Source organism: Pleurodeles waltl, chromosome 5 (genome assembly GCF_031143425.1).
Source record: "Pleurodeles waltl isolate 20211129_DDA chromosome 5, aPleWal1.hap1.20221129, whole genome shotgun sequence".
Taxonomy (NCBI): Eukaryota; Metazoa; Chordata; class Amphibia; order Caudata; family Salamandridae; genus Pleurodeles; species Pleurodeles waltl.
Window position 1 is genome coordinate 1,167,065,100 of NC_090444.1, and position 144,179 is coordinate 1,167,209,278.

A 144,179-nucleotide genomic window follows, 5' to 3' on the forward strand; every position below is an offset into this window, starting at 1 on the left:
CTCGGAGTCGCACCTCCGCTATCCTCTAAAAAGAAAAAAAAATTCCTCGCAACCTTTTCACACAATCTGCGGCAATAAGCTGTGCAAGCGCAAAACCCTAACTTCAGTCATACCATCGCTAGTACCGCCAACGCTGATTCCACACCTCCATTCTCTTCATTCGCAAGCTCCGAGATCCCGGGAAAGTCGCGGTGGACCTAGCCCATCATCATTTTCTCAATCTGTTTTATCCAAGAAAAATCTAATTCAACTTCTCGAGTGGGGTCTCAAAGGGCGTAACCGTTAATTCAACACCATATACTTTAAGAGTGAGGGGTCCCAAAAGGCGAAACCGTCCTCTGCTACCATCTACTGATAGAGCGTTCCGTACTAATAATTTACCTGTATTTGGACGCTCTTTAGGCCGATTAATCTTTTGGCTAAGTGGGACTCTCCTCACCCGAGATCGGTCAATTTAATCAAATCAATAATCAATAACGAACATAAGCAATACCCTGATCAACATAACACTTAACAATTAATCCAGAATACATTTCGGCGAACCCTGACCTTTCAGTCAGGAATAACCACACCAGTTTATGCAAAGTTAGTGAATTTATTTCCCTATAATAACAAAGCTAGCACAATATAGATGTGTCTCAACACCAAATGATAAACGTAAATGAACATTAATAGCTGTCCATAACGGCGGAACAAGTGCAATCTATGTAGCATTTGAATAACAAGGCATTCGATAATAGCAATGCAAATCACTAATAATATAATCTGTAATGAGCTAATTGCATACATTTAGTCAGCATAACAAGGTCTCAAATTGCATCGTGCAACAAAAGGAATCCTCACCTAACCTCAAATTAGCATCGGCATGTGGGACTTCATGCAAAAACAATTTAGCAACATTAATTTAGAAAACTCCTAACTAGGGCTCTTATCAAAAATCAGCAGTTGGTTACCTAAAAGGAACACAATGCAATTGTACAATTTCCTTTCATATTTACCAATTACAATCAGCATTCAAGGAAGTCTTCGTCTCACAGGTACCGTTTCTCGATCAGCATGGGACGGGGCAAAGGGGCAGGGGTGGACGGGGCAATTGCCTCACGGCGGCAAGATAAACTACTACTTCATGCAATGGGCAGTTCAAAGTTAAAGTCTCTAGGGTAAGAATCATTTAAGTCTCTTTCTCTCGATTAGAGAAAGCATCAAAGTCTCTTTCAAAATGGCGTCGCAGCAAGGTGGGCCATAATAGCTGCAAAGTCTACAAAATGGCGGGATGTCCAATAATAGCTGCAATGGCTACTTTCCTCTCGTGCACCTGGTTTAAATAGACAACAGTTCAAATCCAGTAGGGTCTTCCATTGGAGGGTTCATAGGTTAGCTTCAAATTGTCCAATCAAAAACGACAGTTCTCAAGCTTTTACTTAAGCATACATTATCCTTGGAGACGGGTACGCAAGTTGCAACATTTTATACCAATTAACTCACTTTCAGAGCTTCCATTGTCCGCACCTGCAGATCGACCTTGGAGCAAAGAGAAAAATATGCCAAGCTGGCACGAAACCTTAAGATAAGCATGTGAACGATCTCAGTGGAAAAGTACAGCTTCAAGCAGAAATACACGTTTAATAGCACATTGGAAAAATACGAGCATCTAAATCGTGAGACCGGGCAACTAGGCCAAAGCCTGCACTAAAGTTATGCTAAGCTAAAACATTTCAAACAAGCAAATCGTAGTATACGTTTACGATTATGTCGGATTAGTGCACTTCTAATACATCACGTTATATAAAGCACGCTTATAAATGTTGGCAAACTACTCTGAGGGCACATTTTGTCCCCGTACAATCTTCATTAGTTCGGTTAAAGTCACACATGATTATTGCTACACTACGTTTATGCGCTAATAAATGTAAAACCTTCATTTCTGCTTCATCAGGTTGTCCATTGACTAGGGAGTCGTTTGCCTCATTTGTCCCATGATTTGTACCAGGATCTTTTTCAGACCTCCTTCCTTTATCTAAGTCATGCCCAGATGCTTGGTATCCCCTGGGGCCAATGGGTATACGGTTTATATGGGAATGGTGAGTGCAACTTTTGTCGCACAGTAATCCAGGATTTTTATTTATGAAATTAATGACTTTGTCAGTAGGTTTCTCGAGACTCTCAGACTTAATGTTTTCATCTCTATGCTGCGGTTGGGCAGACTCATCACCTATGTTCCTGATTTCCGCTATTGGGCTTATCTGTTGTGGCATGTTTGAAGCCTTTTTTGCTGGTACTTTTTTATTTCTTCTAGCTTTTTTCCATGTGTTTTTCCATCTGCCTATTGGTTGAGACCTTTTACTCGGGGTCCTTTTTTCTACTGTATTTGAGGCTTTGATTCCAAATTCAGGACTTCCGTTGTTTCTCTCCATCTTGTCTGTCTGGTTTTTTGCATCTGGGCAATTCTCTCGTCCTGGGCCAGAGTGCCCTTCTCTATCTTCTCTGTCTCTTGGCCTTTCAGTTAATCTAGATTCTGTTTTTCCTGACTCGTGATTGCACACCTGTGTGCTTTTAAGGCTATGTTTGCAATCTTCGATTATGTCTTTGATTACTTTCGGGACTTCCAGTAGTTTTTCCAGCAGTGGTCCACAGGCTTGTCTATCCGTCTTGTCCATTTTGTCAGCCACTGCCTGGTGCAACAGGTTTTCCCTTATTACGCCCTCTACTAGGGCCATCCTGTAATCTATAGTCTGTATTGAGGTTGTAAATTGTTTAGTCAGCTCAAGTTGATCGTCGAATTTTTAAGACTGGGCCATGATCGTTGTTGCAATTGAGCCCAGTGTTGTACATACAACTTTCATGATGCTAAGAATTGGTTGATCTAATGAGAGATCATCTCTGTTTCCCCAATTTTGCCCACTTTGCTCGTTGGTTATCTGGCCTTCTAAGTTCTTATCGTCCTCTCCTCTGTGGCCTTTTATTATGCTGCCTTCCAGGAAGTTTAGATCTTCTGATGTTATACTGTTTAGTTGGGGGTCTATATTGCCAATAACGGAGTTGTCAGGCGAGGACAGCTCCAGACTAAAGGAACTACTATTGAGTCTGCACAGCGTTAAATTTGTTTTTACAGTTTGGCTTTCGCAGTGAAGCTGTGGCACTGAAAGTTTATGGGTCTGTTTAGGTGGTAATTGTTCTATTTCAGGACCCATTATGTTTTGGAGTACTATAAGTTCTGCTTGGGCACATTGTGGAGGGAGTGCTAATGAGGAATTCCCGGAGTTTAATAGTCCCATTTGGGGTTCAGGATAAGGTGATTCATTGCTTTTTCTTTGCTCTCCCAAAAAATTGCCCCACTCTGGGACGTTATTTGACTCCACTTCGCCATCCCCGAGGGGGTTATTCATTGGACAGGATAGTCGCGATAAACCAGCCGATCGCTGCTGGAATAGGCGAATATCCTGGTGCCTGGTCTCTGAGAGCTCCAGTTCACCCCCCCCCCACGTTATTGCCACCCTTTTCCCCCAATGACTGTAATGGGAGGTCACTAGCTTTGGAACTTTGCGTTTGCGGCTGTTCAGAGTTTAAGTTCACTTGGTTATAGTAGTTAGTAATGGTGTTTATCTTTAATTTAGTTTTCCTTACTCCCGTGGTCCCACCCGGGCCCGGGTGCATCGGTGTATACTGTTGTCTCCTACACAGAGGACTTACATGGCCCCCCACAGTTTCTCCTGTAGTTTCTCCTGCGTTCAGTATTGCACACCCCATATCATCGGAGTCAGTATGGGCTGCCAGCAGAGGCACTGACACCGCTTCTGGTGTCCCACCCAACTCTTCTCCTGGTTCGCTTTCGTCGCCGGGAATCCCGATTTGGACACCCTCTGCTGTGACCTCTCCTTGATTTATGAATCCCCCCTGGGATAACTGGATGATTCCAGGATCCTGGTCCTGGTCCTGGCCCTGGTCTAACCCCAGATCTTGTGAACTATTGGATTCCTGCTCTGATCTTTGGAATTTCACTAGGTGAACGAGTGCCTCGTTGGCCTCCCTGGCCTTCTTTGTTTTTCCTCTTGTCCCAACCATCTTCGAGGGCTTCTCTGTTCTCCGTTCACCGTTCGCCGTCCGCCGCCCCCCCCCTTGGTTCCTTACTTACTTCCTTACTTAGTCTTTAGGAGAGACCACCAACCGGACCACCAGCAACGCCAGGTCCGAGGCCGAGGCTAGAGCTGGGGCTGGGTGAGGCGACGCGACTAAACACCAGCACCAGGGCTGGGACCGTAGCCGAAGCAGAGGGTAGAAGCGGGGGGGATCAAGTGGCCAAGGAGTGTCCCGCACGACAAGATCCGACCAGGGAGCCCCCCAGAAACAGCAGGAGTAGCTGCTCACCCGGTCTCTCCCGGTCTGCTCACCTGGTCTGCGGGGGTCCACAGGGGAGGGCAGCAAAACTCCCTCTGACTCTCCTTCAGGCTCCTCCTGGCTCCTCAATCCGGGTCAAGACAGCAAATCTGGCACTGGAAAGGAGCAGGGGAGGCACCCTCAGCCGGAATACAGCCGGGACACACACTGGTGAAAAGCAGTCCTCCCCCGGCTAGCACCCCCCCAAAAATCGCCGCGGCTCGCACTCCGCAGCAGATCCAAGACGTGAGCCACCCGGCACCAGCGTCCACCAACGTCGCTCTCGGAACAATAGACTGGTTGGTTTATACAATGGATATCTCAAAGCAATATGTCTGATTCAAGAAGTGTTTTGAGACATGTAACATCGTTCAACTGCAGCCAATATTGAAAAAGAAAAAGAAGATAAAGATATGTTAGTTTTTAATATTCAAAGTTACATAAGAACAGTCATTGCGTATAGTGTAAGACTGTATTATGACGTGGTAAAAATATAAATTTCACTTTTTTACTGTTCTCAGCTTTTATATTTCTTCACGTAAACAATGGTTTGTATAAAGCACCATCTTCAAACAATGGGGAAACAACAATCAATGGATTGCAAAAAACAAACCAAAGTTGCGCAGTAGATCACTACAAATAAGTGATACTATGCATTGCACTCACTAAAATACCTTAATTAGTGGCTTTCTCTAGAGTTAATATAGTAATCTAAACAAGCATATTTTTTAAAACATTCTTATATGGTTATGTCTGGTACAATATCAGAAATAAATGTAAAGTACTCTTGAATTTTAGGGATCCTTTTGAAAACATAATCCCTTGCAGGCCAAATGATATTAAAACTGGTGATGATCCATCTAATTAAAATCCCACACAGTAGTTCTTTTCCTACAATTAGAACATAGAAGTTTGGTTGGAGAAGCAAAACAAGGCAATTTTTTTATTTTGAATGCATTTTTCGGTTTCAACTTAAGGCCGCTGTAATTGGAGAATGCCCATCCAGTTTCAGACTTTAATTAGATAGTATTGTATTGAGTTGTTATATTAACTCCTTTCTGAAACATTAAGAGGACTCTTGGTTTTTGACATTTTTTAAAAAAAACATTAACCTTAATAGCCCAAATAATGTATAAAAAAAAGATGATCCCCATAGAGGAAACACCATACGCTATTTTTTAACCAGATTTTTTCCTTAGAATGTCGGATGAAGAAATAAAAGAAATGAGTTCAGTAGCTTGAATGGAAGTTTTGGTTTGTATTTTAGGTTGATGTCATTGCATTCTGTCCATCTACTTTTGCTCCTTAAATAGACAGTGTAGTGTCCAGAGATTGTATTAACCTGTTGCCCGCTATGGACTTTGGGCCAGATGTATCAAACGAACTTGTATTCGTAAACGGTGCGAATCTCATAAGTCGGCCGTTTGCGAATGCAAAAACGTGGTTTGTGATGCATGAAAGGCATTCGCAGGCCAAAAACAAGGAATCGCAAAATTTGCGATTTTTAGCTAAGCAACATGGTTTTGCGTGTCGCATTTTGCGTATCGCATTTTGCGACATGAAATACCGAATCGCTATTTGTTTATCGCAAATTGCGAGTCCAAATAGCGACTCGCAAATACAGATTTGGTATTTCACGTCACAAATTGCAAACTGCACATTGCGACACACAAAACCATGTCGCAATTCGATGCATCAAAAATTCGCAAACTGCAAATTTTCTCAGAATGGCCATTTGCACATGCAAATTACCACGGATTGAAACCAGGTGGTAACCAGGTGCAACCTATATAATGAGGCCCAGAATGCCTCAGCCTCTTTTCCACAATGGCTGCACTCTACATCTTGGCGAGGAGAATGAGGATCTTGGCAGGTTTGAGGAGAGGGAGGAGGAGACAGGAGCGCATTTTCAGAGTGCGCATTACCCTTTTTGACCAGACTGCGGAGGAAATATTTGAGAAGTACAGGTTGAGCTCAGCCATGATACTTGACCTGATAGCTGAGCTACAACCCATACTAAAGCGCACAACACACAGGACTAATAGCATACCCACCCATGTGCAGGTATTATGCTCCCTACACCTACTTGCCTCAGGGAGCTATCAAGGGGTCATAGCAGCAGCTGGAGGGGTATCACAGAGTGCCCTCTCTAGATTTTTCAATGCATTTCCAAATGCCATGCTGAGCAGGATACACCAGTACATCAGATTACCCCACACCCCACAGGAATTACAGCAGACAAAAAGAGATTTCTACCAGATAGCACAGTTCCCCCACGTCCTAGGTGCGATAGATGGGACACATGTTGCAATTTGTCCATGTAGGAAGTTGGCTCTGTATATACTATTTCAAAGTAAGAAATAGTGTGCACAGAGTCCAAGGGTTCCCCTTAGAGGTAAGATAGTGGCAAAAAGATATAATTCTAATGCTCTATTTTGTAGTAGCGTGGTCAAGCAGTAGGCTTATCAGAGGGCAGTGTTAAGCATTTGTTGTACACACACAGGCAATAAATGAGGAACACACACTCAAAGACTTACTCCAGGCCAATAGGTTTTTATATAGAAAAATATATTTTCTTAGTTTATTTTAAGAACCACAGGTTCAAGATTTACAAGTAATACTTCAAATGAAAGGTAGTTCAGTCAGGTATCACAATAGCATGTACAGTTTTGACAAAAAGGGACCCTGGCAGACAGGATTGAACTGAAAGGGGACCTGGTGCACTTCTAAGCCACTCTTTGATGTCTCCCCCACTTCAAAGGCACATTTGGGTATAAAATCAGGGCCTCTGCCCTACCACCTCAGACACTTCCTGGAGAAGAAACTGTAACCAGAACCTGCATCCTGCCAAGAAGAACTGCCTGGCTGCCCAAAGGACTCACCTGACTGCTTTCTGTGAAGGACTGCTGCCTTGCTGTTGCCCTGCTGCCTTGCTGCTCCCTGGCTGTGGTGAAGAAGTGCTCTCCAAGGGCTTGGATAGTGTTTGCCTCCTGTTCCCTGTAGTCTCAGGACCAAAAAGACTTCTCTCTTGCAACTGGACTCCTTGTGCGGCGAAAATTCAACGCACAGCTTGGTAAAATCGTCGAAGAGCCTGTCCCGCGGTGAAAAATTCCCTGCACGCCGAACCGGAACGACACCGCTCGACTTCGCAAGGAAAAGATCAACGTGGCACCTAAGGTACGACCAGAACTTTGACACACGGACCACCAGATCGACGTACAGCTGACCTGGGACGACGCAGCCCGACTTCCAAAGGAGAAATCGATGCAGCACCTGCTGTTTGGGAGAAATTTCCCCGCACCGCCCACCGGAACGACGCAGAGCTTGTCACAAACCCAGGATTCCATGCACAGACCCCGGGGTATCTGAAAACCCCACAACCCGAAGAGGATCCACTAGCTAGCACCGGAAATCGACACACAGCCGTCCCTGCGTGGAAACTAAATGACGCATTGACCGTGTGCGGCACGAGAAATCAACACAAACCCCTTTGTTTTCCTGCTTCTCCTCCTCTGCGGCCCTTTGCGAAGATTCTTCACGCGAACCAGGTACTTTGTGCTTGAAAGAGACTTTGTTTGCTTTTAAAAGACTTAAGACACTTTTCATCACTTTTCAGTGATATCTTTACATTTTCTTATTGCATCTTTTGATCGTTTTGACCTGCAAATATCCAGATAAATATTATATTTTTCTAAACACTGTGTGATGTATTCTTGTGGTGCTATATGGTGTTATTGTATGATTTATTGCACAAATACTTTACACATTGCCTTCTAAGTTAAGCCTGACTGCTCAGTGCCAAGCTACCAGAGGGTGGGCACTCACTGACTAGAGTGAGGGTCCTTGCTTGGACAGAGGGTAACCTGACTGCCAACCAAAAACCCCATTTCTAACAGCTAGTTCCTAAGGGGCATTTGTACATGCACATATGGGGTTACATATCATTATTGGACTTACCTTTACTGGTGCTGGGTGTGCCGGATGTGTCAATGTCAGTGACCCCACTGACAGCTTCTGGAAGCAGTGTGGACTCCACCAGGTCTTTCATGGGGGTGGAGGGTGTCTGGATGGATGGTCCGCCTCCTGTGCTCCTTGCCTTCTTTAGACTGCTGGCCACCCTCTCCATGGCACGGGAACGCAGGTCGTACCACCTCTTGCGAATCTCCTCCACTGAGCGCTGCGCCACCCCCACTACGCAGATTTTGGTCTGGATGTCAGCCCAGAGTTTTCGCTTCTCACTCTCTAGTACCTGGAGTGAGCGCTTCCCAAATAGCCGGTTATGGCTCCTCACCACCTCCTCAGTGAGCACCTCCAATTCTTGCTCCCTGAATTTCAACTTCCTCTTCCTCTCTCCCTTCTCCTTCCCATTAGCAGCATTGGCCATGTTGATGTCAGGTCCTGGCTTGCTCTAAAACTTGCTCCTTGGGGCTGGTCTGTGACTCTCTGCTGCTCCTGTGGGTGTGGTACCTGGAAACAGCATTGGATGACTCACTTCCTGCCTGTGATGTAATCAGGCTGTGCCAGGTGACCGTTTTTGCAATTTGCGATTTTCAAATACTGAATCGCAAATATTTTTGCGATTCAGTATTTGGACAATGCAATTTGCATTCGCGATTTTTAAGAAATCGCTTTTTCCGACTCGCAAATTTGTTACATAGCATTTTGCGACTCAGAAATAGCGATTTCTTAAAAATCGCTATTTCCGATTCGCTAAGGTTTTTTTTCATACATCTGGCCCTAAATGGTTACGTCCATGGCTGCGTCTCTCAGGAGCCACGGATGTAACCATTACGTCTAGGTACCAGCCCTCAGGGGAAGCGCTAGCACTCTCGCCAAGGGCCACCCCCTCACCCCGCAGGTCAGGGGAGGCCAAATCATTTTTAGGCCATTTCAAAAACCCCTAGACACCAGGGATATATATATATATATTTTTATGTGTGGGGAGCGACCCCTTAGGCAAGGGTCGCTCCCCAGGGGGCCCAATTATTTTTAGGCCATTTCTGCCCCCCTGGGGGAAGATCAGCCTAAAATAATTAGGCCGATCTGCCCCTGTGGGGGGGGGGCAGAAAACCCCTAGACATCAGGGATATATTTTTTTGTTTATTTTATTTTTGTATATATTGAGAGTGACCCCTTAGGCAAGGGTTGCTCTCCGGGGGGCAAATTATTTTTAAGCCATTTCTGCCACCCTTGGGGGCAGATCGGCCTAATATAATTAGGCCAATCTGCCCCGGGGGGACAGAATCCACTAGACACCAGGGATTTTTTTTTTTTTTATACTTACACATAAGGGGAGCAGCCCCTTGGGCAACGGCCGCTCCCCGGGAGGGGGGGATATTTTTAGGCCATCTCTGCCCCCCTGGAGGCACATCGGCCCCATATAATTAGGCCGATATGCCCCAGGGGGGGCAGAAACCTCTGGAAACCAAGGATATATATATTTTTTTTTATTTACGTTATGTTTTTATGTATGGGGAGCGACCACTTAGGCAAGGGTTGCTCCCTTTGGGGGCAAATTGTATTTTTGTTAGGCCATTCTGCCCCCAAGGTGGGCAGAAACCACTAAACACCAAGGATTGGTGTGGGTATGTGCGTGTTTTGTTTGGGGGGGCAGCCCCTAGGGCAAGGGTCACTCTCCATGGGGGCACATTACTGCTGACCATATCTGTCCCCCTTGGGGGCATATCAGCCTATTTTTGGAAGGCCCATCTGCCCCCAAGGGGGGGGCAGAAAGCCCACCATAGACCAGGGAATATTTTCTTTTTAAAATATGTCCATACCCCCACCCCAAATAAATGGGGCCAACGTTGTTCTGCCCACCAGTGGGCAGATTGGGCAATTACCCCTGATACACACCCCAGGGGGCAGAAAGTCTACTAGATGCCAGGGAATTAAGAAAAAAAATAGTGGGGTGGTGGCTACCAACCAGTGTGGGCCTGGTTATGCCCCCACCTCAACTGAAGGGGGTAACAGTCTTTCAGCTCTCCCCCATACACTAAAACATCTTACCCCACGGCAAGCAAGAAAACATTTGATTATTTTGGGTTTTGATTTAACATTTGGGCAATGAGAGACTGGTAACTCTCAAAACCGTCCCACTTGGAATAGTGAGGGCTGCACCTTTTTGACTTTGGGACACTGCCATGTAGAAAAATCCACAAGACCTAGACACATCTAAAAATTAAACATCTGGTTGTTTCCAGGGTGGTGTGCTTCACATGCACACGCACCATTTTCTTACCCACAATGCCCTTCAAACCTCCAACTTTGCTGGAAATCCACATTTTTCCCACATTTTTGTGATGGAACCTTCCAGAATCTGCAGGAATCCACAAAATTCCTACCACCCAACATTGTTGCATCCATACCAGTAAACATTCTGCCCCCATTTCAGCCTAAAAATTATTTTTTTTCAAACTGCCCTTTTGGACGCACTTTGGTTCCCCCTCAATTTCGACATGTTTTTGGCTCTTCCCTGTCACAGGCACTTGGCCCACCTACACACATGAGGTATCAGTTTTACCGGGAGGCTGAGGGGAGCGTTGGGTGGTAGGAAATTTGTCCTGGTGCAGTGATCCCACACAGAAATGTGGGACAAATGTGTTTTTTTAGTTAAATATGCGGTTTGCTGAGGATTTTGGGTAAGGAAACTTTGGGGGATCCGCGCAAGTCACACCTCCCTGAACTCCCTCTGTGCCTATTTTTCAGAAATGTCTGGGTTTGGTAGGTTTCCCTAGATGGCTGCTGAGCCCAGGACCAAAAACGCAGGTGCCCTCTTCCCCGCCAAAAACAGGTAGTTTTGTATTTGATCATTTTGATGTGTCCAGATAGTGTTTTGGGACATTTCCTGTCATGAGTACTAGGCCTACTCCCACAAGTGAGGTACCATTTTTATCGGGAGACTTGGGGAAACGCTGGATGGAAGGAAAATTGTGGCTTCTCTCAGATTCCAGAAATTTCTGTCACCAAAATATGAGGAAAAAGTGTTTTGTTGGACACATTTTGAGGTTTACAAAGGATTCTGGGTAACAGAACCTGGTAAGAGCCCCACAAGTCACCCCATATTGGATTCCCCTAGATGTCTAGTTTTCAGCAATGCGCAGGGTTGTTAGGTTTCCCTAGGTGCTGGCTGAGCTAGAGGCCACAATCCACAGCTAGGCACTTTGCAAAAACACAGCTCTGTTTTCTTTGGGAAAATGTGATGTGTCCACGTTGTGTTTTGGAACATTTCCTGCCACGGGCACTAGGCCTACCAACACAAGTGAGGTACCATTTTTATCGGGTGACTTGAGGAAACGCTGGGTAGAAGGATATTTGTGACTCCATTCAGATTCCAGAACTTTCTGTCACCGAAATGTGAGAAAAAAGTGTTTTTTGGGCCACATTTTGAGGTTTACAAAGGATTCTGGGTAACAGAACCTGGTGAGAGCCCCTCAAGTCACCCCATCTTGGGTTCCCCTAGGTGTCTAGTTTCAAAAAATGCACAGGTTTGGTAGGTGCCCGCTGAACTAGAGGCCAAAATCCACAGCTAGGCACTTTGCAAAAAACAGCTCTGTTTTCTGTGGGAAAATGTGATGTGTCCACGTTGTGTTTTGGGGCATTTTCTGTCACAAGCGCTAGGCCTACCCACACAAGTGAGGTACCATTTTTATTGGGAGACTTGGGGGAATGCTGGGTAGAAGGAAATTTGTGACTCCTTTCAGGAGCGAGAGTAGATAGTATTCTTGTCTCTTTTTCTTCTTTGACTAATGTCTTAATTATGTACTTTAAGGTTGAATATTTTAATTAGTTAACTAGCAATGTAAACATTACGTTTCAAGTTTATATTTCTGTGTCTTTCTCTGTGTTACTGTATGCATAACCCTATCACTGGTATACTACCATATTTATCACTGCGTTCCTAATTGTGTACACATTTTAAAAGAGTACAACTCTCCATGGGTGAAAAGTGTGTGTCAGAATTTGCCTACATTTCTGAATGAGTCTATGTGTCCAGCTGTTTATATTGGTCTGGCAGTGTACAACTGACTGTGGTACTAACTGCATGAGTCTCTAAATGTCTATGAAACTGTCTGAAGTAGCATCTTAAGATCTGAGGTAGGACATAGAGGGGTATGTAAGTGTGTTTACAACTGCTTTTGATACTGCTGCTCGCATGAATAGTTTTTGAGTGTGTGAGTGAATGTATAAGTGCCTCTGTTGGCCTGTGAGGGTATGAGAGATAAGCTCTGTGCTTTGGAAACATGTTTGTGAGTTCCTTTACGGTAGGCCTGAAACATTTCTAAAGCACTATGTATGTGGAAGGATGACCAGGTGTGCCACTATTTGCCTACATATCTGAGTGAGTGTAATTGTCTACCTGTAGCAGTCTCATAATTTGTTTAAGTAAATGTGCTGGTGTGTGACTCTCTGTTTTAGTACCTCTATGTCTGTCTAAATGTGTATGTAAGTGCCCGAACAAATACCTCAGTCACTGTCAGGGTATCTAGATTTGTCTGTAGCTATCTTTCATTCTGTTAGCTACATAATTCATTGCTGAGTACATGACTGAATGTATAAATCCCTCTGTCACTGTGACTAGTCAAGAGAGAGGCTCTATGCTTTGGAAACTTATATGCCAGATGCATTATGGATGTTATACTCTTTGTAGTGCTAGGCTTAGGGATCTGCAAGTGCATAAATATGTTTCTAAAACTGAAAAGGACATCTCTCAATCACTTAAGCACTGTGCATGATGGCATACCAACAGCATATCTCAGAGGTGAGTTATTTCTACAAAAACTTAGTTTTACAACTTGACAAAGAGCTTTTAAAGGCCAACTTGAGTGGGCAGTGACAGTGCACATATGGGCTATGCACTAGTAGGCCTCACCCATGTTTAGAGCACTATTTGTCTGGATATATGACAAGATTGCGTCACTACTTGCCTACACAGCTGAGTGAATGTAGGAGTCCACCTATAGTAATGCCATCAGATATTTCAGTGACTGTGCCGGTATATGACTCTCTGTTTTTGTATCTCTATGGCTCTCTAAATGTGTATGTAAGTGGCTGAACAAATACCTCAGTGCCTGTGTTAGGTAATAGCAGGGTATGGAGGTGTCTGCAATTGCCTTTGATAATGGTTCATACACAAGTACTTTCTGAGTATGTGAGCAAATGTATAAGTCTCTGTTTCACTCTGTGACTGGGTGAGACAGATCTATGCTTTGGAAACATGTATGTCAGTTCTTTTATGAATGGTATACTATATGTAGTACTTGACTTACGGGTCTGTAGGTGCTTGAGTAAGTTTCTAAAACTGCAAAGGACATCTCTTAATCACTTAACCACAAATCACCCTGTGTGATGTCATACCTACACCATATCTCAGAGGTGAGTTAATTCTACTAAAACGTGGGTTTAAGACTTGACAAAGGGCTTTTAGAGGCCAAATTGAGTGGGCAGTGACAGTGCACACACAGGCTCCGCACTAGTAGGCCTCACATATATTTATTTAAAGCACTATCTGTCTGGATACATGACAGGACTGTGTCGCTACTTGCTTGCATATCTGAGTGAATGCAGGAGTTCACCTGTAATAGTGCCATGAAATGTTTTAGTAAAGGTGCAGGTATGTGACTGTTTTAGTACCTCTATGGTGTAATGATGTAAGGAGTCTTTCTGCCATCTACCACAAATGGCTCTTTATATATGCATGTAAGTGGCTGAATATATATCTCATTGCCTGTGTTAGGTAATAGAGGGGAATGTGGGTGTGTCTGCAATTGCCATTGATACTGCTGCATACATAAGTAATTTCTGAGTACGTGAGTAAATGAGACAGAAAATCTATGCTTTGGAAACGTATGTCAGCTTCTTTACAAGTGATATACTCTGTCTAGTGCTTGGTTTACAGGTCTGCAAGTTCATGAGTATATTTCTAAAACTGTAAAGGACATCTCTCAATCACCAAAACACCATGCTTACTGGCATACCAACAGCATATCTTAAAGGTGAGTTATTTCTACAAAAACATGGGTTTAACACGTGACAAAGGGCTTTGAGCGGCCAACATGAGTGGGCAGTGAGAGTGCACACACATGCTTTGAACTAGTTGGCCTCATTTGTTATTAAAGCAGTATTTGTCTGGATACATGACAAGATTGTGTAAATGTGCCGGTATGTGACTATCTGTTTTAGTACCTCAATTGCTCTCTAAGTGTATATGTAAGTGGCTGAACAAATACCTTAGTGGCTGTGTTAGGAAGTAGAGGGTTATGTGGGTGTATCTAGAACTTCCTTTGATACTGCTGCATACATAAATAGTTTCTGAGGCTATGCCTGAATGTATAAGTCCTTCTGTAGCAGCCTCACTGGGTGCGATAGAGGCTTTATGCTTTTGTGAACATGTATGTCACTTGCTTTATTGGTGGTATACTCTATGTAGTTCTTGGCATAGGGGCCTGCAAGTTAACAAATAATTTATTCATCTGAAAAAGAGGTCCATCTTGTTTCAAGCACAAAGAAAAATAGTTTATGATATACCTACAGCATATTTAAAAAATCAGTAGGTTCGATAGTGAATAAACAGCTTGCACATGCCATGTGAGTCTGCACTAGTAGGGCTGACCCATATTTAATCACTGTAGTGCATATTTATACTTGGGTTGCGCCGTTTTAGCTTCATTTTTTTTAATGCTAAAACAGCGCTGACCTAACTCCATATTTATATTTTGACGCTAGACCCGTCTAAGGTCAAAATATTGGAGTTAGCATCATGTTGTGAATGCGGCAAACTATCTTAAATGAAAGGTAGGCATTCCCATCCACAAACATGACGTTAACCCCCTAGCGCCATATCTATCCTCTGGTGCAGAAACAACACTCACGGAGGAGGTGGACCCAAATAATGGTGCTAAGCCTCTTATCGTCATTATTTACCGCCTCGTTCAAACCAGGCGTTAGGGCCAAACACCATGGATTGGACTCACAGATGCTCACCCCAAGCCCAAGCCACACTCCCACCCACACCAGAGGGACACCACAGAATGGGGGACCCCATCCTGGGTAACTATTTTTTTTTGGTGTGCAATTGGGGGCTGCTGACATTGGGCACTCTGCTAGCACTGGGTCTTAAGGCCTTGCCCAGGGGACACTCTTCCCTGTGCTGACGATTAGGGTGGTGGGCATGACTCCTGTCTTTACTGAGACAGGTGTCATATTTGGGCGCTAGTGCATCAGAAAATGAAGCTAGGCTGGTTAGCGGCATATTTATTGCCACTAACCAGCCTAGCTTCATTTCTAACCCACTAGCGCCTTTATCCCTACCACCATCCCCCCCGGCTATCATCTTTTATGTTGACTCTAGCCATTCCTTAGCACCAGCATTCATCAATCTATAGATATGGCTCATGGATGCCGCTGTGGAATGGTGCTAGCAGGTGCTAAGGAATTTGACGCAAAACTGCATAAGCGCAGTTTTTCATCAAAAAGTACAAATATGCACCTGCATGTTTCACTATCCCTAGCAGTCTTGTGCTATATGCCTGACTCACTATTATTATCAAAAACATATCTAAGCACATACAAACCTGCCTTATAATTTACCAGCACCTACCCTAAAATGTATCTAACACATTGCTCTTAATTTTCACAGGTTCATGCTTGATATACACCTACAGTGCATGTTTTTCCATTAAAATTTTGAGTCTTATAGTTTTCTTTTAAAATGGAATGAATAGGACTACAAGTCCCAGAATTCAAAGAGAAACATTTTTCTGAACAGCATATCATGTATAGACATGTAAAACGTTCACATCTTCTAATATGTTGGTAAGTATGAGTTTATCCCTTGGCGTGCAGTTTTTTTCTAGCAACTAGAGCATGCAATAAAGCAGCACATATACAATATGCAGTTCCATGGCAACAGTTTGTGAACTATCTTCTCACACATCTAGTCTGCACCTCAGAGAAATTGCATCTTACTCACCTATTAGTACATATATAAAAGCACTCACACAACCTCTCATAGATCATCTCACATACTTTCAATACTTTTCTGTAAATTTCATACTCTCTTTTAACAGTCTCACATTAACATATGCGTTTTTAATCAACTTTTTACTCAGAATTAAATGTATTTCACATAACTGAAGATTGAGTTAGTGGGTGAAATAGTTTTTTTTAAACTTATTAGATAGATTCAATTGTCTCATTAAGTGTGAAAACTGAGCATAAGATTGACACACCACTCTCATGCAAAGCAACCATAAATGGCAACCTTTTCAACTTTGCACTGTCTGATACTGTGGGGGACAGCCAATAAAAACAAACCTTTCATATTTCGCTTTTGTTAATCCAGTTCTGAATGATTAGTATGTGTTGATCTTTTCGTGCACTTTTATAAAGATGCCCAATATGGGTACTTTTTGTACATATTTGCGCATTAATCATGGTTGTCGTAACTAATTCCTAAAAAACATAACAGGTATCCAAAAACTAATTTGGCTTGGTAGTTTTATAACTTTGAGACTACAGTACACTTTTTTAGCAAGCACTCACTAGGAAATTAAACCCTTATTATACAACAATGAGTCTAAACACCTGTTAGAGTTAGCACCCCTGTCGTTGCCCCCTAACTTTTTGCTGCTGTTTCCCATGGTTCTTGATGTGTGCTGGACTCTGTTTTTGCTGTTTTTGTTACTCTGGGCACTTTACCACTGCTACCCAGTGTTTATGCACAAGTGCTCCTATGTAAAATATATGTGTAATTGGATTTCCATGATTGGCATATTTGATTTACTGGTAAGTCCCTAGTACAGTGCACTAGAGGTGCCCAGGGCCTGTAAAACAAATGCTACTAGTGGGCCTGCAGCACTGGTTGTGCCCCTCACATTAGCAGCCCTGTAAACATGGCTCGGACCTGCCACTGCAGTGTTTGTGTGTGCAGGTTTTAACTGCCAATTTGACTTGGCAAGTGTACCCACTTGCCAAGCCTAAACCTTCCCTTTTCTTACATGTAAGACACCCCTAAGGTAGTCCCTAGGTAGCCCCATGGGCAGGGCGAAGTGTATGTTAAATGTGGGACATGTACTTATGTGTTTTATATGTCCTGTCTGTGAAATTCTGCCAAATTCGTTTTTCACTGTTGCAAGGCCTATCTCTCTCATAGGTTAACAGGGGGGCTATCTTTAAATACGGTTAAAGTGTAGATTCCCTTTAAGAGCAGATAGACATGTGGAGTTTGGGGTCTCTGAACTCACAATTTAAAAATACATCTTTTAGTAAAGTTGGTTTTGAGATTGTGTTTGAAAATGTCAATTTTAGAAAGTAGGCATTTTCTTGCTTAAACCATTCTGTGACTCTGCCTGTTTGTGGTTTCCCTATCTGGGTTAGTTTGACAGTTGGGCTGTTTGCACCTCTCTCTAGACATTGACACAAAGGGAGCTGGGGTATAGCCTGCATATCCTGATGAGCCATCTGTGCTAGGAGGGAGGGGAGGAGTGGTCACTTACACCTGAAGTAGGCCTACTTCAAAGGCCAAAATGGGAATAATAAGAGCACCCAAACCCCTGAAGAGTTAGATCACTTCTGGAAATCAAGAGGAACCTCTGCCAAGGAGAAGAGCTGAAGAGCTGAGGAGAAGTGCTGCCCTGCCTGTAACTGTGCTTTTTGGAGCTATCCTGAGGTTGCTGCTTCTGCCTGTGAAAGGGGACAAAGACTGGATTTTGTTGTGCATTCCTGCTTGTGAAGGAATCTCCAAGGGCTTGACCTGAGCTTGCCTCCTATTGTTGAAGTCTCAAGGCCGTCAAAGACTTCCCCTGCCTGCACCTGGACTCTCTGCTGAAACTCCTGCCCTGCCAAGTGGTGCTCTATCCAGTTCCTGGGCCCTTCAAAGGTGAAGCTAGCAGACAAAGACTGAAAATCCACACACAGACCGCCGTGTGGGGAAATTTTCTACGCACCTTCCGAGAAATGGCTGAGAAACGACGCGCCGCCGGCTTTGTGGCTGAATTCAACACTCCACCTGCATCGCAGCTGGAAGATCAATGGACACAGCTGGAGAAACGATGTGCAACACCCTCTAATGGAGGCTGATAACGTTGCAACCCCACATAGCGTGGTTTTCTGATACCATGCGACCGGATTTTCAACGCAAACCTCGCTGGGTGCGGAATACCAACACAAAGCCTGCCCAGACCTGTGGTGCCTGTCCGGATCGATGCTAAGAATTGGTTGATCTAATGAGAGATCATCTCTGTTTCCCCAATTTTGCCCACTTTGCTCGTTGGTTATCTGGCCTTCTAAGTTCGTATCGTCCTCTCCTCTGTGGCCTTTTATTATGCTGCCTTCCAGGAAGTTTAGATCTTCTGATGTTATACTGTTTAGTTGGGGGTCTATATTGCCAATAACGGAGTTGTCAGGCGAGGACAGCTCCAGACTAAAGGAACTACTATTGAGTCTGCACAGCGTTAAATTAGTTTTTACAGTTTGGCTTTCGCAGAAAAGCTGTGGCACTGAAAGTTTATGGGTCTGTTTAGGTGGTAATTGTTCTATTTCAGGACCCATTATGTTTTGGAGTACTATAAGTTCTGCTTGGGCACATCGTGGAGGGAGTGTTAATGAGGAATTCCCGGAGTTTAATAGTCCCATTTGGGGTTCAGGATAAGGTGATTCATTGCTTTTTCTTTGCTCTCCCGAAAAATTGCCCCACTCTGGGAAGTTATTTGACTCCACTTCGCCATCCCCAAGGGGGTTATTCATTGGACAGGATAGTCGCGATAAACCAGCCGATCGCTGATGGAATAGGCGAATATCCTGGTGCCCGGTCTCTGAGAGCTCCAGTTCACCCCCCCCCACGTTATTGCCACCCTTTTCCCCCTGGGGGCCCCTGCAGTGCCCATGCCAATGGCATGGGCACTGCAGGGGCCCCCGTAAGAGGGCCCCACTTTGTATTTCAGTGTCTGCATTGCAGACACTGAAATACGCGACGGGTGCCACTGCACCCGTCGCACCTTCCCACTCCGCCGGCTCAATTCTGAGCCGGCGTCCTAGTGGGAAGGGTTTTTGCACTGGGCTGGCGGGCGGCCTTTTGGCGGTCGCCCGCCAGCCCAGTGCAAAAGCCAAAATACCCTCAGCGGTCTTGCGACCGCGGAGCAGTATTTTGGAGGGGGTAAGTCTGGCGGGCGGCCTCCGCCGCCCGCCAGACTTAGAATGACCCCCTTAGTCTTTAGGAGAGACCACCAACCGGACCACCAGCAACGCCAGGTCCGAGGCCGAGGCTAGAGCTGGGGCTGGGTGAGGCGACGCGACTAAACACCAGCACCAGGGCTGGGACCGTAGCCGAAGCAGAGGGTAGAAGCGGGGGGGATCAAGTGGCCAAGGAGTGTCCCGCACGACAAGAACCGACCAGGGAGCCCCCCAGAAACAGCAGGAGTAGCTGCTCACCCGGTCTCTCCCGGTCTGCTCACCTGGTCTGCGGGGGTCCACAGGGGAGGGCAGCAAAACTCCCTCTGACTCTCCTTCAGGCTCCTCCTGGCTCCTCAATCCGGGTCAAGACAGCAAATCTGGCACTGGAAAGGAGCAGGGGAGGCACCCTCAGCCGGAATACAGCCGGGACACACACTGGTGAAAAGCAGTCCTCCCCCGGCTAGCACCCCCCAAAAATCGCCGCGGCTCGCACTCCGCAGCAGATCCAAGACGTGAGCCACCCGGCACCAGCGTCCACCAACGTCGCTCTCGGAACAATAGACTGGTTGGTTTATACAATGGATATCTCAAAGCAAGATGTCTGATTCAAGAAGTGTTTTGAGACATGTAACATCGTTCAACTGCAGCCAATATTGAAAAAGAAAAAGAAGATAAAGATATGTTAGTTTTTAATATTCAAAGTTACATAAGAACAGTCATTGCGTATAGTGTAAGACTGTATTATGACGTGGTAAAAATATAAATTTCACTTTTTTACTGTTCTCAGCTTTTATATTTCTTCACGTAAACAATGGTTTGTATAAAGCACCATCTTCAAACAATGGGGAAACAACAATCAATGGATTGCAAAAAACAAACCAAAGTTGCGCAGTAGATCACTACAAATAAGTGATACTATGCATTGCACTCACTAAAATACCTTAATTAGTGGCTTTCTCTAGAGTTAATATAGTAATCTAAACAAGCATATTTTTTAAAACATTCTTATATGGTTATGTCTGGTACAATATCAGAAATAAATGTAAAGTACTCTTGAATTTTAGGGATCCTTTTGAAAACATAATCCCTTGCAGGCCAAATGATATTAAAACTGGTGATGATCCATGTAACTAAAATCCCACACAGTAGTTCTTTTCCTACAATTAGAACATAGAAGTTTGGTTGGAGAAGCAAAACAAGGCAATTTTTTTATTTTGAATGCATTTTTCGGTTTCAACTTAAGGCCGCTGTAATTGGAGAATGCCCATCCAGTTTCAGACTTTAATTAGATAGTATTGTATTGAGTTGTTATATTAACTCCTTTCTGAAACATTAAGAGGACTCTTGGTTTTTGACATTATTTTTAAAAAACATTAACCTTAATAGCCCAAATAATGTATAAAAAAAAGATGATCCCCATAGAGGAAACACCATACGCTATTTTTTAACCAGATTTTTTCCTTAGAATGTCGGATGAAGAAAGAAAAGAAATGAGTTCAGTAGCTTGAATGGAAGTTTTGGTTTGTATTTTAGGTTGATGTCATTGCATTCTGTCCATCTACTTTTGTTCCTTAAATAGACAGTGTAGTGTCCAGAGATTGTATTAACCTGTTGCCCGCTATGGACTTTGGGCCAGATGTATCAAACAAACTTCTATTCGCAAACGGTGCGAATCTCATAAGTCGGCCGTTTGCGAATGCAAAAACGTGGTTTGTGATGCATGAAAGGCATTCGCAGGCCAAAAACAAGGAATCGCAAAATTTGCGATTTTTAGCTAAGCAACATGGTTTTGCGTGTCGCATTTTGCGACATGAAATACCGAATCGCTATTTGTTTATCGCAAATTGCGAGTCCAAATAGCGACTCGCAAATACAGATTCGGTATTTCACGTCACAAATTGCAAACTGCACATTGCGACACACAAAACCATGTCGCAATTTGATGCATCAAAAATTCGCAAACTGCGAATTTTCTCAGAATGGCCATTTGCACATGCAAATTACCACGGATTGAAACCAGGTGGTAACCAGGTGCATCCTATATAAAGAGGCCCAGAATGCCTCAGCCTCTTTTCCACAATGGCTGCACTCTACATCTTGGCGAGGAGAATGAGGATCTTGGCAGGTTTGAGGAGAGGGAGGAGGAGACAGGAGCGCATTTTCAGAGTGCGCATTACCCTTTTTGACCAGACTGCGGAGGAAATATTTGAGAAGTACAGGTTGAGCTCAGCCATGATACTTGACCTGATAGCTGAGCTACAACCCATACTAAAGCGCACAACACACAGGACTAATAGCATACCCACCCATGTGCAGGTATTATGCTCCCTACACCTACTTGCCTCAGGGAGCTATCAAGGGGTCATAGCAGCAGCTGGAGGGGTATCACAGAGTGCCCTCTCTAGATTTTTCAATGCATTTCTAAACGCCATGCTGAGCAGGATACACCAGTACATCAGATTACCCCACACCCCACAGGAATTACAGCAGACAAAAAGAGATTTCTACCAGATAGCACAGTTCCCCCACGTCCTAGGTGCGATAGATGGGACACATGTTGCAATTTGTCCATGTAGGAAGTTGGCTCTGTATATACTATTTCAAAGTAAGAAATAGTGTGCACAGAGTCCAAGGGTTCCCCTTAGAGGTAAGATAGTGGCAAAAAGATATAATTCTAATGCTCTATTTTGTAGTAGCGTGGTCGAGCAGTAGGCTTATCAGAGGGCAGTGTTAAGCATTTGTTGTACACACACAGGCAATAAATGAGGAACACACACTCAAAGACTTACTCCAGGCCAATAGGTTTTTATATAGAAAAATATATTTTCTTAGTTTATTTTAAGAACCACAGGTTCAAGATTTACAAGTAATACTTCAAATGAAAGGTAGTTCAGTCAGGTATCACAATAGCATGTACAGGTTTGACAAAAAGGGACCCTGGCAGACAGGATTGAACTGAAAGGGGACCTGGTGCACTTCTAAGCCACTCTTTGATGTCTCCCCCACTTCAAAGGCACATTTGGGTATAAAATCAGGGCCTCTGCCCTACCACCTCAGACACTTCCTGGAGAAGAAACTGTAACCAGAACCTGCATCCTGCCAAGAAGAACTGCCTGGCTGCCCAAAGGACTCACCTGACTGCTTTCTGTGAAGGACTGCTGCCTTGCTGTTGCCCTGCTGCCTTGCTGCTCCCTGGCTGTGGTGAAGAAGTGCTCTCCAAGGGCTTGGATAGTGTTTCCCTCCTGTTCCCTGAAGTCTCAGGACCAAAAAGACTTCTCTCTTGCAACTGGACTCCTTGTGCGGCGAAAATTCAACGCACAGCTTGGTAAAATCGACGAACAGCCTGTCCCGCGGTGAAAAATTCCCTGCACGCCGAACCGGAACGACACCGCTCGACTTCGCAAGGAAAAGATCAACGTGGCACCTGCGGTACGACCAGAACTTTGACACACGGACCACCAGATCGACGTACAGCTGACCTGGGACGACGCAGCCCGACTTCCAAAGGAGAAATCGATGCAGCACCTGCTGTTTGGGAGAAATTTCCCCGCACCGCCCACCGGAACGACGCCGAGCTTGTCACAAACCCAGGATTCCATGCACAGACCCCGGGGTATCTGAAAACCCCACAACCCGAAGAGGATCCACTAGCTAGCACCGGAAATCGACACAAACCCCTTTGGCATTGACCGTGTGCGGCCCGAGAAATCAACACAAACCCCTTTGTTTTCCCGCTTCTCCTCCTCTGCGGCCCTTTGCGAAGATTCTTCACGCGAACCAGGTACTTTGTGCTTGAAAGAGACTTTGTTTGCTTTTAAAAGACTTAAGACACTTTTCATCACTTTTCAGTGACATCTTTACATTTTCTTATTGCATCTTTTGATCGTTTTGACCTGCAAATATCCAGATAAATATTATATATTTTTCTAAACACTGTGTGATGTATTCTTGTGGTGCTATATGGTGTTATTGTATGATTTATTGCACAAATACTTTACACATTGCCTTCTAAGTTAAGCCTGACTGCTCAGTGCCAAGCTACCAGAGGGTGGGCACTCACTGACTAGAGTGAGGGTCCTTGCTTGGACAGAGGGTAACCTGACTGCCAACCAAAAACCCCATTTCTAACAGCTAGTTCCTAAGGGGCATTTGTACATGCACATATGGGGTTACATATCATTATTGGACTTACCTTTACTGGTGCTGGGTGTGCCGGACGTGTCAATGTCAGTGACCCCACTGACAGCTTCTGGAAGCAGTGTGGTTTCCACCAGGTCTTTCATGGGGGTGGAGGGTGTCTGGGTGGATGGTCCGCCTCCTGTGCTCCTTGCCTTCTTTAGACTGCTGGACACCCTCTCCATGGCGCGGGAACGCAGGTCGTACCACCTCTTGCGAATCTCCTCCACTGAGCGCTGCGCCACCCCCACTACGCAGATTTTGGTCTGGATGTCAGCCCAGAGTTTTCGCTTCTCACTCTCTAGTACCTGGAGTGAGCACCTCCCAAATAGCCGGTTATGGCTCCTCACCACCTCCTCAGTGAGCACCTCCAATTCTTGCTCCCTAAATTTCAACTTCCTCTTCCTCTCTCCCTTCTCCTTCCCATTAGCAGCATTGGCCATGTTGATGTCAGGTCCTGGCTTGCTCACAAACTTGCTCCTTGGGGCTGGTCTGTGACTCTCTGCTGCTCCTGTGGGTGTGGTACCTGGAAAGAGCATTGGATGACTCACTTCCTGCCTGTGATGTAATCAGGCTGTGCCAGGTGACCGTTTTTGCAATTTGCGATTTTCAAATACTGAATCTCAAATATTTTTGCGATTCAGTATTTGGACAATGCAATTTGCATTCGCGATTTTTAAGAAATCGCTTTTTCCGACTCGCATATTTGTTACATAGCATTTTGCGACTCAGAAATAGCGATTTCTTAAAAATCGCTATTTCCGATTCGCTAAGGTTTTTTTTCATACATCTGGCCCTAAATGGTTACGTCCATGGCTGCGTCTCTCAGGAGCCACGGATGTAACCATTACGTCTAGGTACCAGCCCTCGGGGGAAGCGCTAGAACTCCCTCCAAGGGCCACCCCCTCACCCCGCAGGTCAGGGGAGGCCAAATTATTTTTAGGCCATTTCAAAAACCCCTAGACACCAGGGATATATATATATATATATTTTTATGTGTGGGGAGCGACCCCTTAGGCAAGGGTCGCTCCCCAGGGGGCCAAATTATTTTTAGGCCATTTCTGCCCCCCTGGGGGAAGATCAGCCTAAAATAATTAGGCCGATCTGCCCGTGGGGGGGCAGAAAACCCCTAGACATCAGGGATATATTTTTTTGTTTATTTTATTTTTTTATATATTGAGAGTGACCCCTTAGGCAAGGGTTGCTCTCTGGGGGGCAAATTATTTTTAAGCCATTTTTGCCCCCCTTGGGGGCAGATCGGCCTAATATAATTAGGCCAATCTGCCCCAGGGGGGACAGAATCCACTAGACACCAGGGAATTTTTTTTTTTTTAATACTTACACATAAGGGGAGCAGCCCCTTGGGCAACGGCCGCTCCCCGGGAGGGGGGGATATTTTTAGGCCATCTCTGCCCCCCTGGAGGCAGATCGGCCCCATATAATTAGGCCGATATGCCACAGGGGGAGCAGAAACCTCTGGAAACCAAGGATATATATATATTTTTTTATTTACGTTATGTTTTTATGTATGGGGAGCGACCACTTAGGCAAGGGTTGCTCCCTTTGGGGGCAAATTGTATTTTTGTTAGGCCATTCTGCCCCCATGGTGGGCAGAAACCACTAGACACGAGGGATTGGTGTGGGTATTTGCGTGTTTTGTTTGGGGGGGCAGCCCCTTGGGCCAGGGTCACTCTCCATGGGGGCACATTACTGCTGACCATATCTGTCCCCCTTGGGGGCATATCAGCCTATTTTTGGAAGGCCCATCTGCCCCCAAGGGGGGGCAGAAAGCCCACCATAGACCAGGGAATATTTTCTTTTTAAAATATGTCCATACCCCCACCCCAAATAAATGGGGCCAACGTTGTTCTGCCCACCAGTGGGCAGATTGGGCAATTACCCCTGATACACACCCCAGGGGGCAGAAAGTCTACTAGATGCCAGGGAATTAAAAAAAAAATAGTGGGGTGGTGGCTACCAACCAGTGTGGGCCTGGTTATGCCCCCACCTCAACTGAAGGGGGTAACAGTCTTTCAGCTCTCCCCCATACACTAAAACATCTTACCCCACGGCAAGCAAGAAAACATTTGATTATTTTGGGTTTTGATTTTACATTTGGGCAATGAGAGACTGGTAACTCTCAAAACCGTCCCACTTGGAATAGTGAGGGCTGCACCTTTTTGACTTTGGGACACTGCCATGTAGAAAAATCCACAAGACCTAGACACATCTAAAAATTAAACATCTGGTTGTTTCCAGGGTGGTGTGCTTCACATGCACACGCACCATTGTCTTACCCACAATGCCCTGCAAACCTCCAACTTTGCTGGAAATCCACATTTTTCCCACATTTTTGTGATGGAACCTTCCAGAATCTGCAGGAATCCACAAAATTCCTACCACCCAACATTGTTGCATCCATACCAGTAAACATTCTGCCCCCATTTCAGCCTAAAAATTATTTTTTTTCAAACTGCCCTTTTGGACGCACTTTGGTTCCCCCTCAATTTCGACATGTTTTTGGCTCTTCCCTGTCACAGGCACTTGGCCCACCTACACACATGAGGTATCAGTTTTACCGGGAGGCTGAGGGGAGCGTTGGGTGGTAGGAAATTTGTCCTGGTGCAGTGATCCCACACAGAAATGTGGGACAAATGTGTTTTTTTAGCTAAATATGCGGTTTGCTAAGGATTTTGGGTAAGGAAACTTTGGGGGGTCCGCGCAAGTCACACCTCCCTGAACTCCCTCTGTGCCTATTTTTCAGAAATGTCTGGGTTTGGTAGGTTTCCCTAGATGGCTGCTGAGCCCAGGACCAAAAACGCAGGTGCCCCCTTCCCCGCAAAAACAGGTAGTTTTGTATTTGATCATTTTGATGTGTCCAGATAGTGTTTTGGGACATTTCCTGTCATGAGTACTAGGCCTACTCCCACAAGTGAGGTACCATTTTTATCGGGAGACTTGGGGAAACGCTGGATGGAAGGAAAATTGTGGCTTCTCTCAGATTCCAGAACTTTCTGTCACCAAAATATGAGGAAAAAGTGTTTTGTTGGACACATTTTGAGGTTTACAAAGGATTCTGGGTAACAGAACCTGGTAAGAACCCCACAAGTCACCCCATATTGGATTCCCCTAGATGTCTAGTTTTCAGCAATGCGCAGGGTTGTTAGGTTTCCCTAGGTGCTGGCTGAGCTAGAGGCCACAATCCACAGCTAGGCACTTTGCAAAAACACAGCTCTGTTTTCTTTGGGAAAATGTGATGTGTCCACGTTGTGTTTTGGAACATTTCCTGCCACGGGCACTAGGCCTACCAACACAAGTGAGGTACCATTTTTATCGGGAGACTTGAGGAAACGCTGGGTAGAAGGATATTTGTGACTCCATTCAGATTCCAGAACTTTCTGTCACCGAAATGTGAGAAAAAAGTGTTTTTTTGGCCACATTTTGAGGTTTACAAAGGATTCTGGGTAACAGAACCTGGTGAGAGCCCCTCAAGTCACCCCATCTTGGGTTCCCCTAGGTGTCTAGTTTCAAAAAATGCACAGGTTTGGTAGGTGCCCGCTGAACTAGAGGCCAAAATCCACAGCTAGGCACTTTGCAAAAAACAGCTCTGTTTTCTGTGGGAAAATGTGATGTGTCCACGTTGTGTTTTGGGGCATTTTCTGTCACAAGCGCTAGGCCTACCCACACAAGTGAGGTACCATTTTTATTGGGAGACTTGGGGGAATGCTGGGTAGAAGGAAATTTGTGACTCCTTTCAGGAGCGAGAGTAGATAGTATTCTTGTCTCTTTTTCTTCTTTGACTAATGTCTTAATTATGTACTTTAAGGTTGAATATTTTAATTAGTTAACTAGCAATGTAAACATTACGTTTCAAGTTTATATTTCTGTGTCTTTCTCTGTGTTACTGTATGCATAACCCTATCACTGGTATACTACCATATTTATCACTGCGTTCCTAATTGTGTACACATTTTAAAAGACTACAACTCTCCATGGGTGAAAAGTGTGTGTCAGAATTTGCCTACATTTCTGAATGAGTCTATGTGTCCAGCTGTTTATATTGGTCTGGCAGTGTACAACTGACTGTGGTACTAACTGCATGAGTCTCTAAATGTCTATGAAACTGTCTGAAGTAGCATCTTAAGATCTGAGGTAGGACATAGAGGGGTATGTAAGTGTGTTTACAACTGCTTTTGATACTGCTGCTCGCATGAATAGTTTTTGAGTGTGTGAGTGAATGTATAAGTGCCTCTGTTGGCCTGTGAGGGTATGAGAGATAGGCTCTGTGCTTTGGAAACATGTTTGTGAGTTCCTTTACGGTAGGCCTGAAACATTTCTAAAGCACTATGTATGTGGAAGGATGACCAGGTGTGCCACTATTTGCCTACATATCTGAGTGAGTGTAATTGTCTACCTGTAGCAGTCTCATAATTTGTTTAAGTAAATGTGCTGGTGTGTGACTCTCTGTTTTAGTACCTCTATGTCTGTCTAAATGTGTATGTAAGTGCCTGAACAAATACCTCAGTCACTGTCAGGGTATCTAGATTTGTCTGTAGCTATCTTTCATTCTGTTAGCTACATAATTCATTGCTGAGTACATGACTGAATGTATAAATCCCTCTGTCACTGTGACTAGTCAAGAGAGAGGCTCTATGCTTTGGAAACTTATATGCCAGATGCATTATGGATGTTATACTCTTTGTAGTGCTAGGCTTAGGGATCTGCAAGTGCATAAATATGTTTCTAAAACTGAAAAGGACATCTCTCAATCACTTAAGCACTGTGCATGATGGCATACCAACAGCATATCTCAGAGGGGAGTTATTTATACAAAAACTTAGTTTTACAACTTGACAAAGAGCTTTTAAAGGCCAACTTGAGTGGGCAGTGACAGTGCACATATGGGCTATGCACTAGTAGGCCTCACCCATGTTTAGAGCACTATTTGTCTGGATATATGACAAGATTGCGTCACTACTTGCCTACACAGCTGAGTGAATGTAGGAGTCCACCTATAGTAATGCCATCAGATATTTCAGTGACTGTGCCGGTATATGACTCTCTGTTTTTGTATCTCTATGGCTCTCTAAATGTGTATGTAAGTGGCTGAACAAATACCTCAGTGCCTGTGTTAGGTAATAGCAGGGTATGGAGGTGTCTGCAATTGCCTTTGATAATGGTTCATACACAAGTACTTTCTGAGTATGTGAGCAAATGTATAAGTCTCTGTTTCACTCTGTGACTGGGTGAGACAGATCTATGCTTTGGAAACATGTATGTCAGTTCTTTTATGAATGGTATACTATATGTAGTACTTGACTTACGGGTCTGTAGGTGCTTGAGTAAGTTTCTAAAACTGCAAAGGACATCTCTTAATCACTTAACCACAAATCACCCTGTGTGATGACATACCTACACCATATCTCAGAGGTGAGTTAATTCTACTAAAACGTGGGTTTAAGACTTGATAAAGGGCTTTTAGAGGCCAAATTGAGTGGGCAGTGACAGTGCACACACAGGCTCCGCACTAGTAGGCCTCACATATATTTATTTAAAGCACTATCTGTCTGGATACATGACAGGACTGTGTCGCTACTTGCTTGCATATCTGAGTGAATGCAGGAGTTCACCTGTAATAGTGCCATGAAATGTTTTAGTAAAGGTGCAGGTATGTGACTGTTTTAGTACCTCTATGGTGTAATGATGTAAGGAGTCTTTCTGCCATCTACCACAAATGGCTCTCTATATATGCATGTAAGTGGCTGAATATATATCTCATTGCCTGTGTTAGGTAATAGAGGGGAATGTGGGTGTGTCTGCAATTGCCATTGATACTGCTGCATACATAAGTAATTTCTGAGTACGTGAGTAAATGAGACAGAAAATCTATGCTTTGGAAACGTATGTCAGCTTCTTTACAAGTGATATACTCTGTCTAGTGCTTGGTTTACAGGTCTGCAAGTTCATGAGTATATTTCTAAAACTGTAAAGGACATCTCTCAATCACCAAAACACCATGCTTACTGGCATACCAACAGCATATCTTAAAGGTGAGTTATTTCTACAAAAACAAGGGTTTAACACTTGACAAAGGGCTTTGAGCGGCCAACATGAGTGGGCAGTGAGAGTGCACACACATGCTTTGAACTAGTTGGCCTCATTTGTTATTAAAGCAGTTTTTGTCTGGATACATGACAAGATTGTGTAAATGTGCCGGTATGTGACTATCTGTTTTAGTACCTCAATTGCTCTCTAAGTGTATATGTAAGTGGCTGAACAAATACCTTAGTGGCTGTGTTAGGAAGTAGAGGGTTATGTGGGTGTATCTTGAACTTCCTTTGATACTGCTGCATACATAAATAGTTTCTGAGGCTATGCCTGAATGTATAAGTCCTTCTGTAGCAGCCTCACTGGGTGCGATAGAGGCTTTATGCTTTTGTGAACATGTATGTCACTTGCTTTATTGGTGGTATACTCTATGTAGTTCTTGGCATAGGGGCCTGCAAGTTAACAAATAATTTATTCATCTGAAAAAGAGGTCCATCTTGTTTCAAGCACAAAGAAAAATAGTTTATGATATACCTACAGCATATTTAAAAAATCAGTAGGTTCGATAGTGAATAAACAGCTTGCACATGCCATGTGAGTCTGCACTAGTAGGGCTGACCCATATTTAATCACTGTAGTGCATATTTATACTTGGGTTGCGCCGTTTTAGCTTCATTTTTTTTAATGCTAAAACACCGCTGACCTAACTCCATATTTATATTTTGACGCTAGACCCGTCTAAGGTCAAAATATTGGAGTTAGCATCATGTTGTGAATGCGGCAAACTATCTTAAATGAAAGGTAGGCATTCCCATCCACAAACATGACGTTAACCCCCTAGCGCTATATCTATCCTCTGGTGCAGAAACAACACTCACGGAGGAGGTGGACCCAAATAATGGTGCTAAGCCTCTTATCGTCATTATTTACCGCCTCGTTCAAACCAGGCGTTAGGGCCAAACACCATGGATTGGACTCACAGATGCTCACCCCAAGCCCAAGCCACACTCCCACCCACACCAGAGGGACACCACAGAATGGGGGACCCCATCCTGGGTAACTATTTTTTTTTGGTGTGCAATTGGGGGCTGCTGACATTGGGCACTCTGCTAGCACTGGGTCTTAAGGCCTTGCCCAGGGGACACTCTTCCCTGTGCTGACGATTAGGGTGGTGGGCATGACTCCTGTCTTTACTGAGACAGGTGTCATATTTGGGCGCTAGTGCGTCAGAAAATGAAGCTAGGCTGGTTAGCGGCATATTTATTGCCACTAACCAGCCTAGCTTCATTTCTAACCCACTAGCGCCTTTATCCCTACCACCATCCCCCCCGGCTTTCATCTTTTATGTTGACTCTAGCCATTCCTTAGCACCAGCATTCATCAATCTATAGATATGGCTCACGGATGCCGCTGTGGAATGGTGCTAGCAGGTGCTAAGGAATTTGACGCAAAACTGCATAAGCGCAGTTTTTCATCAAAAAGTACAAATATGCACCTGCATGTTTCACTATCCCTAGCAGTCTTGTGCTATATGCCTGACTCACTATTATTATCAAAAACATATCTAAGCACATACAAGCCTGCCTTATAATTTACCAGCACCTACCCTAAAATGTATCTAACACATTGCTCTTAATTTTCACAGGTTCATGCTTGATATACACCTACAGTGCATGTTTTTCCATTAAAATTTTGAGTCTTATAGTTTTCTTTTAAAATGGAATGAATAGGACTACAAGTCCCAGAATTCAAAGAGAAACATTTTTCTGAACAGCATATCATGTATAGACATGTAAAACGTTCACATCTTCTAATATGTTGGTAAGTATGAGTTTATCCCTTGGCGTGCAGTTTTTTTCTAGCAACTAGAGCATGCAATAAAGCAGCACATATACAATATGCAGTTCCATGGCAACAGTTTGTGAACTATCTTCTCACACATCTAGTCTGCACCTCAGAGAAATTGCATCTTACTCACCTATTAGTACATATATAAAAGCACTCACACAACCTCTCATAGATCATCTCACATACTTTCAATACTTTTCTGTAAATTTCATACTCTCTTTTAACAGTCTCACATTAACATATGCGTTTTTAATCAACTTTTTACTCAGAATTAAATGTATTTCACATAACTGAAGATTGAGTTTTTCACTGTTGCAAGGCCTATCTCTCTCATAGGTTAACAGGGGGGCTATCTTTAAATACGGTTAAAGTGTAGATTCCCTTTAAGAGCAGATAGACATGTGGAGTTTGGGGTCTCTGAACTCACAATTTAAAAATACATCTTTTAGTAAAGTTGGTTTTGAGATTGTGTTTGAAAATGCCAATTTTAGAAAGTAGGCATTTTCTTGCTTAAACCATTCTGTGACTCTGCCTGTTTGTGGTTTCCCTATCTGGGTTAGTTTGACAGTTGGGCTGTTTGCACCTCTCTCTAGACATTGACACAAAGGGAGCTGGGGTATAGCCTGCATATCCTGATGAGCCATCTGTGCTAGGAGGGAGGGGAGGAGTGGTCACTTACACCTGAAGTAGGCCTACTTCAAAGGCCAAAATGGGAATAAGAAGAGCACCCAAACCCCTGAAGAGTTAGATCACTTCTGGAAATCAAGAGGAACCTCTGCCAAGGAGAAGAGCTGAAGAGCTGAGGAGAAGTGCTGCCCTGCCTGTAACTGTGCTTTTTGGAGCTATCCTGAGGTTGCTGCTTCTGCCTGTGAAAGGGGACAAAGACTGGATTTTGTTGTGCATTCCTGCTTGTGAAGAAATCTCCAAGGGCTTGACCTGAGCTTGCCTCCTATTGTTGAAGTCTCAAGGCCGTCAAAGACTTCCCCTGCCTGCACCTGGACTCTCTGCTGAAACTCCTGCCCTGCCAAGTGGTGCTCTATCCAGTTCCTGGGCCCTTCAAAGGTGAAGCTAGCAGACAAAGACTGAAAATCCACACACAGACCGCCGTGTGGGGAAATTTTCTACGCACCTTCCGAAAAATGGCTGAGAAACGACGCACCGCCGGCTTTGTGGCTGAATTCAACACTCCACCTGCATCGCAGCTGGAAGATCAATGGACACAGCTGGAGAAACGATGTGCAACACCCTCTAATGGAGGCTGATAACGTTGCAACCCCACATAGCGTGGTTTTCTGATACCATGCGACCGGATTTTCAATGCAAACCTCGCTGGGTGCGGAATACCAACACAAAGCCTGCCCAGACCTGTGGTGCCTGTCCGGATCGACACATCGCTCTCTTGCGGAGAGGAGAAATCACGCACGCTGAGACGACCGGAAGGGGAAAGACGCACGGTCTCGCTTGCGAGTGAGAAATCAAAGCATCGCTGGCCTTTTCCGATGCACACTCGCCCGTGCTGTGTTATTTTGACGCTACCCAGGTACTTTTGATGCTAACAGTGCTATCACCATTTTCTAGAGGATTTAAGACTCTTTTTGCTTTTTAATTCATAAACTGACTTGTGTATGGGGGATTTTTGTCGTTTTGGTCTTGTTTAGTTCAGATAAATATTACCTATTTTTCTAAACCTCTGCTGTGTCATTTTGTAGTGTTTTCACTGAGTTACTGTGTGTGTTGGTACAAATACTTTACACCTAGACTCTGAGGTTAAGCATGCCTGCTCCTGCCAAGGTACCAAGGGGGTGAGCAGGGGTTAGCTAAGGGTGATTCTCCTTTACCCTGACTAGAGTGACGGTCCTTGCTTGGAAAGGGGGTAACCTGACTGCCAAACAAAGACCCCATTTCTAACAACACCTCTAATTTCTAAAAACTCTCTCTTTAACACCCTTCCCCAATACACTCACAGCACTTTCTCCACAGCAACCCACTAGAACCAGTAGTTCACAAGTTGGCAGTCAATTGTGCTGCAGCAGTTGTGGTTTACTGTACAGGTTAAAAAGCACATTCAAGTCTGTATTACAATTTAATTTTACCAGATCCAATTATATATCTAGATACTAATCCTTTCAAGACTCTGCCTAATCTTATTCACCTCCATATTCACAGCATACAATTAAACATGTTTTTTAAAACCATGAGCACACCTCTATTTTAAGTGCCTTTCATTTTCCACACTGTCTCATTCTGCTCCGCCCTACTCCTGTCTGCTACAACTGATTCACTTCAAAATGGTTATAGAGTGTGGATTGTGGGCCACAGCTATGCCTTTTGAGCTAGAGAGACTGCTAGAAAGAGTGGCAGTGACAGAGAATTAGGTTTGACTACTGTGGACATTAATTGGATTGGCTGAGAGGATTAAAGGGGCATCAATTGCTCCCTTTGGTTAAACGCATTGTGGATTCTCCATGCCCTGACCTCATGATTGTGTACTATGGTGATAATGACCTAGGCACACTGACTGTGGTAGGACTGGAAATCCTAATGAAGGATACCTTTGCACAACTGATGTTACTTTTCCCTCACACTGTCTTGGTACTCCAACATATGCTGAAGACAGAAATTTAAGTGGTCAAATTAGTTCTGTCCACAGATTGACAAAGCCAGGAAACATGTTAATAAAACTGTTCCTGCATTCCTCAGGGAGCATAACACGGACTGTATCTACAACAACAACCTGTACTTAGAATTGGATGGAATCTATAGAAGTGATGGTGTTTACCTCACAGACGAAAGCAACAGGGTGTTTCTTAGCAACCTGAAACTCTGCATTAGGTCTTATATGTAGCTGTCACATACCCACAATTAACACAAAGGCTCTTCTCAGGACCAGCATATTTTCCAAAATTGTTGTTCATTTTCTTTGGAAAAATATTTTTTTCATTTTTAAAAAAATATTCGCAACAATGTTGCGATCGTCATGACTAAGGGGGTGATTCTGACCCCGGCGGTACTAGACCGCCGGGGCCAGGGTCGGCGGGAGCACCGCCAACAGGCTGGCGGTGCCCCGCAGGGCATTCTGACCGCGGCGGTTCAGCCGCGGTCAGAAGAGGAAAACCGGCGGTCTCCCGCCGGTTTTCCACTGCCCTTCTGAATCCTCCATGGCGGCGCAGCTCGCTGCGCCGCCATGGGGATTCAGACACCCCATACCGCCATCCTGTTACTGGCGGTTCGCCCGCCAGGAACAGGATGGCGGTATGGGGTGTCGTGGGGTGTTGTGGGGCCTTTTGCATTGCAGACAGTGAAATTCGCGACGGGTGCAACTGCACCCGTCGCACCTTCCCACTCCGCCGGCTCAATTCTGAGCCGGCGTCCTCGTGGGAAGGGTTTTTGCACTGGGCTGGCGGGCGGCCTTTTGGCGGTCGCCCGCCAGCCCAGTGCAAAAGGCAAAATACCCTCAGCGGTCTTGCGACCGCGGAGCGGTATTTTGGAGGGGGGAAGTCTGGCGGGCAGCCTCCGCCGCCCGCCAGACTTAGAATGACCCCCAAAGTCATGAATACCCAAAACAAAAGCAGACATTCAATAGACACCAGCACCTTCAGTATTCATTTCTATAGATACATAAGGAATTTTCTACACCACACTAGGTAATCACTTTCTATGTATCTCTATAAACATAGGTATGACTCTGCATATCTGTGACTGTGTGTATAAGACTTTGAGTGTGTCTGTCAGTATGTGCATAACTGTCTTAGAAGCTCTTTCAGAGGATGTGTGACAGTTTGTAACTGGATGCATGACTCACTAAAAGGGTCTGTGAGTGGGTACAGGAGTCTCTGACTATATCTGTGAGTGAATATATGAGTCTCTGAGTTACACTATGAGTGGGTAAATGAGTGGGTCTGTGAGTAGGTGCATGAGTGTATGAGTAGGTTTGTAAGTGGGTGCATGTGGGTCTGAGTGTCAGGAATCCCCAAGGTGCCTCCTACGTTCTCTGTCAGCATCCCCAGGGATTAGGGTTAAATTATATCTCTGTTCTTGGTTAAACCTTCATGTTTCTAAGTAAACATAATGTGCTGTGTTACACAATTGGTTTTATCAATGCTTGTTTTACCAATGCTTGTTTGCTAAGGTGAACAGGTGTAGACATGTGCTTCTAATTGGGTGTGGTGTAGACATGGGCTTCTAATTGGGTGTGGTGACTCATCCACATGTGGAAACTCAACTGCTTTGCTGATTGGATATAAATAGCAGAGTGAAGCGTGCCTCCCTGCTTAGCTTTGTTTTGCTTCCTGATCTCAGCATCTGATTTGGCAGTCCAGCCCCTGCTGTCATCCTCATATTCAGGACTTTTGAGGCAATTCTTTTCTTCGTTCCTATACCAGCTGACACCAGGCATTCCTCGAGCACTCCAGAAAAGACTGCAGCTAAGTGACTAGAATTCTCCAGGGAGTTTGTTCTTTGAGCGCCGCGCTTTCCTAGAACAACTGGTGTATTTCAGACCTCATGTTTTAGCAGAGTTCTTATCTTGAAGAGACAAATGCATTTCTGAACATTCTACATTATTATTGTAGTTACTTGCTTAAATGTGCTTTAGGAAATCTGTTTGAGCTCAACTACTACAAAAAGTGACAGTGCAATTTTAAAAGAGCATTTACGTGACCTTTCTTTCTCTAGTAGCATAACTCTTGGATTTAAATTGTGTCATTCATGCCTGTATTTCAGGTTTGAGAAATTTGCTTTTGAAGGGTTTTTCACACACACAGCGAAACCAAACCAAACTGCCACCCTAACTGTTTAAACCCAGAGTGGACATTTGTATTTCTTGGATTGTTTTTGTTCCTTTTAGTTTAACCCTATGCATGCAGGAAAGTAATACGTGATATAATTAATGCCCTTGTTTGTCCTTCTTTTGCATGGTAAATGCAACCACTGTTCTAATTGGAGTGTGCAACAGTGAATCTCTGTGAAGCCAGCTCTAGTGTCGCAGTACTTATTGTTATGGTACTCAATTTAGATTTTTGGTAATGCAGTGTTAGTAATTGTGAAAAAACAGTTATTATTATCCAAGAAAAGTGCTGGAGCATCCCAGTGTTCTTCTACCACTCCTGTGCCCACATCAGAAAGAGAGATTAAGTTTCTAGGAAGTTGAGTGCACTAATTCTACTATCACTCTGTCAACATCGGCCTGCCCCTGAAGATACAGGGTGCCTGGTTGGACCGGCAAGACGTGGCAGTGTTTTGTCTCTTTCTCTTCCACTCCCCCTTTCCTTTTTGAACCCCAGCTGGGGTTTCTGTGTCCACCAGGAAGTGCTGAGAGGTGTTCCAGGAGGTCGGGGGCATACCTTCGCCCCTGCAGACATCCTGCTTTTCAGGTGAGTGTCCCCGTCACGACACTGAGTGGGTCTGTGAGTGACACCGTGAGTATCTGAGTGGGTCTTTGAGTGGGTGCATGAATGTCAGTGGATCTGTAAGTGGGAGTGTGAGGGTCTGAATGGGTCTGTGAGTGGGTTTGTCAGTGTCTGAGTAGGTCTATGAGTGGGTGTGTCAGAGTGGGTCTGTGAGTGGGTACATGAATCTCTAACTAGGTCTGTGAGTGGGTGCATCGGTGTCTGAGTGGGTCTGTGACTGAGTGCATGACTCTGTAAGTGAGCCTGTGAGTGTCAGAGTTGGTCTGTGGGTGAATGCATTAGTGTCTGAGTGAGTCTGAGAGTGAGTGCATGACTCCTTGAATGGGTCTGTGGGTGGGTGTGTCATTGTCTGAGTGGGTCTGTCAGTGGGTATATGAGTTTTTGAGTGCGTCTGTGAGTGGATGTGTCAGTGTTTGTGTGGGATTGTGAGTGTGTGCAAGAGCTCACGACTGGGTCTGTAAGTGGATGCATGAGTCTGTGAGTGGGTCTGTGACTGGACGTGAGTCTCTTGGTGCATGAGTCTTTGATTGGGTTGTGAATAAACTGTAAACTTCGCACTTGTATCGCGCACTACTCACCTGTTAGGGTCTCAAGGCGCTGTACTCATACCGCTGTGGAACCCCTCCTGGCTTTTCCCTGTGAGGCTCCCACTCCTGGACAGCCCTAGGGTGAAGCCAGGCATCCAAGCGCTGTGAGGGCCATTGTGGAGATTAAGCAAGCTATGCCCAGAGTTACAGAGTGGGACCCATTAATTAGATTAGGCACTGAGGCGAGAATTATCTGGTCCAAGGGAATTGAGCCCACGACCCGCCGAGGTGGGAATTTAACCCTGGTCCCGAGCCACATCTCTGCATCAGGGTCTGCCGCTCTAACCATTGTGCCACACTTGAGTGCGTCAGTGTCTGAGTGGGTCTGTGAGTGGGTGTGTCAGTGTCTGAGCAGGTCTGTGAGTGGGAGTGTCTGAGTGTGTCTGTGAGTGGGTGTGTGAGTATCTGTGTGGGTCTCAAAGTGGGTGTATAGCTCTCTGAGTGGGTCTGTGACTGGATGCACGAGTGTCTGATTTCTTCTATGAGTGAATGATTTAGTCTATGAATGAGTCTTTATTTTAAATTTTTACGTTATTTGTAAATTCGGTGCAGCATTACACAGGGGCCACGCTAGGCGTCGCAACATGATTGCAAATATCGAGCATGGTAAAAAAAACATTTTAAACTCATGATTTCAACCTCAAAGACCTTATGAAGGGATTTACAACAAATAACAAAAAGCACAATCTGCAGAACAAAATCTAACCTTCTTCTTACAAATTTGGTGTAATTCCGTCAAGCGGTTTGGACTGTAGTTGTGACCAAGACTCCTATGACCACCCCCTTTTTCTGAGCCCCAGCCTGACATTTCAATCTGAACTTTTCCCGGCACAGCAAGAATCACCAGCACAATTTTTGGGGAATATTTTGTGAAGATTCATCAAATGGCGGCAAAAATAAAGGCAAGTCAAAAAACATTTTTCCTATGGAAACATGGTACTAACTATAACTACCTTCATGCAGCAACAGTTAGTAGGTAATAGACATATATATATAGAGAGAGAGATGCAGACACATTGGATGTGACTCTTTCTTACAGCTTAAAAAAGAGCTGAAAGATTTATTTTATATATATATATATATATATTAACACCAAAAACTTCCACAAAAACCGCACACTCAGCAAATCAAAGCAAAAGGTGTTTAATTCACACACAACGCGTTTCGGCTGACAAGCAGCCTTGATCACATGTATAATTCATCCAATGAACACAGCATTAAATACCCAACGATCATGGTCATAGAAACGGGACTGAGTTTTTCTTTCTCTTATGAATACAAATATAAATATAAACAAAAAATATAAACAAAAAAGGATTATAGCAAAGGAGTTTAAGGACTGATTAGATAAAGTAAACAAAATAAATACATATATATCCATGTATAAATATCCATCTCATTGATAATAAATTGATCTGCTATATTAGCAAGGGACACTCATATTCCAATATATAGTAAAAATATAAATATATATTAATATGAGTATAAATACAGCTATAAATATAGGTACGGCTCATAAATACATACAATACAAAGATGTTTATAAAAATAAACTAATTTTTCTTCAATGTTACTAAAGTCAATATCAAAATTTCTAAATATCCTTCCCTTATATATGAGACAATAAAATTCAAATATCATATAAATATATTATTTTAAAATTTCTTCTTCAAATCAAAATCCTCCAATCACTAAATAATACCAATATTATACTTATTAGAAAAAATATATACATTCTTCATATTGAATCATTACACAATTATAAGGAAATAACTCATCACTATTTCTATATAACCAGTACCCATCACCACGTGAAGGAGCAAACAATAGTCAATTCAGGAAACAGGAACCCATCCGGACCCCACCATTCTGAAAAGACATAATAAAAAATAAATCAATTAAAATTAAAAATGGAAGATAATTAGAAAATTAGAAAACCGCTACTCATCACAGTAAAACTGCCATAAAAAACGCTATGAGAAAGCTATAAGAAATATGATACACCATCAACAGTTCCCTAAATCGAAACAGATTCATCTTATTAATCATTATATAAATGGGTATTCAACTCTTCCCCAATATTCAATCCTCTTGGTGTCTTGGTTTCCAAGTCAACAATATATCGGGATTCCTTTTTACGTAAGGTCAACTCTCTGTTACCACCTCTGTGATGTAATGGCACATGTTCAATCCCAAAATATGACAACAAAGTAACATCAGAATTATGATTGTCCTGAAAATGTCTAGCTACAGGGTAATGAGGATCCTTAGTTGTAATAGCACGCATGTGTTCAAGAATACGTTTTTTCACTGCATGTTTTGTACTTCCCACGTACCAGAGATGACACGGACATTCCAATACATAAATAGTAAATGGAGTACTGCACGTCAGAAACTGTTTGATTTGTCTATTCAATCCTGGCTTACTTGTCGGGTACTCTTTCCTTGCCACACTATTGCGACATGCTTTACAGTGGCCACATGGAAAGAATCCCTGTAAGTATGTTCTTTTAATTGAGAAGTAAGAGTGATATCATTTAATCTCAACCTATCATGAAGATTGCGCCCTCTTCTATAAGTAATCAGGGGCCACTTCAGAATCTCTTTACCGATAATAGGATCACACTTCAAAATATTCCAATGTTTAGAGATAATCTTTTTGATCTGTGTAGTGTCCTCATTATAGGTTAAGATCAATCTGATGTCCTCATTGCTCTCATTTTCCACCTTAGCAGTATTATCAAAAAGAGTCTGGATTCTTTCTACTTTCTTGATTTTTTCTGTGGCCTGTTTAATTACCCAATACGGGTAACCCCTTTGTTTGAACCTCATACTCATGTCTTTCTGTTCACGTTCATAAGCCTCATCAGTATTGCTAATTCTTTTAGCCCTTAACAGTTCACCATAAGCGATATTCCATTTAAGTTTATCAGGATGTCCACTAGTAGCGTGCAATAAGCTGTTTCCTGCAGTAGTCTTTCGAAAATGTTTAGTATGGATCATCTTATCCTTAATCTTAATTCTAGTGTCCAAAAAATCAATCGATAAACGACTGATGTTGTATGTCAGTCTGATATTACAATCATTTTCGTTAAGTTTCTCAATGAACCGTACAGCCTCATTCTCAGATCCTTTCCAAATTATGAAAAGGTAATCGATATACCTCAACCACAGTGTAGCCTGATTGATTTCTGGGTATTTTTCTTCATCTTTAAAAATCTCTTCTTCCCATAAACACAGAAACAAACAGGCAAAACTGGGAGCGAAGCAAGTTCCCATAGCGGTCCCAAGGACTGGTTTATAGAGCTTGCCATCAAATAGTTGTAATATTGTTAGTTAGGCAATATTTTATCATCTCAATGAGCATGTCAGTATGTGCCAGATATCTTAAAGACCTTGTATGCAGAAAGTGTTTACATGCTTGTATACCTTTCTCATGATCAATGATGGTATACAGGGAATTGACATAAAAAAGTATATAACTTTTTATTATTGCCCCATTTCAGTGTCTTACAGTGCTTTTCAAACGTTACTGACGGTGCTGGTTCCTCGGCAGTGCCCGTCGATATCAATCAAGAAAGCTCCCTTTCTTCCTTATATTTTTCCAAGGAAAGGATGAACCGCACTCCACGGTCACTATTAACTGCGTGGGTTATTTATGACAGCAAAGCTTGACACATTTCGGTCACCCGGACCTTGTTCACAAGCATTTTTCGGAGGTCCGACATCAGTGTTTATGTACCATTTCACAAACCTCTCACAAAAATAAAACACACTAAATCATAACACCTTGTTGTGTGACAAACAATATACACAAAATAAAATAGGGTTAACATACCAAGTTTACATATTTCAATTATACATTGCAAGTCAGCTTTCCCATATTCATTATTTTTCTATTGCAACCTCTCATTTTCTCCTGTTGGCAACTTCTATTACAGTGCATTATAGCCAATGTAGTAGTTCAATGAAATCATGCCTGGCTAGCAGGACATTGATACATACTCTCATGTTCTTTCATATCTGTATGTTATGCAATAATTTTGTGTTCAATCCGCATCAATTCCAAACGTATCTATCTGGTCAATGCTTGTGAGCAAGATCCGGGTGACAGAAACACATCAAGCTTTACTGCCAGAACAAGTATATTAAATAAACCATGCAGTTATTTATATATATAATATAATATATACATTGATATATTATATATATTATGTATATTTATATATTCACTTAAAAAAACAGAGGTTACAGGGATGTTATAGTTGGGTTCTGAATTTACTCGCACAAATCCAGAGAAATTCAGCAGTTATAGTTACAATTATTGCAGGACTATAACTTGTGGCCCAAGGCAAATATAACTTTGCTTGAGATCAAATTACTGTAAGACACTGCCAAACACAAGTCCTAATACTCACTGCTGATCACCAATGTGAGAAATTGGGTTACTGGTTGACTGGGGCGTGTGCCCTGGTCAAGCAGAAAACCCCAAATTAACCTGTGCTCGACCCACTGGTAGCTTTGCACAAGGCAGTCACGCTTAACTTAGAGGCAATGTGTAAATTATTTGTACAACTGAATTCGAACAGTCAAACAGTGAAAACACCACACAAAACTAATCCTAAGCCAAGTTATCAAAATACAGCTGAATTTAAGAAACAAAACAAGACCAAAACAAAATCTAATCAGTAGAATCAGAGTTATACATTTTTTTAAAGAATAGTATATAAAATAGCACCTAAAAGCACAAAACAGCAAACCCAGCCATCTGTTTGTGTTGGACCGGGTCAAAGTCAAAAGTTCAAGCAGACGGCGATGCAGCGCATGTCGGATGCAGTCACAGTTTAGTCCCGCTGAAGGTTTGTCTTCTCAAGTTTGGTGCCAAGAGTCCCATTCGCATTGGAGAGGGCCACAAGGAGCAAGAAAACCGTCATTGGAGGCCGTTGCTGTGGTTCAAAGAGCAGACCGGGCTTCTTGGTCAGGTGGGCTGGAGCTTGGGGCTGGTGATCCCTGCAGGCATTGCTCTGAGCTTCAGTGTGAACAGTGCAGTCTCGGGGCAAGGCGAACAGGCCCATGTGGGGGGGGGGTCACAAAATGCCCAGAATGCCTGAGTTAAGCTCTCTGAGCCACTCCAGAGTCCAGGACATATGGGGCACCACTTAGGGGGCAGTAACTCACTGCAGCTGGGTCCAGGAGCCAATTAGGGAGCCCTTTATGTCCCTGAGGCTCAGATCAGGGGGCCAGTAAACTAGTTCTTCCCCAGGTTGGAGGGCAGCAGGACAGCACAGCAGGTCAGCAGTTCTTTTAGAGCAGCAGTCCAGCAGAGAGGCTGTCCTTGTAGGAGCACAGAAGTCCTTTTTCCTGGCAGAGTATCAACAGGTCCAAACGTGCACTGAAGAGTTGGTGTCTGAGGTCCAGTATTTCTATACAGTGGTGCCTTTGAAGAGGGGAGAAGCTTCTAGAGCCATTTCTTTGAAGTGCACAGATGCTCTGCCTTCCTGTCCCTCGCTACACACTAACTACAAGGGGTATCCAGCCCTTTGTGTGGAGACATGTCAGAGCCTATTCAAGTGTAAGTGGGGCTGTACACAGCTCCTCCCACCCATCAAGCCAGTGATGGCCCTTCTATGCACATCTAAGCTCCTCATTGGGGCTCCCCATTGTGTGTGGCTGTCTAGAGCGAATACACAAAGGCCAACCGTCAGCTACACCCAGTCATGTGACCCGTAGACAGGCTGCAAGCACAGAACGATTGAAGCAAGAAAATGCCAACTTTTGAAATGTCTGTACTAAGGGGTTTGGTCTGTTTAATCAGCAAGGTTATACCATGTTTAAACATCACAATATTGAAAATTACACTTTTGGAAAGTTATATACAATACCAGCAAAAACCTTGATTGATGAATATTTAGCCAACACTATTACTTCATTCTTTGCAGATCAAGAAATGTAATTCACTTTATCTCTTTTATTATGAACATAGGGGCCTCATTTACAAGAAACTGGTGCATCGTGATCAAGCGCTGTACTTACAATACGGTGCTCCATGGCGCAGTGTCCACAACTGCATCAGAAATTCAGATGAAGATGTGGCGCTAAACCTTAGCATTGCTGAACTGGCATAAAAAATATTGATGCTAGTCCAGCAATGCAAAGGGGCCCCATTGAAAACACAGCGTAACTTTAATGCCTTCCCTGAGCAGGTGTTAAAGAAATTACACTGTGACAGCACAGAATGGCACAATTAAACTTTGTAGATTTCCCTGTGCCACAGCTGCTGGCCTGTTTGAGGGAAAATGCCTACCTTACATACATTATACCTGGCGCAGGTATAATGTGTTTTACATGCATAAACATGTACATTGCAAAATAAATATGATATACCAGTCTTGAATTTTCAACAGAGGGAGTCAACTGTTATGTGACAGTTATCTAGACTCCTAAAACTGTAGCATATGAAGGGGTTGTAAAAACTGTGGGGAATATTTATGAGCCTCTTGCACCACCTTGCGCCACATTAGCGTAATCTTTTTACGTTAATGTGCTGTTAGCTTGGCAAAAACGGCACTCCTTATTTATAAAGTGGGGCAATGCATGCATTGTGTCACTTTGCAAACCTTTGTGCCACAGTATGCCTGCGCCAGGCATAATGTATGCAAGGGGGGGCATTCCGGCATTAGGAGGCCCAGAAAAATGGCACAGTGGAATCTATGGAATTGCACTGTGCAATTTTTTGTGTCATTTTTGACGCCTGCCTTAGGCAGGCATCAAAAATTTCGTGCCCATTGTTTTCAATGGGCCTTCTTTCAATTTGCAGGATTAGCGTCCACATTTTTTACACTAATCCTGCAAAGCAACAAATTTGCGTCAACATTTTGGACACTAGTTCCCTAACATGTGCCATTGTGCGTCGTATCATAAATACAGCTCACACATAGTGCCATTAGGGGGAGGGCATAATGGGGCACAAGAAAAGTGGTGCATCATGACATGGTGCACCACTTTTCATAAATCTGGCCCGTGTATTTTAACCAAGACAATGCCTCGACTTTGACTTTCAGGATTGCCAGCATGGTCAACAAAAGAAAGTCCATACAACTGCTCTAGTTGCAGGCGTTTACTGATTGAACCGTGTGGTGTCTTCGATGCATGCAGTCATGCAAGGTATGCTTTTGCAGGTTTTATAAACTCCCCGTCAGTGCATGTGGTGCTTTTAAGCAAAGCGCGCTTAATTTTTGCCTGATTTCTCATCGATCGTTTTCACTCGTAACAATATTGCTAAAATATTTTGCTTTGATTATGTATGCTTGCTTCACTCTCCTGTTTCTTCCACAAAGGCTTCGTCCACAGGCTCCTCTGCGATTGTGTCATTTGCGGCTGCAACTACAGTCGGACAAGTAAAGGCTTCATAAATATGGGCCAAAGAGTTTACTTTGTAATGAACAAGGACCTGTAAGTCTGCAAAGGTCACTTCTATCTCTTGATAGATCAAGATGCCTCTCATTCTTAACCTTTCCTTCTCTTGCTTGGCTCTCGGTGAAGATTCAAAGGACTACACTGTTTAAATGTGTATTTTCCAAGGAAAAGGAGAGATATAGATATATCACTGGTTTGGGTCAGGTGACTTGTTAAATGACACAAATTATGAATGTTACAGATGGGAGGGGCTGAGGAAAATGTATTATTTTTAATGTTTGGGGGATCATTCCAGAACAAGTCCAAACATATCTCTGGGATTGGTATTAGATTTGCCTTTCATTAACAGCACACAAGCATATTTTAGTTCTTCTGAGACCTCTCAGTCAACCTTGACTGTAAGTTTACATTTATTTTTCTTTCCTTGTTCAACAGGTCTGTGTCTTTGTGCCAGAAATAAACTGCATGTCCCATCAACAACATCAAGCAGGAGAACCCATTTGTATCTACTTCTTTGGAAACAACAGACTCAAAGAGATATACCCCTATGGAATGATAAGAGGTGATTTATTTAGAATAATAACAACTGGCTTGAGTGACAGATTCTGTGTTAATAAGGTTGTGGACATGATGGCCATACATAATCTTGAATTTTTCACTGGTATAATCAATCTTTCAGAGGATATACAACTAGTTGTCTGGATTTGAGGCAAACTGACCTTATAGTCCTTACTGTGAGTGCGTATGCACCAATATTTACATTGACTCTCAAAAAATATTTTTCTTTTCTTTTCTCATTCAACAGGTCTTCTCTTCTTCAAAGAATCTCCAAGGAACCCCTACTCTGTGATTCAGCCCTATTCCCAAGAAGGACAATCCCAGAATGCAGTTGATCATTTTAATCAATTTTAATTATTATATGTATTTATGAACTGTGTTGGCCCAACGTCACTTTTGTGTCCCATACATTGCCAACAATGTTCACTGTAAAAAATACAGAACATTAAGCCCTATCCAAAGTAACTTAAATTAACGATCCTGCTCCCACCTTGTTTGGAAATACAGATACTACATAAGTAGCCAAACTGACCTTGCATAAGCCAAACATGCACTGCTGTAATAATTCCTGATTAAGGACAATTGAGAAGGGAAACATCCTTAACAATGCATCATTAAGGATGCAAAAGTTTTCCAAGCAATCGCAACCACGCTTGCCTGAACAACGCATGGCTTTTCCTGTGCCTAAACCACGCATGTGCTGAACTACGCATTTGCGTGGTTAAGGCACAGAAAAAAGCCATGCGTTGTTCGGGAGAGGAAGCTGAGGACGTGGGGAGGAAAGTTGGGCTGGGGCAGAGGTGGAGGGTGGATTAAGGGATTGGGGTGGGTGGCGAGATCAGAGGCGGGCTATTTTTTTAAGGGTTGGGGTGGGGGTTTGGGTATTTCTTTGAGGGATTAGGATAGGGGTCGGTATTTTTTTTAGGGGTGGGGTGGGGGTTTGGCTATTTTTTTTATTTAGGGATTAGGGTGGGGGCTGGGTAGTTTATCTTTAAAGGGGTGGGGGAAGGTTTAAGGAGTGGTGAGAGGAGGGAGAAGGGAAGAGGAGGAAGGATCGGGAGAGGACACAGTGAGGTAAGTGGGGTTGGGGCAGGGTTGGTGGGTAGTTTTTAGCAGTGGGGTGGATTTAGGGCTTAGAGGAGTGGGGGTATCTGGGTACTTTACTTTTTAGGACTCAGGTAGGTGGGAGGTCAGGATAGCTTAGTTTTGAGGGGCAGGGTGGCGGCATCCGGATATGTTTTTTTCAGCGCTTAGGGTGAGTAGGGATTGGGGTAGTTTACTTATTATGGGGGGTTTTAGGGCTCAGAGCGGGAGGGGCTGTCGGGGTAGTTTAATTTTTTGGGGTGGGGGTTGGGGTAGTTAACTTTTTAGGGGTGGGATGGGGTAGTTTTTAGTTTAGGGCTCAGAGCTGATGGGGGTGTCAGGAAAGTTTACTTTTATGGGGCAGGGGTGGGGGGCCAGGGTAGTTCTTTTTTTTTAGGGTTCAGGGCAGGTGGGAGTCACGGTACTTTAGTTTATAGCGGCGGGGTGAGGGTTAGGATAGTATTTTTTTCAGGGCTCAGGGCAGGTGGGGGTCAGGTAGTTTAGGTAATGGGGGGTTGCATGCCCCGACTGCATTGTTAAGGTATGCCGTTGTTCCGGCATGCGTGGTTCCATCATACAACCGTATGAGAAATATTAATTTACTTATTAAAGATTTTTATAAACTGCAAAAATGGCCCCGGATAAGTGGGGGTACTAATGTATTTAAGTAAAACAGGGCTTTGAAACAATATGCTTTATGCACAGTTCATATAGCCTTGAAATCGACTATTGACTCCTCACAGAGTAAGTGGAGTGATCTCAAAACTGTTTGTAGGTCCCATTTGGGAGATTCAAACATAGGGCCTCATTAATAGCTGAGATGGGAATTAGAGGAGTTTATGTTCCCTCCCAACTGTAAAAGAGGCTCTTAATCTGGCTGTTCTATTCTGTCCTGTACAATCTGTTAATACATCCTTTTTATTGGGTAGACTGAGGTAGATGATGTGGCAGTAATCAATGACCACCATTGGGAAGGACTTAGTTAGCACCACACTGCTTCCAGTTTTAAGAAATGGGAGGATTTTCTAAATGACAGAAATAAAAAGGTGACATTTCTAATCACAGTGTCAGTCTCAGGAACAAAGGTAAGATCTTCATTGAAGTTTTTCCAAGGTTTTTTTCTTTCTTAGCTGTGGCTGTTGATGACACCAAATATTCAGATAGCAGAATATCATTGTGAGAATGCTATCTGAAATAAATATTGCGTCCTAAATATCATCTAGAAAAATACTGTGCAAATTGAGTGAACAATAAAAAATCTACAGCTTTGAGGCATCTACACAAGTTTAGGAGATATAGAGCAGGCCTTGTTGGTCTTTGATGGAAAAGCGCTGTTTTTTCCCCTTCTTTCCTCCCTCACCTATCAGCAACCACCCTCCCCCTCCCCCATCCCCCACATCCCTAAGAGCAATCAGACCACCTCTGGCCTGAATGGTGGTGTCCCCAGATGTCAGCGGTAGACCCTCCCTGGACTGCCGGGCTTCCTACATACTCAGATATCCCTGCCATCCTTACCACTGAGATACCTAAAACCACTACCCTGATTTCTACGAGGTTTTCAATTCCAACAAGTATTCTTTTGCCTGAATCTCAGAGGTAAACATTTTAACTTTCCCATTTACCACTGTCTTCAGCCGAGCGGGGCCAGCAGATAAGTCCGGTAGAGTAAAGAAAGTACATTATCCACACAGCATGGGGAATCCGGGCAGGCTTTTTAGAAGATGGCCTGTCTTAACAGATAATTGCCAAAAAGACACCAATATAGCTCTTGGGTATGTAGATTCCGCATTGGGGCCCCCCTCCAGTCTAGTTATTGGGAGTCTATGTACCCTTTGAATCTCCCTCTCCCAGTCCCATTTATTGAACTCTGGAAAAGCACACTGCAGGAGCTTGACCATGTATGTCCTAATATCGTTGCCCTCCACCCCTTCTTCAATGCCCAAAAAACGCAAGTTATTTCTTCTTTGCCGGTTCTCATAATCTTCTAATTTCCACATAATGTCAGTTAATTGCCCCCGTGTGTTTCTGTCTGCTCTTTTTGTGCCAATTATATCCGCCTCCACAGCAGCTGTTCTATTCTCCATGACACTTAATTTTTCCTCAATTTCTGTGCAGGACTTCACAACTTTGCAGACCGAGCCCTGTAGATGCTTAGTAGGGATCCGAGCCCTCCGGCTCTCAGCCCTTGTCTCTGTTTTGAGTTCCCTTATTGTGTCATATATCATCTGTAGCATTTTTGCATCTGTGCTGGTCGCACTATTACTAGGGGCCTGGCAGTCCTCGCCCCCATCAATATTGGGTGGTGGGTCAAACTTGGAATTTTTCTCCAGTCCCGTCAATCTGGTTCCTAGGTAGTCGAGTGCCTTGGTACTTTGTCCTAAGGGGTCTACTCCTCCCATTGAGCCTGACTGTGTTTTTATACATCTGCGTTGTCGTCGCTGCGGCCGCACTGTGGACTTTGCCACTGACAAAGCACTCTTGAACTCTGAGAGTGTGCTACCTACGACTACACTCTGGTTGCAGCCACTGCTGGAGGCTTCAGATTCCTCAGTTAACAAGTAGAACTTATGTCCACCATCCCTCGACCAGTCTGGGACCTTTTTACTTCTTCCAACTTTCCTAGCTTCTACTTCCAGCAATTTACCATCGCTGATACCCCCCATTAAATCCCTTGAGCATAGTACGGGGGGCATATCGGTGAGGTTATGAGCAGCCTGAATGTCACGGTTTAACTCCACCATTTGTAATTGTACCCTGTCCCCATTGGGTACCATAGCATTCGCACCGTTTAACGCCGTTTACTCCTCACCATACCCCAGTTCGGCTATCAGCTGCTCCTCAACATCTTGAGGCCTGATCGGGAGAAAATTGCTCCCAGAGGGCCCTTCCTTGCTTCCTTTAACTTGTGCAGTCTCTTCTCTAACTGTCTTGGAATTCTCTTTGGTACAGATTGTCATATCTTGAGGAAGAGATGGAGAGCTGTCAACACCATTCTCTTGGGCCCCACTGGTCAGAAAGTTCGTAATGACGGACTGTGATTTGCCCTTCCCCCTGGAGTCGAGCTTGCCAGTTCTGATGATGTCCTTGACATCCTTGATGGTTCCACCTCCGATTTTACCATCCAGTTTAGTTCCTCCTGAGGTAGGCCGCCTACCAATTGGGCCTGTATCCCGCTGTTGTTTCTAATCCGTGTTGGCCGGGCCCCCTCCCCTTTATCTCCGAAGCTCCGTACACTTTTAGGAGCCATGATAGCTCTTATGAGCCAAGGGAGAGCCCCGAGGGCCCTGAATGTTTTTGCAAACCTCCAGTACCAACAATCTGTGCTCCTTGCGATAGATTTAATAGTATTCTTCAATAATCTGATCGGTGCCCACACTGAGCCATTGTGGATGCCGAACCACGCTCCCTCAGACACACCGTCCTTGTCCATATAGCAAAGCCTGGCCGGCATTAAAATCTCACCAACCAACCTCTTGCTTATATTCACAGTCCAGGTAGCCACAGTTTCCTATCACGCCCTTCGTACCTTCCATGGCCTTCCGTAGCGCCGTGATCAGATTCCGACCATTCAGTGCGAGCATCGCATTGCAGCGCCACAGCTCCGCGGTCTCCGCCGCTCCTGAAGATTATTTACTGGAAGCTGGCCCCTGGCACTCTCAGCCAGCAAGGGGGGTGAGGGGTAACCGGCACTCTGCACGTTTCTCAGCCGCTACATCTGCTCCTCTGCCGACGATGCACTAGTCTTGCAGCCGGCGTCCGGGGGGGGGGGCTTAGCGGCCGCCACCTACGCAGTCACCATCTTGCTCTCCAAGAAGTGGGGAGTCGAGGGGTGGCAGGGGGTGGGGTGGTGTTGGGGGGGTTGGGGAAGTTCGGCGGGTGGGTGCTTCAGTAGATGGGATAATAAAAGAAAAATGGTTACCTGAGCGAAAGCAGATGGAGTGCAGGAACAAGAGGCAGGCTGGCCCAATACCCAGGGCTGAGGTAATGGACCATAGGCGCAGCTATAAGAATAGGGAGTTCGTAAGGAAATATGATGATTCTGGGAGAAATCTGTTGGAGGTTTACACATGGCTGTATTCCGGATAGCATCCATAAATATATGTGGTTTAAATAATCCCCGCGAGAGAAGGAAAGTGGAAGAAGACCTCAGAACATTAAAAGCAGACATATATTGCCTGCAAGAAACACACATACAATATTCCGACAAAGCATTACTGGAGTCCCTTGGCTTGCAGCTTCCGGCATATACTGAACAGAGGACTAAAACGAAAGGGGTGGCTATCTTAGCAAGTAATACAAAATGCAAAGCTACCAGGAGCAGGGTCGATGGGTTAGGAAGGTGGGCTGTAATAGAGTGCCAGCTGGATAAAGAAAGGTTTACGCTATGTTTATTGTATGGCACCGTGTTTGACGACCTGTCTCTACTAGACTTCATCTCAGTGGAATTAGCAGTATGGCCAGCCCTGTACTTTGTGTGCTGGGATTTGAATTTTAATGGGGCATGGGTTAGATTACAAAATGTAAAGGATGTTAAGAATAAAAAGTACTTGGGACGCAAACCAAGAGTATTTCAGGCCCTTAGGAATCTGGAAAGGAAGTAGGACTGGTAGATGTGTGGTCGACAATGAAGGGGCTGGATCCGGGATATACATATTTTTCAGCTCCTCATAGGAAACTGGCCCGGCTAGATTACTTTCTTATATCGCCTGAACTCTTAGAGGGGGCGGAAATCAAGTTATACCCACGATTTATGTCAGACCATAACCCTCTACTTTTGGAGGTTAAGAGCTTGGGCAGGCGGAGTGATAGGAAAGTCTGGACATTTGAGAGAGGACTGTTGAATAATCCTGCATATTTACAGCATATGGAAACATGGTTGAGGGAATTTTTGGAATTCAATAGGGGGTCCGCCCCAGCTGAGATAGTGTGGGATAAATTAAAAGCTGGAATAAGGGGGGAAATGCTCAGCTTCAGTATAAGGCGACAGAAACAACAGCAGGCCAGATACAGGAGTTCCTTAAAAAGCTTCACAACTTATTGCGGCGGTCCAGGGTGGCATTGATGTTAAGGGCACCCTACAGCATATAGCAATAGTAAAACTGTTGATGGATGAACGTTCTGTGGAAAGTGCAGCAGAAAAAACCTAAGCAAGGCGGAAGGAGTGCAATGAAGTTGTGAGAAAGTGGGTAGCTGTACGGGTTTGCCAAAGGGCTACACTTAGCTTAATTTTGAAGATTAAAAACAGGCTGGGGAAGGTAGTCACAGACCCCGACCTATTTAGGGAAGTTTTTCAGGAGTATTATGCTGAGCTATACAAACCCACTCATATAGGTGTGGAACAGGCTGGTTGCGGTTGGTAGAGCGAGAAAATTGGGGGTAGGATCACCTCTGCGGAACCAGAGGCATTAGACAAAAAGGTCACAATAGAGGAGTTGGAAGGGGTGGTGCGTGGGTTCCCAAGCGGTAAGGCTGTAGGGACGGATGGTATCCCATTAGAATTATATACATTTTAAAACATTGCTGCTACCGGTGATGTTAGAACTCTTCACGCAAGTGCAGCAAGGGGGCAATCCTCCCCCGTCCTGGGGCACTGCTATTATAGTAGTGTTTTCAAAGGAGGGTAAAGATCCCCTTAGCTTGGGCGCATTACACTCATCAACAGTGATGCGAAGATCTATTGCAAAATCCTGGCGACTCGTCTGTCTTCTTGCATATGCAAATTGGTGACTCAGAACCAGCATGGGTTTGTCCCAGGGAGAGATACAACCGATAACATCAGAAAAGTCATAGCTTTGTTTGATGCCACTCATGTCGCAGAGGAGCCTAGGGCAATGGTTTTGTTAGATGCCGAGAAAGCATCTGATAGAGTCAACTGGGAATATATGTGGGAAATACTGCGGGTTTATGGTCTGGGAGACAGTTTTATTATAGCACTCAAGGCCCTGTATAAACACTCAAGTGCTAGAATCCAAATGTTAGGTGGTCAATCAAGTGATATCTGGATTGAACGTGGTACGAGACAGGAATGTCCGTGCTTGCCCCTTTTATTTGCTATATATATAGATCCATTTCTTCATCAACTAGAAAAGAATATAGCCATCCAGCCTGTGATTCGCAATGGCTGGGGAACCAAAATACCTGCATATGCTGATGATGTTGCAGTTGTTACTACCAACCCAGATGCGGCCCTCAAAGAAATTGAAAAGGTTGCACATGTTTTTGGGATGGCATCTGGTTATCTGCTTAATAAAGATAAGACCCAGATAGTGGTAAACGAGTACGCTACAAAAACCGATATTCTAAGGGTTGATCACGCAGTATATCTAGGGATCGATATTAGACCAAATGTGGAGCAAATAGTTCAGTCCAATCTAATGGTGATCATAAAAAAAGCCAGATACAATTTTGGTAGATGGAATAATCTGCATATGTCAATTTTGGGGCGGTGTAATTTGATGAAGATATTGTTTCTCCCCAAGGTTTTATATCTATTCCGGGCTATTCCGCTGGAGTTTGAGAAATCTTGGTTCAACATGATGAATCAAATAGTGATGCGGTTAATTTGGTTGTATGGTACGATCAGGAGGGCTGGCAGATATAGGACATTATGTAGGGAGAAGGGGGGTTGGTACCTTCCAAACTTTAAATTATACCAACTGGAAGCTGCACTACAGTTCATGCACCCTCTGTTTAATGTTAGAAGACCTACGAGTAGCGAAGGGTATCTCCCGGATATATACGAACTGCTAATAGGATCTTCGGCTAGTGGTGCACTCTTGACATTTACGGAACCCAGCTATTATAAGAAGGCACAGTTTAAGGTCTTAAGTGCTGTATATAAATGTTGGAATCCCAGCCGGAAAAGAATGTGACTTGGTAGATATAATTGTTATACGATGATTGTAAATAATACATTGCTTCCTGAGATATTTAGAGATAACTACATGGAGCTGTGGAATTGACAAGGGGTACAAAGGCTAGGGGACTAGTTTGTGGGATCCACAATAGGCACATTCAAGAACTTATGGGAGAAATTCGGTCTAGAGCAAAGAGGATTTTTTAAATACTTACAAATAAGGGATTTTATACATAAGAAAACAGGGGGCAGCAGGATTTGCAAAATGCTCCATGATGGAGATGTTGGTAAATGGTGATAGGATTACTATAAGGACAGTTTATGCCAGACTGAATGATGAGCTACCAGATGATCTGCAGAAGCACTGCAAGAAGTGGCAAGCCCAACTTAATGTGAGTGAGGCAGAATTTTACGAGTCTCTTGGACTGGGGTGCAGCATCTTGTTGTCTGCAGAACTTCAGGCACCACATCATAAAACAATTTTTGATTTATACTTCACCCCAGGGAAAATAGCTAAGTGGGGCAGGGCAGATGGGGCAAACTGCCCAAGATCTCAGTTATATGATGCAGATTTAATACATATGTTTGCTACATGTACAAAATTAACAACTTTGAGGAAGGACATTGGATAGTTTATTAGAGAAGTAGTTAATCAGGATGTGGAATTGACCCCCGGGGTGGCTTGTGGTATCTGATGTGATCAGGCCACGAGTGTCTACGTTTATTTTTGTATCTATGGCCATATATAGACTTTGCATTGCCTCAGCGTGGCTCGACCAGCAAACTCCATCATTTCAATTGTGGCTGAGTCTACTTTTTTCTGTTTATCAGCTTGAACATGCACTGTATGAACGTAAAGGGAGGGAAGTGAGATGGGATGTTCAAGCCATCTGGGGAGAACTGGGCAAATGGTTAGCCAACTGACAATAAGGATTTATGTGTATACTGCACCTCGTTTGTTAAGAACGTATGTCTATGTTTGTATAAAAAAAAAAAAAAAAAAAAAAAAAGGAAAAGCGCTAGTTTTGTTGTGTGGCCATTTCACAGTCACAGATGTTGGTGCAATACTTGTAATTCCCACAACAACAGTACTCATCAGGCTGTTTTCTCTGTTGATGAGTTAAGCCTTGTGAGCATTGGAATTACAATTCCCACCATTATGCTAAATAATTAGGGAAAAAGGAACTGCCAGTACAGTATAGAACTTTCTGGAAAGGGCAGCAATAGTTAAAAGGGCCCACTGAATCTTTCCTGGTCAGTCTAGCTCTGTAAAGATTGTACTTGCTGCATTCTGAAGAATTCCTGTTTCTTCTATTGACTGAAAGATTTCTATTTAATGGTGAGAACGTTTTTAGCTTCAGAAAGGAACTTCTAAGTGTTTGGAATTTTCACTTTTTTTTTTTATTTTTGTTTTATGGTTGGTAAGCGTAGTGGGATTGAAGAAACTTTATGATTTCACGTTGTTGGATATTAGCCTGTATGTTGGTATAAATGCTATCTTTAGAAAGCAAATTGTCGTCCGGTCAGACCATCAAAGATTTTGCAATTTTAAAATTTGAAAAATAATTGTGAAATTGCCAGTTTTGTAAAAAGCCTGCGCTGTTTGCAAAAGTGCCCCTGAATTTTTAAGATTGGGACCCTGTGCGCCTTAGAGACTTGCACCAGTGCCAGTGTATTCTTTTGCATTTCTTCACCCTGGGCACCTAGGTTGCACCAGGCAGGCAAATATTAGGGTGTGAGGGTGGATTGGGGTATGAGACAAAAAAAGGGCCCAGTGCCCACAGAGTATGTGGAGGGTCTCGGGCGCATTTATTTTTATCAAGTTTATGGCTCATCATGGAACCCAAAACTTGATAAAAATAAATGCCCCCTGTGCCTGTCATGTGCCCTGTGGGCAGCGGGCTCAAAAAACAAAATGTCCCCTGGGACCGATGTGTGCCCCGTAGGCAGCGGGCCAAAAATTTGATAAAAATGAATGCTCCCCCTGGGCCTGCAGCCCACAGGACACCTGGGGCTTTTTTTTTACTCATGTTTCAGGCTCAGAAGCAGGCCTGAAATTTGATAAAAATAAATGCCCCATGGGCCAACAGCATGCTCCATGCGTGGTGGGCCTAATCATTAACAAATTATTTTCCCCCTGGACCTCCCACATGTCACATTAGTTGCGGGCCCAAAACTTGATAAAAATTAAGGTCACCTGGGGCCTGCCTCCACAGGGCACCTGGGGGAGCGGTAGTTTTTTGTCAAGCTTTGGGCCCGCCACCCACGGGGCAGGCAGTGGGCCCAGAACGCATGTATTTATTTAATTGATTAGTGCCTGCCACCCACATGGTATGCGGTGGGCCAAGGGGACATTTATTTTTATCAAAATAGCAAAGTAAAATGCTGCAAAAAGGCTGCCAAATTTCCATATTTGTGTTGCAAAGTTCCCATATTTCAACTGCAAAATTTGCTAATCCATGCCGCAAAAACCTTGGGGTCTGTCTGTTCTAAGAGCCAATTTTCTGGATGTATAGAATATTCCCTGGATATGAAAGCAGTGTCTGCAGGAGAAATAGTTTTCTGCAGCTCACCCTTGGTCATTGTCACATTCTAGTCTGATACATCGCTTTCAATTCCTTTTGTGTAATTTTCCTGAGGATAAAATTTGGGCAGATTTGTTCATTCTCCTTCCTTCTTTTTAGTGTTCAGCACGCAAGCGCTCTAGCCTCTGTTGTAATCTCTCTGTGGGCTTTTTACCACACCTATGTCACGCACATCACTTTCATTGGTTTGTGGGCTTGCCTTTTCAAATTTGCTTGATTTCATTTGTGAAAGGCATGCATATGTCATGCCTTTTCCGGTGTATAGCTCTCCTCGGGTGCACTAGCCAACTACTGAAAAAATACGAGACTCCATGTTTTCAGCATGGTTTCTGGACTACTTTTTCTTTTTATTTCGTAGGCAGCACAATCTTGCTGGGTTTTACGCAGTGCGATCACACTCCCTTTTAAAAAATATGTTTTTTGTAATATTTCCCCTGTCAACATCCACACCCCCGCCTTCCCCTTGAGATTTGCGGTGGACGCCGCTGCACATATGCATTGCCAGGCGTCCTCTACTTTACAATGCTAATAGCGCTAACTCGAGCAAATGGGACACCCGTTGCATTGCAAATGCTTGCTTAATCTTGTTTTCCGCTGCAGGGGTGTGTTATCGCAATATTACTCGATGTCTATTTTATAACCTTGTTGTTAAGCTAGTAAATAACCCCACTTGGTTTACGGGCGTTAGACTGCAGATTTTATCGTCAAATGCGCTTTCGAATCAGTGCGTGCAGGTGAGTGAGTGAATGACTGACTGCACCTGCAGCACTGGCAGGACTCAGCAGGTGCATGCTGAATGTGTGTGGGGAGAGGCATTTTTGTCATGTTGTGTGATCACATTGCAGGTCTCGCCTGCCCTTGTGGCTGGTTTGTCCAATGTAATATCACGAATGATCAGCGATTGAATGTCCATGGCTGTAAAGCGCACACCCACAGTACAAGATTCATTGTTGGTAGTCTGTGTGTTATTTATTACATGCCCTTTGTTGCCTTTGTGCTAGGTTCGCTCTCTATGAACACCCTATATAAACAAATAGTTGTGTACGCAATTAAACCAGCTAGTTGCCTTCAAAATTGCAATATGTATCAAGAAATAATATTTTTGCTTTCATCTGCAGTTATAGAGTTTTTAACCTCCCCATTAAAAAAAAATAATAGCGGGGTTTATATGCGTGTGTAAACCGGAACTGTGTAGTAATGGGAAACCCGTGCGTATGCAAATCGCTATTTAAATTACATTTGTACACAATTATTCTTACTCAAATTGATGCTCATTTTATTGGCTTGGCGGGAGGGGGGGTGAAAAGCCGGTAAGATACCTCAATAGTCAAGCCCGTGACCTAACAATAGCATGCCACAGCAACAAGCGCTTAACTCGAGGTGTTATGTCTGTGATGTGCAGTTGTTTTTTTTTTCCCTTCCAAACATTATAAATCAATTTGCATCAGGGATCAATAATTCAGCAGTGCGGAGATTCAGGGGGATTGGGGGTGTGGGGATGTCTGGGGAGCTTTCAGTCTAATAGCGGTGAATATAAAAGTTGACATATTTCTGGAGCGCAGGACCATGGAAGCCTCTTGGAAGCCGCTATGCCTCTCCAGATGACGGTGCTTGTTGACAGGCACAATATGTGTCTTCCAGGGCTTGGGCCAGGTTACGAATCTTTGAATGGAAACTGCAGGTGTTTACTAGGAAGGACAGCTGCCATTGGCTGGGAGTGCAGTAATGCGAAACATCATATATCATGATGTTTATTCACATCAGACAATAAACACAACACTCCTCAGCTAACAAATAGTTCCGTGTCACACAACAGTAAGAGAATTGCATCATGGAAGTTGCACAGAATACACTGTGATTTTGCACAATATTGCACCTATCTATTCAGGTAGGACAAAGAATAATAACAAGGTCCATATTTACAAATGTTGCATGCTAGTCCAACACAGGAGGATGAATGCCAGGGCCCTAAAGACTTAGGCCCATATTTATACTTTTTGAGCGCCGCGTTTGTGCCGCTTTTGCGTCAAAAAGCGGCGCAATAGTGGTGGTAAAAAAAGTATAAATATGGGCCTTACTTCTCTTAATGTAATCAGGCCACCCAGGTGAAACCACTTGTATTACTTAGGGGCGTTCCCACCCCTCTGAACGCTTGACGACCTGCCTCTGGCCCTGCTTCTCGAATACCGTGCTACCACAGACAAGGACATAGCTTGGCCAGTAAGATTGAGGGGTGTGAGCTTCACATTTTCCGACATTCAAACTGGCATATAACGTTAAAATGCATTTTACCACTGTTGCAATGGAACTTGTGTGGCATGATGTGCGCATGTAGCCCATCGTACTGCACGAGCAACATACCTCACGGGGAGAATGATGGTGGGGTGGAATGTTGCAGGTGCGGAGTCGGTTGGGAGGAGCGAGGATACGGGAGCAGGAGGCGCATGGTCTTCTCTATATTGTGTGTCATATTTACATGGATTTTCACTTGAAATAAACCGAGAAGAATCCAGCCTCCAACTGATGGTCATCATTACAACCACAAACACAGCACATGAGCGGAGCTTAAGAGGCAGTGGAAAGGGAGAGGAATGCAGATTTGTAGTAGTACTAAGTGAGAGAAAAACAGTATCATATACAATAGCATTTTGGGGCTTTCATAAACGAGATGAGGAGTGTGTGTGTGATTTTGTCAGTGTTCATGCAAAAATCCGAGGTGAAATCCACCAGACACCTCACCAGACCTGACTGAAAGCATCTGTGGCCAATTATTCATCAGAAAATACATTTATTAGGTGGGTGTAACACCCTCCACCTCCCCCCCTAAGCTTTGTCTCTGATCACAGGGACCCCGATATGCGAGACCAGGAGCTACAGGCCAGTGAGCACGGCTGGTAAACTGTAAGCTATGCCTTGACCCCCCCATCCACAAATTATTTGTATGGAGAGTACAGTCATCCCTGGGATCTTTTTAGGGTCGAGCACGCAAGTGCTCTGGCCTGTTATAATCTCTCTGTGGGCTTTTCACCACACCCACTCTTGCTATTCATTCTTTGTTGTGCCTGGCTGAAATGCTTCATTTTTATTGGTGCATTTTTGTGAAATGTCCCTCCTTTGTGTGCTGAGTTCCCTCGCCAGGTGATTTTACTAAGTGAACATTTCTGTTGACCATCACACAATGTCACGCTTCCACAGTGTGATGGGCCCTCCTCCAGTTTCAGTTTGCCTTTCATCCCAGCTGCGATCCATTCTAGACATTCACCCAGGGAGCCAATAACTCTTGCGCACCTGCTCATGGCGGTAGTGGCCCTTTGAATCGGCTTGCTTATGCCAACTGTTTTACTTTTCATTTTCAATTTATGTGGCAAGTAAAGTCCAGTTAGGAATTTACAACGTTAATAGCTCTAACTCAAGGAAACGCGGGACCCATTGCAATGCAAATGCTTGTTTTATACAGACATCACAATTCTGGTACTAAAGATTACCAGAAAGCTTAATAGACACAAGTCTGCTACTGTCCCATGGGGTTTCAGCTTTCTCTATCAAATGGTAGTGATGGTGTCAACCTAATTGGGATTGATGCCCTATTCTGCACGATTAAAGGTCGATATAACATTCAGGTGCAATCTGACAACACCCAGTATGACAATATTTAGTTAGATCAATATTTAGGACAGCATGTTTATGAACAAACATATTTGTATGTATGAAATTCCCACATACAAGTCCAAGACTAACTGGCAAATAAAAAATTATGAATTCAGGTCATGTCCCATCAAGCCTTAATATCAGAGGAGTATATTTACTATCTTTCTACGCAGGGCCGCACCACAAGCCTTCTTGCTGTGCTGCCCTGTGTCAAAAGAAAAGGGGAGGAATGTTCTGTATTGATAAGATACAGTGCATTTCTGTCTTTTTCCCCTGTGCTGGCGTACAATAGGCTACCATGCACCAACGCAGGCACCCTTGCACCACGGTGCATGTTTGTCTGCATTGCAGGGATGATTGTTTTTGTGCAGGAAGGAATACCTTCCTGCACAAAAACAATCAAAAGAGGCGCATTCATTTTTCTGTATGTCCAGCACACATAGAAAGAGGAAAAATGAGGAGAAATGAAAGTATTTCTCCTTGTTCCGCCTCCCTTATCCCTCCACTGGGGAGGCATGGGCTTTTGACTCAGTTCCAGGTTTACAAAATCTCATAAATCTGGGAATGTGTCAAATGCCATGGGTGTTATATCGGAACACCCACCATAATGTCCAAGGCATGCCTGCCTGTTTGCAGGGTGAGTTAATGCAAGTGACTTGCTCTGTGTTGACTCAGTCCATATTTACAAGGCCATGAAAAGCCACACAGGGTGGCCTTGTAAATGTGGCCCTGCAGTGCACGCTCTGCAAAGGGGCTCATAAATATGCCCTTGAGGTTTTGCATTGTTTAGACAGAGGAATGTTTCTTTCATACATTGATAGATACTTTCGAAACATCTGAAAGTACCCAAACCATTTTTGATCTACATAACAATCTGGGTGTTTTCTGCTTATTTTTTTAATGCCCCTGATACTACTGTGACACCTTTGCTAAAGGAAGCATATTGCTATTGAACAATGATGGTGACAAGGAAGGGACCTGAGGCATAATACTAGCCATCTTACAACTCAATGACAGGGGATGACCAGCACACACCTGTGAACTTTGATCAGTGAGAAAAATGCTGATCTGTTTTGAGGCTGTATCAATCACTCCTGCCCCTTCTTTTAGTCTTTTGATCAGTGTTAAGATTTACAGTTGCATATGTCTTTGAAACTTCATGGAGTACGAAGGCAACTTCTTTGTTTTCATCCAGTGAAGTACGAAGGACTTCTCTAGTATCTCCCTCAGTTGCTTCACTCCTCCTCCAGGACATGAAGCTTGACCTCTGGTTTGTTTTTATGCCCTTATTAGATACCGCCTGCTTAGAGCCTCAAAATATGACCTGGAAGTCTACTCTGTGCAGGGGTTTCGAGATCGCCTTCCCTGGCAGCGTGTATCAACTCTTCACCGGGTGGGTGAGTGAAAGGAACCAATACTGTGTTACACGCAGTGGCATCAGGTGGGTTGGCAGGTCTGGTGTGTGGTACTTCCTTCTGTTAATCATACACAATATCACATATTATGTATCAGCTTTAAACCGAGATAAGAATAATTTCTATTCGAGGTTGTATTTTATTCCTTTCAACTCTTCACTCTCATATCTCTCAGATTTCAGGCCCAGGGGTTCTAGATTTGGGCTATGATAGAGATCTGTAGCAGTCTTTTCACAAATTGCATCAGCAAGTGAAGACTATTGATTTGTTCCCTTCCCTGCATTTTTTTGCAAATTGCATCAGCACGCACAATTGTCTTTTTTGTCTCTGCCCCTGTATAATAGTATTTCAGTTCTATTTACACATAAAGAATGCAAGTACATTTTAGAAAAACGCATGAAGGGAAAATCCCCACTCCCTACTGTAAAGTACATCATTTTGAGCAAATGTACTAACCTAGTGTGTTTACAAATGTTCTAGCTCCTCCGTTTGCCCCCATCTCCTCCTACCCTGGTCTGTCTGGCAACTGGAGAGAACTGTACATATGGGACCCCCACCAAGTATCGATAGATTAAGGCCCAAATTTATACTTTGTGGTGCAAAACTGCGGGAACGCAGTTATGCACCAAAAAGTATAGCGCCGGCTTGCGTCATTTTACAAAGCCAGCCGGGTGGTGTTTTAATAGAATGGCGCAAGCTGACCCTAAACTTAGGCTAGCGTCTTAAAAAAGATGCTATCCAGGTGTGGGTGGTGGTAGGGAAGGAGGGGGTTGTGTGTCAAAAAAATGGCGCTAGCCTGGTTAGAGGCAAAAAAAATACCTCTAACTAGACTAGCCCCATTTCCTGGCGCACAACTACCAAAAACATGACTCCTGTCTTAGGAAAGACAGGAGTCATGCCCACCACCCCAATGGCCAGCACAGGGGACAAGTGTCCCCCGGGCATAGCCATTGCACTCTGTGCCATGCAGGGGGCCCCAGGTTAGGGCCTCCGATAGCAAAAAATATATATCTTAAAAAATATTTACCTGGACTTACCTGGGATGGGGTCCCCATCCTCTGGTGACTCTCTGGTGGGGGTGTTCCTGGGGCTTGAGGAGGGCACATGTGGAACCATTCCATGGTGTTCAACCATGAAAATGGGTCCACAGCTCCCCTAACGCCTGATCTGACCCAGGCATTGAATAATGATGCTAAGCAAGCTTAGCACCAATATTTAGCCCCTCCTCCCACCCGTGCGTCATTTTAACACGGGGGAATAAATATGGGGCAATGTGGACAGCACCATTTTTTGGATGGGAATGCCCATCTTGCATCTTATTGACGCAAGGTAGGTTCACTCATCCACAAAATTGTGCAAACTCCTACATTTTAATGTTAGATGTGTCTAAAGTCAAAATATATATATGGAGTTAAGTTTGCGCCGAATTTGCATAAAAAAATGACACAAATTCGGTGCAAAAGGAGTGTAAATATGGGCCTAAGTACTCTTAAATACACAGGGAAGGCGGAAGACACAAGAAGAATCCATGAGCCATTGCTAAAAGAACGAGATGACCAGGCGAGACTGCACGACTCAAGAATGGAGGAAATAGACACTGCTGAATACTGCATACTGGGCATCATTAGCACATTACATAATCAATACAACAAGTTGATTCTGCCTGTAAAGCCATAATGTAGAGAGTCCAGATAAGACTTGGTGCGTCCTGATAATGACCTCCTGAAAGGATTGAGCCCCCATTCTGAAGTCAAAACGCGTCGGTACGAGTGCGCAAGGAAGTTGGAGTGTCCTTTTCCATAACATGGAAGATATCTAATAATATAAACACTTTTGAAGAACTAGGGGACTGTGATTAAATCACATCCACTCCTTACTGAACTAATGTTTAGTAAAACCAGTGGTTTGCTCAAAGTTTCAACCTTTTCAGGACTCTGAACATTGATTCCTTAATATAAACAATTCTCTTTTGTGTTGCTTTAATGTCGGTGTGACATTTTTTTTTTATGTTGTTGGGGTAATGGTAAGCACTATGTGACAGTTTGGTACTTGTGTATTTTTTATGTCAAGGATTTTTAAAGTTATATATAATGACAATGAGGCGATTTTGTGTAAACAAGAAGATGATGTGATCTAAGAAATGTAAATAATACATTACTGCACACAGGTATAAGGTGCTGTCTTGTGTATTTGAGTGTATTTAGGGGCATATTTAAACTCCGTTTGCGCCGGAATTGCGTCGATTTTTTTTACGCAAAACTAACTCCATATTTATACTTTGGCGTTAGACGCGTCTAGTGCCAAAGTCCATGGAGTTTGCGTCATTTTTTAGCGTGGACACCTACTTTGCGTTAATGATATGCAAGGTAGGCGTACCCGTCTAAAGAATTGACTCCGAGGCATGTGCGCCGTATTTACACTCCCGGGCAAAATTCACGCCCGGGAGTAGGCGGGTCAAAAAAATTACGTACGGCCGCTTTTGCGCCGTTTTTTAGCGCCTGGAAAAGGCAGGCGTTAAGGGACCTGTGGGCTCAGAAGGAGCCCAGAGGTGCCCTCCCATGCCCCCAGGGACACCCCCTGTCCCCCTTGCCCACCCCAGGAGGACACCCAAGGCTGGAGGGACCCATCCCAGGGACATTAAGGTAAGTTCAGGTAAGTATTTTATTTTTATTTTTTTGTGGCATAGGGGGGCCTGATTTGTGCCCCCCTACATGCCACTATGCCCAATGACCATGCCCAGGGGACATAAGTCCCCTGGGCATGGCCATTGGGCAAGGGGGCATGACTCCTTGCTCATTTCTATGGGGGTTAGGAGTCGGAAAAAATGGCGCAAATCGGGTTGAGGCGAAAAATTTGCCTCAGCCTGACTTGCCCCATTTTTTGACACCCAAGCTCCATATCCCCCTACGCCGGCGCTGCCTAGTGTACGTCGTTTTTTTTCACGCACACCAGGCAGTGCCGGCAGCTAACGCCGGCTAACGTCATTGAATAAATACAGCGCCCGCATGGCGCTTCAGAATGGCGTTAGCCTGCGCTAATTTTTTTGACGCAAAACTGCGTTAGCGCAGTTTTGCGTCAAAAAGTATAAATATGGCCCTTAATCTATTGATAGTTAGCGGGGGTCCCATTTGTACAGGTTTATTTTTGCTTTATCTGATCCCTCCCCTACTTGGCCTTACAGGGTCAGACTCCTTTTGCCCTGTCAGGTGACTGGTTCATGACTTCCCTCTATGGAACCAAACCTTTCACAGAGATTGCCCTCGTGCAACTTCCGACATCTTGTGTCATGTCCAAAGTCTCAGTCCAGCAACATTATGTGCTCTTTTGCGTTCTGCTCCACTGTTCCCACTCAAATGAGGCTAGAAGAATCTAGCAAGACGAATACAGTCCTTGATATTCAACAGATACAGACAGGTCAATGAATGCTCTTGTGGCACCTATAGAAAAAGAGGGTGGAGATAACAATTAGTGCTTTGCAAATTACGACATGGATGTTTTTTAACGTGAACTTTTACATTAATTAATGTAAGGTCATATTTGTAAAGCTCAATGTCAGACAATGAGACCTTTTGGCATTGGATACTCAGTGCGCTTTGCATAGTTGAAAAAGAGCTTCCTACTGACTGCAATTGAAAATACAATCTACCACTGAGATAGTACAAAAGGACTGCTAAGGTCTCTTCTTTAGTAGAAAAAGCTTGTTAACGACCAACTCAAGTCAAAATGATTGAAAACCTCTAGTTTTGCGATTGTCAAGCTCTATGAAAAATGGGTCATTGTGATGACAGTAAGCAACGACATGGATGCACTCGACCGTCGGCAATATGAATTGTGATTCTAATTGGAGACAACACAGCGGTAAAGTAGTAAATCTATATGCAAGAGTAAATTTACTACTTTCTGGAATTCACAAATTTCTCATGGAGTCCACATAAAAAGCTGTACCTGGCACAGGTTTTCATATAGATATCTTGGAAAATCATGTGAGTTCCAAAATGGGATCCCATTCGGAGCGTACAGAAATCTCCGTGGCAGAGACATCGGCACAGGGGAATGGAAACCACTGTGAAAATGCACATTTTTTAACATTTTTTTTCCAGCTGGGAAAATTATTGTTTCCTTGCAGTGGAACCCCTTTCCTTAGATGCCCACCAAATTTACAGGTGATCCATTTCCCTTCCCACCATGGAAAATAATTTACGCATGCCTTTGGCTGCAGTAAACATAAGACCTTTTCCTGGCTGACAAGAGAAATGTGAGTAAAAAGTGAATGCTTACAAACCTAGGGGCATATTTACAAGCCCCTAGCATCACCTTGTGCTACACTTACATCATTTCCTTTATGCTAAGGAGACGTTAAGGTGGCCTTTCTCCCACCTCGTATTTACAAAGTGGTGCAATGCTTTAAATTTCACCACTTTGTAAACCCTTATGCCACTTTATGCCTGCACCAGGCATAACGTATGCAAGGGGGCGTTCCGACGCACAGAGGCCCGAAAAAATGGCACAGTGAAATTTTCAACATTTCTTTGTGCAATTTTTTCCATCATTTTTAACGCCTGCTCAGAGCAGGCGTTAAAATGACACACCCATTTTAATCAATGGGCCTCCCTGTGCTTTGCTGCACTAGTGTCAACGTTTTTGATGCTAGTGCAGCAAAGTGCCACAATAGTGTCAAAAATGTTGCCGCTATTGTCCTTACAACTCCCATGGGGCACGGTATTGTAAATACTGCGCAACCATGGTGTCATTAGGTAGGGCCGGGGCGACCCAGGACATGTGGCGCATCAGGCCTGGTGCGCCACTTTCTTGTAAATATGCCTCCTAATTGTTTGTGGACTTTCACAACGAAACCAAGCCATGGAACACTCAAGAACACTCTAATCCCCAGCCCATGAATGGGATTAACAGGTGTGGAGATCTCCACACTTATTCTGAAGATTTCCAAACCCGTTAAAGGGTTTTGGCTGCCAGGAATCCTTGTGAAGTAAATGTAACTGTTAATTTATGTTTCCAACCGAATTTACCTTTGTGAACAGACCCCAGAACAATTATTTCTGACAACCAATATATTAATATTAAATGTGGATTTTTGAAAACACCTGAGATTTATATGAGTAATCCCACAAACGAAAACAGCACCATACCCCATGCGGTTAAGAATTAATTTGTGAGCCAACACGTCTCAACAAAAGGCATTCTCCAGAATCCAAACAATGCTATCTTTCAACAACAGCTGCTGCACGTACGTTTGTCCTTGGTCTCCTGCGCAGGTATGTACGGAAGGACAGGCCCACCAGTGGAACGCAAACGCCGAAGCATTAATGTAACACGCTGATTTTAAATCCAGGTTGGGAAGTGATTTCTGTTTTCGTTTCTTCTTTGTGCTACCACCACGAAGCTTTACTTACAAACGTGACATTTACCACTCTTGAGCAGAGGATTATGGGCTAGGACACAGCTGAGAGCGCTGGATATCAGCTTCAAGTGCGTCAAGCGCACATTCACAGAATGCACCAAATCCTAGCGCTTATCGCTTGAGCAGCGGTTTAGACATTTCATTCTTGAGCAAAAGACGACACGTACATTCGCTGCCTATCAAATATGCACGATGCCCCTTTGTTATTGATCCCTTTCAGAAGGCCTTTCCAGGCGCCAGACGGAAGAATTAAGACCTGGATGAGCCGCGAGGAAATGCCAAAACCATAAGTATAATTTCACGAACTTCCGTAAAGAAAAATGTGTTTGTATTGGACATTTTAGGATTTACCCACACATTCTATAGTAACACAGAAAGTGTTTCAAAAGTGACGTTTGTACTGTAAAGTACAGAAAAAATATGACGTTTAAAAAATATGTTGTCCTTCGTGTCATTTAGTAACACGAATGGCAGCGGCCTCCATGCGCTACAACCTGTGGCCAGCTGAACTCGTCACAACTGGTGCTGCAAAGATCAGAATACATCATGCATTCTTTCTCAATTTACTATTGCATGGTGGTGGTGTGCAGGCAGTATCTGAGAGCATTGCAGGAAATACTGGGGGCATATTTACAAGCCCCTAGTGCCACCTTGCACTGCCCTAGTGTCAATTTTTTTAAACTAAGGTGGTGTTAGGAGGGCTTTCTCCCACGCTGCATTTACAAAGTGGCACAGTGCTTGCATAGCACCACTTTGTAACCTCCTTGTGCCACATAATGCCTTTGTGAGGTATAATGTATGCAAGGGAGCATTCCGACTCAGGGAGGCCCGAAAAAATGGTGCAGTGAAATTTAAAACATTTCACGTTGGTATTTTTCTGTCATTTTTAGCACCTGGTCAGAGCAGGGGGAAAATGATGCACCCATTTTACTCAATGGGCCTGCATGTGCTTTGCTGCACTAGCGTCAGCATTTTTGACATTAGTACAGCAAAGCGCTACAATAGCGTCAAAAACTTGGATGCTATTTTCCTAACGTCATGGTGCGCAGTATGGCAAATTCGGTGCAACCACAGTGTCATTAGGTGGGGCAGAGGAGACACAAGAAAAGTGGTGCATTGGGACTGATGCACAGTTTCGTGTAAATATGCTGCTTAATTGGAAAAAAAAAGTGCCAATTCTCCATATTTTATGTGGAGTTCACCTCCTGCTCTCATTGCTAGCTCCGCTCAATTACATCACCATCTTTACAGATGTCACCCATTTCTCTGAGTGACCTGATTCGGGGCAGGAGGTGTGGAGAGGTGCTTCTGTTTGTAGCACAAATTAGAATTCATAAGCATCTGAGTTTAGTAACATTTTGGAAGGCAAAAAAGGCCTGAGGCCCAGATTTATCAAACTATCACGCAATGCAGCAAGACACCTTGCTGCACTGCGTGAAAGGGAGAGAGTAGTATTGCACCATATTTAACATTGTATGGCACATTCTTGTCCCCTCCATGCACTGGTGAACAATGTGCTGCCATGCACCAACACAGGCACCCTTGGGTCATGGTGGAAGAGTGCCTGCGTTGTACTCTGGATTTTTTTTGTGCATTTAGGGATGCTGTCCTGCACAAAAACAATTGACTACGGCTTTTCCGCTCTCTCTGTAGACTGCAGAATCCAGCACACATAGAAAGAGGAAAAAATGAGGATAAATAAACATGTTTCTCCTCATTACACCTCCCGTGGGAAGGCATAACATTTTAACGCATGCCCAGGTCTACCACTCATGGTAAGTCTGGGAATGTGCCAAAATTAATGGGTGAATGAGTGGGAACACCCATGGTCCTCCCATGTAACACCTCACTGGCACGAAGTAATGCGAGGCAGCAACTTAGGCTGCCTTGCTTTACTCCAGATTTACCAAGCACCGCAGGACTGTGCTAGGGGGCCTTGCATTACTTGGGAAATTTGACTTTAGTGTTGTGTTGCCCTTGCATTATCTTGTGTGATTAAAGGCCAACACAAAACTATGATAAATCGGGCCCTACTTGTTTGTGCAGTACACCTTTTATAACAATGTGGAAGACTTGCAAGTGCATGCTGGACTGGGTGTCTTATCTACAATTGATAAACACATTTCAGCATGTATGTTTACTTACATCAGCACTGAACAGTAGAGGTTGGTGGACTTTGGAAGTAGTGGGATTTAAAATGCTGTATATGTTTTCATAGCAAGGTGAGCAAGCTCAGAGCTTACCCTGTGAAAGAATAAGTGTTGGGCCCTAACTTTTGCTCAGAAGCCTGCAGCAAGCTCTATGGAAGGCCAGGGTGTTGAATACTAAGGCTGTGTAGTCTTGATTTCAACTAATTCCACTTTAATTCAACACCAGGCACCCCCTGCCTCTTTATTTCACTCTTTTAAGTTGTTTACATCTCTGCCTTCTCCCATCATCACTGTTTTTTTCCTGTCTTTCTCCTCTTCCTTATTTCCCCTTTTGTGATTTTCTCTCTCTCTTGTTGCTGTTGAACAACAATAAGTGCTGGTTCTCAAAAATCAGTGCCGGTGGGTCACACCTGCACCCACCAGCTCAAATTAAGCACTGAGCAGGCCCTACCTTCTGTAAGAGAGTATGAGGTTCTCCAACTAGAAATATTTGAAAAAAGTCACAAATGGTGCATTTAACAGCACATTTTCTACATAAATTGGTTAAAAATCCAGAGTTTCTTAGGTGTAGTAATTGAATATTTCAATGCTGTTGTTTTCCGGGCACACCTTACTTTGCTAGAGGTTGTTGGAACTCACCATCCCAAGAAAACTTCAAGAAAACTTTGAATACGTGGTGGCTCTACATTATGTCAGCTAAAAAGCAGTTTGTTTCATGGGGAGTTAAGAAAACAAAGGTAGCATTCCTTATTACTTTAAGTTGTTTATATATTTCTCCACTTCATTTTTACATCTAGCCCCTTTCCAATATATTCGCTGCCATATGTTACTACTAAGACTATCCATCATGGCAGCATAGAGAAAAAATCAAAGGTAATAAATTCTCACTACCATGGGGCATATACAGAAGAGGTAAAACAATCTTACAGGTTTATATTGCAATGCAAGTGCAAACAACAAAGAGATCACAGGATAAGATTCCAGGCAAATCATACCGATCCTATATGCTCAGACAGTAGTGATAACATCACAAAAACGTTATTACTATAGATGATAAAATGCCTACACCCTTCACCATGGCGCTGAGTGCCATCCAGAACAAAGGAACTAAAATCAGCAATCTGTTAGGATGACAATTTCCCCTGCATAGTATATGAAAGTGTATTGCTTTCCTGAGTTAACCAATAGACTGCAAAACTGGTATTCTGACATTTTGTTGGCATAGCCCACACACTAAGCTAGTGCTTACATTAAGGCACAGGGTGTTTAGGGTAAACGTAAGGTCCAGAACCTGTTCTGTGACTAGAAGGGGTACACCAAGCATGCCCTCCTTCCAGATAGGAGACTACTGTTCATGCCCCAGGAGTCATCAGATTCAGCTGTGAAAAGTGAGGATGTTGCTTGGCAGGGCCTGAGTGTTACTTCAGGAAAGCTACCACAGACAGATGCAGAGACTTCATACTAAATTGTGCCCATGTTTTGGATACTCCTGTTTTGAGGGAGCCTCATCACTGTGAGACCCATGGCCCTTCTCAAAGGCTGTGTCTGTACTAGAGCCAGAAAATGTAATTTTAAAGGGATGCACCCCAAACCAGTTCCAGGACCTTGGACGATGGATCCACTAGAAAATGTGACAATGGATCTGTCTAAAAAATGTGTATAATGGTGAGATCCAAACCATCTGACTTTGTTCCAGTTCCAAGCTGCTTCACTGGCTAAGCAAGGGAGAGCTCCACAGAATACTCAAAGAACTGCTGTGAGACCAGGACTGGTGTCTGCCGGAGAGCCAGTCTTCTGGAAATGAGGGGAAAATCACATGGAGTCTGTGCAACTTGCTTGAAAATCTGTGGTCTGCTTAGCGCCTACAAGATGGCCTGTATGCACAGAGGTGGAAGCAGGGTGACTGCAGGAGAAGAGATGATCCAAAGTGAGATGTTCAATTGTGTTTCAAATGTGTGAAGCACCCAAAGCAAGCAGAATATATTCAAGAGTGCAACCATCACTGACCATGACATGAGAGTTCAAGTGCTCTCTCTGCTTTGTTAATGTTGCATACTGCATAAAAAAATGCAAACCGGACTAAGAACATGCAGTGTATCCAGAGGGATCTATGCTGCCACTCCCCAACATGTGGTGTACCCTGTGAAGATTGTCATTGCCACCATATTGGCGAACTTGGCCTGGAGGCAGCAACTGCCAAAGAAAAACTCCTGCTGACCAGGCGCAGTGATATGGCCAAATGATCAAGTGGCATGAGTAAGGAGCAAGGCCACTGCCCACAGTCCTGCACCTCTCCTGAAGACCACACCAACTCGAATCCAGAAAATTCAGCACCAAGCCCAAGCTAAGGCCCTTTCAAAGAGAGAACACAAGGTTTGGAAATTAAAGACTGAGAGTCTGTGTTGTGAACTGTAAGAATAAACCTTCCATTAGGAAAGTAATGTTGCTCAAAGGAACTGACCTATGCTGTGCCTAACATGGTGATCACTTAGTGACTCACCGCTGTGCTTGTTGTTACTTTTGGTCTTTTTTTCTTGCTAGTTACCTCAGAGATTGGGGCACCAGCGGAACATCTAATAGGACATTAGAGGTGGTGGGACACTTAGCTAGAAGCTGTAAACAGGATAATCAAATTCTGTACTGAATCCCTGTTAGAGTCTAAAGCACATCCAATGATAACCACAAAAAGAAACAATTTATGGATTAATGGCAACATCAAAAGTATGCAAAAAACAAATCAACATGCTGCAATGCAAGTGAAGAAATCAAGAGATGAAAAAGACAACATCACACTGTGCCACTACAACAGAGCCTTGAGAAAAGCCATCAGAACCACAAAAAGACAATATTGCTTCACCTGCATAACTAAAACCAACTGCCTTTCTAAGATAGCGGAATTCTGCAATCCTGAGTGTCATCACATAGAAAGACCACAATCACAAGACTTCATGACAAAATCGCCAGGGAATTGACCACAAAAATGAGAGAGCTAAAAAATTATCTTAACGTGAACACAGACAACACCACCCCAACACAGGACCCACCATCATACATAGAGACAAAATCAATCTTCCACTACTAAATGCTTTTCATTCCTTCCCTGGAAAAGATTTTCTCAACATTATCATCCCAAGCAGACCATCCTTTAGACCCAGTAACTCCAGAAATCCTTAAAGATATCTTTTGAACAATCTTTCCAGGGGAGATTGATAGAAGCTTACTCAACAAGCTCATGGAATTAGGTTTATCCTCACTCAAACCCTCTACATTAATCCAGTCTGCACTCCTCAAAAAGAAAAACCTTAAACCATCTGAACCAGCAAACGACAGATCTATATCAAATGGATCATTCTTAGGAAGCATATTCTAAAGACCAGTGTTTATTCAACTTTCAAAATTTACAGAAAAATACTTGATGCCAGATTGACATTGCAACTTCAGACACAGCAGAGACACATAGGCCCTCATTGCAACCTCGGCGGTCTTTTAAAAAGACCGCCGAGGCTGCGGGAGCCAGAATAACGCCAGTGCCGGCGGTATTCCTGGCTCCCTATTATGATTAATCCGCTGGGCCAGCGGACGGTAACAGTGTTACCGTCCGCTGGCCCAGCGGAAAGTCACATCAACATTGCTGCCGGCTCTTTATAGAGCCGGCGGCAATGCTGATGTGCAGCGGGTGCAGTAGCACCATTGCGCATTTCACTGCCTGAAATTCGGGCAGTGAAATGCGCGACGGGGCTATGCCTGGGGGCTCCTGCACTGCTTGTGCCAAGTGCATTGGCAGTGCAGGGGCCCGAGGGGCACCCCAAGTCCCCCTTACTCCCAGTCTTTCCATGGAGGTCAGGGACTCATAATCCCCAGGGCAGCTGTGCATCCACCGCTGCCCTGGGAATTATGACCGCCAGACAGGAGCCTGGCGGTATGTTGGAGGGGCCGGCGGTATTGCCGTGGCTATTGCACCATGGTCATAATAGCTGGCGGAACACTGTGAGTCTGTTGGCGGTGTTGCTGCCAGCTTACCGACGGCCACCAGGGTTGTAATGAGGCCCATAGTCAGCTATCAGATTCTAAACGACTTAAGACACACAGAGGACAAGTTTGGAGTGGCCACCCACTTAATTCCAGACCTATCAGCTAGATTTCATACAAATCACTATTTTAAAGACTCCATCTTCTAAGAATACATGAAAATGTTTTATATTGGGCTGCTTCCCACCTCAGAGACAAAGTGTGGTTTACCTACTGCCTTCCACATCAGCTCCTTGCACTCAACATTATGGCATCCCACATGGGCCCATCATATCTCCTCTATTATTCAACACCTGCCTAGACTCTTACCAGGCCTGATGAAATCACGCAATCTCACCTGTTACAACTATTCAGATAAGATGCAAATCATTCTAAAAATTGATCACTTAGAAGACCTTAAACTAAAACCTTGATGACAGTCTTCATGCCATAAGCACATAGCTAATGAGTAACCACCTAAAGCCAAACACCACAAAGACAGAGATCGTGACCTGTGGACAAGGTCAATAATACTACCCTACTGCCATATGGCCCAAGGAATTTGAGACCCCTCCAGCAATATCAAGAGAAGCCAGAAACGTAAGGATAACTATGGATTCATGCTTGACTCTGTTGGAGACTAAACATTATTATTAAAATTGTGTCGCTAAAATATAATGTTAAATGGTGTGTATTAAAAGGCCTAACTGAAAACGTGTGTTAGAAATTATAACATGCGCTTTGAAATGTGATCACTCTGGTATCATCCGCAATGAAGTTTGACATGAAATTAAATAATGACTAATGAACATATATTTTGCTTAATCATAATTAAATATACTTACAAGATTATTATTAATATGTACTAAAATACTTATGGTATACATTTAAATTAAATGTTTTATTCTTCATGCTTAACACTACTTTAAAGGTCTCACGTTTTAGCAATTTTCAAGAGGCACAATATTTAAAAAGTATACTAAATTTGAAAAATAATGTTTCTTCAAACATCCTGTGTGGCTTGCACAGTGGAAATTTCTGTCTTGCTCTTACTGCTGGTGTTGCATACTATCTTGGGATAAAAACTGTTAGATAAACAATGTAATGTTTTCATATTGCATTTTATTCTTGCTCGAGTTTCATTTTTGGTAGGAAGGTCACGTAATGTTTTCACATTGCTTTAAATGTATTTTTTGTACAGAACCTAACGTCAGGAGAGAAGAAAGGAGTGACAGCGTAATCCAATCATGGTTGCAGAAAACATGGAGAGATACATCTGATGCACAGAAGATGTTCATTGACTTGAAAGTAAACTACCCCATAGTCTTGCCAATAAAGGCTTAGTTAGTAATTTTTGGGACTTTAATATAGCAAAGTTTTAGTTGATGGAAGTCAGATTCCAGTTAGGTTCAGTTCTGTTCAGATGTTGCTGCCTAGTTTCTTGCCTATGATTCTAACAACATCCCAAGTTTACTGAATAGTTTCCCTTGCATGTCTTTTTTTTTTGTTTTTTTAAAATCTTTTTATCAACTTTTGTTATATATAGTGTAATGTTTACAAGCATGATCATGATAGTACAGCAGGCTACATTATTGGCTTTAGTCATTCTATGTACATCTTAATACATTGGTAGGTTAATCGCCTTATCAGATTCCAGACGAGTACGAGCAAACATTTTGTTTCTGCATTGCAATAACGACTAGAGGGGAAAAACAGAGAAGGAAGAAAAGGATCACCTTGAAGATATTTTTTAGGCTCTTTTGGGCATTGGGATGCTAGTCAGGACAGGGAGAGGGGCTGTTGCAGAAAGGTGAGGTATTGATCATTGCTCCTATTGTCCAGAAGAGAGTGTTAGTGTGGAGTATGGGGGGGTCTGTGTAGTTCTGTGCATTGCAGCTACTGTATTTGTGCATGTTTCGCGCATTTTCCATGTCTGGGTAGGTTTTCTGTTTCGGTATAATTGTGCTGTTGCTCTTATTAGGTAAGAATCATGCTGTTTAATTTAATGTGTGTGTGTAGTTCAGGGGGGGGCAGGTATCATCTTTCTCTTCCAGTTGTTCTATGAATGCTTCCCATGTTTCCACTCCCTTTTCTATTATTCCCCTGTCACAGAGCACGGGCAGCGTTTGTATCTCCGCCACCACCCATCGTAGTAAGTCCGATGCCCAATGGCGTACGCTGGGAGCACTGGGCGATTTCCAATGCGTTGCGTTAAGTCGTTTTAATATAATGAACGCCAGGTCTGCACATCTCTGTTTCTGTTTATCTTTACTACGTCTTTTGTGTATCCCTAGGATGCAGGACTCAGGGTTGGGGATAGGGGCAGTCCGGTCAGGAGTGTGGTTTGTTTGGTTACATCTTGCCATACGTGTAGTATTGGTGAGCAATCCCATATCATGTGGTAGAAATCAGCTGGTGAGTGACCGCACCTTGGACAGTCAGACCCTGCTTGTGGAAACATGTGTTGTATTATGGCTGGTGTTAAGTACGTTTGATGTAGGTAGTTGAATTGTGTATAACGGAAGCAGGCATTGCGTGATACCTCACGTGTAGTTGTGAGAGCCATGGTCCATGCTTGTGTGCTCAGAGGTGTACGTATTGCCTCTTCCCATTTGATCTTGGCCTGTGATTGTGGTACCTCTGGGTTGGCTTGTAGGGTCCTGTATCACCAAGAAATATCTGATTGCGTTCCCAATCCCTTGAGTAGGTCGTGTAGGACTGGTGATGTTTGTGGTTCATTATTACTGCTTCTCCATGTGTTTCGTATCAACTGCTGTATTGCCACGTATGTGATAAATTCGCCGCTGCCTAGATTGTTTTTTTCAGCTAGCGTTTCCTAGGTGAGGAATTGTCCCTCCGAGAAGAGGTCTCCTATCGTCTTAACTCCCTTCGTGACCCAGGTAGATAAATCTAGTATGCTGTGCAGTTTATTTACTCCTGGTGGGGTCTGTAGTGGCATTTTGGGTGAAAATAGTGGAGTTTGTGTACCTATGTCTACATATCGGTGCCATATGCGTTCAGCTATTTTTAGCAATATATTATTGTGCTGGGGGATGACCTCGTGGCCCAGGAGCCATCTTAGTATATCCGAGTGACCTAATTTTGTGCTTAGAACGCTAATTTCTGGGCCGTGTGGGTCCTCCAGCCACTTCATAATCCAGTGTATTTGCGCCGCTGCGTAATACATTTCAAATTGTGGGACACCCATCCCTCCCCTTTCTAGAGGAAGGTAAGCTTTGGCCAGGGCCACACGATGTTGTTTCCCTACCCATATCAAGTCAGTCAGTATTCTTGTTAATTGTACAAAGAGTGATTTTGGTAGTACTAGTGGTAGTGCAGTGAAATAGTATAGTAGTCTGGGGAGTACTATCACCTTAGCCACTGCGACTCTACCTGTCAGTGATAATGGTAAGGAGCACCAGAAGGGCAGTGAGCTTTTTACTGATCTGATCATTCGTTCTAAGTTTCCTTCTCTTAAATCTGCATAGTTGTGGTAGATATGCACACCTAAGTATTTAAAAGTGGTATTTTTCCATTGTAAGCCATGTATAGTGTCCGGGTTATCTTGACGGTCTGGTTGCAGTCTCATTGGAAACAGGCATGATTTTGCCCAGTTCACATGTAGTCCAGATAGCTGCCCAAAAGAATTCAGTAGTTGAAGCAGATCGGGTAGGGATTTGGGGTAGTTGCGGAGGAATATTGATGCGTCATCTGCATATAGGGAAATAATGTGGTGGTTCTCTCCATCTAATATGCCCCAGCGTGTTGCCTCTGTACGCAGTCTGGCTGCGAGTGGCTCTATTGCTAGCGCGAAAAGGAGTGGTGACAGGGGGCAGCCTTGCCGGGTGCCACGTCCTATTGAGAATTCCTCAGAGATGGTCATTCCCGTTCTGACTCGTTCCCTTCCATGTCTTGATGCTGTTCCTGTGATCTGCTGAAGAAGATTCTACAGATTGCCTATCCACTTAGGAGAGGTATAACCAATATGCATTTGTGTATTCTTTGCAGGTTTCCGCTTCAGAAAAACCAACTGCTTATTTTGGTTAGCACTATAGTTAGATGTTTTCCAAATTAATGTTGGGCTTATTTTTACTTTTGCATGAATCCCACACATGTTTTCTAATTAGAATGCTAGTTAGGGATGCCTGACCTAATGTCCAAGGTTTACTGTTTATTAATTGATATTGTTTGTTTCAATTCCACAAAATAAATGTATGCTGTTTCTATTTTACACTTGATTATGTTGCTACTCTGCATTGTTCTTTTGGAATGTTTAATGTTAAATGTCTTAATTAGATCGAGATTCTTCATGCATTTTGGACAGCCTGTGATGTTTCTGTATTTCTATCATTTGGTCTTGCGCATGATATATGTGATGTTAGCATAGTTAATCTAAAGGGTAATGCATTTTTTAACTTTACTAAACTGGTGTAGTGATTCATGGCCACATAGGTCATGATGTGTTTAAATTACTGACTCCAATTGATTATTTTGGTTATTGGATCTTATATTTGATGATTATTGGCTCATAGTGTCTAGTTAGATGATTTCACACTCCTTTCTGAGTCAAAAGGTCCCAGTAAACCTCTGAGGGTAATAGATGACTTACCCGATATATGTCACCTTATCATAATAATATAAAAGCAAATAAGGTCTGACAAGCCCACAACACTACAAGTCAACAATATCATAGAACACTTTCTGCACAATGAAAGCACTGTGTCACATCTTTCCATGCCCTCGATAGTGACAAAAGTTAAACTCACACCCATGCTCTCCAAGCTTGACTATGCTTTGGTACACCCAGATTTATCAAAAGCAAAATACAACTAATCCAAAATGCTGCCACATGACTCCTCTGTCTTCACCCAAGAGATTGCAAGACTCCAGTCTTTCAATCACTCCACTGGCTACCTGTAGTGAGAAGAGCAACGTTCAAGACATTTTACATTGTCCACTAAGCCTTACTAGCAAAAGGACCACATTTTCTACATACAAACAAAACCTGACACCAAGCTCCAGGCTTGCACCTCTGATCATCCTACCATGTTACCATAAGTAACCTACTTGAGGCATTGCATTCTCAGTACAAACTGGCAAGCTCCATGACTCACTACCAGCCAAGTTTCAAAGCATTCAGGAACTTTTACACTTAAGAAGACAGTTGAAAATATTGCTTTTTCTAAGATAACTACATCATTCCACAACCCCAGGATATAACACAGAGAGATAATTGCTCCTTCTAGTACAAACTACACCTCACAGTCTACAGATATGGAACAGCCTATCCAACACACTACTTCCTTTATAAGGCTGACCTATGGGCAGCCTCTGTATTAGAGTAATAACTCATATATATTTTTTTAAGTTTAAAGAGAAAGTTTAATGATAATTAATACAATAGTTAAAAGATATACATACATTTGATGACAGGAGTGAAATAATACAACAGTTCAAATTCATGAGAAGCATTTATTGAGGAAACAATAAATATATTAATACTTTAAAACATAAGTGTATATGCATATATTAAATATATTAGAAGAGAAAGCTATAAACAATGTCAGTAAGTATAATAAAAAGGTAAAGAAAAACAAATCTTGGTGGTTTAGAAACCTCCTCATTTCTAGGAGAATGATTCAAGAAGAGTAAGCCAAAGAGTTTAGGGAATTAGTAATAGGTAACCATAACATGTCTCTTTTGATAGCAAGGTATACGGGGGAAACATAAGCTCTATCCAACCTATGATTATAACATATACCATACCACCAAGCTTGAAAGGATAATTGAGAAGAGTCCTTCCAAGTTTTCGTAATTTGTTGAAAAGCAACAGCCAATAATACATCTAAGATTACAATAGAACTCTTTGGAAAATGAGACCAGTCAGCAGCAAGGCTACCTAAAAATATATTTGCAAAGCTTAAGGTAATTTGAGTTTTAAAAATAGTATTAATGTGACTCCATACTTTAACCCAAAATTGAAATGTACATGGACATTCAAAAAGCATATGTTTAAGATCTGAGACCGGCTTATTACAGGACCAACAAGAGGACGAAAGGTTAGAATCCATTATATAAAGATGAAGGTGTAATTATTAACCTATTATATATAAAAAAATAAAGTTTAAATTACATTAGCTGCTCTTGAGGATTTTCGTATTTTAATCCACACTTTATTCCATGAAAAAGGTGAAAGTGAAATATTCAAATCTTTCTCCCATTGTATTTCTATTGCTGATTTAGGTCTATCATCAAGAAGACCTGTAATTGTTTGATAAATACAAGAAGCTGATGCCGACTGTAGTAGCAGATTCTTAATTGGAGAAGGACGGACCAACGGTGCTTGCTGAACTGGAAAAGATTGATATGAACTATTTACGACGTGTATTAAAGCATCGTATTTCCTATTAAAAGAGGTTGGAAATGAAAAAAAGAAGTTGTGCCTGTACAAAAGAAAGAGGAGAATCATTTTCAAATAGTTGATGCACCCATCTTAACCCCTTCAAATGCCACGATTTCTGGTAGATGCTTCTATTATTCAACTTGATGTGCTTATTGTACCAAATTGACAAATTTAGAAACTGTACTCTATCTCCATTGTATGAAGCAAAAATATGATGCAGAATTCTGCAAGAGTTTTTAAAAATCGGGAGGGAGATAGATGTTGGTTTATTTGACAGAGTTAATACCTCCGGAAATGTAAAGGGAACAACAAATGACTTTTCAACTTCAACCCATAAAGGTAAAAAAGCAGAATCATCTTCATTCAATGAACAAGAAGCTTTCTTAAGAGAAAAAGCCATCTGATAAGAGCGAAGATTCAGAAAATTAACCCCTCCACATATTTTAGGTCTCATCAATTTTTGGAGGGACGTTCTGGGTTTATTATTATTCCACAAGAATTTGGATAAAATACAGTTCAGCCTCTTAAAGTAATTATTTGGGATATTAATTGGCATGTTTGATGAATTAAAAAGAATTACAGGAAGTAACATAATCTTAAGAGAATCTAATCTACCCCACAAGGATAAAAATAAAGGGTTCCTTTTAGATACAAGAGAATCAAGAATAGAAAATAATTGCAACAAATTACAAGAAATTGTATCTTTAAAAAAGGTTTAAACCAAAGACCTAAGTATTTGATTTTATCATTGTCCAGTGAAAATGTAAAGATTTAAAATCTTCAGGAAGGCAACCTCTATTTAAAGGGAGTATTTCACACTTATCTTTATTTAACTTATAACCTGAAATAGAAGCAAAATTCTGTACTTCGAAAAGAAAAGAGGGAAGTGAAGATTTCAGAATTGAAATAAAAAGTAAGACATCATCAGCATAATTTGAACATTTTTTTTGTCCTTCCCCATACCAGAAACCATGTAAATTTGTATTAGCTCTAAATTTCAATAAAAGGGTTCTAAGGCAAGAACAAACAAAAGCAGCGACAACGGACACTCCTGATTAACTCCTCTATCGAGTGAGAACAAGGGAGATATGAGACCATTAGAAAAATAGTGGCCTTAGAAGGAGAATACAATAATAAGATAATATTTATGAATTTAGTTCCAAAGCCAAACCATGAAAGTGTAGAAAAAATAAATAACCAATTAACATGATCAAAAGTTTTTTCAGCATCTAGAGCAATTGCAGAAAGAGAGTCCTTCTACGTCACAGACTTACTTAAAATATTTAAAAATAATTGTGTGTTGTCAGATAATAAGCGTCCTTTAATAAAGCCAGACTGCTCTTTACCAATTAACTTAGGGAGAATCAATTCCAAATGCATAGCAATAATTTTAGCAAAACTTTTATAGTACAAATTACAAGAGATAGAGGTCTATAATTCTTACAACATTTGGGATCTTTGTTATCTTTTGGTATAAGAATTATTAAAGCCTCTTGAAAAGATCCTCCAGAGGATTTTGCGTTAACAAAATAGGTACAAAGTTTAACTAATCTTTGAACTAATAAGCTAGAAAAACGTAAATAGAATTCAATAGTAAAGCCATTTGGGCCTGGAGCTTTACCTTTTTTAATAAGATTTAGTGCATTGAGAATGTCTTTAATAGAAATATCATTATCAAGAGCATAAATTCAGAAGAGGGAAGTACAGATGAATTAATGGTAGACAAATATTGATCAATAGGATCCTGCAAGGGAACAGAATCAGGAGTATATAACTGTGTGTAGAAATGAACAAATTCACCCAAAAAGTATTGATTGTTATGTAATAGAAAATTGGAAGAGTTATAATTAGATTCTATCTTTGTTTTTTTAATTTTAAGATAATTTGCTAGACGTTTTCCTGATTTATTTTGGTCCCCGTAATACTTAGCACTGGATTTAGGAAGATAATAATTAGCAATATCAGTTGAATTCTTATTGAAAGCAAATTTAGCTTGAAGTAATTCATTAAGACAACTTGTAGACTTGGAAGAGTAATATAGGTTATCTAACTGTGTGATGTGATCCATTAAATTAAGTAATTTTTTATTAGCCATTTTCCTTTTATTGGCAACTTAAGCAATAATAAAATCCATTGAGGCTGCTTTGAAAGCATCCCAAATAATCTGAACAGACAGCTGAGGGATATCGTTTTCTACAAAGAATTGTGTGGCATACTTCTCAAAAAGCTGAGTAAAATTAGTATCAAGAAGTAATGAATTATTAAATCTCCATCTATTACTTGGCTGATTATGTGCAATAAGATCAAGATCCATACTCAATGGAGCATGATCCGAGATTAGTTAAAAAATCCTTGAGTGCTAACCCGGGAAACACAGAAGATCTTCTGTGTCTCCCCCTGTCCCCACACCCTCCCCTTTGTGACATCAGCACGCCGCGAGGCGAGCTGACGTCATTGTTTTCTTTTTGTCCACCGGAGCAGGAAGCGACCTTGTGGCCGCTTCCTGCTCCAATGGGGAAAACAGCCCAACAGCCTTCCCGATGTTTGGGAAGGCCTTGTTTGAAAGGGGAGACTCTCCCCTTTCAAACGAGGCCTTCCTGAACCGGAAACCCTACTAAACCACAGGGATTTGACTTGGGGGGGGTTGCCCCCCCCACCCAGGGGGCATATTATTTTTTTTATAAAGGTAGGTGTCCCCTGGGGGGGGCACGATCGCACCCGACCGCGCCCCCCAGGAGCTACATTTTTTTTTAAAAGAGAGAGAAATTGACAGGGGGTTGCCTGTGATCACTTTTGTCAATGCATGTGTGGTTTTCCTGGGGGCAGCGACCGGCCCCCAGGAAAACCGGACCCAAATATAAAAGTGATCTATATATATATATATATATATATATATCTGTAAATATATATATATATATATATATATATATATATTCACCACCAGTTGTCTTGCAGTTGCAGCTTGCATCTTCAAAGCAAGGCACATACTTCAACTGACGCGTTTCAACTGTAGTTTTTAGGCAGCAATAAAAAAGTCAAGTAAGCCCTGTGATTATGTTTCTGCTACAAAAGGATCTGACTTTTGTCTAGTGGCAATTTTGATGCCATAAAGTAGTGCAGAAGGTTTATATGCCTACTGCAAAGATCAAATCAGTATTTTATGTAAATAGCTGAGTACATTGGTAAAGTCAGCCATTATCTGCGCTATAATACAAATGAAATGTATGTGCGGGGGCTATGGAGAGATGAAGGGCACTTTTGCTGGGTGGTAGTGAAAGAATCCAAGGAGGAGGTAATTGGAGTGGGAGCACCAATAATGATAGTTGGACTGGGCGCTAGAGGTGCTAAAGACTGTGACGATTGGTATGTGACAAGGTGTTTTTTGAGTGTCTTGAAAGAACGTGCTGATTGAGGGAAAAAGGAAAGGTAAGGTGACCTCTATTGTTGTACGTATCACACACACACACACATACCAGCAATTTTGTGACTGTCTACGTAGGCTAGTGTTTTAGAGCAACATTTTAGCCAGTAGCAGAGATGGCATCTCGTTGGATGACTGTTGCTGAAGCACTCACTCGGGTTATAGAGGAAAGTTGTGGCATAGGATCAGAGACAGAGACCTCAGATACTAAGACAGCATCTGAGGGATAGGACAATGGCGCAGACTCTGGGAGTGATTTTTCAGTCGGAGGAGTCCCATTGGATAACTCCTCTTCGAGTGATTATGAGGGAGGTGATGAGGACAGTCCTGCTGTCCCTTTGAAAGCACAGTCTGTGCTAAGGGACAATAGTGAGTCAGCCTAACCCAGAGGCCAGGTGCACGCAGCAGCAAGCACAGAGAGAGAGTGCTCTCTTGGGAGCTCCCCAATTTAGTTCAGCCCCAAATTCTACTACCCAAATCGTATTGTGGCAACATCAAAATTGTCTATCACAAAACAAACTGGTTTTGTAAGACAGGCACCTGTGTTTTTGGTCCTGGGCTCGGTGGCCATATAGGGAAACATGCTAAACCCAGACATTTCTGGAAACAAGACATCCGTGGTGGAGGGGTCCACAAAGCTGTAATTTGTAATAAAAACTCAATTATTTCTTGCCGTCCTGTCACACAAACTACAGGAATATGCTGGGATCCACACAATTCCTACCATCCAGTGTTTCCCCACCTTTCCTGATAAAAACACTACCCCACTTGAGTGCCTGAACCTAGTGCCTGCGTCAGGAATGGATCACCCCAGGGTCAACTGTTGCCCTCATGTAAGGACCAACATTGACTGCTGTGTGATCTATTCCTGTCGGGGGCACTAGGCCTACCCACACTAGTGAGGTACCCTTTTTATCTGGAGACCGGAGACTTTGGCGAACGCTGGGTGGAAGAAAATTTGTGGCTCCTCTCATATTCCAGAACTTTCTGTCACTGAAATGTGAGGAAAAAGTGTTTTTTTGGCCACATTTTGAGGTTTGCAAATGATTCTGGGTAACAGAACCCAGAGGTAGCCCCACAAGTTACCCCATCATGGATTCCCCTAGGTGTCAGGATTACAAAAATGCACAGGTTTGGTAGGTTTCGTTAGGTGCCGGCTGAGCTAGAGGCCAAAATCCACAGCTAGGCACTTTCCAAAAAACACGCCAGTTTTCAATGTAAAAATGTGATGTGTCCATGTTGCGTTTTCTGCTGCGGGCATTAGGCCTAGCCATGCAAGTGAGGTACCATTTTGATCAGGAGACTTGGGGGAACACAATAGCAGAATAAGTGTTATTGCACCTTGTCTTTCTCTACATTTTGTCCTTCCAAATGTAAGCTGGTGCGTAAAAAAGACCTCTATTTGAGAAATGCCTTGTAATTCATATGCTAGTATGGACACCCTGGAATTCAGAGATGTGCAAATAACCACTGCTTCTCAACACCTTATCTTGTGCCCATTTTGGAAATACAAAGGTTTTCTTGGTACCTATTTTTTACTCTTTATATTTCAGCAAATTAATTGCTGTCTATCCGGTATAGAATGAAAACCCATTGCAAGGTGAAGCTCATTTATTGGCTCTGGGTACCTAGGGATCTTGATGAACCTACACGCCCTATATATCCCCACAACTAGAAGAGTCCAGCAGACGTAACGGTATATTGCTTTCAAAAATCTGACATCGCAGGAAAAAGTTACAGAGTAAAACATTGAGAAAAATGGCTGTTTTTTTAAGCTCAATTTCAATATTTTTTTTATTTCAGCTGTTATTTTCTGTAGGAAAACCTTGTAGGACCTACACAAATGGCCCCTTGCTGAATTTAGAATTTTGTCTACTTTTTAGAATTTTTAGCTTTCCGAGATCCAGCATTGGTTTCACACCCATTCCCGTCACTAACTGGAAGGAGGCTGAAAGCAAAAAGAAATAGTAAAAATAGGGTATGTCCCAGTAAAATGACAATATTGTGTTGAAAAATCTGGTTTTCTGATTCAAGTCTGCCTGTTCCTTGAAGCTAGGAAGATAGTAATTTTAGCACCGCAAACCCTTTGTTGAGGCCATTTTCCGGGAAAAATCCACAAGCCTTCATCAGCAGCCCTTTTTCCCATTTTTGGGGATTTTTTTTTTTTTTGCTGTATTTTAGCTGATGTTTTGGTCTCCTTCAGGGGAACCCACAAACTCTGGGTACCTTTAGAATCCCTAGGATGTTGGAAAAAAAGGACGCAAATTTGGCGTGGATAGCTTATGTGGACAAAAAGTTATGAAGGCCTAAGTGTGAACTACCTCAAATAGCCAAAAAAGGGCTCAGCACAGGGGGTGGAGGGGTGGGGAGCCCCAGCAGCTAAAGGGTTAAGCGCCCTTATTTCCTCAATAAGTAACCCCATAGATATGGTATCTACAACTTTGATAGGAGATGGAGGATCCTTTTTAGCTCTCTTATTCATGGATGTCAAAACCGATTACGGAAGCTTGGCCGATACTTTATTAACAACAGTAGAGGGAGAAACAAGTGTTGAAGATGTAGCATTAGGAGTAGTAGCCCCTCTTCTCTCCATATTTGAAAAAGAAGCAATTGGGTTTGATGAAGGAATATTATCGGACCTTTTATTGCTCTGTACTTTGTTATTAGTCAATTGAAGGTTCCTAGATCTGCTCATTAGCAAGAATATACAATTCTGCCCAGTATGTAGCGAAACAGATATTCTATGAAGTAAGGGTCCACCTCAGAAAAGAGAGTAGACCAAAATACAAAATAAACTGGACAAAATCTTTAAAAAAGCAAGATAAGATTATCAGAAAGCGTAAACATACACTTTTAGGCAAAACGTACAAAAAGAATCTCTCCGGCAGCAATGTATAAAGTAAAAAAAGGAAATTGGGAGGTGAAAACAAAAACAAAATGGGGGTAACAATGGATTCCTCAAACAATCGCCATGTAAAGGAGTCAAATGGGGCATAAAAATACCTTTTAAGTCATTTTAAGGGAAACAATGCATCCTCTGCATATTCCCCTAACTTTTCTTCACTGCAGGATTGTTAAAATATGCCCGAGAATACAAGCCGGCTCTCCTTACTCCCGCCGCGGTCACAGAGCTCTGAGAAAGGTGGCCATCCCCGTACGGCGTCAAGCCACGCCCCACCCATGTCAACTCATATATAACCCTATACTATAACACTCAGGGATTGGCAGCCCATTGTAGGTCAATCCCCTTGCCCTCACATTAGACATATCTGTTATGCCCATTATTGTACCAGCCGATAAAAGAACCATTACCAACTGAACCGGCATGGAACACTTGAAAAGATGTGCCGTATCCTGCTGGCCAATCAGAGGACTCTAATCTAATCCTCCACTGCGGCCCCAGCTAGGTGCATTATACAATCACTTCTTAGCATCTCATAATGACATTCATGATAGTATCAACATCCATTACAGCAAATCTCCCTTCCAATCATGCATGCTCAGGACTGTAAACTCATAAGCAAAATATCAAGTTGGACAACCCAGTGCAATAAGCAGCTAAATAGACTATAAGTAGCCTCTGATTATGAGAAATAGCATAAAGGGACTGGCTGAGCTGCTGAAAGCTACAGACTTACTGAAAGCCATAAAAAGTGTGTCTGTCTTTCACACCCCTTCATCCACTATACTGCTAAACACTGTGGTGGTCATTACAACCCTGGTGTTCGGAGTTAAAGCAGCGGTAAAACCGCCAACACGCCGGTGAAAAAAAAAATGGAATTACGACCGTGGCGGAATCCGACAACATAGACAGCCACTTTAATACTCCGACCGCCAAGGCGGTACAAGCAAACACCATGGCAGTAACCACCAACAGACAGGCGGAGGACAATGTACCGCCCACATTATTACAAGCCACCAATCCGCCACCTTTTCCGGGGCGGATTCACCACGAACAAAAACACGGCGGAAACAGGACTTGGAAGGAAAAACGCTCACCTCTACACATCCCACAAGGAACCACGACGCCATGGAACCGGAACTTCAGATTCTTCCAGCCCTTATCTTCCTGCTCCTCTACCAGGAGCACGAACGCCAGTGGTGAAGACCACGGTGAGTACTGCACCTACAACACAGGGGAAGGGGGAGGGAAAAAACAGTGACACACACACACGCAACACGGAACACCCCCACCCTCACCCATGACAACACATACACCAATACATCCTGATACATCACAGTTACCCCCCTCCTCAGTACAGCACTGGTTCTGGAGGGGGCCTTGTGCCCAGAGTGCTTCATCCTGCCAAGGACAGAGGTAGTGGATGCCTTTCTCCATTGGTTCTGGAGGGGGCTTTGTGCCCAGAGTGCTTCATCCTGCCAAGGACAGAGGCAGTGGATGCCTTTCTCCACTGGTTCTGGAGGGGGCTATGTGCCCAGAGTGCTTCATCCTGCCAAGGACAGAGGTGGTGGATGTGATACTCCACGGTTCTGGAGGGGGCTTTCTGCCCATAGCGGCCTCAGTAGCGTCGGAATCATTGGCTGCTGGCGGCGGTGTCCTGGGCAGCGGTGCTGCTGGCGGCGGTGTACTGGGCAGCGGTGCTGCTGGCGGCGGTGTCTTGGGCAGCGGGGATTGTGGCGGCGGTGTCCTTGGCAGCGGGGCTGGTGGCATCGGTGTCCTTGGCAGCGGGGATGGTGGTGGTGGTTTCCTGGGCAGCGGGGATGGTGGTGTCCTGGGCAGCGGGGATGTTGGCGGCGGTGTCCTGGGCAGCGGGAAGGTGGCGGTGGTGTCCTGGGCAGCGGGGATGGTGGCGGTCTTGTCCGCCGTACAGATCTTCGTAGACTTGCCGGTTTTATTGTGCCCCTTCCCCACCTTGGATGGTGGCGCAGCTGTCTCCACACCCCCAACTGTACCCCTGGGAGCGGCTTTGGTGGGTGATTTCTTTCCCCTCTCCCGCCGGGCACTGGCCACCTATTTATGCTTCACAGGTGGGGGACTGTCCGTGCTCTGGCTCGTTGCCACACTGGCTGCCCTGCTGCCTGGCGCACTCCAGAAGCCGGTTACTACTGGCACCACTGGTCCCGCAGATGTTGTGGCTGAGGTGCTGGGTTGGGATCTATAGAGTCGGGCCCTAGGAGACTGAAGGGGTGGGGGAGGTGAGGGGAAGAGGTCAAGGTTGGACAGGAAAAGTTTCTTGGAAACACTGGGACGGGTAGATGGAGGGGGTTTGGGAGTGGAGGAGGTAATGGTTGTAGGAGGTGTATGTTTGGTGACTTTGGGTGAAGGTGCATGGGCTGGAGGCTGTCGTGAGGTGGATGGCTGTTGGGTGGGTGTGTGGCTGCGTTTGTGCACCTTGGGAGGTGGCGTCACAGACACACTGGGAGAGGACACAGGGGATGTGTGAATGGTAGTGGGGGTGGTGACTGCACGTGAGCGGGGTGTGGTGGTGGGTGTGCTGGTGATGAACGTAGTGGCTGAGGATGTAGTGCATGCAGGTGTGAGTGGAGACGAAACAGGGAGGGAGGAGGGAGACGAGGAGGAGGGGGACACAGTGGAGGCAGTGGATGTTGGTGTGTCTGCATGTGTGTGGTGCTTGCGTGAGTGCCTGTAGGATGTGTAGTGCTTATGTTTGCCAGAGCTTCCCTTGTGTGTTGAGGTGTGTGCATGCTGGTCTGATGGTGTGCTTGGGATAGACTGAGGTACAGGGGTTTGGGTCTGGGTGGAGGAAGTTGGAGGGGGGAGGCTAGAGACAGGGACAATGGCTGCCATCAGTGCTGAGGCCAGAGTCTGAAAAGCTTGCTGTTGTGCTGCCTGACCAGAATGAATGCCCTCCAGGTATGAATTGGTCTGTTGCAACTGCCTCTCTACACCCTGGATGGCACTCAGAATGGTAGATTGCCCAACAGTGAGGGACCTGAGGAGGTCAATGGCCACCTCACTGAGGGCAGCAGGGCTGACAGGGGCAGGGGCTGAGGTGCCTTGGGCGAAGGAGATGCCCACCCTCCTGGATGAGCGGGCACGGGGCAAACGATGAGGGGCTGCTTGGAGGGTGGTGCTGGTATGGGGGTTGGCGGCCGTACCTGTAGATGCGGGGGCGGGGCACAGAAGGGCCCGCCACCGCAAGGGAGCTCCAATCGGAGGAGGAGTCCGTATCGCTGGTGTCAGCTCCCGTCCTCGCCATGGAGCTCCCCTCGCCCTCCGTCCCACTGGTAAATTCTGACTCTGTAGTGTCGCCCTCCAGGGCCATGTGGGATGCAGCTCTCTCCTGCTCCGGTGCCACTGCTCCTCCGCCTGATGATGCTAATGCACACAAGGACAGGGAGACCACAAAAGGGGGGGGAGACAGAAGAAAGATATGTTGAGTGCATGCAATACCGCTACTGTTAGCGGACAATACAGACACAGAAGCCCCCTGCACTACGCCGCGCACTTGGAGTTCCCTACTCAATCCGAGGGACATGGGTTACAAGGCTATGCCAGATTGCTGCACACATGGATGTCACAGGAGCCTGACTAGGTGTAGTTGGCACTGTACACAGGTGGGGTGGGGTGCCACAGGGCCTGCCTTAAGAAGAGTCGTTGCCTACTAAACTCGCCCTGGCCTAGGGGAACCCACAGCCCACCTCCCCCACCCAGACACCTCCAATGCACGCTGAATCAGCAGAATGAGAGTGTACTCACCCCCTTGTGGCTGCTGTGATGCCCTCAAGCGCACATCCAACTCCGGGTACGCCACCGCCAGGATCCTGAACATCAGGGGGGTCATGGTGCGACGGGCACCCCTCCCACGTTGGGAGGCCATCCCCAGTTGGGCCTCCGCCGTCTTCTTGCTCAGTGGCGAATGTCCTCCCATCTTTTCCGGCAGTGAGTGCTCCGTCTGTGATAGACCCCCAGGGTCCGGACTTCCTTGGTGATGGCACGCCAAATGTCCTTCTTCTGATGGCCGCTGACCTACAGGAATAGTACAGGGGAAAAAGATAAGTTATTACCGTCTGCACCGTCACAGTCATTGGCCCGCATCCCTACCCTTGGCATGATGCACATGCACTCACCGTCATTTCATGCATGCGTCATTCTCCGCCCCCCCCCTATTTTTCATCCACATCACTCCACACAGGCATTGCCCATACAGCATGCTCACAGTGTACTTACCTGTTTGTCTGGAGGACCGTAGAGTAGCGTGTACTGGGGGAGGACCCCATCCCCGAGTTTCTACAACTCCTCCGTGCTGAAGGCAGGTGCCCTTTCCCCAGACACATGAGCCATTGTCTCTTCCAGACTGAGGTCACAGCAGCACCTGCAGTGTAGGTCCTCTCCTGTCGAAGATCAGGTATCAAGTGATTGAACAGAGAGAAAATGGCGGTCACGTCCGCGGCGGTGCGTACCGTCACTGCCAGCATGCATCGTCATTGGCTCCTGGGACCCATAGGGTCCAATTTTAACCAATGGAGGATTGCGCCGCGGTTTTCGACCGCCTACCGCGACGGTGTCCCATTGTCCCACTTTACAGGTCAGGCAGCCGCCATTTCATGGGCCCACATGGCATTATTTTTTACTGCATCACACATATCTAGGCCTTGCCTAAACACTCATACAGGTATATGTTGATTTGCTAATATTTCTGAGTATGCTGTGTTTACGTACCTCAGAGTTGGTTGACTCTTTGCTCGCTGTTCTCCTCCATAGGCACCATCCCCTGGGGCATGTGAGGAGATGGCGACATCCTCCAGTGTGCAGACCGCTGATGGACCTGTCGACAATGAAGGAGCGACATGTGATCATCACCTACAGACTTGATCGTGCCACAATCCAGGAACTGTGTGCCCAGTTGAAGCCAGACCTGATGTCAGCTATCCGCCATCTCACAGCAATCCCCCCTCAAGTGCAGGTGCTGTCAGTACTCCCTAGCAAGTGGGTCATTTCAAACAACAGAGGCCATAGCATCAGGGATGTCCGAGCCTATGTTTTCCAACGTGTTGTCCAGAGTGTTGTCTGCCCTGCTGAAACATATGCAGAGCTACATCGTTTTCCCTCAGGTGGAGGAGTTGCCTACAGTGAAAGGTGATTTCTATGCCCTGGGACATATCCCCAACATCATAGGTGCCATTGATGGGACACATGTGGCCATGGTCCCCCCCCTGCAGGAGTGAACAGGTTAACAGAAACCGGAAGAGTTACCATTCGATGAATGTGCAGATGGTGTGTTTGGCCGACCAGTATATCTCCCATGTGAACGCAAATTTTCCTGGCTCTGTGCATGACGCTTACATTCTGCGGAATAGCAGCATCCCTTATGTGATGGGGCAGCTCCAGAGGCACAGTGTGTGGCTATTAGGTGAGGACATGGACCCTATACAGTGTGGATAGTTGTCTGGGTCTGGGGTTGTCCCTACGGGTTAGTGTGTGTCTAATGGTTGTCCCTCGACATTTGCAGGTGGCTCTGGCTTCCCCAACCTGTAATGGCTACTGACCCCAGTGTGGAATCCCAGGACAAGGGCAGAGGAATCGCATAATGAGGCCCATGGGCGAACTAGGAGGGTTATAGAGGGGACCTTCGGCCTCCTGAAGGCCAGGTTCCGGTGCCTCCATATGACAGGTGGTTCCCTATTCTACTCACCAAAGAAGGTACGCCAGATCATCGTGGCCTGCTGTATGCTTCACAACTTGGCTTTGCGACGACCTTTTCTGCAGGAGGATGATCCAGATGGAGGTGTTGTGGCAGCTGTGGAGCCTGTGACAATGAAGACGAGGAAGCTGATCAAGAGGGCATAGACAACAGAAATACGGTGATCCTGCAATACTTCCAGTGAGACACAGGTAAGAAGACAACATAGCCTGCTACATGTTACTTAATTCTACTACATCTCATCTGTCTGTCGTTTTCACCCAGTGTATGGTCACTGAGTTGTCACTTTCCCTTACGATTTCACAGATGTGGGTCCCACTGTGTGACATCTGCTTTGTTTACGCATGGACTAGTGCTGTGTGACATAAGTACGTTGACATTACATTTGATATAGCATTTTGCCACTGTAATTGCAAATACACATTTTCGAAAGCACAGACTGACTCCAGATTGTTTTTTTTATTTAAGAGTGTTTATTTAAGTGCTCAATAGTGGAGGGGGTTGTAAAATGGTCAGGGCTGATGGTAGAGGAATGTCCATGGCAGAGTCCAGTCTATTAGTCTCACAGGTGCATTGTCCAAATTGGCATAGGAAGTGGAGCTGGGGCAGGGTGACAAAGTGGGACAGAAGGATGACAATCAGGGTGGTCTCATTTCTTGGCGGGGGTCTTGGCATTATTCTCTGTCTTTGTCCTGGATCTCAGGGACTGTTTGCGGGGTGGTTCTCCATCTGCAGGGGGTGGGGTGCTGGTGTCATGGTCCTGTGGTGGTGCCTCCTGTCCACTAGTGCCGGCGGAGGTGGTGGGCAGTTCATTGTCCAGGCTAGTGTCAGGGGCCCCTTGTTGTGCCACAGTGTCCCTCCTGGTGTTGACGAGTTCTTTCAGCACCCCTACAATGGTGCCCAGGGTGGAATTGATGGATTTGAGTTCCTCCCTGAAACCCAAATACTGTTACTCCTGCAGCCCCTGGGTCTCCTAAAACTTGGCCAGTACCGTTGCCATCGTCTCCTGGGAATGGTGGTAGGCTCCCATGATGTTGGAGAGGGCCTCGTGGAGAGTGGGCTCCCTGAGCCTGTCCTCCCACTGTCGCACAGCAGCCCTCCCAGTTCCCCTGTGTTCCTGGGCCTCTGTCCCCTGAACCGTGTGCCCACTACCACTGCCCCCAGGTCCCTGGTGTTGTTGGGGTGGTGGGTTAGGCTGGGTTCCCTGTAGTGGTGGACACACTGCTGATTGACGTGTCCTGGGGACAGAGGAATGGGCCCGCTGGGTGGGTGCTGCGCTGGTGTTTCCGGAGGAGGCAAGCTCTGTAGTGGCCTGTGCCAGTGTGAGGGGAACCGACTGTCCCGAGGTCCCAGATGGGCCGGGTTGGTCATCTAGATCCAGTTGGACAGAGCTGCTGTCATCACTGTGGGTCTCTTCTGTGGGTGGAGTGGACATATCTGGACCCTCCTGTCTGGCGACGTTGGGTAGGGGTCCTGCAGGGTGTAAAGGCATGATTATTGCATCTGTGTGTGCCATGGTGTGCAATTGGTGGGTGACCGTGTACCCCAGTGCTTGCATTCCTGTGTAGGACCTTGTGTGATAATGGTTTAGGGGGGTGTATGGGTATGTGTAGTGGCCCTGCATTGGTGATGGGTGTCCATGCTTTGGTGTTACATGCAGGGCTTGGGTTTGGGATGTGTGGTTTGTGATTTTGGGACATCTGTGAGGAGTTGGAGTGATGGGGTGAGGGCGAGGGTGGGGGTATGTGATGGCTTGCCGGTAGGGGGATGAAAGTAGTGAAGAGTGACTTACCAGAGTCCATTCCTCCAGGTAATCCTGCGAGGCCCTCAGGATCCAGTATAGCCAAGACCTGCTCCTCCCATGTTGTTAGTTGTGGGGGAGGAGGTGGGGGTCCGCCGCCAGTCCTCTGAACCGCGATGTGGTGTCTTGAGACCACGGAACGCACCTTCCCCCGTAGGTCGTTCCACCTCTTCCTGATGTCATCCCTAGTTCTTGGGTGCTGCCCCACTGTGTTGACCCTGTCCACGATTCTTCACCATAGCTCCATCTTCCTATCTATGGTGGTGTGCTGCACCTGTGATCCGAATAGCTGTGGCTCTACCCGGATGATTTCCTCCACCATGACCCTGAGCTCCTCCTCAGAGAACCCGTGGTGTCTTTGTGGTGCCATGGGGTGGTGTGGGTGATGTGTGGGGTGGTGTGTGCTGTGATGTGTGGGGTGACATTTAGAGGTGTGTTGTGTGAGGTGTGTGGATGTTGTGTGAATGATGGTGTTGAGTGCCTGTGGATGCTAGTTTGTAGATGGTGGTGTCTCTCTCTGGCCCTCAGTCGCAATTGTGGTCGTAAGGGTCTGTGGGTGATGTGGGTGTGTGTTTTATATTGTATTGGATATGTGGGAGTGGTGTGTGTATGTGTATCAGGTGTGTGTATTTGTAATTGTCCAATGTGGTTGTGTTTTGTAAATGTGTGTGTATTTTGAGCGCAGCGGTGTGTACCACCAATGGAATACCGCGGTTGAAAGACTGGATTTGTGGGTCATGATAGTGTGGGCGTATTCCTGTTGGTGTGATGGTGGAGGTTTTGTTATCGCCAGTTTATCACTGACCTTTGGTGTGGCGGACTTGTGTGGGTGTCTGGATTTTGGTGGTTTCCGAGCTGTGGGTCATAATGACTGTGGCGGAATTCCGCAGCCGCGGTGGTGTGTTGGCATTCTTTTGCACGGCGGTAAGCGGCTTTTACCGCCAATGTTATAATGACACCCTGCGTCCCATAAAATGATAGTTGCACCTCAGTGGTCATCACGCAGGACATGGAAACACTTCCACATAGTATCAGAAAAAGACAACACCGTACCTACCACACACCCTACATAGCGTAGCTTGCTGCCTATGTAGGCAAGCACTTCTGTATCCCATCGAAGGTCTATTAATTCTGCAATACAGTACAATACTAAGGATCCTTGAGTGGGAATCCAGCAAAGAACATTCTATCTAGAATGCCAGGGATGGCATCCTTAGGGACTGTCACCAGGGTTACCATCACTCCTGGATACACTCACACACAAAACTAAATATGAAATATTATTAACGGTTTCTATATTTTCATATTTTAATTATCAAGTTGGTTACTAAAAAGAGTATATTGCCAGATATGTTAATTAAAATTATGAATGAGTGTTTATGAATGTTGAATAATAATAATAAAATGTAGAGGAAAATGAATGTAGAAATATAATGTGCACGTTTGAAAATGTGCCCTCGGAGATTGGGCATCAGAATGAACAAGTTATATTAAAATGATAAACAATGAATGAAATATTGAAAATGAGTAATAATAATGTAGTAATATGTCATGTTGAAATGTATAATGTATGTCTTGCATTATATTGTAGAATTAACTTAGCCAAACTTGTGGCCTAGTTTTGCAAGGCCTCATGCAGAAGGTGAATAATCCTGCAGTGTAGAAAGCTGATGCTTTGAACTGACCCTGACCACTTGTGTTAATAAAATTTGCTTAGCTAGAATATTCTGCAAGGAACCGACAGACAGGAGATGAGGAATTCAAATTTGAATCAAACCCGATGTAAAGCAGACAAGATGTACTTTCCCAGGACTCGAAAAACAGAAACACTGACTGGAGAAGAAGATGCAACATTTTCGATACCTGATGAGCCGGATGACGAGGACATCGTACAGTGAACCAATTGACACCCTGAGAACAGCGAAACATTAGAATTCATAGATTTGTAAAATAAAAGTAATTGGCTAGCGTCATATAGGGTGATTAATTTACCAATTAGGTTTTAGGGGATGGAGTGAGTAACTTTAATATAATGTTGTGACAAAGGGGAAAAACTTGAGAACTGTTGGGGAGACATTAGAGGCAGATGATCGGGGAGCGACCTTGCCGAAATTGATGCAAGATCCTGTCATTGGGCTCATGCTCTTGAGAGCCTGATGCAATGCTGATCAATTGATGACCTGAAGACGAAGACTGACTTTGTTGCTGATCCATACCATGGATAGGTAGCTATGACAATGTGACTGATTGACTCTTGTGCCTTTTCTTTCTAGGTACCAACTGCGTTGTTTTTATAGTTTCTTTTCTAGCTAGATGGTTTTCTAAATTCATGTTCTAAACTGTTTTTGCAAGAAGTCTCACATGCTAATGCTAATCTGAGTTAGGTGGAGTTCTGATTCTGAAACGTTGATATATACAGTGACAATGATTGATGGACTGATTTTCTGAACTCTGCTACTCATGTGAACATATTTTTCTTTATTAGCTTATATTGAGGCATTAGAACGCATGTTTTCTTAAGTTCTGATTAGGTTATGTTATTGGTGGTCGGTAATGAATTAATCTTGAGTGAATTGAGTAAAGTTTGAATTAACGTTATGACTTAGAATTGTAACAAATAGGGAAATAAAATTGATAAACCGTATAACTGAGTTCTGGTTATTCATGAGATGTTGACGCTATTCACAGATGATTTATGTTTTTGCTTATTGGTTATTGATTGTGTATTGATTATTGATGCACATCGATTACAACATAGCTAGGATACTCCATGCGAATCAAAAGGTTCATCGACCTATATGCATCCCCTTGTAAGTTTACTTACTAAGGACCAGGTGTGCTAGCAATATAATGAGCCACCTTTTAATAGTGATTTGCACATATAGCTTCCGTGACCCTCGACTTTAATAAACTTTCATGAGATGTCATAGAAATAAGCTATGATTGAATCCTTAAGAAAAATATCAAGCGTGAGAATCAATTCAAAAACTTAAAAAAATTTCCAGAAGCCTCCTGGATGGAAGAGTGTAAGCACAGGGATTTCTGCTGTTGGTAAGAATAATGGTGGTCATGCGATAGCCACTGCCTTTTCCCAGGTGGACTCTCCCTGCTAACTGTGCAATAGGCAATAACTCCCTTTGTACGGGGCATGATTCATAGGCAGTTCCAACGTGCCTGCGCTGTCTGTTAAGACAGGCAGCTCTTGTCCCTTCCTCCTGTGCTTCATATAATTTTTTAGGAGGTGGCCTGTTGCCTAGCCCACCTGCTCCCCGTATATTTGTAAACGTCTGATTTTCTTGAAATGGCTTCATCATAGTTCGAAGTATCATTTCATGTAATTTGCTGCACTGTGTGTGTTTTGTTATTTGCTTCTCAGCAGTTAGTTAGATCAGCAGTGCATGCAGTGCATGCTCTTCACCTGGGGTTACCCTATAACTGTTTTTTTTCTGCTACATTAATGTTAAATTGATGTGATTTGTAAAAACCATCATGGCACTGTTTTAAACAGAGGCAACACAAACATTGTTGAAAGTTTTCAAGAGCAGATCACAAGCAACCTAAAATACCACCAGCCTTCTAACACCTGCATTGTGCAGATCTTAATACGCTGTTAAGAGGGGACCTTATGATCCCAGAGCTGTATTAGGGAAACATAAACAGCCCCGGCAAAAATGTCAAACCAGTTTAGCTCCCCTCGTCTCCAGTGCGACCCCTCTTTTTCCATCCATCCATCTCTCCTCTTCTCCCTCTCTGATCGCTTTCTCTCCACCTTACCCTCTGCTCCCTCTCTTTCTGTTTCTCTTGAAGCCTTCCCGTGCCTGCTGCTACTAACCTCGAGGAGCTGAGGCACCAGGAGCAGCCATTAGCTTTCAAAGCCAACCCCCAAGGCTCTAGCCCATTGGGGAAATGCCCAGTAGAAACAAGCATTTGCAACGCAATGGGTCTCGCAATTGCTCGAGTTAGACCTATTAGCATTGTAAACTCCTAACCGGACTTTTCTTGCCACATAAATTGAAAATTAAAAGTAAAACAGTTTCACATAAGCGAGCCAATTTACATCGCCACGGCCGCCGTGAGCATCAGTGGGAAGAGATACACAAAAGGAAAAGAAGTTCACTTGCAGTCAAACTTATCGGCAAAAGTGCAATTAGCCGTACAAAAGGGCCGATAGCCAAGGTGGTAACAAACCTCTCCAAGGAGGGACAAACGTAAGCCATTTACCAATATCATCAAAGGATGTTTGAAGGGCAAGCCCGCCCACGAACGAGTGGTAGTGATGGATGTGATTTAGGCGTTGTTAAAAGTCCAGATGCATACCAACACGTCCAAAAAGCAGTCCTTGCGCGCTGCTATGCTCGACCTAAAAATGCAGAAGGTTTCAAAGTGGATATGCCACATGTACCACCCTATGAAAATGCATCAGTAGGATAATCAGATTCTGGAAAGGGCCAGGAGATGCTAATTCCCAGGTTTAAGTGGACTGAATGTACACCTTGACAGGTCTAAGGGACCATCCAAGTATAATATATTATACGTTTTGATATAGAGGGGTTATTTAGTAAAGTTTTAAATTAGTTGATTGACTTACCATTATAAAAGCTTGCAGAGGCAGCACAGAATTGTGCAGTGGCACACAAGCGCCTGCGCAACCCTTAGAAAATAAGCCTTCAGCATTAGGATTACCACTTTTGGCTAGTGTAGTGGGCACCTGTAGACTCTATTCAGATGGCTGCATTTTAGGACACCAATGAATATACAGTTGTTTTGTTATAGATCGGCGAACCACAGGAGTCACCTGAGCAAATAAAGAACAGAACAAGAAGTCTGTTCCGGAAATCAGCATCTCATTCAGTACCTCAGTGGTCTTAGTCCCCGGTCGCAGACATCTGTGCCGCAACTGCAGGGGGCAGGTTCAAATAATGTCCGCCATCTTGAATCTGAATCATTCTTAAATTGTCAAAATAAGTGCCAAGGAGCTACATAAAAGCAACAGCGAGGGTGCATTTAAAAGAGTATACCGTGGCAGCAAGCAGTAAATACCGTCACGTTAGAATGTCTCCCAGTTTTTGTTTAATTCGCTGTTTTAAATTTTTCCTCCGATATATATATATATAAAAAAAAAGAATAATCTCAATTGTTTTGCCACAATTCTTGACAGACATTGGGCGATTTCCTGGAAGTTGAACTGAAAAGTCTGCCCCGCGGGGTTGGTGACAGGCTACAGATTGGCAGGGGATTGGGGAATACCAGTGCAACATTGATTTCAAAGAGGTTTTTGATTTATGCTGGGACAAGTATCATTTCGGCGTTGGCATGTTGTTGAGGAAGTGTAGTGAATTAACAACCCGACACAGGGATCCAATATCCAGAGACCAGAGACTGCTACAGAGCTAAGGCAGCGCCCACCTTTCATCATGTCTCTGCTTAAGGACCAGTACCGTAATTACTGTCTTCTGGTCAGTTCTTGAAACAAAATGCTGCTCTGGCACCCAGTCCACAAACCTCTCTTTACACTAGACTTTACTATGTGGCAGAGAGGCGGTGTGAACCATGAAAGGCAGAGTAAACAAACGGGGAGACAGGAAGGCCCCAGGCTTCAGGTCTCTTATTGTTACTGATAGCGCGTCCAGTCCTTATAAATTACTTATACTTGGACACGCTGGAGGTCAGTGAACCTTTTGACCGGGTTTAGCTCTCCTCATCCAAAGAATTTTCGGATCCCTCAAATCAATAATCAATAATCATCTATAATCAATAACCAATACTCAATTAGTGATCAATCAACAAATTAGTTAAACAGAAAATCAGTAATTAGACACACCATGACCTTTCAGTCATGAATAACCACACCTGTTTATTAAAAGTTAATGAGTTTATTTCCCTATATTAACAAAGCTAACACAATGTAAGTAAGTCTCAAAATCAAATGATACACATATACGAACATTACTAGCTGTCCATAGCGACAGAAGAAACGCAATCTACGCAAAACTTGGATTATAATTCACTCAGCTATAGCAATGCAAATCACTAATAAAAGTAACTGATTTTGACTAATTGCATACATCGGTCAGCATAACAAGATTTCAATTCAGCACGGTGCATCAAATGAATACCTCAACTAACCTCTGATTAGCATCGGCATGTGGGGCTTCATGCAAAATAAATTTAATCAACACAAATTTAGAAAACTTCTAGCTTGGGCTCTGTCAAAAAATAAACAGTTAGTACCTAAGAAGGAAAATTCAATGAATAATACATTTATCCTTTCATAATTACCAAATACAATCAGCACTCAAGGTAAGTCTTCATCCTTCAGGTACCGGTTCGATCAGCATGGGGCAGACTTCAAAGGGGCAAAGTTTAAGGCAAGTTCTCCTTGTAGCAGCAAGGAAAATGGGGGAGGCAAAAGTTATTATATGGGCAAGGCAAGGTAAAAGTTAAAGCCTCTAGGGTGAGAATTCTTTAAAGTCTTTCTCTCTGGGAAAGAGAAAAAGCATCAAAGTGTCATCAAAATGGCTTCTCGATCTGGCTTCAAAATGGCATCAAAGAAAATGGCTGACTTCTCTTCGTCCGGTGGGATTAAATAAGAAACGTTCCAAATTCTTCAGGGTCTTTCATTGGAGGGTCCATGGGGTGGTTTCTCTTTAACCAATGAATAGTGTCCTTCTTCTTAATGTTCACCTACGCATAAGGTGTCCTTGGAGTTTTGGAACACAAGTAGCAACAAAGTTGCCAATTAATTCTGCATCAGTGTCTTCATTGTCTGCACCTGCAGAAACTGACCTTGTTTCAAAGGGGATGAAAATTGCCTAGCACGCAACTTTTGAGATAGTCATTCTACTGGAAGAATACAGCTTTTAAAGGTTTAAAACACGTCTTTGTTAATACAAGTGAAACTACGCAGTTACAATTGAGACCAGGCGACTAGGCCAAAGCCTCTGCTAAATTTAAGCTAAGCATATAACAGTTTAACGAGAAAATCATAGAATATAGCTTCAATTATGACGCATTCATACATTTAACGATTTTCATGATTAATTAAGCTCGTTTATAATAATGGCGAACTACTTCGTGGGCACATTTTTCTACATATATTATTTTCTTTGCTAAAATCACATTGTCTTATATGATTTTGTTACATGATATATGAATGTTTGGTAGTCTCTCTTTTTCTGCTTCATCATTACCATTAGTTCAAATTACCTCTAAAGGAGTCTGGAAATGATGTGAGGGTGTCTGCCAGATCTCTGTATTAACATAAGAATTACAGGCCTTGCCAGAAGAGCAGGGCATCAGCGTGATGTTATTTCACTTTATCTAAATCGGGAGGGCTTTCAGACGACAGGCTACCCCCTCGGGACAGGCCCTCTTCGACTTCCCCCATCCCTAAAACGTGTGTGTAGTGAACCGATATTATTACCCTATCGCTGACTCTTTGAAAATCATGCTTTGTAATACGACAAATCATACTTTCCCGATCTTGTCCACTCTCCGTATTTAAGAAGGAACCCCCATATTTTTTATTCAAAAACATACATTTTCAATTCTTTGATCCACTTTTGTGGGCGTGATATCCGCTTACAAAGGCATCTTTAGACCTGCGTCACCCTAAGGATCGTGTCTGATTTTACAGACCTGAAAGGACACAGTCTGGGCCGAGAGGGGTGTAGTACACCTTAAAAAATATACAGTTTATTGAACCATACATTCAGCAATGTCACGGCCTTTCCCGTGAACGTTACTCACCACTACCTGCTCTTGCTGAGGACTTCTGGAGAAAGCTTTCTTGGCTTGGAATCCTTAGTAAACTCAGCACCCCAGTATTCAGCATTTTCCAAAGTTACTGCATTAAATAAACGAGTTATAGCGATTAGCAGTTGTAAACTCCCAACCACACTTTTCTTGCCACATTGAATGGAAAAAAACTGCGCGATCGCGCTGCTACAGTTGACTCGTAATGAAACCTATTGGCAAAAGTGCAACCATCTACGTAACCGGCAAAAGTGCAATTAACTATGTAACGGGGTTGATGTTATGCAACGCGGTCGACTTCTGCCAAGTGAGATTGCACTGCGAACAAACATAAAAAGTAGTCCACAAAACGCACGGAAAACAGCGAGCCTTGCATGTTTTCAGTACTTGGTCACTGCGCTCGAGGAGGGCTAACCACCGGAAAAGGCATGACGTATGCATACCTTCCACTAATGAAAGCAAGCCAATTTCAACAGGCAAGCCCACGAACCAATGAAATACACTGACGTGACGTGGACGGGGCTCTGAGCCCTTTTCTAACTCCTAAAGCGTCTTGCAAGCGAAACGCATGCGCAAGCGAATGCGACGCAGGTTTGACCCTAAAAATAGCCTGCCTGGTCGGGCATGTTCCTGGGGAGTTTCTTAATAAAACTGGGAACATTTTGTTGCAGAAGGTGGTCATAACACACCTTCCCTCAGGTCAGGTCCCTCAGCAGAAAATGGCACTAGAACGTGTCACAGGTCGTGGATATGAAGAAGAGCAGGGAGCTGGCACCGACATATTATCTGAAGGGCAGTAAGTGGCCAGCACAACAAGAGGAGCACAGAGGGAAAGACGTGAACATCACCGGTAGAAAGATGGTCCGGTTGGGAGTACCCACCCTGACACAATATTTTAGTAAGGGATATTAGAGATACCATATTTATGTCAGGAGATATTTCTGGCTACAACGTTCTGACATACCTACCCCGGGACATTTAGGAGGAGGCTGTTAATATGTGTGAAGGAAAGCGTGCACATAGGAAAAGACATACACACTTTCAGTCACAGGACTAAGACAGAAACACTATAGCCAGTTCACTAGGGGGAGCTCCATGCCAGCCTTCTCATACTCATATCAGACACTGGGAGACAGGCCAGAAGTGAAACCAGATTCTGAGACAAAATGTTCATTCACTGTTGTCAGTCGTCCAATGGTGCCATGACCAATGGAAGCAAAACGTACATACAGGCACAATTTCAGCAAGGCTGTGGCCCACTTTCTGACTGCTTTCACTGCAAAAACGAAGGTAGAAAATAAGTCTCGACGCTCGACACATGTAGACACCGTTCCACTTAGCTCTGGCTGCCCCCTAATGAATATTCACGTGCTGGATGCATGCCCTCTCCATAGTCTTCGTCCCTCTTGGCAATTCAATTTTGCATGAAGAAAACAGCAATCTCAGTTATTGGCTTGAAGTGGTCAGAATCTTGGGGCTTGGCCTTGATGGACACATCCTGGGATTTTAATTGAAAGCTGACATATTACAGAAACAAAATTCATACATTTGCTAAACAATGTTCATTGGCTGAAGGAGAGCTGTTACACCATAGGCCATCGTAAAACACGGGAGTCAGAGCTTGTGTGGCAGGAACTTTCATTCAGTCTGTGTTTCGACTCAGCTGCCTACATTTAAACACGTCCTTTCAGAAGTACGGTACATTCTAATCAAGAGGCAGACCACTTCCCCACAAACGTGTCTTTTGAGCAAGAGTGAAAAACAGTTACTGTAATTCACACATACATTTTTAAGTTTTCAGTAGTGGAAGTGAAAGGTTATTTTGGGGAATTTGCCCCATGTTGTGCAGGGACAAGGGGCATAACATAACCAGGCATGCGGGAGGTTAACAGGTTAATACATTGCAAGGAGCACAAAGTAGGTTAGTGGCATTCCATTATAAACATTATAAATATCATCAGACTTAGTCTCAGCTTATGCAAGCCTGTGCATATAAAATGTAGAATTCTATACATGTACCTTAGAACCCAAGTATGCAGATAACAACTCAGAGTTATAAGACATTCACAATGACCTCACTGTTGGTGAGTGTAGGAGGCTGGCCTGACTTATAGTGGGTACCTGATGGTACTTACAAATTGTGCCAGGTCCAGTTATCCCTTATTAGTAGATTAGTAGTGTTCTAGCAGCTTAGGCTGATAGAGGTAGTTATAGCAAAGAAGCTTAAGCTGAACTAGCAGACATGCAAAGATCCTACTATACCACTTATATCATATAGCTTATATCATAAGAATCACAATACTCAGAGTTACTAAAAATAAAGGTATTTATTTTAGTGACAATGTGTTAGAAATATCTCAGAGTATATACTCCCTTAGGAGGTAAGTAAAATACACAAAATATACACACAAACCACAATCAGGTATGTAAACAGTTAGAAAAGTAGTGCAAACACTGTAGAATACAATAGGATGCAATAGGCCTAGGGGCAAAACAAACCATATACTAAGAAAGTGGAATTTGAACCACTTAGGGACCCCAGGCCTAGTGTAGTGTGTAGAGAGTCGCTGGGAGTGTAAGAAAATACTAAGGGTGTCCAAGATACCCCACACCAAGACCCTGAAAAGTAGGAGTAAAGTTACCCTACTTCCCCAGAAACACACTAAAGTCGTGATAGGAGATTCTACAAAGATCACAACTGACTGCAAAGCACTGAAGATGGATTTCTGGACCTGAGGACCTGCAAAAGAAGGGGACCAAGTCCAAGAGTCACGAAAGTGACCGGGGGGGGCAAGAGCCCACTAGACCCCGGATGAAGGTGCAAAATGGCTGCCTCTGGGTGGAAGAAGCTGAAGATTCTGCAACAACAGAAAATGCAAGGAACTTCTCCTTTACACAGAAGATGTCTCAAGGAGCGCTGGATGATGCAGAGTTGTTTACATGCAGAAAGACCACAAACAAGCCTTGCTAGCTGCAAAGGTTGTGGTTGAAGAAAATGAGTGCTGCCTGGGCCCAGGAAGGACCAGGACGTCGCCAGTTGGAGGAGGAGACAGAGGGGGTGCCCAGCAAAACAGAGAGCCCCCACATAAGACGGCAGCACCCGCAGAAGTACTTGAACATGGGTTCAAGAAAACTGAGCACGGCAGCCATCTCAACACTACAAAGGAGGGTCCCATGAAGCCGGTGGTCAAGTCAGCGAGTTGAGGAGTGCAGGACAGAGTGCCTGGGACCTGGGCTGTGCTGTGCATGAAGGATTCCTTGCAAGAGTGCACAGAAGCCTTAGCAACTGCAGTTCATGCAGTGCATAGGGTTACTGTCTGGCGTGGGGAAGCAAGGACTTACCTCCACCAAATTTGGACAGATGGACCACTGGACTGACGGGGTCACTTGGATCCAGATCCTGTGTTCCAGGGACCACGCTCATCACGATGAGAGGGAACCCAGAGGACTGGTGAAGCAGAAGTTTGGTGCCTGCGTTAGCAGGGGGAAGATTCCGTCGTCCCACAGGAGATTTCTTCTTGGCTTCCAGTGCAGGGTGAAGGCAGACAGCCCCCAGAGCATTCACCACCAGGAAACAGTTGAGAAAGCCAGCAGGATTAGGCGCTACAATGTCACTGGTAGTCTTCTTGCTACTTTGTTGCAGTTTTGGAGGAGTCTTGGAGCAGTCAGCGGTCGATCCTTGGCAGAAGTTGAAGAGGGAGATGCAGAGGAACTCTGGTGAGCTCTTGCATTCATTATGTGAAGAGTAGCCCACAGGAGAGACCCTACATAGCTCTCAGAGGAAGATTGGCCACCTAGTCAGGTAAGCACCTATCAGGAGGGGTCTCTGACATCACCTGCTGGCACTGGCCACTCAGAGGCCTCCATTGTGCCCTCACACCTCTGCATTCAAGATGGCAGAGGTCTGGGACACACTGGAGGAGCTCTGGGCACCTCCCCTGGGGTGGTGATGGACAGTGGAGTAGTCACTCCCCTTTCCTTTGTCCAGTTTCACACCAGAGCAGGGGCTGGAGGATCCCTGAACCGGTGTAGACTGACTATCTGTGCCCTTCAAAGCATTTCCAGAGGCTGGAGGAGGCTACTCCTCCCCAGCCCTTAACACCTATTTCCAAAGGGAGAGGGTGTAACACCCTCTCTCAGAGGAAATCCCTTGTTCTGCCTTCCTGGGACTGGGTTGCCCAGACCCCAGGAGGGCAGAAGCCTGTCTGTGGGTTGGCAGCAGCGGTAGCTGCAGTGAAAACCCCAGAGAGCTGGTTTGGCAGTACCCGGGGTCCATGCTGGAGCCCCGGGGATGCATGGGATTGGCACCCCAATACCAGATTTGGCATGGGGGAACAATTACATGATCTTAGACATGTTACATGGCCATATTCAGAGTTACCATTGTGAAGCTACATATAGGTATTGACTTATATGTAGTGCACACGTGTAATGGTGTCCCCCCACTCACAAAGTCCTGGGAAATTGCTCTGAACTATGTGGGGGCACCTTTACTAGTGCCAGGGTGCCCTCACACCTAGTAACTTTGCACCTAACCTTCACTAAGTGAGGGTTAGACATATAGGTGACTTATAAGTTACTTAGGCGCAGTGTAAAATGGCTGTGAAATAACGTGGATGTTATTTCACTCAGGCTGCAGTGGCAGTCCTATGTAAGAATTGTCTGAGCTCCCTTTGGGTGGCAAAAGAAATGCTGCCGCCCATAGGGATCTCCTGGGACCCCAATACCCTGGGTACCTAGGTACCATATACTAGGGAATTATAAGGGTGTTCCGGTGTGCCAATTAGAATTGGTAAAAATGGTCACTAGCCTGCAGTGACAATTTTAAAGGCAGAGAGAGCATAAGCACTGAGGTTCTGATTAGCAGAGCCTCAGTGACACAGTTAGGCACCACACAGGGAAAACATTCAGGCCACAACTATGAGCACTGGGGTCCTGGTATGCAGGATCCCAGTGAGACAGGCAAAAACAAAATGACACACAAGTAAAAATGGGGATAACATGCCAGGCAAGATGGTACTTTTCTACATTGAGAAGCCCCCCCCAAAAGATATGTTGTATTTAACATCATATGGCACATATCAGTTCTTTCCTAATGCTTGCGCCCTTTTGGCTGCCTAGTGCCGATGCAGGCACCCCTGCATCATGGTGCAAGGGTGCCTGCATTGTAGGCAGGATTGTTGTTGTGCAGAAAGGGACACCTTCCTGCACAAAAAACATTTCAGAGAGTCATTTTCCTCTTTCTATGTGCGCTGAAGAATGCAGCACAAGCCGACAGAGGAAAAAACAAGGAGAAATAAAGAGTTTTCTCCTGGTTATACCTCATCTGGGGAGGTGTAGTATTTTTATGCATTCCCAGGTCTACATTAATGATTAATCTGGGAATGGTCCAAAATCCAGGGGTGGATGCATGGGAACCGCATTGCACCACCCTTGAAAAACCTTCCTGGGTCACAGTAACACAAGGCAGTGATTTGCTCTGTCTTTGATTAGTCCATTTTTATCAAGCCATGCAGGGCCACGCAGGGCGTAATAAATCTAATTTAGGTTTTGCATTGCCCTTGTGCCCCCTTGAGTGGGGCAGGCGTGATGCAAAACCTTGATAAATCTGGCCCCTTTTCCTTGCGATCATTTGGTTTTTTCACATGGCAAATCAAACGTCTTTTTTTCCTAATTTACTGTTTGCACTAACTAAGCAGACATAAAAAGGAAAATTCAATGGAAAATCTACTAGGGCAATTTTAATCATCTTGCTTATACAGGACGGATCCTAACAACAAGCGAACCCCCTGTGAAGGCAGCTTTTGCGAGAATTCTGTGCCAACGATAGCCCCCCTTACTGACCCACTACATATAAATATTACAAACAAAGTTTTTGTACCAATGGAAATTCTTTCTCTTCTGCTTCAACATGTGGTATGTCTTTACTACATTCAGTGATACACACTGACTCTTGTCTATAGTCCATTGTATTACCAGACTTTGACACTGAACACTGAATCTATGGTGATCTGACCAATTCACTTTCATCATTCATCATCTCATTATTTCTACCAGAGCACAATAATTTCTTGGTGAATCCTTCAGTGCTCTTTATGCATGTATGTGGAATTTATACAGTGCAAACCTAGCTGAAACACAGCCTAACACTGCACAGGGTCAAATTCAAAGACTCAGCCAACAAGCAATCGGGAGGGTTGCTCGTTTCTGGACTGGGACTGCATCATAATGTATTGTTCTTTAAAGAGGTGATCTTGTAGCTCTTTCCTAAACTGCAGCAGAGTTGCAGCAAACCTTATGGATATGAGTCTAGTGTTTCAGATCTGTAACAAACTGGGTTACTGGGTTGACAGAGGGTGTAACCCTACTCAAGCACAAACCACATTCCTGGTCAGGGTGAAGTCACAAGCAAACCCTAAATTAACCTGTGCTCAATCCTTTGGTAGCTTGGCAAGAGAAGTCAGGTTTAACTCAGAGGCAGAGCGTAAAGTATTTGTGCAACAATTCTGAAAAGTAACACAGAGAAAACACATCACCAAATGACCCCGCAAAAGATTTAGAAAAAAAAGAGTGCATTTTAAGAAATAAACCAAGACCAAACCAATAAAAATCCAATGAGTAGAGCTAGAGATATACAGGTTTGAATGTTTCAGTGAAAATAGCGCCAAAAAGCAGAAAACACCAACTCTGGATATCTGGTCATGCTGGACTGGGACAAAATCACAAGTTTAGGCTGACCAGGATGGAGTACTGGCCAGCCACAGGGACTCAGCTAGACCTACTAAACAAAGTACCTTAGTTGTAGAGTGGCACAAGGTTCAACACCAAGGATGCATTGCACAGCCAAGGCGATGCATCAGTTCCAAGGTGCTGGGAAGCTGTGATGCAAGGATCGTCATCGAGGATTCTGTTCACGAGGGCTTGCAATGCGAAGCCAGAAGATGTATCGCACATTTGAGACAATGCATCAGTTCTATGAAGCTGTTAGGCTGCAATGTGAGAACCTCTGGCGTTGTTGAGACTGTCATCATTGAGAGATGCAAAGGCTTGTGTCGTGAAAGCTCTGCATAGATGGTGGTTCTGATAGGGCTATGGGTTTGATGGATTGGGAGAACCCTCACAGCAGAGGTGATGCATCAGTTCTCCAATGTACAGCAGAGGTGTTCTGTTGGTTTTGCTGAATCCACAGAATGGCTGTCAGAGAACCTTCAGGGTAACTTCCAAGGGTCCAGGCCTGGGCTGACATCACTAGGAAGGTTAGGACTTACAGATAAGAGTCCAAGTTTAAGGTATTTGGAGCATTCTGTCCCTGAGTCTGCTAGTCAGGAGGCCAGCAAACTAGCCCTGTCCAGTAAGGCAGTAGTCCTGCAGAGCAACAGTGCAGCACAGTGGCAGTCTTTTCAGCAGCACAGCAGTCCTTCTTCATGGCAGAGTATCCACAGGTCCAGAAGTATACTGAAGAGTTGGTGGTGGAGTTCCAATATTTATACCCAGTTCTGCCTTTGAAATGGGAGAAGATTCTGGAGATTTCCCTCTGAAGTTCCTAGGCATCCTGCCTTCCCTGTCCTAGCTCCAGACCAGTGGCAGTTGGGGACTGCAACAAGTAGGGGGGCATAAGCCCATACATGATAATGCACTCTTCAAGCAAGCGTAGTAAGTGGGACCAAACCTTTCAGAGCTAGCTGCTTTTGCCCCATTAGTCACAAATTGGAAGCACAGCAGGTGAACTTTGCCTTTCATCCTCCCAAGCTTAATACAGTTAGAACTACTGCACTAGCCTATCTTTCAGACCTCGCTAGAGGCAAATAGTGTGCCTGTCAGAGTTCCTTCCCACATTGGCCAACATTACCAGGCTTTGGCCCACCATTCAAATTACTTTCACCTACACATATTATTGATGCACACTCACTGACCCACACTCAACAGTTCTCTCACCCTGACCCTGTTTCTTCCTTCACTTAACAACTCACCTTCACACACCTACATTATGCTTCCCACTGTATCTCACCCACCTCAAATAACCAGTCACCCATAGTTATCCACCAACTTAGGAGCCCTCTCCAAACAGCATTTTTGGACAGAGCTGGCAGGTCCTCTGACACTGAAAGATGTACACACTTGGGAGGACTACATACTGGCCTTTTGAACACCTGTCCTACTGGCATTGGTAGAGGGCTTGGCAGATGGAGTTACTGGCCCATTTACACACACAATTTCCCATAAAAACTAAAAAACTATACGTAGTGGTTTTGCTAATGCTGGTTTTATTTCCTTTCAAGACTGTGGGGGTCATTACAACATTGGCGTTATAAGGCGCTTACCGCCGTGCAGAAGACCGCCAATACACCGCGGCAGCGGCGGTAGACCGCCACAGCTATTATGACACACATCACGGAATCTGCCAAAATTCAGACACCCACACAAGACCGCCACACCAAAGGTCAGCGATAAACATGCAGAAACAAATCCACCACCTCCACACCAACAGAAACACGCCCATGCCATTACGACACTGCTGCGCTCAAAATACACACACATCTCCAAAACACCGCCACATTGGACAATTCAAAATACACACACCTGATACACATACACACACCACTCCCACACATCCAATACAATATAAAACACACACCCACATCACCCACAAACCCCTACGACCAGAAATTCTGAGAGAAGGCCAGAGAGAGAGCACAGAATAGACAACTCCATCACACAGAGGCACACAACACCATCACCCACACAACATCCAAGCACAAAACACCACATACCACTACACTCACCACACTCATCACCACATACACCACCCCACACATCACACACACCACCCCATGTCACGCCAAAGACACCCCCGCTTCTCCGAGGAGGAACTCAGGGTCATGGTGGAGGAAATAATCTGGGTAGAGCCACAGCTATTTGGCTCACAGGTACAGCACACATCAATAGCCAGGAAGATGGAGCTATGGCAAAGAATAGTGGACAGGGTGAACGCAGTGGGACAGCACCCAAGAAATAGGGAGGACATCAGGATGAGGTGGAGCGACCTACGGGGGAAGATGCGTTCCACGGTCTCCAGGCACCACATCGCAGTACAGCGAACTGGCGGCGGACCCCCACCTCCTCCCCCACAACTAACAACATGGGAGGAGCAAGTCTTGATCATCTTGCATCCTGAGGGCCTCGGAGGAGTCGTGGGAGGAACGGACACTGGTAAGCCAAATCTTAAATATCACATCCCCCACCCTACCTGCATGCTATCACACACCCCCACCATCACACCCTCCCCTATCACCCCAACTCCTCACTAATGTACTAATAACACAAACTACACATCCCAAACCCAAGACCTGCATGACACAACTAAGCATGGACACTAATCACTAAAGCATGCCCACTGCACATACCCAGAACACCCCCCAACCATCATCACACAAGCCCCCACACAGGAATGCCTGCACTGGGGTTCACGCACACCCACCCATTGCACACCATGAAACACACACATGCAATAATCATGTTCTTATACCCCTGCAGGAACCCGAAGAAACGTCACCACACCAGAGGGTCCAGACAACACCACTCCACCCCCAGAAGAGGCCCACAGTGACGACAGCAGCTCTGCCCTACTGGATCTTGATGACCAGCCCGGACCATCGTGGGCCTCAGGACAGTCGGTTCCCCTTGCCCAGCCACAGCCCAACACCGAAATTCCACCGTCTGGTAACACCAGCACAGCACCCACCCAGCGGGCCCAAACCTCCCTGCCCAGGACAGGTCAATCAGCGGTGTGTCCACCACTACAGGGCACCCAGGCTAACCCACCACCCCAACAACAACAGGGACCTGGGGGCAGTGGTAGTGAGCACACGGTCCAGGGGACGGAGGCACACGAACGTAGGGGAACTGGGAGGGCTGCTGTGCAACAGAGGGAGGACAGGCCAAGGGAACCAACTCTCCACGAGGCCCTCTCTTCCATCATGGGAGCATACCACCACTCCCAGGAGACAATGGCCACAGTCCTGGACAAGTTTCAGGAGACCCTGCAACTGCAGGAGGAGCAGTATTTGGGGTTCAGGGAGGAGCTCAGGACCATCGGCTCCACCCTGGGCACCATCGTAGGGGTGCTGACGGACATTCAAAAGACCTTGAGGGACACCGTGGCACTCCATGGGGCCCCTGACACTAGCCACGACGATGAACTGCACACCACCTCCGCCGGCGCTAGTGGACAGGATGCCCTGCCACAGGACCACCACACCAGCACCCCATCCCCTGCAGACGGACAACCACCACGCAAGCGAGCCCTGAGATCCAGGAACAGGACAGAGCAAGATGGCAAGACCACCGCCAGGAAATAAGACCACCCTGACTGTCCCTCCACTGTCCCACTTTGTTACCCTGTCCAAATTGGAACTGCCCCAGCTGCACTTCCAATGGGCAGATGTGCAATGTACCTGTGAGACTAATAGACTGGACTCTGCTATGGACATTCCTCCACCATCACCCATCACCATTTTACAACCCCCCTTCATTTTTTAGCACTTAAATAAACACCCTTGAAACACAAAAAAAACTGGAGTCAGTCTAAGATTTGTAATTTTGTATTATCAATTACAGTGTCATAATGGGTTACCCATTGGAAGGCTAACATACCAATGTCAAACATCACAAGCCCTTCAAGGATGCAAGCAGTTGACACGTAGGTTACCACATTTGTGAAACTGAAATGGAAGGGGACAACTCAGTTAACAAATAGTGAGTGAAATGTCGGTACAGGATAGAGGTAGACGTGTGAAAGTTAATGTAATGGTAAACCTGAAAATGTACTCACCTGTGTTTCACTGGAAATATTGCTGGATGACTGACTCCCTGTTGTCTTTTTCTTCTTCCTCAGCTTCATCCTCATCACTGTCCACAGGCTCCACAGGCTCCACAGCTGCTACAACACCGTCATCTGGATCATCCTCCTGCAAAAAAGGCACCTGGCGTCGCAATGCCAAATTATGGAGCATGGAGCAGGCGATGATGATGTCGCACACCTTCTTCGGTGAGTAGAATAGGGATCCACCTGTCATATGGAGGCACCTGAACCTGGCCTTAAGGAGGCCGAAGGTACGTTCGATCACCCTCCTAGTCCACCCATGGGCATCATTGTAGCGTTCCTCTTCCCTGGTCCTGGGATTCCTCACTGGGGTCAATAGCCAGGAAAGGTTGGGGTAACCAGAGTCCCCCAATAGCCATACACGGTGCCTCTGGAGTTGACCCATCATATCAGGGATGCTGCTATTCCGCAGGATGTAGGCGTCATGCACTGAGCCAGGGAACACAGCATTTACCTGCGAGATGTGCTGGTCTGCTAAACAGACCATCTGGACATTCATGGAGTGATAACTCTTCCTGTTCCTGTACACCTGTTCACTCCTGCGGGGGGAACCAGAGCTACATGGGTCCCATCAATGGCACCTATGACGTTCAGGATATGTCCAAGGGCATAGAAGTCACCTTTCACTGTAGGCAAATTCTCCACCTCAGGGAAAATGATGTAGCTCCTTACGTGTTTCAGCAGGGCAGACAACACTCTGGACAAGACGTTGGAAAACATAGGCTGGGACATCCCTGATGCCATGGCCACTGTTGTCTGAAAAGACCCACTTGCAAGGAAATGGAGCACTGACAGCACCTGCACGTCAGGGGGGATTCCAGTCGGATGGCGGATTGGTGACATCAGGTCTGGCTCCAACTGGGTACATAGTTCCTGGATTGTGGCACGGTCAAACCTGTAGGTGACGATTAAATGTCTCTCTTCCATTGTCAACAGGTCCACCAGCGGTCCGTACACCGGAGGATTCCGCCATCTTCTCATATGTCCCAGCTGACGGTGCCTAAGAAGGACAACAGCAAAGAAACAGTCACTATTCCTCCAGGTATGTACCCACAGTCACACAGAACACAGCACCAAATACAAAACCCTTCCTTTATGTGTGTTGAGTATAGGCCTAGCTATTTGTGACGCAGTAGTAACTGAAGCCATGTGGGCCCCTGAAATGGCGGCTGCCTGACCTCTAAACTGGGACAAAGGGATTGTGGGGTAACAGCGCTGGCGTTGCACACCGTCGCGGTAGGCGGTCGCAGACCGCGGCGCACTGCTGCATTGGTTAACATTGGACCCTATGGGTCCCAGGAGCCAATGAACAGGTGCGCCGGCGGTGATGATGCGCCCCGCCGCGGACGTCACCGCCGTGGACGTCACCGCCATTTTCTATCTCTTCAATCACTAGATACCTGACCTTCGACGGAGAGGACCTACACTGCTAGTGCTGCTGTGACCTCGGTCTGGAAGCGACGATGGCTGCTGCGTCTGGGGAAAGGGCCCCTGCCTTCACTGCACAGGAGTTGGAGAAACTTGTGGATGGGGTCCTCCCCCAGTACATGCTACTCTACGGTCCTCCAGACCAACAGGTTAGTACACAGGGAGCACGTTGTATGTGCTAGGCCTGGGTGGAGAGGGCTGGGTGGAAGAGGGAAGGGGCCAGAGTTCATACTACAGTAAAGCATGGGAATAAATGGGCCACATAGTCAGAGTAGGGAGGGGTCCACTCACATTGACGGTGCAGTTGGTAATGACTGTTCCTCTTTTCTTGTGCATGTCATGTAGGTCAGCGCCCACCAGAAGAGGGACATTTGGCGTGCCATCGCCAAGGATGTCCGGACCCTGGGGGCCCGCCAGAGACATGGCACCCACTGCCGGAAGAGATGGGAGGACATTCGCCGCTGCAGCAAGAAGACGGCGGAGGCTCAGCTGGGGATGGCCTCCCAACGTGGGAGGGGTGCCCGTCGCACCATGACCCCCCTGATGTTCCGGATCCTGGCGGTGGCCTACCCGGAGTTGGATGGGCGCTTAAGGACATCACAGCAGACACAAGGGGGTGAGTAGAACCTCATTCTGCGGACTTTGCGTGCAGTGGAGGGGTCTGGGTGGGGGAGGTGGGCTGTGGGTGTCCCTAGGCCAGGGCGAGTTCGGTAGGCAAGGCCCATCCGTAATGTAGGCCATGTGGCACTCTACCCCACCTCAGAAGAGTGGCAAGTTGAGGTATAGTTGCCCCTGTGGCATCCATGTGCGCAGATTTCCACCATGTAGGCCATATCCCAGAAATTGCATGTGCAGAGGCCAGGAGCACGGCATTATGCATGGGGCTGCTGCGTCTGTCTTGTCCGCCAACGGTAGCGGTATGCCATGCACTAAAACTCTCTTTCTTCTGTCCCCCCCCCTTTCCTGCTCTCCCTGTCCTTTTGTACATCAGCATCATCAGGCGGAGGTACAGTGGCACCGGAGCACAAGGGAGCTGCATCCCACATGGCCATGGAGGGCCACACCCCAGACTCTGAATGCACCAGTGGGACGGAGGGAGAGGGGAGCTTCACGTCGGCCACCGGATCACCAACCAGCTACACGGACTCGTCCACCGATGGGAGCTCCCCTGTGGTGGCGGCACCATATGTGCGCCCCACTTCTACAGGTACAGCTGCCACCTCCCCTACCAGCACCGCCCTCCCAGCAGCCCCTCAGCACACACCCCGTGCCCACTCACCCAGGAGGGTGGGCATCACCTTCGCCCCAGGCACCTCAGGCCCTGCCCCAGTCACCCCTGCTTCCCTCCGTGAGGAGGCCATTGACCTCCTCAGGTCACTCACTGTTGGGCAGTCTACCCTTGTGAATGCCATCCCGGGTGTAGAAAGGGAGTTGCAACACAGTAATGCATTCCTGGAGGGCATTCATTCTGGTCAGGCTGCCCTTCAGCGAACCCTGCAATCTCTGGCCTCAGCACTGATGGCAGCCATTGTCCCTGTGTCTAGCCTCCCCCCTCCAACTTCCTCCACCCAGACCCAATCCCCTGTACCCCAGCCCATCCCAAGCACACCTACAGACCAGCATGCACACAAGTCAACACCCAAAAGTAGCTCAAGCAAACATAGGCACCACACACACCACAGGCACTCACACAAGCATCACACCCATACAGACACAGGAACATCCACTGCCTCCACTGTGTCCCCCTCCTCCTCTTCTCCCTCCTCCCTCCCAGTCTTGTCTGCACACACACCTGCATGCACCACATCTACAGGCACTAGGACTCGCACCAGGACACCCAGCACCACAAGCCGCTCACCTGCACTCACCACCTCCACTTCCATTTACACGTCCCCTGTGTCCTCTCCCAGTGTGTCTGTGACGCCCCCTCCAAAAGTACCCAAACGCCGGCAATCACTCACCCAACATCCATCCACCTCACGACAGCCTCCAGTACCAGTACCTGCACCTGCACCCCAAAACACCTAAAGTGACACCTCCTACAACCACCTCCTCTTCCTCCACTCCCAGACCCCCTCCAGCTACCCATCCCAGTGTCTGTCAGAAACTGTTCCTCTGTCAAATTGACCTTTTTGCCTCCACCCCCCCCTCCAATTCATCAGTCCCGTCGTAGCGCCTCAGCCAAAAAGCCTCCAGTACCAGTGGTGCGTGTTCCAGGTTTTTGGAGTGCACCGTCCACCAGGGCAGGCAGTAGGACCCGGAGCCAAGGCACTGGTATCCCCCCCCATGTAAAGGCTCTGAAATTGGAGAGTGGACGACGGGACCGTGTCAAGACTCCTGGTGGGACAACAAGTGAAATGGGATCGAAGGCGATTGGTGAGTCAGCTGTAACTCCAAAAAAGGTGGGGAAGGTCCAGAGGAAGTCTCCCCAGCCTGTTGTGAGTGTCACAGCGGAGCAGTGCGCCATCATTTCCGGCTGTGCAGACACAACCGCCAGCACCGTCGTCACTGGTCCAGAGACCACCGTCGGAGTCACAGCCCAGGAGGGCCCAAGTATTGTTTCTGGTCAGGAGACCCGAGCCGGAGTCACAGCCCAGGAGGGCCCAAGTATCGTTTCTGGTCAGGAGACCCCAGCCGGAGTCAGTCGCCAGGAGGGCTCAAGTATCGTTACTGGTCACTAGATACAGAGGTATGATGGGAATGAACAGAAGGAGACCTGTCCCTTACAGAGGGCACCCTAACAGCTTGGCTACCAGTATAATGTGAGAGCACACCATCAGTATGGTGTGATTCAACCTCTGTACCAACTATGCTAGACTGTCTAGTAATGGGCAGGCTAAGAAGTTTCTTTCCTGAACCTTTTCCTGGGGGAGTCCCTGGATCAGATTGAGAACCATTAGCTACTTTTTCTACAGATTGGGCACTTATGGCCTTATCCTGTACTCTAAGCATATTAATTAACAGTTCTAAGGAAGGATTCTTCCCTACACTCAAACCTCTCTCTATGCAGAGACTCCTTGCTCCTTTCCAGCTAAGGTGATCATATGCAAGTTTGGACAGTTCAACTTTTTGGCCTGTGCCAGACATTTTTTAGAGAGAGTTAAAGTGATAGCAAAAGAGAAAAAAGTTTTCAGAACTTTTTGGAAAGACAGAAAAAACTTTTTAAACTTTTAAGAACTTTTTGAAAGTTTAGAAGTACTTTTCAGCACTTAGAAAAGAGTGAAAAGAGGAAATGCAAAACTTTTTGGCTATGTGTATATACACTGACCTTGTTTTGTATATTTTTCTCTTATGAAAAGTACAATGACAAGAGTGGTAAGTAGTCTCAAAGCACTTATCCCACCGCTGCACAACCAATGTAGGAGGCTGGACTGGCTTGTAGTGAGTACCAAGGGGTACTTGCACCTTGCACCAGGCCCAGTTATCCCTTATTAGTGTATAGGGTGTCTAGCAGCTTAGGCTGATAGATAATGGTAGCTTAGCAAAGCAGCTCAGGCTGAACTAGGAGACGTGTGAAGCTGCTACAGTACCACCTAGTGTCATATGCACAATATCATAAGAAAACACAATACACAGTTATACTAAAAATAAAGGTACTTTATTTTTATGACAATATGCCAAAGTATCTTAGAGTGTACCCTCAGTGAGAGGATAGGAAATATACACAAGATATATATACACAATAGCAAAAATATGCAGTATAGTCTTAGAAAACAGTGCAAACAATGTATAGTTACAATAGGATGCAATGGGGAAACATAGGGATAGGGGCAACACAAACCATATACTCCAGAAGTGGAATGCGAACCACGAATGGACCCCAAACCTATGTAACCGTGTAGAGGGTCGCTGGGACTATTAGAAAATAGTGAGAGTTAGAAAAATAACCCTCCCCAAGACCCTGAAAAGTGAGTGCAAAGTGCACTAAAGTTCCCCTAAGGACAAAATAGTCATGTTAGAGGGAGAATGCAAGGAAAACACAAATCAGCAATGCAACAACGATGGATTCCTGTCTGAGGGTACCTGTGGAACAAGGGGACCAAGTCCAAAAGTCACAAGCAGCTCGGAGATGGGCAGATGCCCAAGAAATGCCAGCGGTTGGTGCAAAGAAGCTCTTACTAGGCTGAAGAACTGTGAATACTGCAGGAACGACAAGGGCTAGAGACTTCCCCTTTGGAGGATGGATCCCCCACGCCTTGGAGAGTCGTGCAGAAGTGTTTTCCCGCCGGATGGACGCCAACAAGCCTTGCTACACGCAAATCGTGCATTTGGCGTTTTTGGACGCTGCTGGGGCCCAGGAGGGACCAGGAGGTCGCAAATTGGACCTGCAGAGAGAGGGGACGTCGAGCAAGACAAAGAGCCCTCACTGAAGCAGGTAGCACCCGGAGAAGTGCCAGAAACAGGCACTACGAGGATGCGTGAAACGGTGCTCGCCGAAGTTGCACAAAGGAGTCCCACGTCGCCGGAGACCAACTTAGAAAGTCGTGCAATGCAGGTTAGAGTGCCGTGGACCCAGGCTTGGCTGTGCACACAGGGTTTCCGCCGGAAGTGCACAGGGGCCGGAGAAGCTTGCAAAGTCGCGGTTCCCAGCAATGCAGCCCAGCGAGGTGAGGCAAGGACTTACCTCCACCAAACTTGGGCTGAAGAGTCACTGGACTGTGGGGGTCACTTGGACGGTGTCGCTGGATTCGAGGGACCTCACTCGTCGTGCTGAGAGGAGACCCAAGGGACCGGTAATGCAGCTTTTTGGTGCCTGCGGTTGCAGGGGGAAGATTCCGTCGACCCACGGGAGATTTCTTCGGAGCTTCTGGTGCAGAGAGGAGGCAGACTACCCCCACAGCATGCACAAGCAGGAAAACAGTCGAGAAGGCGGCAGGATCAGCGTTACAGAGTTGCAGTAGTCGTCTTTGCTACTATGTTGCAGGTTTGCAGGCTTCCAGCGCGGTCAGCGGTCGATTCCTTATCAGAAGGTGAAGAGGGAGATGCAGAGGAACTCGGCTGAGCTCATGCATTCGTTATCTGAAGTTTCCCCAGAGACAGAGACCCTAAATAGCCAGAAAAGAGGGTTTGGCTACCTAGGAGAGAGGAAAGGCTACTAACACCTGAAGGAGCCTATCACAAGGAGTCTCTGACGTCACCTGGTGGCACTGGCCACTCAGAGCAGTCCAGTGTGCCAGCAGCACCTCTGTTTCCAAGATGGCAGAGGTCTGGAGCACACTGGAGGAGCTCTGGACACCTCCCAGGGGAGGTGCAGGTCAGGGGAGTGGTCACTCCCCTTTCCTTTGTCCAGTTTCGCGCCAGAGCAGGGGCTAAGGGGTCCCTGAACCGGTGTAGACTGGCTTATGCAGAATTGGGCACATCTGTGCCCAACAAAGCATTTCCAGAGGCTGGGGGAGGCTACTCCTCCCCTGCCTTCACACCATTTTCCAAAGGGAGAGGGTGTCACACCCTCTCTCAGAGGAAGTTCTTTGTTCTGCCATCCTGGGCCAGGCCTGGCTGGACCCCAGGAGGGCAGCTGCCTGTCTGAGGGGTTGGCAGCAGCAGCAGCTGCAGTGAAACCCCAGGAAGGGCAGTCTGGCAGTACCAGGGTCTGTGCTACAGACCACTGGGATCATGGAATTGTACCAACAATGCCAGGATGGCATAGAGGGGGCAATTCCATGATCATAGACATGTTACATGGCCATATTCGGAGTTACCATGGTGAAGCTACATATAGGTAGTGACCTATATGTAGTGCACGCGTGTAATGGTGTCCCCGCACTCACAAAGTTCAGTGAATTGGCTCTGAACAATGTGGGGTCACCTTGGCTAGTGCCAGGGTGCCCTCACACTAAGTAACTTTGCACCTAACCTTTACCAGGTAAAGGTTAGACATATAGGTGACTTATAAGTTACTTAAGTGCAGTGTAAAATGGCTGTGAAATAACGTGGACGTTATTTCACTCAGGCTGCAGTGGCAGGCCTGTGTAAGAATTGTCAGAGCTCCCTATGGGTGGCAAAAGAAATGCTGCAGCCCATAGGGATCTCCTGGAACCCCAATACCCTGGGTACCTCAGTACCATATACTAGGGAATTATAAGGGTGTTCCAGTAAGCCAATGTAAATTGGTAAAAATGGTCACTAGCCTGTTAGTGACAATTTGAAAGTAATGAGAGAGCATAACCACTGAGGTTCTGGTTAGCAGAGCCTCAGTGAGACAGTTAGGCACCACACAGGGAACATATACATGCACACCTATGAGCACTGGGGCCCTGTGTGACAGGGTCCCAGTGACACATACATATAGGCCACAAACCTATGAGCACTGGGGTCCTGACCAGCAGGATCCCAGTGACACATAACAAACATACTGAAAACATAGTGTTTTCACTATGAGCACTGAGGCCTGGTTATCAGGATCCCAGTGAGACAGTGAAAACAGTGACAAACACCCTGACATACACTCACAAACAGGCCAAAAGTGGGGGTAACAAGGCTAGAAAGAGGCTACTTTCTCACAGTCAGGAGACCACCGCCGGAGTCAGTGTCCAGGAGGGCCCAAGTATCGTCACTGGTCCAGAGACCACCGCCGGAGTCACAGCCCAGGAGGGCCCAAGTATCTTCACTGGTCCAGAGACCACCGCCTGAGTCAGTCCCCAGGAGGGCTCAGAGACCACCGCCGGAGTTAGTCCCCAGGAGGGCTCAAGTATCGTTACTGGTCAGGAGACCACCACCGGAGTCAGTCCCCAGGAGGGCCCAGAGACCACCGCCGGAGTTAGTCCCCAGGAGGGCTCAAGTATCGTTACTGGTCAGGAGACCACCACCGGAGTCAGTCCCCAGGAGGGCCCAAGTATCGTCACTGGTCCAGAGACCACCGCCTGAGTCAGTCCCCAGGAGGGCTCAGAGACCACCGCCGGAGTTAGTCCCCAGGAGGGCTCAAGTATTGTTACTGGTCAGGAGACCACCGCCGGAGTCAGTCCCCAGGAGGGCCCAGAGACCACCGCCGGAGTTAGTCCCCAGGAGGGCTCAAGTATCGTTACTGGTCAGGAGACCACCACCGGAGTCAGTCCCCAGGAGGGCCCAAGTATCGTCACTGGTCCAGAGACCACCGCCGGAGTCACAGCCCAGGAGAGGCCAGGATGCCGCAGCCCCGCTGCCCAATGATGGAACGTCATGCCACACACCAATGTCCAGTGTGGAGATCGTCATGCCACACACCAATTTCCAGTTTGGAGATCGTCATGCCACACACCAATGTCCAGTGTGGAGATCATCTTGCCACACACCAATGTCAGTATCAGAACCGCCATGTCAAAGCACCGCTGAACAGTCCAGAACCGCCATGTCAAAGCACCACTGAACAGGGCAAAGACCGCCATGGCAAAGCACCGCTGAACAGGGCAAAGACCGCCATGTCAAAGCACCGCTGAACAGGGCAAAGACCGCCATGGCAAAGTACCGCTGAACACGGCAAAGACCGCCATGTCAAAGCACTGCTGAACAGTCCAGAACCGCCATGTCAAAGCACCGCTGAACAGGGCAAAGACCGCCATGGCAAAGCACCGCTGAACAGGGCAAAGACCGCCATTTCAAAGCACCGCTGAACAGGGCAAAGACCGCCATGGCAAAGCACCGCTGAACATGGCAAAGACCGCCATGTCAAAGCACCGCTGAACAGTCCAGAACCGCCATGTCAAAGCACCGCTGAACAGGGCAAAGACCGCCATGGCAAAGCACCACTGAACAGGGCAAAGACCGCCATGTCAAAGCACCGCTGAACAGGGCAAAGACCGCCATGGCAAAGCACCGCTGAACATGGCAAAGACCGCCATGTCAAAGCACCGCTGAACAGGGCAAAGACCGCCATGGCAAAGAACCGCTGAACAGGGCATGCACCGTGTAGGAATGAATGGACCTCCACATCAGGCATCCTTATCCCATGTGCAGCTGGGACAGTGACAGGACAGGAACTTTCCCGGGGAGACTCATCCAGTCCGGGCACCAGTCCCCCTCCAGCACTAGTGGAGACCTGCATCTACTTGAGAAACTGTGGCTTTGCACTCCCCAGGATGGCACAGTGGGCAACCCACCCACTGTAGAGACTTGTGAGACTGTGGCTTTGCACTCCCCAGGATGGTACAGTGGGCAACCCACCCACTGTATAGACTTGTGAGACTGTGGCTTTGCACTCCCCAGGATGGCACAGTGGGCAACCCACCCACTGTAGAGACTTGTGAGACTGTGGCTTTGCACTCCCCAGGATGGCACAGTGGGCAACCCACCCACTGTAGAGACTTGTGAGACTGTGGCTTTGCACTCCCCAGGATGGCACAGTGGGCAACCCACCCACTGTAGAGACTTGAGAGACTGTGGCTTTGCACTCCCCAGGATGGTACAGTGGGCAACCCACCCACTGTAGAGACTTGAGAGACTGTGGCTTTGCACTCCCCAGGATGGTACAGTGGGCAACCCACCCACTGTAGAGACTTGTGAGACTGTGGCTTTGCACTCCCCAGGATACATCAATGGGCATGGAGCCCCGTCGTGGATCTGGCTCCGCATTCATGTGGCTGAGGTGCCCCCCCTTCCCTTCCCCCTGAGGTGCCTGTAGTGTTTCTATCTGATGCCCCGGCAGTGTTCTCTCGGATTTTGGTCAGGTATGTATTGTGGGCCTCGCCCATGCATTTTTGGACTGTTGGTGCACGGACATTGTTGGGTACATATCTGCACTACTTCTTGTATTGTATATATAATTATGAGTGATTTTGAGATATATATCTGTATATTTTTTAATGACATGTATATTGGCACATTACAATGTTTGACCGAAATTCGCTTTGTCTTTGCATTCTTCCGGGGGGATTGTGGGTTGTTAATGTGATATTTTCTGACTGCATTGGTGTGTATGTTGTAATATGCGAGGGTGGGGGTGGGGTTGTTTGGTGGGTGTCCCCCTAACTTTTGCCTCCCCTCTGCCCTGTGTCGTAGATGCAGTACTCACAGGTATCTTCTGCGCCTACGTCGCTGTTGGTCGTAAATGAGCAGAATAACAAGGGCAGGGAGTATTTGGAGTTCCGGGTCCATGGAGTCGTCGTTCCTCATGGGATGTGTTCAGGTGAGCGTTTTCCCATAGCAAAAGCTGTTTCCGCCGTGTTTTTAACCACGGTGAATCCGCCCCGTAAAAGGTGGCGGATTGGCAGGTTGTAATGGTGTGGGCGGTAGGTACATTGTCTTCCACCTGTCTGTTGGCGGTAACCGCCGTGCTGCTTGTCTGTACCGCCGTGGCGGGCGGTGTGTTAAAGTGGCTGTCTTTGTTGGCGGTTTCCGCCAGGATCATAATTCCCGTTTTTTGTCCGTCGGCCTGTTTGCGGTATTACCCCACCTGTTACACCGTCCGCCAGGGTTGTAATGACTACCTTTATTTCTTTAATGTGGAAGTGAAAAAAGTAGATGCCCCACCCTCACATTATAGAGCTATAATATGCAGGGGGAAAACAAGCACCAGAAGCCATAACTATTAAGAAAGTTACACTGAACACATCGTAGATGGAGCGAGAATGGCCACACTGGGAGCTGGCCTGGGGGGAAGGGGCACTGACCTCAGCGAGAGCGTTGTGCTTAACAATAACTTACTATTTAAAAGCACCTGCTGTAGAGTTCCTTGTGCTCCAGCTTTCAGGCAGCAATAAAAATATCATGATAACTTTTGTGGCTAATGCTTCTGATAAAGAGAAGGATCTGAGCTTTGTCTAGTGGCAATTTTGACTCACTATAAAGTAGTGGAAAGGGTTTATACGCCTGCTGCAAAAAACAGATCTGTATTTTATGTGGATTGCTAAGTGGATTAGTAATGCAAGCCTTTACCAGCACTTTAGAAAAACTAAATGTATGTGAGAGAGAAGATATGGTGTAATGAGGTGCAGTTTTGCTGGGTGATATCGAAGAAATCCGAGGAGGAGGTCATAGGGGCTGGAGGGGACGCCAAAAAAGATTGCCACACCAGGTGCCACCAGCGCTAAAGCTGGCTCTGCACTTAAGCTCTCTATTGTGTTTGGTTGTCTAGGAGGAATACAAAAAGCCCAACTGTCAACTACACCCAGTCATGTGACCCAGAGGCAGGCTTCAGGCACTAAATGGACCCAAGGGTAAGTCGCTCCCCCTGCCGCTGCAGCTCCTCCAAGTTCCCGAGTTCCTGTGTTCCTGAGACCCACCTAACTGTAAGTACCCCCCTCCTCCCAGCCCCTCGCCCTGCCCCGCGCCACTCACCTTCTCTCCTGCTCCTGCTTCTTTTCCTCCTCTCTGTCTCTTCCTCCTCGCTCCCCCTCTGCAATCTTCTTCTGTGTTCTTCTGTTCTTCCCTTCTGTTCTTCTGTTCTTCCCTTCTGTTCTTCTGTGTTCTTCCGGTCTTCTGTGTTCTTCTTCTCTGTTCTTCTCTGTGCTTCTGTGTTCTTCTTCTCGGTTCTTCTGTGTTCTTCTGTGTTCTTCTGTGTTCTTCTCTGTTCTTCTCTGTTCTTCTGCTCTTCCGATCTTCTGTTCTTCTGTCTTCTGCTCTTCCGGTCTTCTGCTCTTCCGGTCTTCTGTTCTTCTGTTCTTCTGTCTTCTGTTCTTCTGTCTTCTGTTCTCCTGTCTTCGGCTCTTCTACCTCCTCCGTCTTCTTCCCCCGAGCCTGCCCTCCTGCTCCTTCCTCATCCCCCTCCCTCACTCGCCTCCCCCTCTCTCACCCCTAGCTAACCCGTTCGCTATCTACCTCCCTCACTCCTCCTATCTTCCTATCTCTCTAGCTCCCTATCTCACTATCTAACTCCCCCACTCTCCACCTCCTCCTACCTACCTATCTGTCTATCTATCTATTTCCCTATCTATCGACTTCTCTATCTATTTTCTCTATCTATTTCTCTATCTCTCCCCCCCTCCCGCCACCCCCTCTACTACCTATCTCCCTATCCTCTCACTCTACCTCTCTCCCTCACCCACCTCTACAACCCCCCCTCCCCTATCTTCACAACCCTACTCCTATCTCTCTCCCTAATCTCCAAACCTCCTAACACTCACCCTCCTCCACCCTAAACCCCCTCCCCCAGCTCCTCTCACTCTACCTGTCCCCCCCTCCCTCGCGCTTTCCCGCCGCGACCTCCTGCACGCCCCCGCCCCCCAGCTCCCATTCGCCCCCAGCTGACCCCTCCCCCCCCCTCCTACCTCTTATGGCGGCCGCTGCGCGACAGTGGTAGCGACCCTTGACCCAAGGGTAGGTCGCTCCCCCTGCCGCTGCAGCTCCTCCAAGTTCCCGAGTTCCTGTGTTCCTGAGACCCACCTAACTGTAAGTACCCCCCTCCTCCCAGCCCCTCGCCCTGCCCCGCGCCACTCACCTTCTCTCCTGCTCCTGCTTCTTTTCCTTCTCTCTGTCTCTTCCTCCTCGCTCCCCCTCTGCAATCTTCTTCTGTGTTCTTCTGTTCTTCCCTTCTGTTCTTCTGTTCTTCCCTTCTGTTCTTCTGTGTTCTTCCGGTCTTCTGTGTTCTTCTTCTCTGTTCTTCTCTGTGCTTCTGTGTTCTTCTTCTCGGTTCTTCTGTGTTCTTCTGTGTTCTTCTGTGTTCTTCTGTGTTCTTCTCTGTTCTTCTCTGTTCTTCTGCTCTTCCGATCTTCTGTTCTTCTGTCTTCTGCTCTTCCGGTCTTCTGCTCTTCCGGTCTTCTGTTCTTCTGTCTTCTGTTCTTCTGTCTTCTGTTCTTCTGTCTTCTGTTCTTCTGTCTTCTGTTCTCCTGTCTTCGGCTCTTCTACCTCCTCCGTCTTCTTCCCCCGAGCCTGCCCTCCTGCTCCTTCCTCATCCCCCTCCCTCACTCGCCTCCCCCTCTCTCACCCCTAGCTAACCCGTTCGCTATCTACCTCCCTCACTCCTCCTATCTTCCTATCTCTCTAGCTCCCTATCTCACTATCTAACTCCCCCACTCTCCACCTCCTCCTACCTACCTATCTGTCTATCTATCTATTTCCCTATCTATCGACTTCTCTATCTATTTTCTCTATCTATTTCTCTATCTCTCCCCCCCTCCCGCCACCCCCTCTACTACCTATCTCCCTATCCTCTCACTCTACCTCTCTCCCTCACCCACCTCTACAACCCCCCCTCCCCTATCTTCACAACCCTACTCCTATCTCTCTCCCTAATCTCCAAACCTCCTAACACTCACCCTCCTCCACCCTAAACCCCCTCCCCCAGCTCCTCTCACTCTACCTGTCCCCCCCCCTCCCTCGCGCTTTCCCGCCGCGACCTCCTGCACGCCCCCGCCCCCCAGCTCCCATTCGCCCCCAGCTGACCCCTCCCCCCCCCTCCTACCTCTTATGGCGGCCGCTGCGCGACAGTGGTAGCGACCCTTGACCCAAGGGTAGGTCGCTCCCCCTGCCGCTGCAGCTCCTCCAAGTTCCCGAGTTCCTGTGTTCCTGAGACCCACCTAACTGTAAGTACCCCCCTCCTCCCAGCCCCTCGCCCTGCCCCGCGCCACTCACCTTCTCTCCTGCTCCTGCTTCTTTTCCTCCTCTCTGTCTCTTCCTCCTCGCTCCCCCTCTGCAATCTTCTTCTGTGTTCTTCTGTTCTTCCCTTCTGTTCTTCTGTTCTTCCCTTCTGTTCTTCTGTGTTCTTCCGGTCTTCTGTGTTCTTCTTCTCTGTTCTTCTCTGTGCTTCTGTGTTCTTCTTCTCGGTTCTTCTGTGTTCTTCTGTGTTCTTCTGTGTTCTTCTGTGCTCTTCTGTGTTCTTCTCTGTTCTTCTCTGTTCTTCTGCTCTTCCGATCTTCTGTTCTTCTGTCTTCTGCTCTTCCGGTCTTCTGCTCTTCCGGTCTTCTGTTCTTCTGTCTTCTGTTCTTCTGTCTTCTGTTCTTCTGTCTTCTGTTCTCCTGTCTTCGGCTCTTCTACCTCCTCCGTCTTCTTCCCCCGAGCCTGCCCTCCTGCTCCTTCCTCATCCCCCTCCCTCACTCGCCTCCCCCTCTCTCACCCCTAGCTAACCCGTTTGCTATCTACCTCCCTCACTCCTCCTATCTTCCTATCTCTCTAGCTCCCTATCTCACTATCTAACTCCCCCACTCTCCACCTCCTCCTACCTACCTATCTGTCTATCTATCTATTTCCCTATCTATCGACTTCTCTATCTATTTTCTCTATCTATTTCTCTATCTCTCCCCCCTCCCGCCACCCCCTCTACTACCTATCTCCCTATCCTCTCACTCTACCTCTCTCCCTCACCCACCTCTACAACCCCCCCTCCCCTATCTTCACAACCCTACTCCTATCTCTCTCCCTAATCTCCAAACCTCCTAACACTCACCCTCCTCCACCCTAAACCCCCTCCCCCAGCTCCTCTCACTCTACCTGTCCCCCCCCCTCCCTCGCGCTTTCCCGCCGCGACCTCCTGCACGCCCCGCCCCCCAGCTCCCATTCGCCCCCAGCTGACCCCTCCCCCCCCTCCTACCTCTTATGGCGGCCGCTGCGCGACAGTGGTAGCGACCCTTGACCCAAGGGTAGGTCGCTCCCCCTGCCGCTGCAGCTCCTCCAAGTTCCCGAGTTCCTGTGTTCCTGAGACCCACCTAACTGTAAGTACCCCCCTCCTCCCAGCCCCTCGCCCTGCCCCGCGCCACTCACCTTCTCTCCTGCTCCTGCTTCTTTTCCTCCTCTCTGTCTCTTCCTCCTCGCTCCTCCTCTGCAATCTTCTTCTGTGTTCTTCTGTTCTTCCCTTCTGTTCTTCTGTTCTTCCCTTCTGTTCTTCTGTGTTCTTCCGGTCTTCTGTGTTCTTCTTCTCTGTTCTTCTCTGTGCTTCTGTGTTCTTCTTCTCGGTTCTTCTGTGTTCTTCTGTGTTCTTCTGTGTTCTTCTCTGTTCTTCTCTGTTCTTCTCTGTTCTTCTGCTCTTCCGATCTTCTGTTCTTCTGTCTTCTGCTCTTCCGGTCTTCTGCTCTTCCGGTCTTCTGTTCTTCTGTCTTCTGTTCTTCTGTCTTCTGTTCTTCTGTCTTCTGTTCTTCTGTCTTCTGTTCTCCTGTCTTCGGCTCTTCTACCTCCTCCGTCTTCTTCCCCCGAGCCTGCCCTCCTGCTCCTTCCTCATCCCCCTCCCTCACTCGCCTCCCCCTCTCTCACCCCTAGCTAACCCGTTCGCTATCTACCTCCCTCACTCCTCCTATCTTCCTATCTCTCTAGCTCCCTATCTCACTATCTAACTCCCCCACTCTCCACCTCCTCCTACCTACCTATCTGTCTATCTATCTATTTCCCTATCTATCGACTTCTCTATCTATTTTCTCTATCTATTTCTCTATCTCTCCCCCCCTCCCGCCACCCCCTCTACTACCTATCTCCCTATCCTCTCACTCTACCTCTCTCCCTCACCCACCTCTACAACCCCCCCTCCCCTATCTTCACAACCCTACTCCTATCTCTCTCCCTAATCTCCAAACCTCCTAACACTCACCCTCCTCCACCCTAAACCCCCTCCCCCAGCTCCTCTCACTCTACCTGTCCCCCCCCTCCCTCGCGCTTTCCCGCCGCGACCTCCTGCACGCCCCCGCCCCCCAGCTCCCATTCGCCCCCAGCTGACCCCTCCCCCCCCCTCCTACCTCTTATGGCGGCCGCTGCGCGACAGTGGTAGCGACCCTTGACCCAAGGGTAGGTCGCTCCCCCTGCCGCTGCAGCTCCTCCAAGTTCCAGAGTTCCTGTGTTCCTGAGACCCACCTAACTGTAAGTACCCCCCTCCTCCCAGCCCCTCGCCCTGCCCCGCGCCACTCACCTTCTCTCCTGCTCCTGCTTCTTTTCCTCCTCTCTGTCTCTTCCTCCTCGCTCCCCCTCTGCAATCTTCTTCTGTGTTCTTCTGTTCTTCCCTTCTGTTCTTCTGTTCTTTCCTTCTGTTCTTCTGTGTTCTTCCGGTCTTCTGTGTTCTTCTTCTCTGTTCTTCTCTGTGCTTCTGTGTTCTTCTTCTCGGTTCTTCTGTGTTCTTCTGTGTTCTTCTGTGTTCTTCTCTGTTCTTCTCTGTTCTTCTCTGTTCTTCTGCTCTTCCGATCTTCTGTTCTTCTGTCTTCTGCTCTTCCGGTCTTCTGCTCTTCCGGTCTTCTGTTCTTCTGTCTTCTGTTCTTCTGTCTTCTGTTCTTCTGTCTTCTGTTCTCCTGTCTTCGGCTCTTCTACCTCCTCCGTCTTCTTCCCCCGAGCCTGCCCTCCTGCTCCTTCCTCATCCCCCTCCCTCACTCGCCTCCCCCTCTCTCACCCCTAGCTAACCCGTTCGCTATCTACCTCCCTCACTCCTCCTATCTTCCTATCTCTCTAGCTCCCTATCTCACTATCTAACTCCCCCACTCTCCACCTCCTCCTACCTACCTATCTGTCTATCTATCTATTTCCCTATCTATCGACTTCTCTATCTATTTTCTCTATCTATTTCTCTATCTCTCCCCCCCTCCCGCCACCCCCTCTACTACCTATCTCCCTATCCTCTCACTCTACCTCTCTCCCTCACCCACCTCTACAACCCCCCCTCCCCTATCTTCACAACCCTACTCCTATCTCTCTCCCTAATCTCCAAACCTCCTAACACTCACCCTCCTCCACCCTAAACCCCCTCCCCCAGCTCCTCTCACTCTACCTGTCCCCCCCCTCCCTCGCGCTTTCCCGCCGCGACCTCCTGCACGCCCCCGCCCCCCAGCTCCCATTCGCCCCCTGCTGACCCCTCCCCCCCCCTCCTACCTCTTATGGCGGCCGCTGCGCGACTGCGCAGCGGGCGCGCGCAGCGGGCACGCCGCTGGCGCGCCGGAGGCGCACCAGAGGCAAGCCCGTCTGCGCCCGTCCGCGCCTGGCCCGCGCCCAGCGCCACGACCCCTGGTCCCCAGCTCCCCCAAGCCCCGCTGATCCGCTACGACCCCACCACCCTCCACGCCCTCAACCCAGGGCGCTCCAAAACCTGCTTCCTAGCTCACCCCAAACGCACCCATGGACCCTTCGCCTGCAACTCCTGCAAACGCATCTTCCACCACGCAACTACCACGACCACAAGCCCACGCGCCATCAACCACCTCAAGTGCATCCTGGTCAACGCTCGTTCCGTCCACAAGCACGCCGTTGAACTTTGGGACCTCCTGGACTCCACAGCCCCGGACGTCGCCTTCATCACGGAGACATGGATGAACGCCTCCTCTGCTCCAGACATCGCTACCCGCCATCCCCGAAGGCTACAAGATCTCCAGAAAAGACCGCACCAACCAAGTAGGAGGAGGTGTCGCCATCATCTGCAAAGACTCCATCAGCGTCACCACCTCCACCGAAGACCCCCCCCTCGCCGCTGAACACCTGCATTTTCAGATTCGCACCGACCCAAGGACCACCCTCAGAGGATCCCTCGTCTACCGTCCTCCCGGACCTCGCGCCTCTTTCAGCGACGCCATCGCCGACTTCATCTCCCCGCACGCCCTCGCCTCACCGGACTACATCCTCCTAGGCGACCTCAACTTCCATCTGGAACAAAACAACGACCCCAACACCACCACCCTGCTCGACAACCTCGCCAACCTCGGCCTCAAACAACTGGTGAACACCGCCACCCACATCGCCGGACACACGCTCGACCCTATCTTCTCCGCCAGCAAACACGTCTTCTTCAGCCACACCTCTGCCCTACACTGGACCGACCACAGCTGCGTCCACTTCACATTCCGACGCGAGACCTCCCACCTCCGCACTCAACCCATCCCTCGTCGACAGTGGAACAAGATCCCTGAAGAGCAACTCTTCTCCGCTCTCGCCGCCAACCAACCCACCCTCACCACCGACCCCAACGACGCAGCTCTCAACCTCACAAACTGGATCTCCAACTGCGCTGACAACCTTGCTCCCCTCAAACGCACGCATCGACAGACCAACACCAAAAAACCTCTCTGGTTCTCTGACACCCTCAAAGAATCAAAGAAAACTTGTCGTGCCCTTGAGAAGGCCTGGCGCAAGGACCACACCGCTGACAACATGACCGCCCTCAAGAACGCTACACGCGAACACCACCACCTGATCCGCACTGCCAAAAGGAACTTTTTCACCGACAGACTAGACAAAAACAGCCACAACAGCAGAGAACTCTTCAGCATCGTCAAAGAGTTCTCCAACCCCAGCGCCAGCGCCAACGCCGTCACGCCCTCACAGGATTTGTGCGAATCCCTCGCCACTTTCTTCCATCGCAAGATCAGCGACCTCCACGACAGCTTCGGACACCAGACCCAACCATACACCACTGAACCCGCTTCCCCGGACATCACCCTCAACAACTGGACCCACATCAACACGGAAGAAACCAAATCCATCATGAACTCTATCCACTCCGGCGCCCCTTCGGACCCCTGCCCGCACTTCATCTTTAACAAAGCCGACGACATCATCGCCCCGCACCTCCAGACCGTCATCAACTCTTCTTTTTCTTCTGCTACCTTCCCCGAATGCTGGAAGCACGCTGAAGTCAACGCCCTACTAAAGAAACCTACGGCTGACCCAAGCGACCTGAAAAACTTCCGCCCCATCTCTCTTCTACCTTTCCCAGCCAAGGTAATAGAAAAGACCGTCAACAAACAGCTGACCACCTTCCTGGAAGACAACAACCTGCTCGACCCTTCACAAACCGGATTCCGAACCAACCACAGCACGGAAACCGCCCTCATCTCAGTCACAGACGACATCAGAACCCTGATGGACAACGGTGAAACAGTCGCCCTCATTCTCCTCGACCTCTCGGCTGCCTTTGACACCGTCTGTCACCGCACCCTAATCACCCGCCTACGCTCCACCGGGATCCAAGGCCAGGCCCTGGACTGGATCGCCTCCTTCCTCGCTAACCGCTCCCAAAGAGTTTACCTCCCTCCGTTTCGCTCAGAACCCACCAAGATCATCTGCGGCGTACCTCAAGGCTCATCGCTCAGCCCGACACTCTTCAATGTCTACATGAGCCCCCTCGCCAACATCGTACGCAAGCACGACATCATCATCACCTCCTACGCCGACGACACCCAACTTGTACTCTCCCTCACCAAGGACCCCGCCAGCGCCAAGACCAACCTACAAGAGGGTATGAAGGACGTCGCAGATTGGATGAGGCTCAGCCGCCTAAAGCTGAACTCTGAAAAAACGGAAGTCCTCATCCTCGGCAACACCCCGTCCGCCTGGGACGACTCCTGGTGGCCCACGGCCCTCGGCACCGCACCGACCCCCGCAGACCACGCCCGCAACCTCGGCTTCATCTTGGACCCTCTTCTCACCATGACCAAGCAAGTCAACGCCGTGTCCTCCGCCTGCTTCCTCACTCTCCGCATGCTCCGCAAGATCTTCCGCTGGATCCCCGCCGACACCAGAAAAACCGTGACCCACGCCCTTGTCACGAGTCGCCTGGACTACGGCAATACCCTCTACGCCGGGACCACCGCCAAACTCCAAAACCGCCTGCAACGCATCCAAAACGCCTCGGCCCGCCTCATCCTCGACGTACCCCGCAACAGCCACATCTCCGCACACCTGAGACACCTGCATTGGCTCCCAGTCAGCAAAAGGATCACCTTCCGTCTTCTCACCCACGCACACAAAGCCCTCCACAACAAGGGACCGGAATACCTCAACAGACGCCTCAGCTTCTACGTCCCCACCCGCCCCCTCCGCTCCGCTGGCCTCGCACTTGCTGCCGTCCCTCGCACCCGCCGCTCCACGGCGGGTGGGAGATCTTTCTCCTTCCTGGCGGCCAAGACCTGGAACTCCCTCCCCACCAGCCTCAGGACCACCCAGGACCACTCCGCTTTCCGGAGACTCCTAAAGACTTGGCTGTTCGAGCAGCGATAACCCCCCCTTTCCCCCCTAGCGCCTTGAGACCCGCACGGGTGAGTAGCGCACTTTATAAATGTTAATGATTTGATTTGATTTGATTTAAATGGCGAAGGTAGGAAAATGCCATCTTTCTAAAAGTGCCATTTTCCATATTTGTAATTTAAAATCTGACTTTATTATGAGAAGACTTTTTATTACAGTTCAAAAGACACCAAATAATGTACTGTTAACTGCACCCATTTGGAAATTACAGTTTATTAACAGTCATAAAGTAATTCCAATGTTGTCCTATGGGAGAGGCACGCATTTGCATTAGTGAAAGAATGTAACAATTTTTCACTACCAGAACATATAAAACTTAAAATTACATCTCCTAAGTTTGAAATACATTGCTCCCTGCCGTGTAGGCTATTCATGGCTTACCCTATGGGTGACTTATATATATGAAAAATGAAGGTCAGGGCCTGGCAAAAGCTTTATTTTGCCTGGTCGAAAATGGTAGTTTAAAACTGCAACCACAGGCTGCAATGGCAGGGTTGAGACTTGTTTAAAGGCCTACATAAGTGGGTGGCACAATAAGTACTGCAGGCACACTTTTACCATTTAATTTACAGGCCCTGGATACATGTAGTACATCTTTACTAGGGAATTGCAAATAAATTAAATATGCCAGTTAAGGACAAGCCAATGTTCCCATATTTTAAGGAGAGAGTACATGTATTTTAGCACTGGTCAGCAGTGGTAAAGAGTGCAGAGTCTTACAGTCAGCAAAAACATAATCAGCAAAAATGGAGAAGGAAGGCAAAAAGTGTGAGGGAAGACCACCCTAAGGCTGACAGGTGTACCAAGATCCTATATGGATTAATGGAAAGGGCCCGTTGAATTGATTTTGATTTTTGCACTTCTTTGTCTCCAGTCAGATGGTGTCCTGGCTATGGCCATCCAATCAAAATAATTATTCATATTGACCTTCCACCATTGGCCATTCCTGGTGTCTCACAACAGTTCCCAAAGCCATATTTTTGCAAGTTCATTACAAAATATTATTTGGACCCTCAATACGAGTGGCCCAGTGTTTGGTGTGATCAATATCATACATGATAAAATCCAACACTGATGTATTCAGAATGGGGTATATTGTGTGTATTTTGGTGCTTACCACACCAAAATCTGCATGTCAGGATATTTAGCAGGCACATTCCCAACTTTAAATTCTGATCGCTTTGGCCTGCTAAAATGTAATGAGCGGTACAATATATATTTTGCCCTGTAATTACCAGTGCAATAAACAAAGTACAACTTATAGTTGCAATCCCTGCACAGTCAGGCGTTTGCATAAGAATCACAATTTACAAAGGCTCTGTTAATGACGACCTTGCTACCTTGTGACTCGATTGATAGCTACATTTGAGCTCAATTAATATTTTGTTTACCATTTTTACCATAGCTCCAAAATACTGGTACAAAAAAGACTAAACCCCATGGCAAATAAATATAAGCTGATCAGTTAAAAAGCTATTAGCCAGCAACATTTTTAAAAGAAACATTTTGGGGCATATTTATACTCTGTTCGTGCCAAATGTGTGTAAAAATTTTTAACGCACATTCAGCGCAAATCTTGCCCCATATTTATACTATGACACCCGACCCCGCGGACGTCAAAAATCCTCCGTGTGCGTACTTTTTTGGATGTGGGAAACCGCCTTGCGTTAATGACATGCAAGGTAGGCGTTCCCGTCCAAAAAATTACTTTAAGGCCTGTGGGCCTTATTTATACTCTGGAGTCATTTTGACGCACAGGAGGGGGCGCTCCTTAAAAAACTGCGCACAGCCTGATGTGCGCCGTTTTTTAACGCCTGGGTGAGGGCAGGCGTTAAGGGACATGTGGGCTCACTTCCATGGTCTCTGACCATGGAAGCAGTCTAGAGGTGCCCTTCCCTGCCCCCAGGGACACCCCCTGCCACCCTCACCCACCCCTGGAGGACACCCATGGATGGGGGGACCCATCCCAGGTAGATACAGGTAAGTTGGGGTAAGTATTATTTTTTTATTTTTTTAAAGTGGCATAGGAGGGCCTAATTTGGGCCCCACTACATGCCACTGTGCCCAATTACTATGCCCAAGGGACAGAATTCTCCTGGGCATGGGCATGACTTCTGTCTTTGCTGAGACAGGAGTCATTTCAATGGGGGTTGTGCGTCAAAAAACGGTGCAAGTCCAGTTTGAGCCATGATTTTCGACTCAAACCTGACTTGCACCATTTTTTGACGCACAACTCCCATTTTCCCCTACGCCGGCTCTGCCTGGTTTGAGTCATTTTTTTTTACTCTGACCAGCCCGCAGCGCGGCTAATGTCAATCCTTAAATAAGGCACCTGCCTGGCGCGTAGGAATGGCATTAGCCGGTGGTACATTTTTTTACGCAAACCAGCACCAGAGCTGGTTTGCGTCAAAAAGTATAAATATTGGCCCTAGTTTGCACATGGGGCTATCGATCTGCAAAGAAGACTGTATCCTCTGGCTTAGTATTTTCAATGTAAAGGGGACAATATTTACTTACTCCCAGATTTACTAAGGCTTTTTGCCTCTGCAAAGTGATAAAAAGTGCATGTTGTTATTTACTTTCTAGGATGAAAGATATTTTGGGCCAAATTTAAGAAAAGTGGTGCTGCATCCAATGCAGCACCACTTTTCTTGCACCCCCTAATGCCAGCATGTGTGCTCCCAGTATCAGGCACACTAGCGTCAACATTTTTGACACCATTGTGGTACTTTGCTCCACTGGCGCCATAAATTTTGATGCTGGAGGGAGGAGCAAAGTGCATGGAGGCCCATTGATTCCAATGGGTGTGTCCTTTTAACCCCTGCTTTCAACAGGCATTATAAATTATGCCAAAAATGGCACAATGAAATCCTGTAGATTTCATTGCTCCATTTTTGCGGGCATCGCTGTGCCAGAACGCATGCATATTGTGGTGCAAAGGGTCACAAAGTGGTGCAATGCATGCATATTTTGTCAATACTTTGTCAATATGGCGCATCGATTTTCCAACCACAAAGCCACATTGGTATAAAAAAAATGATGCTAATGTGGCGCTAGGCCTTCTTAAAATTGGGCCTTTGTGTTTTATTGTGTTTTGAAGGTGCACTTTTTAACCGGTTCTGTGCCTTGGACGAGGTGACCTCGTCCAACGCACCAGTTCCAGTGTGCCTTGGACGAGGTCACCTCGTCCAAGGCACAGGAACTGGGGGGAGTGCTAGTGCTCCCCCCCTGTGCATAAAGGCGGGGATGGAAGCCCTCCCCCTTCCACCCCTACCCCCCACAGCGCGGCGACGTCATCAAGTGTTGCTGGGACGCTCTGGGAGCCATTTGCTTCCAGCGCGTCGAGGGGAGAGGACTTCTCAAGGTGAGTCCTTCCCTTTTTGGGGCTTTTGGGGGGGGGGAAAACAGACACGGGGGAAAGGAAAGGGTTTTTCCTTTCCCCCTGTGCCTGTTTTCACTAGATTCGTGCTCAGGAATCTCCACTAGACACCAGGGATTTTTTTGGGGTATGTTTCTTTTGGGGGCGACCCCTTGGGCAAGGGTCGCCCCCCCTGGGGGGGCTATTTCTTTTAGTATTTCACCCCCCCGGGGGCAAATCGCCGATTTTTCGGTGGAACTGCCCCAGGGGGGGCGAAATCCACTAGACACCAGGGATTTTGTTTTCATTGTGTATTTTGGGGGCGACCCCTTGGGCAAGGGTCGTGCCCCCGGGGGGGGGGCGAAATCCACTAGACACCAAGGGTTTCTTTGTAAATAAAAGTTTCTTTTGGGGGCGACCCCTTGGGCAAGGGTCGCCCCGCTGGGGGGCTATTTTTTTTAGTATTTCGCCCCCCCCCCCCCTGGGGGCAGATCACCGATTTTTCGGTGGATCTGCCCCCGGGGGGGGGGCAAATCCACTAGACACCAGGGATTTTGTTTTCATTGTGTATTTTGGGGGCAACCCCTTGGGCAAGGGTCGCCCCCCCGGGGTCCATTTTATTTAGTGTTTCATCCCCCCCTGGGGGCAGATCGCCAATTTTTCGGCCGATCTGTCCCCGAAGGGGGGGGGGGTGAAATCCAAGAGACACCAGGGATTTCTTTGTAAATAAAAGTTTCTTTTGGGGGCAACCCCTTGGGCAAGGGTCGCCCCCGTGGGGGGCTATTTGTTTTAGTATTTCACCCCCCCGGGGGCAAATCGCTGATTTTTCAGCCGATCTGCCCCCGGGGGGGGTCGAAATCCACTAGACACCAGGGATATTGTTTTTATTGTTTATTTTGGGGGCGACCCCTTGGGCAAGGGTCGCCCCCCCGGGCAAGAGTCGCCCCCCCGGGGGTCTATTTTATTTAGTATTTCGCCCCCCCCTGGGGCAGATTGCCGATTTTACGGCCGATCTGCCCCCGGGGGGGGTGAAATCCACTAGACACCAGGGATTTACTTTTATATGTTTATTTTGGGGGCGACACCTTGGGCAAGGGTCGCTCCCCTGGGGGGCTATTTTTTTTTCTGTTTCGCCCCCCCGAGGGCAGACCAGCTATGTTTTTGGACGATCTGGCCCCCGGGGGGTTGAATCACACTAGGCGCCAGGGATTGTGTGGTGTGTGTGGTGTGTGTTTGGGGGCACCCCTTGGGCAACGGTCACCCCCCCAAAGTGGGGAAAGTTCGTATTGGCCATCTCTGCCCCCTTTGGGGGCAGCTGGGCCTATTTTTGTGGGCCCATCTGCCCCCAAGGAGGGCAGAAACCACCAATACGCCAGGGATTTTTTTTTTTTTTCCCTTTTTTTTGTTTTGTGCTGGGGGTGCCCCCTTTGGGAAGGGTCACCGCACAGAGCTGTTGCCCATTTCTGCCCCCCTTGGGGGCAGATTGGCCAATTTTTTTTACGCCCATCTGCCCCCGAGGGGGGCAGAATCCACCTCGGTACCAGGGACAATTTCTAAGTTCTTGGTGTTAGGGTGTTTGTCAACTGGCGAAGTATTTGTATTTGTGATTATAACAATTTATTTCTTCTTTTTCTTCTAGTTCAATGCTTTTGCTTCCTTTGCTGTGGATCCTTGTGTTCTTGGCAGTAGTTGTCCTGCGGTTTGCACAGTTGCATGTTTTAGGTAAGTGAAAGCAATTTACTCCAAAGGAGTATTGTTGACATGCATGAATGACATGTTTGTAGGTGGTGTACTAAATGCAGTATTGTGTGTGAAATTGTCCTTAGATTTTAGCACAATGCTATTTGTGTTGTCATATGTCTAATTAGCTTTTTTCTTTTTTCTTTTTAGTGGGATATCATTGGTGATTGCTGTGTCTGTGCAGAGTAGTTGCTTGGTGAGTAGCCTTTTTCAGGCAAGTGAGTGGTATAGTTTTTTTAGTACATAACTCTTTGTGATAAAGCTACACTTTATTTATTACTTATTTTACTGCTAGTTGTTGTTGGCAATCCATTTGTTGTTAGTGAGGATCATGGCTAGCCGCAGAGTGACCTCTCAGCAGGTTGTTGGCATGGTCTTTGAGTCGTCTTCAGACCATGATTACGAGACTGACTCTGCATCTGAGGCAGAGGAGGAAGTGGGAGATTCTGGAAGTGAGTTTTCTGTCCGAGAGTATTCTTCTGATGGGGAAGCTACTCTCAGTGCAGATGAAGGGCCTGTTGTAGAGGAGGACATTGATGTGCCAAGAGTGCAGCAGCCTGGGGCTGAAGGGTTTCCCATTAGAAGGCCTGACACCTGGATTGCCCCAAACATGGAGCAGCCACAGTTACCTGCATTTACTGGTCTCCCAGGGTGTAGAGTTAATACGGAAAACTTTTTGCCTGTCCATTTCTTTTACTTGTTTATGGACGATGTATTCTTGGAAGAGATTGTGGAGCAGACTAATTTGTATGCAGAGCAATATTTGCGGGACAATGCTTCCAGACTTAAGCCTCAGTCTAGAGCAACTCAGTGGGTTCCCACATATCTGGAAGAGATGAAAAAGTTTTTAGGTTTGACTTTTTTGATGGGGTTGATCAGGAAGCCGTCACTGGCTTCTTATTGGTCTACTAGTCCCTTGATGGCAACGGCTATATTTCCTGCAACTATGACACGTAATCGGTATTTGCTTCTTCTTCGTATGCTGCATTTTGTAGACAATGCTTTAGCCTTGCCACGAGATCACCCTGATTGTGACCGTCTTTTTAAGATTAGGCTTGTCCTTGATCATTTTGTAGATCGGTTTTCAGAGGTCTATGTTCCAGGCAAAGAGATAAGTGTGGACGAGTCTTTGGTCCTTTTCAAGGGGCGTTTAGTTTTTAAGCAGTACATTCCTAGTAAGAGGGCACGGTATGGGATTAAATTGTATATGCTGTCAGAAAGCAGTACAGGATATGTGTATAATTTCCGGGTTTACACTGGTAGGGATTCCAGTATTGACCCTCCCGGTTGTCCGGCCACTATTGGAGTTAGCGAAAAAATTGTGTGGGAACTTGGTAGACAGCTGTTTACCAAAGGTCACCATTTGTACGTAGATAATTTCTACACTGGAGTGCAGTTGTTCAAGGAGTTGTTTAGAGTGGACACTGTTGCTTGTGGCACAATCCGTTCTAACCAGAAAGGCTATCCAAGGGAGCTTGTCTGCAAAAAACTTGAGAGGGGACAGTGCAGTGCCTTGCGGAATAATGAGCTGCTAGCTCTGAAATTTTCAGACAGGAGGGATGTGTACATGCTGTCTACCATCCATGATGAGAGTACTTCCCCTGTGACTGTTTGGGGTCAGGTTGCGGAAGTGCGCAAACCTGCGTACATTTTGGACTACAATAGGAACATGAGTGGTGTTGATAGAGTAGATCAGAGGTTGGAACCTTACACTGCTCTTCGTAAGTCTTACGTGTGGTATAAAAAGTTGGCCCTAAATTTATTTCATTTGGCAACTTTTAATGCCTTTATTGTATTCAAGGATTGTTCACCTGAGTCAAGGATGACATTTGTTAAATTTCAGGAGTCGGTGATAGAAAGTCTTATTGTGGTGGAACAGGCAAGAGTTCCTAGAGTAGAAGTGGTGGAGGATGTGGCTAGATTGAAAGATCAGCACTTTCCAGATCACATTCCTCCCACTCCCAAAAAAGACTTGCCCAGAAAGAAATGTAGAGTATGTGCCCGATGATTAATCCGGAGGGAGAGCCTGATGTACTGCCCCGAATCCCCTTCAAAGCCTGGGCTGTGTGTGCCCAGCTGTTTTAGAAGTTACCACACAAGGAAAAACTTCTGGGAAATACCGTGAGCGTAAGCTGTCTGTTTTCTATTTTCATATGTTTCACGGTTGGCATCTCTGTCATGTATTTAGTTACAGCTTTTGTGTTTGTAGTTTTGTGCTTATTTTATAATTAGTTAGTGCTTTCTTTGTTGTTTATAAACAAAAAAAAAGTGATGCCGGTGTGCGTGGGGTGGCGCTTGGCTGGCGGTGTGCTTGGGGTGGCGCTGGGCTGGCGGTGTGCGTGGGGTGGCGCTTGGCTGGCAGTGTGCGTGGGGTGGCGCTTGGCTGGCGGTGTGCTTGGGGTGGCGATGGGCTGGCGGTGTGCGTGGGGTGGCGCTTGGCTGGCAGTGTGCGTGGGGTGGCGCTTGGCTGGCGGTGTGCGTGGGCTGGGGCTTGGCTGGCGGTGTGGGTGGGGTGGCGCTTGGCTGGCGGTGCCAGCCAAACGCCAGTTCACACTCCCATCAGCTGGTGTGATTGTTGTATCAGGCATGTGGGCGTGTGTAAGTGATGGGCCCTTGAGTGGCGCTGTCTGTCGATGTGAGTGTTGTAATGTGCTGGGCCCGTGGCTGGCGGTGTGAATGGTCTTGTGCGTGTCATGTATGAAAGGTGTGTGAATGGACTGTAAAGCGGTTGGTGCCTTGTCGCGGCTTTACAGCTCACGAGCTGTGAGTCATTGGTTCAGTTTTTTGTCTTTCAGTTATTAACAGTGCATTTCATTTTTGCGAAATCTCTTGTTAATAAAATTTGATCTACTGAACCATCACTCACCCTCGTGCCAAATCCAACCAGTATGTGTGGTACAAATGACAAAACCTGCTCCGCTGTAATCAGGCGTCGCAGCACACTTGAGACACGCTAGGTGTCTCAGGTGGGACCCCAAAGATGAAGCATGCCACCAACTTGGTTGGTGGGTGAGGGGTCTTTTTCACATAACCTAAGTCCTTTTCTTTTCACAATTTTAGTGTTTGGCACATCACAGACGTATGTGGACACATCAAAATGATATATTACAAAACTACCTTTGTTTGGGGGGGAGGGGCCACCTATGTTTTTGGTCCTGGGTGCAGCCTTCATTTAGGGAAACCTACCAAACCCAGACATTTTTTAAAACTAGACACCCCAAGGAGTGCAGGGAGATGTGGCTGGCGTGGATCCCCCAACATTTTCTTACCCAGACACCTCTGCAAACTGCAAAATTTGCTTAAAAAAGCATATTTTCCTGACTTTTGTTTGTACGATCACTGCTCCAGCACTAAATTCCTACTCCCCAGTGTTCCCCTCAGTCTCCCAAGTAAAATGACACCTCACTTGTATGGGTCCCCAAAGCAGAGTCAGCCTAAAGATGTATAAAAGAAGAATGTGTCCTTATCAACTCGCTGTGCTATCCCCTCTATCTCTACAAGTTTTTGGCCTTATTCTGTTGCAGGCACCTGGCCCACCCACACAAGTGAGGTACCATTTTTATTGGGAGACTTGGGGGAACGCTGGGTGGAAGGAAATTTGTGGCTCCTCTCAGATTCCAGAACTTTCTGCCACCAAAATGTAAGGAAAATGTTTTTTTTGGGCCAAATTTTGAGGTTTGCAAAGGATTCTGGTTAACAGAACCTGGTCAGAGCCCCACAAGTCACCACATCTTGGATTCCCCTAGGTCTCTAGTTTTCAGAAATGCGCTGGTTTGCTAGGTTTCCCCAGGTGCCGGCTGAGCTAGAGGCCAAAATCCACAGGTAGGCACTGTTTTCTATGAAAAAATGTGATGTGTCCACGTTGTGTTTTGGGTCATTTCCTTTCGTGGGTGCTAGGCCTACCCACACAAGTGAGGTACCATTTTTATCGGGAGACTTGGGGGAATGCTGGGTGAAAGGACATTTGTGGCTCCTCTCTGATTCCAGAACTTTCTGTCACCAAAATGTGAGGAAAATGTGTTTTTTTAGCCAAATTCTGAGGTTTGCAAAGGATTCTGGGTAACAGAACCTGGTCAGAGCCCCACAAGTCACCCCATCTTGGATTGCCCTACGTCTCTAGTTTTAAAAAATGCACAGGTTTGGTAGGTTTCCCTAGGTGCCGGCTAAGCTAGAGGCAAAAATCTTCAGGTAGGCACTTTGCAAAAAACACCTCTGTTTTCTTTAAAAAAATGTGATGTGTCCTCGTTGCGTTTTGGGGCATTTCCTGTCGCGGGCGCTAGGCCTACCCACACAAGTGAGGTATCATTTTTATCGGGAGACTTGGGGGTACGCTGTGTGGAAGGAAATTTGTGGCTCCTCTCTGATTCCAGAACTTTCTGTTACCAAAATGTGAGGAAAGTGTGTTTTTTTAGCCAAATTTTGAGGTTTGCAACGGATTCTGGGTAACAGAACCTGGTCAGAGCCCCACAAGTCACCCCATCTTGGATTCCCCTAGGTCTGTAGTTTTCAAAAATGCACAGGTTTGGTAGGTTTCCCTAGGTGCCGGCTGAGCTAGAGGCCCAAATTTAAAGGTAGGCACTTTGCAAAAAACACCTCGGTTTTCTTTAAAAAAATGTGATGTGTCCACGTTGCGTTTTGGGGCATTTCCTGTCGCTGGCGCTAGGCCTACCCACACAAGTGAGGTATCATTTTTATCGGGAGACTTGGGGGAACGCTGGGTGGAAGGAAATTTGTGGCTCCTCTGTGATTCCAGAACTTTCTGTCACCAAAATGTGAGGAAAATGTGTTTTTTTAGCCAAATTTTGAGGTTTGCAAAGGATTCTGGGTAACAGAACCTGGTCAGAGCCCCACAAGTCACCCCATCTTGGATTCCCCTAGGTCTGTAGCTTTCAAAAATGCACAGGTTTAGTAGGTTTCCCTAGGTGCCGGCTGAGCTAGAGGCCAAAATCTACAGGTAGGCACTTTGCAAAAAACACCTCTGTTTTCTTTAAAAAAATGTGATGTGTCCACGTTGCGTTTTGGGCCGTTTCCTGTCACGGGCGCTAAGCCTACCCACACAAGTGAGGTATCATTTTTATCGGGAGACTTGGGGGAACATAGATTAGCAAAACAAGTGTTATTGCCTCTTGTCTTTCTCTACATTTTTTCCTTCCAAATATAAGGGAGTGTGTAAAAAAGACATCTATTAGAGAAATGCCCTGTAATTTACATGCTAGTATGGTCACCCCGGAATTCAGAGATGTGCAAATAACCACTGCTCCTCAACACCTTATCTTGTGCCCATTGAGGAAATACAAAGGTTTTCTTGATAGCTATTTTTCAGTCTTTATATTTCAACAAATGAATTGCTGTATACCCGGTATAGAATGAAAACGCACTGCAGGGTGCAGCTCATTTAATTGGCTCTGGTTACCTAGGGTTCTTGGTGAACCTACAAGCCCTATATATCCCCGCAACCAGAGGAGTCCAGCAGACGTAACGGTATATTGCTTTTGAAAATCTGACATTGCTGGAAAAAGTTAGAGTAAATTGCTGTTTTTTCACCTCAATTTCAATATTTTTCTTTTTCAGTTGTTATTTTCTGTAGGAAACCCTTGTAGGATCTACACAAATGACCCCTTGCTGAATTCAGGATTTTGTCTACTTTTCAGAAATGTTTAGGTTTCTGGGATCCAGCAGTGGTTTCACGCCCATGTCTGTCACTGACTGGAAGGAGGCTGAAAGCACAAAACATTTCAAAATGGGGTATGTCCCAGTACAATGCCAAGTTTGTGTTGAAAAATTGGGTTTTCTGATTCAAATCTGCCTGTTCCTGAAAGCTGGGAAGCTGGTGATTTTAGCACCGCAAACCCTTTGTTGATGCCATTTTCAGGGAAAAAAACACAAGCCTTCTTCTGCAGCCACTTTTTCCCATTTTTTGAAAAAAACGAAATGTTCACTGTATTTTGGCTAATTTCTTGGCCTCCTTCAGGGTAACGCACAAAGTCTGGGTACCTCTAGAATCCCTAGGATGTTGGGAAAAAAGGACGCAAATTTGGCTTGGCTAGCTTATGTGGACAAAAAGTTATGAGGGCCTAAGCGCGAACTGCCCCGAATAGCCAAAAGAAGGCCTGGCACAGGAGGGGGAAAAGGCCTGGCTGCGAAGGGGTTAAGCGCAAAAAACACAAGGGTGTGGTACTTGATGAATCTTAGCAAACAGTCAAAGGTTTTGAAGCAAAGCCCAATCCACTAAAATAGCCAGACCAGGCTTGGTGTCGAAAAGGAATACCTCCTTAATATAGGCGCTAGGAGGAGGAAATGTTTCATTTCTAAAAACAATAAACACACACACATTGTATGTGTGCTGAAGTTCACTGCATCCATCTGATGAGTGGGATTCTTCTGAGTTTGTCTAGGCACAGTAATTTCTACTGAAAGTGTACACTTCAAGTACAAAACATATGCTGCATTGCGCACAATCACCTCCTCGTCAAGGTGCTAGATTGTGCAGCACACGAGCTGGCCGAAGTAGAGTGCCACCACATTGGGTGAGAGCAGCAGTAGGCTTGACTTAGTGCATGATGGCCAGCACTGTGTTTTTTCCTCCGCGCAATGCAGCACAGCTGTTTTTTTTGCTGATGGCTGTTGCATGAAAAATAGGTAAATCTGCCCCAAGAGTGTCATCCAATTCATTTTCATAAGGCTGACTCTGACTCATTCTTGGCCTTACCTCATCTTAACTTTTCGTTGGGCGTCAGTGATCCCTGAATTGAGAAGCTGATGGAATTTTCTTACGAGCTGACCTTGTGATGCTCCATACAAGAACTACTGAGAGTGACCGTTTCAAAAAATCATTTGTTTGTATCATCTGTCTCTTACATGCAAATCATGATATAGCAAAGGATTATAAAAGTTCACTTTCTCGTAATTCTAATACTATTTCATCCATCCCAGCTGACTCTTGATTTTGCAGTGTTGGCAAAAAATGTAACAAAGTGCTGCTCTCTGTGGAAACCGCATCTATGCCGTCAACAGTGTATCACATTTAAAAGTAGAATTGAAAAAATCTAATAAATCAGAACAAACGTTTTCCCATTTTTAACTTTGGAAAGTAATGTTTTAAACCCTAACACTCATCAACACAACCAATGTTGATTTTGAGTTGAGCAGGACAGTAACAATCCTGTCAACTCTCGCAATGCAATGG